We start from the raw sequence: 139,372 nt of genomic DNA, 5'->3' as shown, positions 1-139,372 counted from the left end.
ATTCCGCCTACAGCATGAGGAAGACACAGTGGTTCTGTCTGCCACTTCCCATATAGCGCAAGGTGATCCCCCTCACCAATCTCATCGTCTTCACCAGCTTGCTCTTTGCTTTGCTTCGGAGAACGTTTCAAAGTCTGAAAACAAAAGGACATGGATATAAACACAATCAAGCATTCTAATAACTCGAAAACAATCTTAAACTTCGAGATAAATCACACTTTTGCAGGGAGTTCATCAGCTTTCACTTGGAGTCCCTCTCGCATCCATCTCTCTTTTGTGTGAAGTGTCTGGACACAAGTTCGGGGGTAAACTGGATGACCAGAGCAAAATCCCAGTATAGGACCCTTTGGATGTAAAATTTGATACTTGTTGAGCCATCTCTCAATGGCATACAATTGATGATTTCTGTAGGCCTGGTGAAGATTTAAGAAATCTCAATACTAAACCTTTATTATAACTACAAACCTGGATCATGCAAATCAAAACATATATTTGGGACATGCCTGCTGATTGGTTGGAAGAGGTTCAGTCAAAGCCCTAGTTTCCAACTCCATATCTTCCAGAGAGCTTCTTGTAGCGGAAAAAGAATTATTCACAGACTTTTGAACTGAATAATCCTCACAATTTTCTTTTTTTGACTTCCCATTCATCAGAAAACTGTCCGGTAAGCAATCTTTAATTTGATTATCAGCTCCTTCCAAAGTCCCTATTTTCTCTGTGGTTGAGGCTTCCTGGTGCGAGTGAACAACACCACCAGTTGCTCGTGACTCCAAATCCTTCAACGGTGCCAATACAGCATCCCACCAAATTGCGTTGATGCGTTGTGATTCTATCTTGTACCACCTTGTACAATACCTAAAATTGAATAGCTTTATCAGCTTATCTTCAAAAGACAGGTTAAATTGTATATGCAAGCACATGGGAGTCTGTAATGTGTGTGTTATGCAAGTTTCCAAACTTCTAACTTGTAACCAGAGCATTACAGGTCTAGACACAAAGTCAAATGAGGTACAATAAGATCAAGGAAGAGTAACATTTTGTTTCTTGTGCCAAATAATGAAATTGGACAACAAAAATTCATCCGTTTGGATTAGCCGTTTTTGGGGGTGTTTTTGAAAAATTTTACTGTAGCAGAGTTTTTAGAGTATATTTTGGGATATTTTTAGAAAATATTTTGGAATATTTAAGAGTAGTAGAGTTTTTAAAATATATTTTGGGATATTTTTTAAACATTAAAAAAAAATTAAACTACTTTTTAGAGTACTTTTTAAAAACTAGTTTTTGAAAAACTGAAGGATCCAAGCAAAAAAATGGATTCAAACCTGCGGGTCACATCTTTAGCCCCATTTCCTGCAAAGGCAACTACATATCTTAAAGACTTTCTGCATGCAGCAACTGCTACTTCCACTTTTTGCTCTCCATCAATAATTGCATTGACAGCATCAACATGCACCCATTTTCCTGTCAAGTTCTCTCCAGAACAGTACACTTCTGCCCAGTAGAGAGGAGCCCCTACTTTTCTTGACCCAATCGCCGTCGACATTCCATGGGGAGAAACAGAAGATCCTTCTGCTCCAACTACCTTCATTTTTTTTGCAGGAGGGAATTGTTTTGAATTGGTGCCACATACATCCACCAAATCTGAGTTCATAATAGCTTTCGAATTTTCGATTGCTGTAGCAGAGAGAGCCATTTCCAATTGCATTTCAAATTCAAGATCTCCTTTCCTCTTTGGTCTGTCTGATTTTGCGGCTAAACATGCATGAGAGTCAGCATCTTGACATTTGGAAGTTGATGGTTCTGCCATTCTAGCCTTTAAGTTAACACCAGACATATCTTTAGATTCAAAACTGTTCTCCAGCACCTTCCTAGCTTTTACTCTGCTTTTACCCCCAGCAGATGTTAGGCAACCATCGTCCTTTTCATCAGATGCCGGAGTGGTTAAGGGGGGAGAAACAGACTGATGACCTGATCCAGACACCATCAACGTAGAGGAGTTGAATATCCCACCACCTACCTTTCCTGTAACCTGACTATTGCACTCTGGTCTGTCTACTTCAGGCTTCAGAGAGACCACATCCAGAATAGCCACGAACCTAATAGTAGAAGCCATGATTATTGTAAACCTCCAAACAACAATTTATATGTAGATATTGACATGCATCATAGGAAATTAACAGTTTTTGATTGAAAATTGGATGCCAATTTCTGAATCTCTAGGTAACATTCTACAGAAATATGGACCATATACAACATCCATTATTACTAACCAAGGGCTACTGAAGCAAATGGCTAAATGAGAAAGCAAAAAGTTTCTCAAGTTCATATCAAATGAATAGTCTTTTAAGCCAAGAAAAGACTATGAAGGTATTTTTGGGACATATCTAAGATAATATGAAGTTCATCAAATAAATTAACCGACAGACCTCAACACATGCAACCTCTCCAATTCCTTGGGTCATGACAGAAAACCTAGACTCATGTATCCTATACCAGCTATTCATTATTACAAATCTTAGCTAAAGATGTTTACAAGCACGCATAAATAATTTGAACCAAAACAATACTAAGGAAAAAATTTCAAGCTAGTTCTAATATAATGAAGGCACAAACTCTTGTAAAACAAATGTAGTCTTCTCAGGTTTGCTATAACCATACCTAACTGTAAGATTCAACGCCCGAAATAATGCGACAGATAAGGCAGCAACCTGCAAGAATAATACTCCACTAATTAACCTCAAATAGAAGGCGAATTCACATATGCGTCTCATTTGTGTAAGTAACTATCCTGGGATATCTTCGTTGAGAATCAGGGATAAAAAACGAGTATTTCGTTGAGAACAATTCGACATTATATTTCATCAACTTCCAGTAAATCGTAAATATCATGTCATACATGTAAAAATATTTAATTTCCACATTCTGTCAACTAAGTTGACCGGCCATTTGGTATGTGATAGCATTAACTGCAGCAGAGGAACTAAAACGTCTTGCAGAGGGACTGTGTATGGTAAAAGATACTTTAACTGGACAATGGTAACTTTAAAGTGTCAGATTAAAGACGTCTCAGAATATTCCCATGGCGTCTAAATATTAGACAATAATCTCCATTCCTTCTGTAATTTACAAATAGAAACATTAATAATGTCAACTCAACTAATTAGCAAAATTGTTAAGAGTGCTTTAATACTCCATTTGACATTATACACATTCATTTTTTAACAAGCAAGGATTTTCCATTCTTTATTAAGCACAATAGATTAATAGTAAAGCAAACTATAGATCATCTTCCCCAGTAACTTATCCTCTACAACTACAATTGATCAAGTAGTATTTCCTGAGTGTTTCACCCCGGAAAGTAGATTTTCTTCTGGGGACAAGCAGAAAATAGATCACAACATTTAACAATCAAGAAGATCAAAAGATCAAGCATGAAGATGCAGATGAACGTCTAAAGCTCACCATTAAGCCCAAGATTCTTATCAATTAGCAGAACTAATTCATGTACCTATTTTTCCCTCCCCAAACCATTTACTCTTTTAGCAAGCATCCATTTCAAATCCTTCACACTGCAGCTTATCTTTACCAACAGCAAGCAATGGATTTAAGGAAGTTCAGCACCTCCTCAGAAAGAAGGCGCTATTCTCTAATCTTTGACTAACAGTATACAGTAAGAAAAGGCTCTCACCAAACCAAAAAAAAAAAAACACTTCAAACTTGAAAAAAAAATGTCATAATCTACTCTAGTGCATAATGATGAAACCCAGTAGTGAAAGCTCAAACTACAGGAACAGAATCATACCTCTTCTGCAGTCCCTTCCTGAGCCTCAAGGGTAGATGCTAAAGCTAAATGAGGTGGTTTCTCAGTACTCCCAGGACCTCTAACATGGAAATTATTATGAAACTGGATGTCATGCAGGCATCAAAAAGGAGGAGTCAATAAATATTCACCCAAACCAGAAATAAAAGGAAATATAAGCCCTTACAAGTATCTCAAACTAAACCAGACAATATCATGGATGAAACAAGCTAATTCATACCCAATCAAAAAGCGGAGCCAAAGCTTTTGCTGTCAGTTTTGGAACCTCTGTGATCTTAAGCAAGCGAGCTGGCAGAAGTGAAAGCAACGAAGCCTGCAATTAACATTAAATTTCTCAATAAACGCTTCAAAGGAGGCCACAGAATATTTAACACTCATCTGAAGCATCACAATAACCACTTCAACTAGAAAGAAATTTGATTTGCTTCATTTCTCTTCAACAATTGGCATATCCGTCAACTACCTCAGATTGAGCCATGCTATAATCACATGAACCGGCCAAGGGGTTCATGTACCAGCATTTTGCAGCCATGTCGATGTCATGGCCTCTATTCATGAAACACAATTTCAACATGAAACCCACATAATTTACATATGACCCAATGCACAATTTCTATGAATAACTAGTTAAAGTTCATGCAAGTTGTAAAACTTCATACAGGCATTTATCATCGAAGCAAACAAAAAAAAAGAATCCAAACAAAGACATAGCCACACAGCGGAATTATAATGCTTTTTGGTAAGTCCAATAACTTTCCTGAAGGAATAGTCAAAGTGTTCCATACAAGAAAGCGATCCTATCAGTTATCAACAAGTATAGATCAGCTTCTCCACACCACAGGACTCTAAAATGATTTAAGAAGGCCTCCACAGTAACTGCTAATTCTGATCTACTAACTATAGAATGGAAACATAGTAGATGAGCAGAAAAAACTAACAGTGATCACTAAAAGATATTTGCAACACTGATAAAGCAGGAAAAGCTAGATTTGCACAATCAACAATAGCCTAAAAATTGAGCAATAGATTGAAGATACCTGAATGAGAGGATCATTGCAAGCACTATCAAATGATCGTCCCCTACCCAATAAACAAAGCAGATTAACCTTGTGCACTAGCTCAGACAATTCCTGTTACAAGCAAACCATAACTTAATATGTGCATTTAGGTAGGAGCTATGAAAAAACATCTCCGACATAATTCAACTGGACACGGACAATCCACCTTTTCTTCAGCAGTTGCTCGACGTATGGACTTCTTTTTAACAGAATCAGGTGTAACATCAAATTCAACTGTTACCCCACCAATCGTTTGTTCTTCATTACTCTTTGTCAAAGCTTCAGTAGGAAGTGATCCTTCTTCCCATTCTGATTCATCAAGACCATCCCTTGCGCCAGACTCCGATGGAGTGTTTGTAATCACATTTCCACTAAAATATCCATCTTCAACTCTGTCAGTTCTGTTAAAGCATAGCTTGCTGTTCTTTTCTGACTCACTCTCCAGCTAAAAAGGAGAAAAAAATTGCTCAAATCAGAATTTTTTTAACAAAAAATAATAATTATGAGAATTGCAAATTTGACACAAAGAAATCACAGAAGACACAAAAATTTCTCATTACAAAACTACTCGCAATAAATGCAAGAAACAAGCAATTAACAAAATTTACCATGCCTGTGGAATCACATGGACGTAGGTAACCGTCATCTTCTTTACTCAAGCCTCGTGAACCACATGATTTGACTCGTTTCAAAAGTCTCCCCACAGCATGTCGAGATATATTAGTAAGTGTGCCTGCAATACTGACTTCTCTTAGTTGGTTGATACTTAAATCCCACTCGCCATACCCTTTACTGAAATTGGACATGTTCTCGCTAAAGCATAATCAAATGAGCACTAAACTAACCAGAATCATCAAATTTCTCTGAAACACTGCTTCTTTTCCCTTCATTACCAGGATACTTTGTCGAGCCTTCTTCCACTGATCCAAGATAGAAACTACTCAATAGATTATACCCGTATAGTCCTTTACCTTAAAATGAATTTCAAATTCAAGACATTTTAGCACTGTGTGTATTTTAACCGGTTCTTCTACTCACCCCAACCTGATAATCGACAAATTTTCAAATACCCTTTTACAGAATATATCCAACTTAAAAGCTTGCACCAGAGCCATGAGTTCTTTTCAAAATCCCAGTCAGAAATACAGGGTAACAAAGACATCATTTTTCACAAATATTTCATTGCTTCTCAGCAAATAGATGATTTCAACAATCATTTTTATCATTGGATGGATTCTGTAACTAGCATTTCTGCTTAAAGAAAAGTTGAAATACACTCTGACCCCAAAAAAATCAAAACTTGGAGGCTTTTCATCAAGAAAACAAAACAACAACAGTGTCCAAAATTTAATCACACAAATATGATGGTAAAAGAAATTATACCGTTTGGTTGTTGAGTTTGCCGGGACTTACTTCTGGTCCGCATTTGTCCACCGATTCTTGGGGGAGAGAGATAGAAGCGCGCTCTTCAACAGTCTACTGCCCTTGTATTGGCGCTTGGGAGTTGGCGGTATAAGAGTGCTCACAAACCAGAAGTCTTTTGGGCCGCTGAGCCCAACGAAATTGACATGCAAAGCTATGACATTTGAATGACTGCCCCACTTTTTGAAGGCCTGGTTTAATTGTTGCATACTTGCATGAGTGTGTTACTGTGTATGCTCTTTATGCTTTTTTTTAATTATTTTTTGTAATTATTTACTTTCATTGTGTTGGGTATTGAAGGGCACAAGTGACACCTGATGAACTGAGCTAATGTTGTTTATGAACCCAACAATTTGTAAGGGGATCGGTCAGAGGTTAAGTGATAAGGTGCAAGAGATTATAAATAGAAGGTCACGAATTCAAAATATTTTATTTTTAAAAGAAGTCAAAAAAATTCAACGTATTATTCAAAGCACTAGTAACTCCCAAAAATACAAAATTAGCTATTATACAATTTTCTAGTAACTTGAAAGTTTTTTGTAAATAGTTATTAACATCATTAGTAACCAAATCCAACTTCCAATTAATGCATAAATTCCCAATTGCTCGTGAAAGAAGTCTGTAGCAATAAAACCACCCTAATAATAATTTAAAATTTTTGCAAAACTATTAAGAACCCTAGCTATTGGTAACTAAATTAAAATTGCCAATAAATTGAAAATGTTAATTACACTTAATTTGGCATCTGTAAGCAGATTTAGAATTTCTACTGCATTAAATAAAGATTAAACCAATATTTATTTGGTTAATTGTAGCAAAATCCTATTATAATCACTAAAACAATCCTAATTGTGTTTGGATTAGGGATTATTTACAATTTTTTTGAAAAAACACTATAGTATTTTTTGTAATATTTTATATATGAGACAAAAAGATGGTTGGATTGATAACAAATATAATTTAGAAACATGTTTAAGATGCAATCAAATAAATTTTTTAAACCAAAAAAGGATATGTAAGCAAAGCCCCTAACACTATAAAGCTTAAACTAATATTTTTTATACAAATAAATCATATTATTGGTAACTTGAAAAGATATACTTTTTACTAAAATAAAAAAGATATAACCTAAGTTATTAGTAGTGATTGTAAGAAATGCCAAATCACTAATGAAATATAAACTATTGAAATCGAAATTCAAGTAATAATAAAAAAAATATACTAAAAAACTAAAAGAAAGAACGAAAACAGAGAGATAGAGAAGCCCAACACGATCAACAGCCCATAACCCGCGACGTTGATCATTACCCTTCCCATTGACTCACGACTTCTCAGGTCGTCTCCACTATAAAAACAGCACTAGTCTGGAAGTTGCCCTGCTCTCACCCTTCACTTCCTTCCCCTCGATCATTTCCCCAAATCTTCCGTCTTTCTTTTTCTTCAGCAAGCCCTAACGCCAAAAGAATTAGCTACCCCAATTTTCTAATCAATCGAACCAATGGATCTCCTCATCCTCATCGTCTAAAATTCTCACTTTCTCCTGTTCTTGTTTTTTCTCGGTAAAATTTTCCTGAAAAAATATCCTCGGAGCCGTAATTTTTAACGCGTCCGGCTCGCGTTGCTGTCTGATTTAGGTAACTTTTTGAAGCTTTCGCTCGTTTATGTCCATGTATATGTGTGTGTGTGTGTGTATGCTAGGTCCGTGTTTATATCTATGTTTATGCTTGAATTCTTTTGATTTGTGGATTGTAGATTACCCAGGGTAATGTTCATTGATTTTTGTACAAGTGATTTCTTTGGTAGCATGTAGAAAATTAGGTTTTGCCGACATGTGCGTTTTGTGCAAATTCCTTTTACGATATGCCGATGTTGGCAGCTTTTTCTTGTTTTATTCTTTTTGGCCGTTAAATGGAATGGTTTGTTAGCACGTAGGTGCAGATAACTTAAATCAGAAGCTGTTCTGCACGGAAGAACGTTGTAGTTGCTTGATATTTACTTTCATCTTTTGGACCTAAAATTGTGAGCTTGTCTGTTTTTAGCCATAGATTTGCGTGATTTGTATGCAAGTGACTGAATTTATGCGTGTCTATGTGCCTTAAATATTTTGTTCAATTTTTTTCGGAAGAAACAGTTAGTATACAAGATTAGCACTTTTGAATAAGGTTGTAGTAAATTATTGTAATATTAAATTTGGCAGATTTTGAGTATTATTCTCAAGTTTCATAAATGCAGCAGAGTTTATGCATGCGCCAATTTAGTTCTTCTGCTATTATTATAACCAAAAGATTTGCTACAATATGCTCTGGCTGAGTCTGAGGGGTAGGAAGGGATAAAAAATTGCCAGTTGCCACTCCTATGAAGTCAACCCCAAATTCCTAGAGGTTACTCTGCTTTCTAGTACTAGAGGTTATTCTGTTTTCTAGTAATGTGGTTAGGTCTCTGAGTTTGTTTGGCAGGTTTATTTGCCCGTTGCTTGGACCCACTGGATGCAGTCTTTGTTCTAGTTTTGCCCTTAGACCTCACTGGGTAATTTAATTGAAGGTCGGGGCTAGAGAGTATGTTAGTACTATAGAGACTTCAAAAAAATTTTACTTTTTGTATGTCCAATTCATCTTTACAAACAATTATTTCTGATCTGATTAGCTAGCTCTGTGCTTGTATTGCATTATCTGCCTGTTCATCTTGCTCATGTCCTGTAAGAAATTCAGTAAACATCTGTTGCATTGCAGATTGGTTGGGAGTGATTTTTCATGTTAAGTAGCCTTTAGTTCCAGGATTTCTTGTGTTGGTCCTTGCATCTGATTCTGGCTATCTTTTTCTTTCTGTGGCTTAAGTACTTTGAATAGCTTAAATTTTGATGCCTGACCTTGATTCTGATGGTCTTGCATGTCCTTTATCTGTTTGATTACAGATTGACTCAAAAGCTTTGTTTGTGGACTCAATGGCTTCTTTGGATATGTCACTGGATGATATGATAAAGAACAGGCGTAATAATGAGAGAGGCAGAGGGCAAGGTAGGGCCCGTCGTGGTAGAGGAACAGGAGGGTCTTTTAGAGGTGGAAGGACAACTGGGGCTCCTCGCAGGGGCCCACTTGGTGTAAATACTCGGCCATCAGCTTACACTATTGCCAAGGCAAGCTAGATTCTGTGGATGTCTTATGCTTTTCCTAGACAGATCTGATATGCTTTAAGAACCAAACACGAAGGTTCTCTTATTTTGCTTTAGAAATTGAATGTGAGAAGTTCTGTGACATTATTGGCCCAAGAAGAAGTTCCATTTTGGTTGAGCTGTAAAAAGTTGTTGTATAATAGTGCCCCCTTGCTGCATCCTCACAGTCTCTCCATTCGTGGACTATTGTTCAAGGACATTGGAAGGGATCTTTTTTGACAAAAGAGAAGATTTTTGGTGGCGTTATTGTTGCATAATGCTATTTGCCATTGATGCCTCATGCAGGCAAAATTGAACTTCTTTCTGCTGGTCTCATTAAGCCTAATGCTACTTGTTAGCACCTTATTTTGAGGAGCTCCATTAATTGAAAATTAGCAGCTTTCTCCATGTTAATATCTCTTAACAACTAGGGGGTCAAAAATACTTTGCCATAGCTAAATCCTTTCCATATAAGTAGCAATAGTTTCTTAACTGGTTGATTAGAAGGGGAGTAAAGATGGATCTTTTTGCTATATCTGGAAATACTTCGTGGGCGAGATATTCAGTTGCCTGTCTCAGTTCAGGCATCTTTGCAAAGGTGCTAGGATGGCTTCCTTCCCTGAACTTCAGAACTGGAGCTCTCACCTTTTGCATGGAACCAGTGGACATGCAGTGGGTCAAGTCTTCGACTCCCATCTACACATAGTTTTCATAGTTTCTCCTTGGTATCTGATTCTTTTGTTGTTTGATTATGTCAAAGTGACTGATACTACTAGTGCCAGAATGTGATATCTGATTTACTCTTGAAGAAAGGTGAATTATGTTACGGTTTGGTAGTATGCTGACATTTGTTTTTCCTATCCCAATTACTTTTGGGCATCAGTCCTTCCGCAGAACCAAGAATCTGCCATGGCAGAGTGGTTTGTTTGAAGAAAGTCTCAAAGCTGCAGGTTTGTCGGGTTTGGACAATGGCACGAAGTTATATGTTTCTAATTTGGATGTTGGAGTGACCAATGAAGATATAAGGGTATAGCCTGCACATCTTTTTCACAGTATAAACCTCTTTTGCAAGGATAATGTTTTGAAGATTTCTTGGAATGACTTGCAACACAGGAACTCTTCTCTGAGATTGGAGAATTGATACGATACGCAATTCATTATGACAAAACTGGTCGTCCAAGTGTAAGTTTTTGTGTTCCAGGAAATTTGTGATTGTTCAGTTGGTAGCTATAAATTTTATGTTGTTATGATGTGTATTTTGTGTTTGCAATGCATTACTGTTGTAGTTGTTTTGTTTTGTTTCTCCATTGATCTTACTTGTCTAACTGATTGGAAAGTGATGACAGAATCATAGAAAAGCCAAATTATGTTGTTTAGTTGGATAGGTATTTATGAGTGGTGATTCATGTTTTTATTCTTGCTAATGTTAGGGAACATTTATTTCAACAAACTGGTCTAATTGACTAGTGCATCTTTAGTTTGTATTTTTGCTGAATGTTTTTAATGTAACTAAAATTGTTATCACAGTTTCAATTTAGGTTCATGAAATTTGTAGCAAAGTGTTTTAACGTCTTCGAGTTTCAATTGTTTTTAATTTTGGTTATGTCCATTGACAATTACAATTTTCTTTGGAAATCCATTGTTTTGTGGAGATGGTCCTACTCTTTTGAAGCAAGATGATTTCTTTGACCATATTTTTCCTAGTAGTACTAATGGTTCTTTGAAATTAACTTGTGTTTTTTCATGAAATCTTGCATAGATAGTTTATCACTTGGAAGTTTGTTATTTGCAGTCTGTTTCGTGTGCTGTGTGTAATACTGAAAAGAGTTTAGGTTCAAATGAGTGACACATGTATAATTGCAATCTTTTTTGTTACATCCTTGCCTTCCCCCCCCCCCCTTCCTTGCACGGGCCATCTTTATGACTCAAGGTTAGTTAAATTTATTGTTGAGATTTGTAGCATAGACGCTTGCTTTTGTGATTCTGATTCTCACATTGTAGCCTTCTGCATTTATGCCTTAGTCATGTGTAGTGCAGTTCTTTTTTTTTTTTTTTTATCACCTTTACAGACTGATGGGTTACATGTGTATTGTTCCTTGAGTTTTATTTAGGTGAATCACTATATTCATTTTTTGGGTTAGTTTTTGGCTTTTACGTTTCACTTTCCTAATTAGTGAGTCCCATAAATCGTGTTGATATTTATGCAGGGTTCAGCTGAAGTCCTGTTTGCTCGAAGGAGTGATGCATTTCAGGCACTTAAGAGATACAACAACGTGCAATTGGATGGCAAGCCTATGAAGATTGAAATAGTTGGTACCAATGCTGAGGTTCCTGTCTCTGCTCGTGTAAATGTGGTTGGAGGGTCCAATGGGAGGCGGCGGACAGTTGTTGTGACGTAAGTGAACACTCTTTATTTTTGGTTCCACTTTCTGGCATTCTTTCTCTACTTCATTCGTGGTGCATGTTGTTGATTTTAATCGATTCAATGACATCTAACAGTGTGATATGCTTAGCTTGAGGAATGCTTTGAAAATTTACATTTTAAGTTAGTCGTTCTACTTAAGACTGAGTTTATTCTTTTATGTTCATGAGCCTTTAATACAATATTTTGCACACTGTGTGATAAGTGGCACTTATGCCATATGTTGGGCATATTCAGATCAAATTTTAACTAGTTATTGGCATTACTGAGCTCAAATCAATGTTTTTTCTTCATTCGGCTTAGTTAGCACCTCACTAATGAGACTTGGGATCATGCAGGCCAGGACCTGGACGCACTAGAGGCCCCACTGCTGTTACTCGTGGTGCAGGGTAAGTGCTTATGGAAATACTTGGTTCATGTTAATTGTCTTTTTACTGCATATTGGTGGTTGCTTGGACCTGCCTTGAGCCAACCATTTTCGTCAATCTTGTATCGTTAGATTTCATTTTCAGAAGTACCTACCAAAATAAAAGGTCACCTGCTAGTTCATGTCGTTTAATCCTGTATAGTATTTGGTCTATTTTGGTTTTTATTTTGTTGTTTGTATTTGTACAAGTCAATAACTGATGGCCCCTCTTTATTGCATTCCTGATTTCCAGACTTAAAAATTTTGTATGGTCTATTTAAAGCCTTCTTTGTGTTGTTCTAGGCAAAGGGGTCGTGGCGGTATGAGGGGTGGCCGTGGCCGTGGTGGTGGGCGTGGGCGTGGACGTGGCCGAGGTCGTGGCAGTGGTGGTGGTGGTGGTGGTGGTGGTGGTGGTGGTGGTGGGGGCCGTGGGATAAAGAAAGCTCTTGACAAATCGGCTGATCAACTTGACAAAGAGCTGGATGAGTATCATGCTATGCAATCTTAATTGACCCATGTGCTCTGTTATGCAATGGAAAACCGCTAGTGAGAAATTGCAGTTGTACGAAGTTTGATGCTGAGTGCTTGTTAAGTATTTTGATGCATTAGGAAAACTTTATACTCGGTATTATGTACTTTGCAGTGACCCGATAAAGTTGGCTAGTGTTTAGATTCTAAGTGGTTAGGTTTCTATTCTTGCCTTTGATCACCTTCTTTCACTTTTAGAATGTTGTGTTAAAATGGTTATATCCTGCTGAAAATATCTTTTCCTTTTCTAGACCTCGGCAAGTGCAGCCACATTATTTGTGGTACTGCCAAAGTTGGCAGTTTAGCTAAATGAATGCTTGAGAGTAGGAATATTTTATTTTGGCCTTTGGCAATTTGCGAATAGATACACATGTTAATGTGCTGCATCCAACATGATCAAAATCAAAATCAAGCAGCTTCGCCTACTTCATAGAAGCCATGTGTGAATAAAAAGGATGATTGTGCAATGGCAAGATTTTTTTTGGGGGGGTGCTTGTACGGTTGTACTTGATCGTTTGGTTTAAAGATGAGGATTCTAGGGTATGATGTTAGTTTAATGTATATCCCTGCATTACATCCTTGTACAACTCCCACAGCCAATTAGATCACAACGGATGGAACTACTAAATTACCCCAGCAGCAGGTAGATGAAATTTTGTGAAGAGTAAACCACAAACTACTCTTTGTTCAGTATAGGATTCTGATGATATGGTAACAAATGAACAAAATGCGCAACGCTTGAGGGATTTAATAAAATTTTTTCCCCTCACTTGTTTCTGCTGTTGAAGAGGGGAAATATTGTGCATTCCCATTTTATACAAGAAGAAGACTATAGAGAGCATTGCCGGTTATGAAGCACGAGTGACACCAAGGAAAATTTTCTCCTGAACAAAAATAAACTCCCAAAAACTCAGGAGTGGACCAGAGTAGCCAGTTATATAGGACGAGCCGCATCTCTCTTTAATAGTAACTGTCTGGACTCATCCTTCTGGAAAAGCATCCGGGCTAGGTCATCCCAGTTAGTTCTTGCATCTGAGGACTTTGATCTTGCTTTCGATGCACTTCTGTCCTCCTTGCCTACATCCTCACATGGTTCTGTACTTTTCTCCCCTGATGATTCTCCTTCCTCAATTTTGGGGACCGCATGAGGGACGTTCAAGCTGACAGCTCTTTCCAGTGCATCCTTGTGTTCTTGTTCTAGAGTTTGCAACCTTTCAATCTTTGGTATTTGTGGTGCAGTTGTAACCGTCTCTGTACATTCTTTCAGTCTCTACCAAGAGAAAATATACTAACTCAATACGTAAACCATCAAAAATATGGCAAAAGCCATCATGAGTGAGGACTTTAAAAGGTTCAATTTGCTTAAATGAGGTGATATTCTACATGCTTGGTTCATTCAGTGACTTGGAAATGACAGGACATTGAAAAGGATAAGAATACACGGCCAATCTCACATTAAGAAGAGAAGACAAGCATAATGAAACCTAACTGCAGACTATACAAACAACAAAACCCAGAAACTTGGTTGCTGAATATTGGTTGACTGGTGAAAATACTATATAAGGTATACGTATGGCAATTTCCAGGTGTCAGACTAATACTGAATAATGTCCACGATTAAACATTGATATGTGATTTTGCCTGCACCTTTACCACTACTTATCATGACTGCAGGTGAGGAAAGAATTAACCCAAAGCAAAAAAAACCATAGGGAAGAGAACTCTGGATCTGGTTTTAACTTACATCCAAGGCCTTTTCTGCTTCTCTTTCTATCCAAACGATTGCATGATCTGATGTAGCATTGCATGACAAGACAATATGTTCAAATCTTCCCTCAACAGGAATAGCAGTTCTGACTTCTGGAGGATACCTTCCACATCTGCAAATAACACGATAAAAGACATGTCAGGAACACTACTTGAAAATAGGAACAGAGAAATAAATCAAAATCTGACTGCTGGGGAACAAGTAACTCTTTAAGATATGCATGGGTCTAACCAAACAATTTGTGTATGCTTCATACTGCAGTTGTCTCCTTCAGATTTTCAATAGCATAAGTTGTCATAGTCCAGACTAACATCAGAAGACAATAACGAACACAAGGTTTTATATTTTTTAACGAGATTGCTTCGTCTAACAAAAGCAGCATTTATGGCAATTTTCTTTTGAGATGGGCGGGAGGGATGGAGGCAATACATCCTTTTTAAGTTTTTGCAATTGATTGACATGGAACATTGTTTGAAATTCCTGAACATAGAACATGCAATATGCAGCTAAATTTGTTTAAGGAATATATCTCCAGTTCTCCACAAGTTCAAATATCAACTTACCTGCAAAATTTTCTCTCTACAATGTGATACATGCGACCAGGTGCATATAACCTCCTTGGATCTCTGAGCTTTCTACCTTCTGGAATGAAGGTATCTCTCAAGCATATAAGAAACATCAAGCAGGGCAAACTGTCCAAAGGATCAAGGCCTGGTATAAGGGATAATAATAACAATTCACTCCTATGACAAGTGAAAGAACTTAAAGGTTTTCTGCATCCTCCAAAAGGTGATAAAGAAACTAACCAGAAGATAGATCTAAATATATCCTCCAACGGGGTGGGTGTTCTTGGTAAGAAATCATCCTGAAAAAAGTCAAACGAGATACAGTATAATTAATTCTGTATGCATTCACCTTCATTTCTGCCTAGAGAGAAAAATCTGACACACTCCGAAGTGCACTTAAGTTATGCATATCTTTGCATCTTTATACACATAACAATCATAACTAGACATGCCTGTGAACACATCCAAAAAATTAATGGATAAATTAGCAGTTACATCATGTTATGTGCTTCAAGGTTGGAAGATATTTTGCATAATGTTTTGAAATTATGAGAATTCCGGTAAACTCAAGTCAATAGTGATCAACAAAGAATTTAGCTTGAATGCAACTGAATGTAATTTATCAGGTGGCAAATATAACAAGAGAGAAGATTGGATAGTGAACTGTAACTAAATGGCTGTTATAGGATATAAATGGCTTAACAATGTAAAATAATAGAAGCCATTCTAGGAAGATAATTTGGAACATATACACAATTTTGTTTAAGCAGGCGTTAAAAATTCAAGTTTCCATCACCCTTATGAGTTATAATAAATATTTCTTCTTTTCTTCTGCTTGGGGTGTTGTATTTCATTTGGTTTATTATTGTGCCATAAATCCGAGACAGTTCACTCCTTAAATTTACTGTCAAAGGTATTGCATCTAATGTGATTCCCTTTTTAGCATTCAAAGCTGCTTAAAAAATTACACATACTTCCAAAACAATATCATTACCCAAAACCGACAATACATCTGAATGAGTCAGCTCTCACCTGCAACACCACGGAGTGTATAACATCAGCATACTTCACAGCCAAATTCAGTGACATACATCTAGCAGGTGCCACAGCATAACAGCTGACAAGGCTCCGTGGAATTCCCCCTAATCTGTTTCTATGATTCACCACAATCACAGTCAACAGAGCGGCAACTCCAGACCCCAAAGAATGCCCTGCAAAAACCAGCTTATAACTCTTCCCGTTTTCCTCCCAAACCCTTTTCAAAGTCTCAGATTCCTGGTTCAACAGCCAAATTGCTGACATCAATAGCCCATGATGCACATAACCCCCATCAAACATCTGCATTCCTAGCCTATTATCGAGCAACATCTTATAATCACTCTCTTTAACTAAATTTAGCCCCCGAATCGCTAACACAATTTCACTATGGTCATGATCAAGATAAATGATATAAGGCGGGGCATTGCCTTGGGTTTGCTCATAGGTCACTCTCTTAATAACCCAATCTGGGTTTAGGCGATATCCACCAGGAGGGGGGTACTTGGGGTTCCTGAGGTCCGGCTCATAGACAGCTAGGACTATTCTGCAGATTCTAGGAACGGGTTCAAATTCCTCAGCAGTGGCAATTGGCCAAGTAGTGCTATCATAGGAACCAATGTAAGTACAACGCTTCCAACCCCACCTCAAACATCCTACTAAAAAAAAACACTCCACCCCACAAGAAACCGACATCGATAATTTGGGATTTTGACACAAGGATTGTTGGAGAATTTCAGTGTAGTTAACAATATACAAAAATATATATCAATTGAGCCTAACACCAGAAAACTGCTCCACCCCACAAGCAACTACATCAAAAAGTTGGGATTTTTGGCAAGAGGGCCGGTGGAAAAGTTGAAAGTTAGTCACCGAAGTATCAGAACTCCATCGAATTTGATCATATATAGCATTCACAGATACAAAGCTGGCTGTTTGACACAATGAGCAAACAGTATTGTCCTAACAGGAAAAGAATCAAATACTCGAGAGACAAACCGAAAACAGTTAACAAAAAGGATAGGAAGAGCTTAATTTTTATGTGTTAGTGAACAAGAAGTTTAATGGCTGGGCATGTGAGGAAATAGCTGGAAGGGAAAAAGAGGGCGGGAAAATGGTGTAGGGGGCACGTGGGGCAGTGGTAGATTAGTGTGTTTTCTTGTCACTTTAGTGCGTGTGTTTTGTGTGTGAATCGCGGTGGTGTAGAGGTGGAGGGGGCCGGGGAGGGTAATGGTGGAGTTTTGGAGGGTGCTGGTTGTGGAAACAAAAAAATAAAATTGGGTATCAAATCGGTGGCTTTGAGTTGGCAAGAATTATGGGTTGGATTTGAAGATGCAAAATTGGCATTGGGTACTGAGAATATTGGGTGGAAAAGTTTTATGCTGGCACTTGTCTTAGGTGGTAAGGAAGCTTTATTAGTTTCCTTTATCAGAGGGGTATTTACTAGAAATCACAGTGCAGTTGGTGATTAGTGGAGAAGTTAGAGATAAATTACAAACTTATGGAGAATGACAGGGTTTTTATTATCTTTTTTGGAGAATGACAGGTTACTTAACAAGGACTCAAAATCATACTAATTCATTATGAAGAAAGAACAAGTTTTAATTTTATAATTCATTCAGAGTTCAGACCGTGTGGCTTCTACATGAATTGACCAGCTGGCCGTGTTTATTGAGGGACTTGTCTTGTTCTTGAAATTTCTTGACTGCGCAATTGGGAAGAAATGAAGTAGTAGTAGTAGTAGTAGTTTATTAACTTTACATTGAAATTCAGACTTGAATGATTCTTCGTTCAATGTATAGGGGCTTTGCCTGAAATTTCTGCATTATGTTTCTGGAATTTTGATGTCGAAATTGAGACTTGAATGATTCTTTGTTCCGTGTAAAGGGGCTATGCTTGAAATTTTTGCTTTCTACTTTCTGGGAACCTTTTTATTGCAAGGATTTCAATTTAAGGGAAAAGGGGCAAAAACAAAAAAGAAGAGACAAATTTTTTGCTTTCTGCTGAAAAAGGGAAAAACCAAAAACACCAAGAAAAGAAAGGGAAAAGAAAAACTAGAAACAAGTGATACCATCCCAGCTATACCACAAGGTATATATTTATCTTTTAAAATTGAAAGAGAAAAGAGAGAGAGAGAGAGGACTTGTTGTCATTTCCTGAATCCTTAATTTCTAGAATCAACAAGAAGAAAAATGAATTTGCTTCTACATTTCCTTAATGGTCACGTATTTTTAGATTTCCCACTATGTAAAAGGCGTATTCTTCACCTAAGCCACCTTTCATTTGAACTTTTCCAGCAAAAGCTATTATACAAGTTTGACACGTCGAGGATTCTGGACTCTGGAGGATGGTGATGCTTCGAGATTAACTAAAAGCGTCTCGATTCTTTATGCCATGCCCACCAAAATGGGACGAACGGAGAAGAGAATTTCCGAGTGTATTTTAGTACTACATCTGTTGTACCTGTCCCAGTTTCTCCCTCCCTACCAAAAAGAATAGTTTCCGTAGCTTCACATGTTTGTTACATTTGAGGTCGTTAAAAAATTGCAGGAATTAGATTTTCAAATTCTACAGTTTGTTTCCTAGAACGCCATTTCATTGCCAATAATTCATGATTCTTGCTAACGTTCGGATTGCCATTTCTTCCCGAAAATTTTTACATTTTCGTGAATCCATTTCTTAATCCTCATTTTATCTCATCGTTATCACATTTTTTTATAAAAAGTCCAGAAAATAGTAATGTACTTAATCTGTCTAAGAAATGTAGCAAAAGCGCCAACCATGTTAAGGGCTAAATCAATAACATCAATGCTCCTGCAGGATAGCTTGGCCAGTCATTTAGTCCTCTTTAAAGTATTGACCAGTGTTCGAATCCCGTGATTACCGTGCTTGGAGTGGGTTGGGGCACCCTCTCCCGGGCCGTAGGGGATTAGTTGGACCAAAGGCCCGGATACCCCCGTGTCATTAAAAAAAAAAAAAAAAGAGTAATACCAACACTTTTTCCTAATAATATTCCATTGTCCCGATAGATGACTTTCAACTTCTGGCATTTGTTTTGGAAATAGACTCTCAAACCTTCCAAAAGGCCATGATTGAAACTATGAACAAGCAAAATACCGTGTCTTCATAGAATATTGCATCATCAAATTGTGCAGGTCAAATCAGTGGACATGGACACGAGCATCTTGATGAATGGCTTGTGCTGCTGTCTACTTCAGGCATCAGATACTTCTAGCCACAAGATAGGTGCACTCAATCATGCATTATAAACACAGGAAAATTGAGTTTCATCAAATGTATTAACTGTTACTAGCTAATCGGTTTTCAAGATTGGGTTCTGGTTCTGCAGGTAGCTTTCACTTGCATTTCGTCTACAAACAAGACTAAGAGAGAATATGATAACATACCACAGACAAAGAATGAGAACAACTATCCAGAGAACTAGTCTTATTTAGTGACAATTGCATCTGTGCGAAGTATTAATTCGCATTTTAAGGTTTTGATAAAGTATTCAAAGCATCTTCATCCTCATCCTGACAGTCCTTTATCTCTATATTTGTCTCCTCCAAGGATTCTTCTTCCTCCGTAGTTGTCACAGCATGAAGTATGTTCATACTGATAGCTCTTTCCTGTGCATCCTTGTGTTCTTCTTCAATAGTCTGCAACCTGTCAAATTTTGGGACCTTTGGTGCGGTTGTAGCGGTCTCATCGCCACTCTCTTTCAGTATCTGAAAGTGAAATTGTGTCTACAAATAAGGAAATCTGATGCATTTTCTTCTTTTTATCAGCAGCAGTAATCATAGTCTGTTAATTATTATGACATTCAGTACAGGATTAGGACTTATTGAGGTAGATTCTTGACCCTCGCTCCCCGTCCCCCTCTCCACAGTATAAAGAATTGCTGGGCAGTAGCTAGGAATATGATGAAACCTCAAAGAAACAAAGAAAAAGGTCCAATGGCATTCCTACGTACTTGCAATGCCTTCTCTGTTTCATTTGTTATCTGAATGATTGCATGATCTGATGTAGCATTGCAAGACAGCACAATGTGTTCAAATCTTCCATCTACAGGAATGGCCGTTCTAACTTCTGGGGGGTACCTTCCGCACCTGTGGACATAAAATAGTAAAATACCACCATAAGAATTTGGCAAATATTACATTATCTGTTTTCTTCTAGAAGAACAAAGAAAAAATTTTCGGTTGACTGAATTTCTTCCTTGTATTTCATGCTCAAATTGTTCTACAGTAAAAATAATAGTCGGATGTCACTCCATTGTGCCTTCCAACTAATCGTCAGTGGCCATACCTTGAAAAACCTGCCAATCATTTCAGTGTTTGCATGCTTCTGAATCTTTCTTTAAGGAAACATTGCTCTCTTTTTGAAAGCAGAATACTATCGACTCATAAAAGTATGATAGACTAGGTTACAATCACAAGAAGACTTGAGCTAAAATTTGTGTACCAAATCCTGCCGAAGTAATTTGATCAAGATTACTGATAAAACATCAACGGGTGGCATATCACTAGGAGTAGAACACTGCACAAGTAAGAATTTTGACTTCACCTGCAAAACTTTCTCTCCACAATGTGATATATTCGACCAGGTGCATACAATCTTCTTGGATCTTTAAGCTTCCTATCCTCTGGCATAAAGGTATCGCTCAAGCACAGACAAAACATCAGACATGGCAAGCTGTTGAAACTTGAAAGTGTCAAGCCCTGATTTGAAGCTGATAGTTGTAATATTTCACTCTTGTACATGGTAAAATATTGAAGGACACTTCCAAATGAGAAATGTGCAATACGTCTAACTAATGTCATGAATTAGTGACAACTAACCAGAAGATGGATTTAGCTATATCTTCCAGTGGGGTAGGAGTTCTAGGCAAGAAATCATCCTGGAAAATATCAAGTATAGACTGTCATGGAATAGTCAATTCATCCAAGTTAACTCCCAGATAAGATTCTTTAGATAACAATAAAAAGGTATGGCTCAATCTTTTATACAGCTCAATAACAACAGTGTATTCTTGTAATGCTGAGACATGCAACTCATAATTTGGTCTTGAAACTCACCTGCAAGACAATGGAATGTATAACATTGGCATACTTCACTGCCAAGTTCAGTGACATACACCGTGCAGGTGCCACTGCATAACACCTAATATTACTCCGCGGAATCCCCCCTATTTGATCCCCATGATTCACTACAATTACTGTCAGCAGAGCAGCAATACCAGCTCCCAATGAGTGGCCAGCAAAAACCATATTGTAGTTCTTCCCACTTTCCATCCAAAGCATCTTTAAAGTCTCAGACTCTTGACTCAGGATCCAAGTTGCTGACTTCAATAGACCATGATGCACGTAGCCTCCATCAAACATCTGCTTCCCCAGATTATTATCCCAAAGTATCTTATAATGGCTCTCTTTATACAAGTTAAGGCCACGAATTGCTAGAACAATTTCGCGGTTCTCGTGATCAGAGTAAATAATGTAAGGTGGTGAATGGCCTTGTGTTTCTTCATAGGTTACACGTTTGAGGATGTTGTCATAATTAACCCGATAATGGTTGGATGGAGGGTACTGAGGATGGTCAGGGTCGGGGTCATACACTGCAAGGATTACGCGGCAGATTCTGGGGATAGGTTCAAATTCTTCCATGGTGGCGATAGGCCATGCCTCGCTATCATCTGAACCAATGTAGGAGCACCGTTTCCACGCCCAGCGGATGCATCCTATGACTACTACACATCCCACCCCACAAGCAATTGACATTTATATGCTACAATCTTACAATATGCAGAATTCTGAATTTTCTTGTTAACAAACTGAGAATGCCAGGAAAACAATTATACACATTGCCGGTTGGATATACTGAAATGATCTGTGACTTGTCTGCATTTTCAAAAATTGAAAAAAGAAAAGGGCTATGCTAATGGACAAGACTTTGCAACTGTACTGGAAGATCAAATGGAAGGTGGTGGAGATCAGTTGCCGAATGATGAAATGGTGACCCCAAAAAAAAAAATTTTTTGATTAAAGCGAAAGAAAGGTATCATAGTGGGTTGGCAGGAGCTTTACATGGCGTAATGAACAATAAATTATTCATAGCTTCTGTTGAAACTGCTGTGGTTCTATTTCTGGTTCTTGTCTTCGTACTTTAACATGGTATCTAGAGTAGTATAAGCTTCCTGGGAATTTATCTTGGATAAGTAAGAATTTATTAATACCCAAGAACCAAAATAATGTACAAAATATGTCTCAAATCAACAACTCTAATTTACACAACTTATATCCGTTGCTAATCTCACAACAGTTTGAGATACTTTGTTTATCTCTTGGATTAAAGAACTGAATTACTCTGAATGGCTTGATGTTCCTAAAATATTTTGCTTTGATCCCCCAACATCTACACTGGATCGATCATTCATGTTCCTCCGTGTTTAGTGGTATTTAAATACAAACAACTCTAAAGAAATTTATCAAAAGCAAAAGCAGATTAAAACCGCTTTAACTTTAAAGCATCTTCTAGAAAAATCACACGCGAATCTTTTTCATCTCTTAAAAGAATTTTTGTTTTTCACTTTTACCTTGGAGGCAAGCAAGAAAAGCTAGTCAAGGACTATGTAGTAGTTTTCTCTCAAAATTGGAGCAGTCCCTTAAAGATTCACATCAGAAGTAAGCTTCTTTCCTGCTTAGTAATTAGTATCCTGTGTGATATTTCTGGACATCGTGCTTCTTCTACACATGGGAGTAGAAACGCTTCCATATGGTTACAATAAAAAGCAAGTAACCAGGAAGCTATTAGCATATACTAGTTACATGGATTCAATAAATTAGTCTTACCTAATAGAAAAGCCGTAGCAAGCCTTCAACTGGCTTGAAAACCTAATTAAAATAGCTATTCTGACTGTATTCTGACTGTCAGACTATGTTAAAGTAAGTTGGCCAACCGTTGAAGGAGGATATACCAACCACTAAACTTACAAATATAAGCTTCCATACACTCTGATCAGAACTCTCTGAAGATTACACCATATGGATCTTTTGCCCATATTGAAATTAATCACCTACTATCTCCAAACTTAGAGAACTGGGCATGACTTGTAAGGCATTGTACAGGCTTCGGAGATGCTATAAATTGTCTCAGCAGTTGATAATACCTAAACAGTGGAACAATAAGCAGAGAGTGAATTATGGAGTTTCAGGGACAAGTGTGTATAGTGTTGATGTTCACAGTTTTAGCAGCTGTGCCAGCAGCTGCATCCTTGGTCACATTTGTTTTTGGTGATTCCTTGACAGATGTTGGGAATAACAACTTCTTTCAGCTCTCTCTAGCAAAAGCAAATTACCCTTTCTATGGCATTGATTTCAGTGGTGGAAAAGCTACTGGAAGATTCACAAATGGGAGGACGATTGGTGATATAATATGTAATTAGTTGTTCTACGTTTAAACTGATATAAATCATGTAAAGAATCGAATTTATTAGACAATTTTAGCTGTGCATTATGTGATCATTTCTGCTGTATGGTTAAAACTGCAGCTGCAAAGCTAGGAATTCCATCACCTCCGGCATATCTTTCAATATCGCCAACTGATGATGCAATCCTAAAAGGTGTAAACTATGCGTCTGGTGGAGCTGGAATTCTCAATGACACCGGCCTTTACTTCGTAATCTCCATTCCCTTGGTTTTGTTCTTATCGTTAGCATGTCTGAAACAAATTTCTGCAGAATAACTTGAGATGTTTATGCTTAACTAACTTTTCTTGTTGTGGACATTCATTCACTGGTCACACAATAGATTGAGAGATTAACCTTTGATGATCAAATCAATTGCTTCAACAAGACCAAGGTAGCAATCAAGGACAAGATTGGAGCAGAAGCAGCAAACAAGCTCTGCAATGAGGCCATGTACTTCATTGGACTCGGTACCTTCATATCCTAAAACACAAATATTCCCCGTCAAATTTGACACACCTTCATCTGCCCTTATACGTCATTAACATCCCATGTATCAAAAGCAAATGTTGTTATGTTCATGATGGAATCAATGACTCAGATGTAGGAACATATGATTCTTTTCCTTTGTCATTGCATTTGAGGTGATAGTTCCTGCTTTTCCTCATCTCTTGCCAATTTTCCAGGGAGCAATGACTATGTAAACAATTTCCTTCAGCCATTCTTAGCAGATGGTGAGCAGTACACGCATGATGAGTTTGTCGAACTTTTAGTCTCGACTTTAGGCGACCAACTCACTGTGAGTAACTCTACTCATCCTATCTAGTATCTGTACGTGCTTAAAAGTATCATATCAGATGTTTCCTGACGAGCGGCGAGACTTGTAATTCTTGGACCAGAGGCTTTACCAACTTGGGGCAAGAAAGATGGTTTTCAATGGCCTAGCACCACTTGGCTGCATTCCATCCCAGAGGGCGAAATCAAAGCAGCGAATCTGCTTGAAGCAAGTGAATCAATGGGTGCAAGAATTCAACTCAAAAGCACAAGAGTTGGTAACTGATCTGAATGGGCAACTTCCATCCGCCCAGATAGCCTTTGCAGATACCTATCAACATGTTCTGGATTTAATTGAGAACCCGACTGCCTATGGTAATTCTTCCTCAAAATTCCTAGCGCTCTTTATGCCCAAGTTATTCCAATTATTCCGAGTTTAATTTTTTTTTCCACACTTTTTTGGTTTGTTTAGGATTTAATGTCTCCAACACTTCATGTTGCAATGTGGATACAAAACTCGGAGGGCTTTGCTTGCCCAACTCCAAAGTGTGCACAAACCGTGCAGATTATGTATTCTGGGATGCTTTCCATCCCACGGATGCTGCAAATGAAGTGCTTGGAGATCGCTTCTTCAACTCCTTGTTTGCGAATAAAGCTCCTGCCCCTGCCCCTGCTCCTGCTCCACAGCCTTCTCATTGACCTTCTGGGCCGAAAACAACATATTTAGTCACATAATGTAACTAGGCAGTTGCCTATTATTAAAAGTGATATAGCCTATTAATTGAAAGCAATATTCAGGAAGCACAGCAGCAGAACAAAGGACGCTGCAAGAGCAAAACTTGATTGTATTAATGTCAGAAGCCAATTACAGTCTTACTGGTAATATATGTCATACAAAATTTTGAGCAGGATAAATTTGATTGTACTTCTATTCTTTCGTGCTAATCCCTTTGCTGATCAAATCTGATCATATTAAACAACTTCAATCATAACTTAAAGCTGAGATGCTTAATCAAAAAAAAGAAAAGAAAAAATTAAAAGCTGAGATAATACAACAAGAACAAAGATTCCCAAAACAGGCCATATGTGATGAACAAACATTTCCAAGGATTCATGCGCAGCTCATTCTAAATGAAGCTTAGCGCACGTCTAGCAGATTCAAGCGTGTTGAATAGAAGCATTGCAACTGTCATCGGGCCAACTCCTCCAGGGACAGGAGTGACTGCCGAAGCTACCTTCACAGCTTCTTCATAGCAAACGTCTCCAATAAGCCGATAACCATTTTCACAGCTGGGATCTTCAATTGGATTTGTTCCAACATCAATAACAATTGCCCCAGGCTTTATCCAACTTCCACGGACTACATTGGGCACTCCAGCAGCTGCAACAAGAATATCAGCTTCACGGGCTATATTTTCTGGGTTCTTGGTGAAGGGGTGCACGATACTCACTGTGGCATGATATCTCTGCAACAGCAAGGATGCTGGTAACCCAACAATATTGCTCCTCCCTATCACCACAGCTCTCTTTCCCATTATTTCTACATCAGATCTCAGCAATAACTCAACACACCCTTTTGGTGTGCATGGGATGAACAGGGGTTCTCTCCCATGCATAGCTAAATTACCCATGTTCAGAGGGTGGACGCCATCCACATCCTTCTCAAGTCTTATTGCATCCAAAATTCTCCCCTCGTCCAAATGTCGAGGCAAAGGAAGCTGCACAAGAATACCATGAATAGATGAATCCTTATTAAAGCCAGTCAATGCATTCAAAATTTCATCTTCTGTACAGTTGTCAGGCAATTCAGTCAGTACAAACTTAATTCCAACCTCCTCACAGGCAGCTATTTTGTTACGAACATAAACCTGAGAGTCTCTTCTCTGACCAACCAGTATTACAGCCAATCCCGGTACTTCACCAATAGAAGCCTTCATCCTACTAACTTCAGTTGCTATGCCAAATCTAATTTCCTTAGCAACCAACAATCCATCTATTCTTCTACCCATATTTCTGTTGAAACTAGCTTGGAAAGAGTGAAAATCAGAACAGACAATACTTGAATCCCATATGTCAGGAATATCAAGAGAAACAAGGGAAGGAGATTTCAAACTACGATAGGCATGATCAGTCTTCAATGTACATAACACCCTGATCCCAGATGGCAAACAATTCCTTCTTCTCAACCATCTTTCCCCAGCAATGGTCACACTTAGCATCCTTCTCCACATCAATCTGGCCTCTTTTGTCTCTTTTATATATCATTTCCTTCAAAAACAAATGCATATGTCTCTCACACAGATTACCATTGCATTATGAGAATAGTCCTTATCAAAGGCATGTCTCAGACCCTTGCATATTATTAAGTCCGATCTCCAAATACATATCCTGCACTGGAATGCAGAAAGCATAAATTTTCTAACTCATGATAGTTTTTCATCAGAAAAAAATAATGATGCCAAAAATTCATTCACTTTCACTAATCTGATTAATGGGAAACCAGTAAAACTTTACGCTAATTCTTTGTCCTCTATAATTGATTATCATACAATATTTTGTCTTGCTTATTTTTTCTTGAGAATTTGATAAATGATTTGTCATTACTTAATCTTAGCAAAAGGCAAAGAATTAAGATAAAGAAGAGATATCCCTTTTCAATTCAGCTGCTTTGGAACACAAAATTCGATCAAAATAGTCATTGCATCACAAATAATTGGTGAAGGAATCAAGAGGAGCTGAAACCAATGAAGGGATTAAATTTGATAGCTCTCAGAAAAAGGCCAAAGTTTTCCACATGAGAGATAACTAGAGGAGGAAGGCAAAAAGAAGCCCTCAAAGATTTAACCCAAAGGAAGAATCTTTCCTCACATTCCCTAATCTTAAAACTGCAATATCAGCAAAAAGCCTTCAACTTTTACCCTAGAGCAAAGCCTCATCAAGCCATCACCAATATGCACCCACAAAATTAGTTTAAAAAATGAGGAAAAAATAAAGATTCTTCCTTCTTAAAATTGAAATCCAAGAGCGCTAAATTTGCCAGCCCCCATAGTCTTCTCTTTTTCGGTGTGGTTAAAGCAAATCAATCATCATTGAGCATATCAAAAAAATCACAAATCAAGGAATAATTAAATTCATAGAACAAACACATTCAAGAAATGTGGAACCTACGAGAAAACGCAAAAATCAACGGGGTGGAAATTGGAATCTGCGTGTCCATAAGTACCGAGAGAAGTAGAGAGTTAATTTTGCATCTTTTCGTATTTCCTCTGTTATTTTTGTATTGAAACAGAGCAAATCATAGTGGATGCTTTTTTCATTAATGTGATAAAAGCTCTAATTTTCTAGGACCCTTGAAAATCTGAAAGAGAAGAGAACTTTTGTTGACGGAGAAACTGAAGAAAGGAAAAAAAAAAAAATTTTGAGCTGAGGCAGTGAAGTGCAGAAGTGCTAGAAGCTTTGGTCAGTTTATATAGGACTAGGGTTTCAAAGTTCAATAGAGTTCTTTTCTTTTATGGGCCTGGTGCGCTATCTGGCCCGAAAATAGATTTCAGCCCGCTATGACTGGTCTATAGTCTTTAATTCTTTTGCTCAGAAAAGTAGTACTAGTTCCTTTGATGAAACACTTACTACTAGATTAATGATTTTCTTTTAATTTTTGAAACTTGAGACTTGGAGATGATTGTTGCAGGGGGAAATAAAAATGTCATTATTCAAATAGGGATAATATCAGAAACCTCCCCTGAAGTTTTTCTTAATATCACCTAAAGTTTTAAAAATATTACTTACCTCCCTTACTTTTGTTATTTATGTAACAAAAGTTTTTAAAACCCTAAATTATCCTTCTACTTGCTAAATAAAAATGCTCCTAGATCACTTTGTTTTTTTCAAGAAAATCATCATTTAAAAAATAATTTCTAATAGTACTACCACATTATAATGCTATAGTTCATAAAAATATATATTTGAAAAATAAAAAAGATATTTGCAAAGAAATACAGTTGACTAATTTAACTCTACATGCTCAAAATCGATTTTTTATGAACTTTCTATTTTTTCCAACTTATTATCAACTTGTGCCCAAACCTTTAAATTGTACTAATCATTATAAAAAATAACTCAAAATAAGCAAATAAATCATACTCCACTCTATCACAATTATAAGAAGTAAAAAATAACAAAATTCAATTTATTATAATTTATAAATAGAAAATTGTATAGTCATCCAAAAAATGAGTAAGAGAGAATATTGGAGAAAAGGGAAAGAGAAGAAAGTGACTTTTGTTTCTTTTTTTTTTTATGTTTAGCTCCATTTTATTTGATATGTGAATTATGTTTCAAGCGAGGGTTAATATAGTCCTTTTGTAATTACTAAAGGAGTTAAGTGATATTTTTGAAACCTTAGAGGTGTCAAATGATATTAAGAGAAACCTCAAAAAAGGTATGATATTATCCCAATTCAAATATTGTACAACTCACCAGTATGTCAAATGCACATAATATAATCCAAAGGGGGCATATCATTTGAATTGCTTGTATCAAAATTATTTTGGGTACAATGGGTCTTATATGCTTGAAATCAATATCTGACCTACTAAATTTTTGTTTTACTTTATTATTATTATTATTTCTTGTCTGTCTATTTTCAAGCAAATGTATTGGACTATTCATCATAAATGTGCATTACGGATATATAACTTGTTATCAACCAAGAACAAAACAAAATTACTAAGAGGACGGATTGTTCAAAATTTCATTTGAGTTGCGGGAGTTTATTAAAATTTGAAGTTACATGCATTTAGAGGCTGTTTGGTTAAAGGGTTTGGGAATCACAGAATGGAATAAACCCCTTATTTGTTACTTGGGTTAAGTCTATTGGAATGCAATTTTTGGAATCATTTCTAAAAAATCACACTTATCCCATTCCCGAGCAAATTGGGAGGTTTTGGACAAAACCCTCAACTTATTTCCTTAGACAACATTTGTGACGGACCTACCCTCTCTTTCTCTCCATCACATGCCGTACCTTCTGTTCTTCTTCTTCATCAGATTTCCTATTTCTTCTTCTTCATCATATAGTCTTCATCTCTTATCTAAATTTTCTTGAAAAAAAATCTAAAGTAGATCTAAATGGGATAGGAATGGGCAAATATCTTCAGCGATAAAGAGGTACTCGATCATAACAACTCTTGTTCTTCTCGAATTTGGCCTACATCTTTTGGCCGATTGTGGAAAATCCTCGGCCAACAAAGAAATGGATGATCTGGGTTGAGCCAAAACTTCTGGTTTTACATTTTACCAAATTTTCCTGACTACAAAGTACCTTTAGAAAAGTGAATGCAATCCCTTTCATTTATAAACTACAGATAGTTTGAATTTACAGGTTGCCTGGGGTTAAATCATGTATGTATTGTTGAGGTCTCTGAGATTTTGACTGATGAGCCGTTCATGTTTTGGAAGAGGAACGACACCATAGGCCAACGAAATTGGTTAAATAGCGCATTAAATACAAAACCTGCCAATTTTCCATAAAGAGCTGGTATGTTATGGGCAATTTCTTTTTTTTTTTTTAACTTTCACATATTTAATTTATGTTAAATACAAAACATACTAGTTTTCCTTTGGGCGCTATTTAACCAATTTTTTCCATAAAGAGCTGGTATGTTTCCCATAAAGAGCTGGTACAAAACATACTACAAAACCTGCCAGTTTCCCATAAAGAGCCGGTATATTATGCGCTATTTAACCAATTTTTCATATTTAAACAAATTTATAAAAATTAAAATAACGTTTTTGAAAGTTGCGTTTTTATTTGGAAGAACGTATTCCTTGGACGCGTTTTTCACCCTTTGAGAAGAGACTCAAAAATCGCCACCCTTTGGGAAGTTAGTTTAAAAATTCCCTTTTTTTGGGAATTTACTCCTTGTTAATACAGTCATTATATTTATTTTCTGGTATTAATTTTTTTTATGGTTTATGATTTTCTTATGTTTTATCAAAAAAGTTAATAACTATTGTAGTTATAATTATGGAGATGTTAATTTGTCGTATGTGTAATTCTTTTGTTTTATAAGAATTGTTATATCAGGGGTAAATTTGAAATTTAATTGCATTTAATTCCGAAATATTCATCAAACCAAGCATCAGGAATTGGAATGATGCTAATTCCAATGTGTGAACCAAGCTAGATATTGGAATGAAAAGCTTAATTCCAAAACCAAAGTCTACGATTCTATTTCCATTTCCGATTCCAATACGTGAAACAAGCACCCTTTTAGATTGTAGAAAGAGTTGAAAGTGGAATTACATAGCTTGCCAAGTCTAGGTATACATAGTCACGGTTTCAAAATTGTGGGTCACGGTTTTGGAATTATCGGTTCCGATTCTTTAGAACGATAGAATCAAAATCATAGTTTATAGGATAGTATACGATTGCGATTCTAGAACCGCAAATTCCAGTTCCAGTTCCGAAATCCTTTAGCCATACTTAGTTACTTAATATTACAAATTTGATACAAAAGTAATAAATAATAGATTTAGAATAATAATAATAATAAGAGAAGGTAAATAAAATAAATATAAAAAAATAAGATTTGATTTATTATTATCCAACAAATAAAGGAAAAAGTGACATAAATTTTATGAAAAACACATCACATTGTGAAATGTTACTAATATTTTTTTTGTTTGAGACGATTATAACCAGAATTGGAACCGACAGTTCCAATTTTGGTTCTTTTTTTTTTTTTTTTTTAAGAGAACAAGAGCTGGAACCTTTTCCTACAGACTACAGTTACCACTTGAATTCTGATGCAGTTCAAAACCGGTTTTTGGTTCAATCCGGTTACTGTTGGTTCAAAATGGAACCATGGCTACCTCTAAGCCTATAAGTTGACAGGAAAACCTGACAAAAATCAATATTGAAAAAACCAAATATAACAAGAATGGATACGACCAGAATGAATAGAACAAGAATAATGATATTTTCAGTTTATTCTGAACTTGGGAGCTATGGCCAATGGAACCAATTTCATTACACATCCTAAATTTCCTATTGCCTAGAAACACCAAGAATAACTGAGATGTCCTTTTTCAACTGAGATTTTTCACCCCGTTGCCTCATATTGTACAAAAAATTTCCCCTGCCAAAGGCCATCGTCATATTATATATCCTTTCCCATTCACCTTCTTGTAATGTTGAAGGCTGTACAATTTTTTACCCAACAAAATACACAATTTAGATCAAAACTGTCACAGCAATCGCGAGTACAGCAGCAAAAACCTGATACGGGAACTCTGCCATCTCAAACTGATCATAGTCGAATGCATTTAGCATACTACAACAGAAGTGCACTGGCAATTGAAACCACCACTATCATGAAGTATGCTGCCGAAACAGGATTGCATTGCTGGGCAGGAGAACCTGAGCTCTTGGAACTCATAGCTGGCGCTGTGCTGTTCAGAAACGTCGCATTTTTGTCACTACTGCAAAACAGAAAAAGTAGAGACTTCGCATCATTTATGATCTAAAGAATGTGCGAATGGCAGAACTACGTAAAACCACTCTATAGCAGTTAATGAGCTCTACTTAGAGAATGAAATTACCTTCCCAGAAATAGGCATGAACCATGACCTGCAAAAAAACAAAAGGATGATAGTATGATTAGTCGTGCAAATCACATCCCAAGCCATGTGTGATTAAGCTTGATGTAGAAGAGAATAATTGAACACGTGGCGTGTTCATTACTTGGATTTGTAGTGGTGATTGCAGCTACTCCATTGAAATCACAAGCCAGAGGAGCCTGCCCATTTTTCTGGTAATAAGCATCAAATGCATAAGTTGCATGTGCAGAAACAGTGTCAGGTTCATAGCATGGTTGTCCCTGCAAAAGTGGAGAACAATCCACCTTGCCAGGTCCACACGCCCAATCAAGAGCAGCCTGCAGCATTTTGGAGTCTGCACCATCTTTTGCAGCACAGTACGTCTGGTTTGTGGTATCATTAGCCAATACAGATCCCGATCCAGTCAAGCGCAAAATATATATGGGCACGCCATTACCATCGAATAGTCCCCAATTCTTTTCTGACAGTGGTCCGGGTCTTGTGTCTTCATTGTAAAGCTCATAAATGTAAGCACTAACAGCAATTCCAGGGTGTTTAGGAGTTCCAGTTTTATTCAGGACATGTCTTATTAGATTGCTGTTGTAGGTGTTGGCATTTTCTATTGTGGCATCTGGCTCATGGGAGTCGCCTTTCGATGGCCAACCTGACTCAGTCACTAGAACAGGAATGTTGGTGAAGTTAAGTGATGCCATTGCAAAGAAAGCAGCATCAACCATCGCATCAAAGACATTGGTGTAGTGAAGGAGTGTGTTGGCATCAACAACTTCTCTGTTTGCAGGAAGGGGCTTGAAGAGCGCATAATCCAATGGAATGACACCATTAGACTGCATATAATCGTAGTAAGGATATACATTTAGCATGAAATATGATCCCGTGGATTGCAAGAAACTAAGCATGGGGACTAGAACTCTGTTCAAAGAGTGATTAAAGAAGGCTTGAGACGGGGGAAATGGATCGAGGATAATGGAAGAAGGAAGAGGTGTTGAAACTTTGATTTGCCTGTCAAGATTTGATGCTACGAGAGCTGACTGAATGAACCTGAGGGCATTGACAAGTATAGGTGCTGCATTGGGAAGAGAGGTAAAAACTTCTGAGCCAACACAAACTGTAGTAATATTGGTAGCTGGGTAGTGTGACACAACATTTTGTGAGACCCAATTAGCTGCAGTTGAATTGGACTGGCCTATTGCTAGGAGTTGCTCATTTGGAACGGAGACAGCAACTTTAATTCCTGTATTGGCAAGCGCAAGAAGCATTCCACGATCTGCATTGTATAGCCTAACATATCGGATTTGCTGCTTTTTAAGTAGGGCTACTACTTGAGTTGGGTCTGGCATGTCCGAGAGGTCTGTCCCAATATTCACACCAATAAAGGCTTCTACATTGCAGAGATAAATGTCGTAAGAACAAAATTTCGAGACTTCTTCTGTCAATATAAACCTGTTTCTCTCACACTTGTTGGCATCTATTAGTACCATATGAAGATGCAAGTAACTACTCAAAATGATGCCACTGGAATCTACTGTTCAGTTTTCCCCACTTTAACTAACTTGAGAGAAATTAAGTTGCTTTACTTGGTCAGGTTAGTGAGCCAACTCTAGTGCAAAAGTACCACCAAATTTCGTATCACATGAAAATCTGTACCAGCTGAGGCGATTGCAGAAACTGAAGCCACATATTCAACTGACTCAACACCAAATGTATAGCAGAGCATAGAGAGGGAATGTCAAGATTAGAATCTTAATTTGATGCTATAATTCAATCAGATAACAGCATTGGAACTTTCAACATTAGCATCCATTCTATTTATTTGGATGAGTCATTAGGGTGTGTAATATGTTATGTGAGTAGCAGTACTCTGTGAAACTATCAAAGCTTCAATGATAAGATGTCCGGCAAAAATAGCATTTTTTTGCCATTTTAAAAGGAGGAAATGAAAAAGCAATGAATGACAGCTCTTTAAATATGGACCATTGAAGATAAACTCCAAGAGGGATATGTAGTCCCACCAGCCTCCCATTTATTTTCTCCTACTAAGACCCAACTAACTAAGCTTCCGAGGGACAAAGACAAATTGAAGAGAGTGATAAACTTTACTTTAAGAAGAATGCAGCCCCACCCACCATGTCAGGAACATGGTTTTATTTATTAATTAAGTAGCTAGCATAGACAACTAAATCACATGACAATGATAGTATTATTTATTCATGCATCGTTGTTCACAGGTCGAATGAGCATTCAGTAGAGGAATTTGGGATCTTAAAGATCTGCACGAACCACTTAATAAGAAAGCTAAAAGTGACAACTTGACAAGCAAGAGAAGAACTTAATAGCAAGCAAAGTACTGCACTGCATACATTGAGGAGAAGCAAGGGCAGACGGGTATGATGAAGGCCTTACCTTCATCAGCAGAAGCAGCTGATACTACAACCAAAAGCAGAAGAAACAGCAGTGCCATAGCAGCTTTATTCAAATCCCACTTGAGAAGGTGCAGCAAAACTCCAGAAGGTTGAAGAAGGAGAACAGGGGAGATGATGAGGAAGGAGGATACGTTGGTTTTTGTGAAATGAGACAAAGATCAAGAAAAAGAAAGAGTGGGACAATGCTGAAGTAAATGGGTATATAAGAAGAAAGAAAGAGAGAGAAGAGCAAATGGATTCTCATTCTGCATCAATCACGTTAAATTCTTGTCAGATTGATCTAACGGCTAATGATTCATCCTCTTTGACACGATCCCTTCTTTTTTTTTTTTTTTTTTTGTGAGTATCTAGGCCCATGGCTGGTAATACCGTACGACCCCAACTAATCTCACTGCGGATGGAGAGAGAGTCTGCCCAGCATCATCCCACCAATGGTTACCCGGAATTCGAACGTGTGCGGAGGCTCTCGCCCAACTGAGCTACAACCACCCGCTCTAGCCCCGGGGGGCGATCCCTTCTCTTTTCTGCCAAGTGAATATGTACCATATTCTGTATTACAGATACTACGAAGAATAAAGTAGCCCGACAAGTAATTAGATATTTTACATACATTTATACCTTATTATTATTAGTCTAACTTACTATTGCTTCGAAAAAAGGAGAAAAAAAAATTACTACGTTAGGATGGTCTCAAAGTTTTTTGCTTGTGAAAATTCAGATTATTTCGGACGTACTTTCAAGAAAAACTTTACAGTGAGCTTTTTTCTGATAAATGTATTTATAAAAATAGTAGGAGCTTAGAAAACGTTTCAAAAATTTTTCTCATAAACATGTTTATACAAATATAAAGGGAGCTTATATTTGGGATTCTCCAGGTTAAAACATGTACTTTTTCCACTACTAAACACTACTGGCTACCATTGGAACAGCCCTTGGTATTACAATTAAACAATAAAATAAATTTTATCTAATTCATTGGGAAATGACCCCCTTTTAGCTTTACTGGTATTTTTAACCAAGTCAGTCACAGTCTACGGTGAAGGCTGTGAAGTGTGCAGTATGGGACTATGGGGGATTGGGGAGTAGTCTTGTCTTGATTCTTGAAACGAACGAACCAAAGCAAAGCAAAGGAACTTTTGTTGGTAGCCGTTGCGAGTTTATGAATCCTCGCATTTCAGGCTTCAGGTTTCTACTTTCTATTGGGGGGGGGGGGGTTTGTTTTTTGTGTGTTTATTCGTGCATGTAGATGTGGACAACTGGGCATAGATTTAACTGAGAGAGTGGGACCGAAAGTACAAAGAAAGGCCAGTGATTGCTGAGGCTGAGGTTGTTGTCTTCCAAAGAGGTAAACACCTTACAGCTGGTTTCAACGGTCATATGCTTTGTTTTTTTGATGAGCGTCACATTCTTGAATCTGCATCCAGCGTCAAGTCCGTTTTAGTGTTTTACTTTGACTGCTTCGGTAAAAAGTTCTGCTGAGGCCTGAGAGGCTATTGGATTTGGAGCTTGAGACTTGAGAGCTGTGCACGATGCAGAATTGCAGACTCTGCCAATACCAATCCAATTAAGGTCGCACAGTTAGCCGATAGGGAGTAATTCAGAAGCTATATATATTGTCGCTGCGCCGCGCCCGTTCTTAAACAATGTAAAACATTTCTTGAATAAGTTGTAATCCCTTTATTTTACACTACTATTTGCCATATTGTATCGTAGTATCTAAGGGATTTGGGAGAGATACGGTTAATAATAGATATAATTGGTATGGTTGTTTTGCTTTTTCTAATGATTTGATTTGCATTTACATAATTTTATTATATTTTATAATGAACAACAAAAATCACATGAGCGTATACTAAATTATAAAATATAATAAAATCACACTGATTCACTAAAAAAAAAAGTATAACGATTATATCAATTGTACTTAATGTTAAGGGAAAATGATCGGTTTCATCCTTCACATTTCACAAAAATATTCTTTTCATCCCTCACTTTAAAAACGAAGCAATTTCGTTCTTGACATTTAAAAACTGAAGTTCTTACATTCCTGAACTCAAATTTCAATCTGAATCAAACTACCAATCAACCTGATTACAAATTTTGGGGGTGTAATTGGCAGATCACTTGGTTAACTCAACTTGATATTCATGTAAAATTTAATGAACCCAAAAATAAAAAATAAAAAATTATAACATAAAAAAGAAAGATTAATCTTTCCTAGATTATCATTGTATACACTGACGGTTTTATGTACCGCCATATCATTTCAATTTAAATTTAAACACCAAATTTTATATTTATGATACACATCTAGATTCGCAAGCGGATATACTAACGATGTATGAAAAGATTTATCCAAAAAAGAACTCTACTATTCCAAGACAAAGAATGACCTTTTATGTTATAATTTTTATTTTTTTCGTTTACTAAATGTCATGTGAATATAATAAAATTGACCGAATGATTTATCAATTATATTTCCGAAATTTATTACTAGGTTGTTGAATGGTTTGATTCAGATTGAAAATTAGGTTCAGGGATGTAATAGTTTTAATTTTTAAATGTTAGGGACGAATTTGCTTTATTTTAAAAGTGAGGGACGAAAAGAATATTTTTGCGAAACGTAAATGATGAAACATGTCATTTTCCTTAATGTTAATCGTACCTACTCCATTCCCATTACTAAGTATGTTATATTCAACTAGTATCTATTTGGTTTTGTAAAAATTTTGTTTGTGATGGAGTAGCAACTTGTTGAGAAATATAAAAGAAAATCGCAAGTACTCGTTTTGCTATATTTTTATGATCAATTAGGAGCCTCATTTACGCTTCAAAGTGATTTTTTTTTAAAATGCCTTTTCGTTGTTACAATTATGTTATCCCATGTTTTGAAATAAATTCTCCATGAGCTATCAAATTTAGATAAAATGACAACTATCACATTAAAATATGATAGAATATGGATGCAACACCAAAAAGTGTAACATAGGATCCAAAAACCCCTATTCTAACGATGACATTAGTCGATTTTTCTTGTCCCGAATATTTAACTAGTCATGAACTTTATGATTGAAATTTAGATAAGAGTAAATTTTGACCCGCTGATTTTTATTTTTATTTTTTTGTTTGCAAAGTTACATATGGTGTCTTGTTCTTCGTTATTATTATGCTAAAGCTGAAAGGGTCAAGTCAAAACGACAAATTTGTTTGTCCTTTTATGGTAACTTCCAAATATGATGTGACGGAGAGAGGACAGAGTTATGTTTGGGCCTGTTGTTCAGGCTTGGGAGCCCATTAATTCGGAGCTCGATCCCGGACATGTATCATTTTATTGGGTGCTAAACGTAATTGTGGCCAGATTCGGGAATCAAAATAAAAAGAAAATTAGTTGACATGTAATTCGGAATACTTGGTGAATATTTAATTGCAATTGATCATGTTGAGGCAAAATTACACTAAACCCCACTGTAGTTAGGTGTAAGTCCACTTTGCCCCCTAAATTTTCAAAAACCATTTTGCCTCCCATGGCTATGGGGAAAATTGGTAGTTTCTTTTTACTTCCAATGGCATGATCTAAGACTGCATTGTTCTGGAATGTTGCTCCTTTAATTTCATTTCATTTTATTTGTCACGAATTGCCATTAAAAATTTGGACTAGTTTCACTTTACACCTTTGAACTTGCATCATATTTTCATTTTACACCCTAAGTTTCAATCTTATACACTTTGTATCCTGGTTTTTTGTACTTGTCCTCTTAAGTCCAATTAATAACAATTCACAAGTACGGCTCAATCATGTGCACAAAAACTAGCTGAATAGAGGACCATGTGCACAAGTACGGCTCAATCATTCTATTAGGTGATTGTGTATTTACCATTATCTCGCGATTCCTATCAATCACGCAAAATACATGTTTTGTGCACAGTCATCTATTTTGATAATTTTATTATAAATTAGATTCAAATGGGATAAATCTATGTAAAGTGTCTCAAATTAATATTTAAGGTACAATGCGAGAATGAGATACAAGTTCTGGAGTTCAAAGTAGAGTTAGTCCAAAAAGTTATAACAGAATACATGTTTAACAAAACAATCTTGAGGGGTTGTCTTGATTATGCATTTTATACATAATACATCATTCTATGGGTGTAAACGAGCATAGCCAATTCAATTATTATAGTGTTCAAATTTGATGGATTATTTTAACTAAATTGAAATTTTGTTCAATTTTTATTTTTTATTTGCCGACTCGAATTTGAACAAACTTTTTATCGAATTTGAAAATTATTAAATATAGAATATTGTTTAAATTTGACTTATTTTATTGACAAATAAAGTTCGAAAAAACTCTTACCAATCCGAACCCGATTTGAACATGAAATTATTTAGTTCATCTTTCAACCATATATCATTCTTATCATGTTGTCTAAACCAATTTGCCACTCAAATGCTTATCCACAAAATGTCGTCTGTAACTTTTTCCAACTTTAGAACACAAAAAACGCTAACAAGTACTAACAATGTACGTTGCAAGCTTTGTGCACATGCTCAAACTAACCGAATTTACTTGACAAGGATTGGTGTAGCGTAAGCCGATTGTGAGGAGATTTTCTAGTCATTTTTTTTTAAAAAAAAGAGAACATTAAAGCCCTTAAATTTGATGGTTATCCTCCAACCAACTTGTTCGCATTAGCATAGCTTTGTTATGACTTGGTGAATACTTAACATAGTAGTTGTAAATCAGTCGAATCGAATCGAGTATCTCATGTTTGAGTTCTGTTCATTAAACGATTCGAACAAGATTCGTGCTCGTTTATTAACTTTCGAACTCCAAACATGCGTTTGTGTTCAACTCATTAAGCAAAATTCATGTTCGAATTCGTGTTCAACTCGTTTAATATAATGAGTCATTCGTGAAATGCTCGAAAAACTCGAATCCAGATTATTTTAAACCTAATTCCATACAAATCATTAATCATCATAAAAAACAATTAAAGCACTAAGTGACTAAATTCTATTATTCATTAACTATATAACTAACATAAACATAAAAACAACAAATAAAACAAAGAAATTTGCCCTCCAAATATAAAAGTCCAGCCATAAAATTAACCCTAAAATTTGTCAAATGACAATTATGTTCATGTTCGCGAACGTTCGTCAAAATTCGCGAACATGCTCGTATTTGCTCAATTATTAATCGAACAAAAAAATTCATTCGAATTCTGCTCGTTTAAGGTTTTGAACGAATCTTTCACAAACACGAACGAATTGAAACAAACCGACCTATCGAATAGCTCGATTCGTTTAACAGTTATAACTTAACAGGAGCTGATTTACAAACGGATAGTTCTACATTAAATCACAGATAATCTATACGATCGATACAAACTAAAAGATAGTCCATACAATTATAATTTTTATGAAATTTCATATTTATGCCTATCACTTAACAACATCGTATTTTTTTTAATTTTTTTAGTGAACTCCACACAAACTCCCCAACAAAATTATGAAAAATGATTAATAAAGCAATAAAACCTATGCTACTATTACATAAGTAGAGAAGACAGAAAAAATTGGCTCAGTCATTATTATTCTACTCTATCTAATGCAAGTAAATTCCATTAAATATCAAAAAAAGAAAAAAAAAGGGAGAGAGAGTGAGAGTGAGAGAGAATAGAACAGGGCCTATAAATTGGTATAGACCGTCGGCTACAATTGGATAAAAAAGAAAAGGGTAAAGGAAAAGATAATAGCCATGGGACTCTTATAATCAGCTCGAAACTGCCATGGCTCCACCTCCCAATTGAAAGGAACAGTAACTAGTAGAGAAAGAGACCTCTGTCCTTCCCTTCTCCAATGGCGCGCAAACATTTCATAATCAAACACAAGAAAATTGCCGTAGGTACTCTTGGGAAAGCCAATGGTACTACTCATTTATCCTCTTGGATGACCTAAGATTGAATATGTACATTTACTAAGAACCCTAGTTTGATGAAATTCATCAACTTTTCTGTTTAATTTGATGCAGAAGTCGTGGCCTTGGAGGGTAAATGAATAAAGTATTGATTTTGAGAGCTATCCCTTAGAAAATATGGGTGAATTGCGTACGAGTCAGGTTCGGGATTCCGGTTTGTGGTCCGAAGAGCACGACCGGTTGCCGTTGAAGCAGCGGTTGAAAATTCTGTTGGCTCGCAGTAGTTTTTCCGATTTATTCCCGGATTTCGATTCGGAAGATGACGGGACCTCGAATTTACCCGCGTAAGCCTCTTGGTTATGTTTCTGGATTATTGGTTTTTGTTTTTGGTTTCAATATTTTAGAGCTGAAAAAACGTTTTTTTTTGTTCCTTTCTTTTCTTCTTTGTGGTCGAAATGCAGGGTCGATAATGATGCTTTTGTGAAGGAGGAGGATGACAATGGGCAGTGTGGCTCTGAGGTGATAATCATTTGGCTTTTATTTCTCAGGAATTTAGTTTGACTGAGAGGATAGGAATTCTATCCTTAGTTTGATGGTACAAACTTCTACTTTTATGATTTTATTAGAGATTTTTCTATAGTCCTATGATGCTATGAATGTTTTGGGATTTTGGACATGATTGTTCTGCTGGTAATTGTTGTATGTTGCTTTATGGAATGGAGGACACTGCTGTTTTAGACTAGAACCAAGATTGGCAATACACTTCCAGCTACGAATTAAATACTTAAGAAGTCGTATTCCAAGTGCACTTGTCATTCTTTAGATAACCTTTCCTTTAGATTAAAGGTGATTGGCTCCTCTGTCATTAGACGCATTCCGTATTTTGATTTTCTAGCAAATGAGTCTTGTTTGATTTAGGTCCAAATACTGCTATTTCGGTTGGGATTTTGGTGCTCCTAATTTTGTTGGTTGGAGAGTTCTGATTACTTAAGTGATTCTGCTTCCGTGTTCTTGTTAATTCTTATGCATAATTGTGCAGAAAATTTTTCTAGTAAAAAACGCCCACAGTATGGTCAAGATTCATTCCATTTGCTGTACAATGGAATTTGGTATATGATTGTCATGTAGTTTGCTTCAAAAAGTTAGCTTTTCTGTCTGAATTTTTTTTATGTCATTTGTATCTATACATGTTGGTCAATTTCACTTTTCAATTGGTATAAATTTTGTCTTACAGAGTTTCTCTTCTGCTAGCCTTGCTCGGGAAGGAAAGGTTGGGAGTTGGTCATATGAACAAAATCACATTGGTAAAAGTTCTTACGCCGTACTTGGTGACATATAACTGGAACTTGAACTTGGTAGTCAGAAAAATCTGAACTTTTCTTACTTTTCTCTATCTCCAGACCTGATTATTGGGTCCCCTCATGAATTTGCTTCCAAATGGAGGGTTTTGCTCTTTGGTAGTGCTATTTAAGAAGTCTTTTATGCGCTGTTAGACTTGATTTCTTTCTACACAAATGCTTAGGTGATCAGGGGGGTTGCAGTGATCAAGTTATTGAAGCAAATAAAGTCTGTGTTGAGATGGTTCCAGCAGAGGTACTTAGTGGCATGGAAAGTAGTTCCTGTCAGCAATCGCTGCTGTCATCACGTGATGTTTCCATCAATGTCCAGTGTTCTGGCCACAGTCCATCAAGTCCATTTAAAAACCCTTCAAATTGTGCAAATGGTGGTGATTTGCTAGAGATTAAGAATGATAACCCTGTTGACTTTTTTGATGAACTTGATCATGTTGTACTCAAGGAACGTCAGAGAAGGCTTGTGTTAAGGTGTCATTTTGTCTTAATTTGACTTATAATGCATTTAAGCATGTTATTGTGATCTCATTATGTGCATTTTTATGAATGTTGAAAAGCAGGTGCTAGTAGTCTGAGTTCCAGACAGGAAGAATACAAACATATTTAGTTCATTCTTATGAAAATTTCACACGGTAAGGCTAGAAACAACTAAAGTTTGACCTTTTCTTTTTCAGTTGCAGCCAAATGTTGGGGTTGACCAAGACTCCTTTAGAGGTAACTTATCTGTCCTTTCCTCCCTTGTTGATTTGCTGTACTTCTCTGCTTATTTAGTGTGAGGGGTTTAGTTTGCAACTAAACAAATTCAATCAAGCTTTAACAGATTTAGCCTTGTTACTTTATCTAGGCTATCATGCTTCATAATGTAATGAAGCTTGCGGAAAAATTTAGGATCTGGATTCTTCTGGATTCCATTTTACAGTGCTCAAAAGGTTAAATCAATTTAATGTTCTAGCTGGGGAGTGTTTTGAAATGCAGATAAAAGTGCAATTGTTACTTTCCTAATATTGGGTTCAGCTCTCCGGAAGTATAGTTTTTTTTTGTTTGTTATTTGGAATCAAGTTTAGACTAATATCTCCTTTTAAACTTTTGTTTTCAGAAAGATTTTGATGTTCCATGTGTATTCTTTTTGCCTTTTTAGGCAATGTGCCATCTTGTATTTGCAAGAAGTGAGGATTGTGTTGAATTTGTGGGAAAAGCGGAATTTTTTCTAACTGAATATGTAACTGCATAGTTTTTTCTGGAATGGCATAGTTGAAGTCTTCATAGTTGCTTTCTTTCTAGTAGTCGCATCTCATACAGTCAATCGGCATGGAGGAATTGTCTTGTTCGACCTAAGCTCAAAGGCAGAGCAGAGGACAATTCCTCTTGGTTGCTGGTTCGATTTCAGCAGGTCGAGTGCTGTGGTACTTGTGGGGCGTAACCTCTTGCTTCCAAGTTGAGATTGGATGATTTTTTTGAGCCTTATTCATGAAGTTGGTACAATTACGTTTTTCTTTAGTATAAAATTTGAAGCTTTACATAGAAAGGTTTTCTTTTCCAGTCTTATGATTTTGCTCTTCTCCTTTGTGCATGCCCATTCAGGGAGCAAAGGGCATTCAATGGAAAAAAACCCCCTGGGTTTAAGTTTTGACTGCTCTGTCTTAATTCATCTGTTAGTTTTTCTGCAAAGTTAAAGTCAACAAAGTTCGAATGCAAAGAAATGCGTTGCTCTATTGAAGCTGACTAATGGATTGGTGGGTTGATTAGTAAATAGAGTCAAACATGGGTGTTGAAATCCCTCTCCTTTTTATTGTTGTCTTTATGCACTGCAATTCTTCATTTGGTGGTTTGATGGTGTTTCAGTTGATCTCATTTACCCTGCAGACCCTGTGATTTAAAGAATAGCCTGTTATTGCTCACAATAGGCCCATATCTCCTTTGTTTAATGTATACAATCGATCAAGTATGTCCCACACTGACTTGTGGCTTGGTGGTTGAGTAAATACTTATCCATTGGTTACAAGTTCAATTGACCAAATGAAGAATACTGCACAGGTTATTCAAAGTGTTAGGATGTTTACCTGAATATATACTTTAAATAGTTTCTGATACAGTTGATTTTGATGCTTATTGGTCTGTAGTTGGAAGAATTCCAAGTTGAACATAAAGATTTTTGTCAACTTGTTTGAATTCTAATTTGGATTGTAGTGAAGATATTCTCGAGTTGTTTGATTTGGTATTTGCTTATTTTGTTTTTTGTTCTTTGTTGTTCTCTTGAGTGGCTTTTTTCCTGCTCTTGGGGGATGGGGAATGGGAGCTTGCATGGTTTTACCATGATGTTTTGCTAAATCTTTTTTCTTTCTTTATAAATTGTTTCCAGTGTCTGATTTAAGAGATTGTTTTGAGCTGTATGCAGCTCTCTGTTATATGTTCTTTTTAGTATTTTGATTTGTACTTAGTGGGAATTTGTTTCAATGCTTGTCTACTTCTGCTTCTCATTACTGTTGTTGGTTTCTGGTTGGTAAACAGGGTAATACTGCCCTATCGTCTATGCCAGCTTTGGATGATTTAAACAAGCAAGGTGCTGGAATTGATAAAGAAGAGACTGATTATGTTGATAAGGAGTCACCATTTGGTGAAAACTCCAATCGCAAGATGCAAACAACTTCTATCTCTGGTTCATCAAAAGGTGTCATTATGGCATTACCTAATGCAGATCATAGAAATTCACAGTTCTTGTGTAACTGGCAGGGTAATAAATCAATTAAATCAGGAAAAATGACGACAATTCAAGAACAGGTTAAGACATGTTCTTTGGAGAAAGAGTTCTCTACATCTGGTGCAAACGGTAGACAGAATCTTTTGTCCAGTAAAAGTATCATGCACAATTCAGGTGTAGCAACTCAAGCACATGCTATGACATGCTTTTCGGAGAACAAGTTCTCTATGTCTGGTGCAAACAGTAGACAAAATCTTTTGTCCAGTAAAAGTCCCATGCATAATTCAGCTGTAGCAAATGTTGTCAACGTCAAGGTAGAACCCTTGGATAATGACGAGGCAAGCCAAAAAAGTTTTCCTTCAGGCCATTTGCCTTTGGATAACGTGGATCTGGTTAAAAGTGAACCTGATCTTTCTGCTGATTCCAATGATGATGAGCTTGATCATTTGTTGCTGCGAGAGAGGATGAAATTGCTGTCAGCACAAGTGCCTCATTCAGATGTCGTTGGAATGGAATGGTTGAGCAAGATGGTTCCTGCTGGATTAGATTGTCATCCCATAGCACAGGAATCTGCCAAGCCACTGAAGATTAACCGTCCTAGGAAAAGGAGAAAATCAGCCACGTAATATGTTTGACCATTTATATTTCAATGAACTTTCTTTTTCAAAGCTTTGGTGTGGTTTATATTTGTTTTTTCCCCCCTGCTTTTTGGGTGGAAATAGTTCTTTGAGCTTTGTTAATCTGCTCTGCTACAACTTGTAGGGATTCTGTTGAAACAGCATTGGAGGAGGATGCTCCTGGGCTTCTGCAGGTGTAGTTTGTGTTTTATTTGGTGTTCCCACCTTGATTTGGGTTCATTTGGTTTGTTATGCGGGCAGGTATTGATTCAGAAGGGTGTATCAGTTAATGAAATTAAACTTTATGGGGAAAAGGAAAGTGACGAGGCCCTTGATGATTTGTCCACTGAAGACAACTTTTCAGAACTCGAAGCTATTATTTCAAAGGTTTGTGGGTTCTTCCTTGACAACATTAGAGAAATCTATGATGTCCATCCCTTTTCACCCATATGCCGGAGGATATAAAATCGTCTGAAATAAGCCAATCTTTAGCTGGAATTCCCACTTTTTTGAAAATTTTCTTTGTATTTTCTCGAGAATCCTGTTGTTCTTTTACAGAGACACACAGAATTTGCCAAATGGTGGCTGTTCTTCAAATGATCATCAAAAGGATCAAAGAACTAAAGTACATAGATTTATTTTTATTTTATTCTTTTGTCCTTTGCCCTTGGATGAAATTTATTACTGTTGATAGGTATTATCACCAACTAAATAGCTTGGTGGATATGCATTATATGCCTTTCGCAATTGCCTTTAACAAAGTGAATTTGTTTTACTTATTTTCCACCCAGCATCAATTCAAGAAGATGTCTTGTTAGTCAATTTTATGCTAAATGCCCAGGTAATACGTATATCGTCTGACTCAAGGATGAGTTAGTTGTCAGGCCCTTTTTTTTTTGGAGTTGGTGCTCACTGTGGGCAGTCATAATACATGTCCTGCCATACTAGGTGATCATCATGCCTAGGTGCTATCTTACCCTGCTGAGTTATAAGAGTTGGGGTTATTAGGATAATTTGTGGAGTGCAGGTCTTTAGGACTAGTAACAGAGAAACATGGTACCCTTTTCATCAAAAGAACTAATGAAGTACTCCCATCCCCAACTGTCTCCAACATCACTAGTTAGCCTCAACTACTCTATGCTGGTGTATTTTTAATTGTTTCTCATGCCTTGAAACTGACATCTAGGTGTTAAAATTATTTTGTGTCTAAAATTTGTCGTCTCCACCACAGTTGTACATGTTACCTGTTTATGTTGTTCAGTAGCCTGCCCTTAAGGACAATATAGAATTCACGTGTTCTAGCTCCGTAAAGAAATGGGAGCTGGAAACATATGGTGGATTACTGAAGAGTGAAGATTCTGGGTCTAATTTGAAGATTTGTTCCGCCCTCCCCCCTAAAATAAAGATATCTTTACAGGATGGATGAAATAAAGATATCCTGATTTTCTAAAATAAAATTTTCTGTTGGGAAGAATTTTTTTTTGGGATGTTTTCTTGTTTATTGGGTGGGATCAATCTGTAGCTTAACTATTTCCTCTTTCCACTATGTGGTACCTTTATGGCTTGTGTCTAGACATGACATTACGGTATTATCTGTAGCAGCTTAATTGTTACAGTTAGATGTCGACTTCATCTCATATTTTCGTACTTTTGGGCTGTTAGCCCTTCAGCTGTCATTGTCACACCTCCTGTGGTTATGATGATATGAAATAATGCTGCAATTGAGGATGTCTGCAGATCAGGATTTTTCAACAGTTGCCTGGTTAATTTTTCAATTAATTTCATGCGATACTTTGGCACATTCACCAATTTTAATCTCTGATATGTGAATTTTCTTCCCTTCGTTTCCATTTTTCCAATAAAAACAATGTGGGATAGCTATTTTCTCAACGGAGTTCATTGTTAAAGCTTGCTCCATTGCGGTGTGCCAAGGGTGACAAAGCTACCTATTGTTTGGCTTGTCTCTTTTCACTTGTGGAGCAGGTATAGTGTTTCCTTTTATTTTGTATCTCAAGTCTTTTTATCATTATACTTGCTACTCATTTCAATTCACATCCATCCCAATCTGAGTAAAATGCATTGTTCCCACTAACAGATGAACCTTTTTTTCTCGTTATACTTTTTCCTTTAGGCACGATATTTACAATTCAGAAAGTGGCCTGTTGAATGGGGGTGGTGCCGAGACCTTCAAGCATTCATATTTGTATTTGAGAGACACAATAGGTATGTTGTTTGTTGAATAACATACAGGATAGAGGTAATCATACAGGATAGTGCCTCTGTTTTAGGGCTTTCTCGTGTTATTTTAGTGGGCTTCTATGAAGTAATTGAGATCTTCTACATAACATACAGGATAGTGCTTGAACGCCCTGAGTATGGTTACGCAACATACTTCTTTGAGTTGATGGATTCCTTACCTATAGATTGGCAGATCAAGCGATTGGTGACTGCTATGAAGCTAACTAGCTGTAGCAGGGTTGCACTGATCGAGAACAGAGCATTAGTGGTAAACATTCTTGCATAACTTCTAAGTGATTGAATTATATTATTTACTCTTTTGATATGTCTGTAATTAGTGTGCATGTCAGAAGTCTTTAAACTCTGGTGGAGTTTATTGGTCCTTGTCAATCACCTGTGCCTTAAAGGAGGGAGAAACAGAAAGGAAAAAAATTGCATTGCCTGACTGACTAATTATGTTTTATTGAGACAATTTGTTTTCGTCAGTTTTGATGCATTATTATGAGGTGTAAAAGCAGCACAATTGTTGATATTAGTTGAACTGGTTGGTCCGTATCTGCTTGAAAATATTCGTAAGCCCACGGGTTTAACACAAGTTCCTATAGAAACACAGATTGGACTGTGTCACTATTTCTTGTTAGTTGTTATTCTTTTTTATTTTCCAAATTATTACTAGTATTCAGATCAAGCTTACCCCCATCATATATCCTATTTGAGCACAGCTTCAGATGATGGAAAACTTGAGATATTGGCAATATAGCCTTTAATTGATTGGTGCAATCATCCAGATGTTTCAAAACAGTAATGCTAGATTGTTCTAAATTGAAGATTTTGAAAGTAAATAGAAATCTGAATGAGCTTTAGTTGTATTTGTTCAGTGATTATTTTCTCTGAATATTTGTGCTTTCTTATTGTCTCTCTGTTTGCCTTCATAATAACAATTACCTGTCAAGTTTGAGTTGCTGATGTTTGATTTTTCATGCAAGCTAATGATTAATATTATATGCTCTCAAACAAATATGGCAAGTATATGCTCTTTGTACTAACTTGTTTGCTGAGAAGATCAAACAATCTTTTAGTCTACCCTGTTAGGTTGAATTTACAAGCATTTGTCTTCTCCATAATAACATTGCCTTCTTTACTCTGGCATTTAGCTATAGTTGGAAAGACCTGATGTTTTCGTAATATCTTTGATTCAGCAATGTATCTGCTCACTGATCTTGGTTTTCAACTTAATAGGTTGGAGAGGACCTGACTGAAGGTGAAGCAAGGGTCTTGATGGAATATGGTTGGATACCAAATTCTGGACTTGGATCCATGCTAAACTACTGTGACAGAGTTGTTCATGACAGGAAAAGTGAGGACACCTCGGAGTGGAGGTCAAAAATAGGTAAGTTGCTTATAGATGGTTACAATGGTGGCTGTATAGTACCAACGGACGTTCCAAAAAAGGTGGTGGAGTATAATTTTGCTCAGGCCCCTCAGATTAAGATGGAAATGAATTGAGGTTAAGTTGGTCCTGATGTTGTAGACACGCTCAGTTCTAGACTCTTGTACATTGTAGGGCTTTAACTCCATACCTGATGATGACATTTTGTACGGATGATGTACCTCCAGTCTGAGATGTATTCTTTTGGGCCTCTAATGGGGGTATTATATATGTGTATTTGCGCTCAAAGTTGAAATTCTTTTCCTCTGAAGCTGCTCTATGTGACATCTAATTTCAGAAACATAATACTGTTCGAATCTGTTGATGAACAAATTTGCTCCATCATGATGAAGAAGTTCCTTTTTCTTACATTTTGAAATCATTGCGTAATCGAAGTCATCGCTTGAATTATATACTTTATTATGATTTCTAGAGAAAGCGAGTGGATCTTCAATGTGGCCAAATTGTTGTGGACTACACGGTTGTTATGCCAGACCTGCTGTATATGTACCTTTAGGTTCGATCCATGGGATTATCCGAGTAGGTAAGCCCATCAATTGGTTTCGCTCGTCGAGATAACTCGGAAAGCTAAAGCCCACGTGATACCATGCTATACTACGTCTACGTGTTGAAGGTATGGAATCATTTTGTTTCATGCAATCGGATCATTTCTTGTTGGGTCGTGGGATTGTTGAGCCAGCCACCGGTTGTCATAATATTGCAGTTAGATTTCGAAGTTAATAGCAACAATCCATGCTGTGTCACTTTCTGGCTGAATTTGTTTCTCCGGAAAGTGGCTCCTCTGGCTCGCATCTCATATTTTGGCTAGAAACTTCAATGTGAAGCATGAAAGTTCTTGTAATTGGCAGGTTTATCGTTTGAACAGGCTGACCATAGTTTATTAGCTGACACGGATATTGTCCAGCTGCCTCCTTAATCAAGTGCCAAAGATGAGATGCCCCCCCCCCCCCTCCCACCCACCCAAAAGGAACAGAGAAGAGCATTTTATCTGAACCAATAGAAATGGTGATCTGAACTGGCGTGTAAACAAAACAGTTTGTTTGTGACCTGCCAAGGTCAAAGCACAAATCAAATGTCTTCGACGGGATATTCCTATTCTAACGAACTCTAAAGCAGCACAACAAACAACTAAAGCCCATCTGTTAAAGTATGATTTGAGACAAGTCATCTTATGGATTAGTCATCTGACACGGGAGACATCCAGTGGAAAACCAAAGTGAAAAAGGTGAAGGGATACGCGTCCATATTCAACCATTTCTGAAATGGGAGGGAATGATGATGGAGTATCCTCCAAAACAAAATGTCTCCTCTGCACTCTCAAATGGCCCCAATTGGAACAATGTAGAAGATGAAGAAGCATATATGGTCACGACCTTGCAGTGGATAAGGCTATTGTATGAAGGCATTATGTTGCCATTCAAAAGGGTGCAATTATATTATATCCATCACCACCGCCATAATCTACATCATCATTGAAAATATTGACGTAAATGAAATTTCACCTTTCACACACAACATCAATAGGATTTCATCTACACGTAGATTTCTAATTCCAGTCATGCATATTAAAAATTTAGTTATCAGTGACTTTCTGGGAAACATGTTATCTGCATTCCATTTTTGTTAATCGCACTCCCACTGTCATCATGCTAATGATATAATTTTCATTTATTAGACTCTATGATAAAATAAATGGTAGGGTTGTATATAACAAAAAATAGAGTACAGATAGCATTTTCGACGTTCTTTTTTTTTGTATACATCGGTGATAACGTGAATCTAAACGACCTACTAATAAAAATAAAATTACAATTTTCCCATTGAAGAAAGGGAGTGTGAAAAGGAGAATCCCTTTAGCATTCTTCCTGTGGAGCTCCACTAACAATACGGGTTCAAAACTTGTTTATCGTACTCCAATTTTGTGCTGCGGTGTCAAAGCAGGCTCATCACAATCTTGTATGCGCCCATATATGTGTTCCAGTTTTGTTCCACGTTTGGCTCCGTGATCCTAACCAAAAAGAGAAAAGAGTAGAGAATTGTAGGCCGCGTAAACAATTACGCTAATGGGGACCTAAATACCATAACAACATGCTTTATCCAAAATAAGGTTTCCAACTGTGCCAGCAAAAATTCCATTGCAAGAATCAGTGGATTTCAATCCATAAAACAGTGACTACATTGTGATACGCATACATCAATAGGTTCGATTTTCCTCCTTAAAATGAAACACATAATTAAAGGAAAAGGACACAAGAATGTGGAGTGCCTGTCTTTCATTTTTCCCCCCCTCTCTTGTTGTCAAATTCTACACGCCATGAGTTCATGGACAGAGGTTTTTGTCAATACTAAACGAAAAGATTATCGAGTGTCATAATATGGATGGTTGCATCATCCATTTATTTTTATCAGAGAGTTTTTTATTTTTTTTTATTTTTGGGCTTCATAAAATATATACGAATGCATCATTATCTTTCTTGCATACGTTCTCATACATTGTACGCAAGCATATAATTATCTTTATTGCACACTGTCGGTACTAGTATTTGATGAATAAATAAGGAGAGTGAATTAGTTGCAGTGTCATAGTTTATTGTTTTTAGTCAACTGGGAGGGAATTAATTATCTTCCAACAAATTAAAGAGTTTAATTCGTCAACCTCTTCTAAAGAAAAAAAGAATATATTACCACCAATGAAGCTCCAGAAGTATGTCGGCACTGTGTGATTTGGCATTATAGCTACTATACATGCTCAGTAATTCCATTCTAAGCATTGCATCATCCAATCCTCTGCTCTAATCATTTAAGAATAAAGTTTGGAGTTCGTGGTATAACACTAAGTCTTACCCCGGAACCTTTTCTACAAACAGGAGAAATGAAAGCATATATAGTTAAAAATTGACACATTGAGTTGAGTTAGTTACAATATTTGAATTGATTTAAATTAGCGTTGAAATAGCTATATGCTGCATGGACTTTAGCATAACAGTAGTGCTTCTTTAAATTATGGTGTATTTAGAAAGGGCAGAAAGAAGGGAAGAAGCAGTACTCAATGAAACATTTGATTCACTGGATTCATGATGATAGTCGATAGACATGAACATTTTTGCCAGATACCATTTCTCAGGTGTAGCTTCGAGAGTGGAAGAAAAAGGGGCCCCAAAATCCACTAAAAGCACCCCAAACCAAACCCTTTACAGAATCAATCCAAGCGCATGGGCGACCAGCCCTTTGATTCAGCAACCGCCCCAGTTGAAAGTGTACCCTTTGCTACAAACTGCAAGTTATGTATTTTAGTAGGTCTTATGGTCCTCCAAGGCCACCTATTGCTATCTGTAGTCCATCCCCATACGAAAAAGAGCTTGAAAAATCTGCAGTTTTTCTTCTATTCCCAGAATAAACTAATACTCGTTGCTTTAATTGCCAACCTCTTTTGAGTACTTCAGAATGTGTAGTACAGACTACTGCAGTAGTATATTTGCCAACCCTCACTTTCTCACACCCTCTAAATAAACAATCATATCAAATGGGATTCTTCTTCTTGATTATGCCATTTTGTCATCCTTCCACTACTTCTCTTCTTTTTTTTTATGTGAAGACATTTGCAAAACTTTAGCTTAAGGCAATCATTGTTAGATGCCGTTCTTCTTTAAACAGGTGAAATTGCCAATTTTTTGAACTTTTTTATGGTAGCTGGAAATACAATATGATAACACACACTGACTTTACTTTCTTATTCTCGGGCTTTCTGTGCTTTATTACTTTTTTTGGAATGGTAAATCTAGTTCTTTCCTTTTCTTTTTGCCTATTGCTTCTAGTATAGTGGTACTTAATTAAGTATAGTCTGGTTCTTGTAAATTTCCTATGGCCTTTGATTCCAATGTTTCTTTTCTTTTTTTCTCGTTTACTCAACCGACTTGCCTGAATACCAAATGCAGTTTCTTTGTTGCACTTCCTTTCCTCATGGTTGGATTGATCTTATTCTGTAGTCAGTTTTTGAAGAAGAGAAAAGAGTGCGTAAATCACTTCACTAAAAATGAGAGCAATAATAGACTAATAGCGCTAATTACAAATGAGCTATTTTGAGTCGACGGTACGTAACAGCTAAAAGTCAACTTGTCAAAGGCGAATTAATCACTACGAAGAATTTAAATCTCTTCTACAGACTAAAAATTAGAAGTTCGGACCCCGCAATAATCTGATCCTCTTATAGGCCTTTCATCTATCCTCTTACACAAGTCCAATTGGTTCTCCAAACCCATTAGAGTGGTTAGGTTAGTATGGGTTTTGCTGTTGTAAAAGAAATTATTATGTATCTGGAGAAATATTATTGGCATCAGCATGATGTAAGCTTTGAGTCATTTATTACTCAGGTCCCAGAAAATGACAGGCCCCACTAGCCGACAAACCATCCCTGCGTGTCTATTCCCATAACTTTTTTTTTTTTTTCCTATGTTTAAATAATCCTCTTACAAAACGTTTAAATAATGGATTTCTGCCGGTATTTTTGTTTTGTTTTCACGAGTGAGTGGGAGGTTTTGAATCAAGAATCTCTTACTTGTAATTCTTTCTATTTTATCGTTCAACTCAGTCTTCTTCTGTCTACATTTTTAGTTGAATCTAACATATTGTTGACATTATGTGCACCTTTATACTTATTAGTTCTGAATACAAAATATATAGCAAAAATATTGTGGATATTATGGCACCGAAGAGAAAAAGTTAAATTGCGTAAGTAGAAGAAGACACTACTAATAAGCTACATTAAATATGGTGGTGCTAATAGTAAATGCCAAAACACACACACACACACACAGAGACTCATAAAACACAAATGAATCTGATAGGGAATATTTTGTTTGCACACCACAAAATCAAAGTCGTTGGTATTGAACTCTTATTAAGGACAAAAAAAAAATAGAAAAAAATCCAAAATCTGTGACCCACAGAATTAGAGTGGGAAGTAGGAGAGATAGAGAGGTCGTTGCGGATTCTATATGTAAATTATGTGTTTTGGTGGGGTCAACTCATCACACACGAGGGAAGAGCGTAAGACAGATGGTATACGCTGAATCATGATTGGTCCGCAAGTCCATTTGACTTCATTCACGGCATCGCATCAGCATTGTGAAAAAATTGTCTAGGGTCTTCTTTTGAAAACGCGTGCCAATTTTTTTCTTTTTTAACGAGTTTTCTACTTTTCTCCCAAGTACCAAAACCTTTTTACTTTTGATCTCAATATTTATATGAATTTTTTACCCCTTTTTATTTTGTTGCGCACTTTCATTATGCATTCTCTCTAAAAATACCTACTTTCTCTTTAATTTTGCTTTAAAAAAAAAATACTCAAAAGCTATGTATGGATATTATTACCCTAATATTTATACGTGCAGTTGTACTTAAGAAACGAGTAGAGGGAAGGGAGATTTAAACTCTAGTTGTCTAAATTTTAGAGTTTCAATTTTAGCCACTAGATCAAGATATCTTCGATCATTCATCGATTATTACGTTTGTGACATGACTGTTCAAGTAACTCATTCTGATTCATGCTATCATAAACAAAGAATGCTTCATAAAATGAAGTAAACCTGCACAAGTTTATATACTCAAATCAATTGTAACAACTACACAATTCCACTTCCACGACGACAATGTACATCTTATTCAGTAAAAACTCATCATGAAAAAAAAGAAAAAGAGTGACAATATAGTCATTATCCAAAACAAAAGAAAATGAAAAATCAAGCAACCAAATAATCAAAGCTCTACCAGTCCCATTGGATTTTACAAGTGTAGGCAATACACTAAAATTCTAAGGTATAAACGGGGATGTGGACTGTTGAGAACGATGCGCATGATTACGATAATGATGACAGGGTACTCGGTTTTACTCATTCCACTGTGAGAAAAGGTTGCGGTTCAATAACTTTCAGTCAAATTTTTGCTTGTACTATTCTTTGTTTTCTGACTTTGTGGCTTGGGTTTGCTGCGTTGTGGGGGCTTCAGTCGGTACTAAGCCAAGAATGAAGACATTGGCTTGCCTGTATTTTTTTTTTTTTTTTTTTTTTTGGGAATGATTGGATTGCTAAAGTGTTGACAAGTGGAGTATTTTATCACATCCTTTTGACAATGCAAGCTAGTTTTTTTCCCTTTCTTTTTCTGAAAATGATTAGAATTCATAACACCCGGTTAAATTCCTCAATGATGAAGGTACGATTCTTGTCGCCCTCAGAATGGAGGAGGAATGAGACGGTAGGGTGAGAAGAGACTAGTGCAGTATATGGTTCACACTCTTTAACCGTGTGTACGGCTACACTAAGTAAATGTATACATCTGTATGTCTCAAGTCTTTCTGCTAAATTGCAAAAAAAGTGGACAAATGTGATAGTTTCGAAAATTATAAGCAGGGTCCATGCTTTGCATTTTGGAAGTATAAGAATACTCGAATTTGTCTTTAGCAAGTAACTACGTAGAAAATATGTGTTTTTTGTTTTCCTTCTCTTGGTGATAGTAGAAAATGCATCATTTCGCCATTCTTAGTCAAAGGTGAAAAATTGGCGTAGCATTGACAGCAGCAAAAATTCACCTCCAAATCGGCCCAACAAATTAATTTACTATTTGAGGTAATCCTTGCTTTTACCGTTCAACAAATTGAAGGCAACAAGCCACATAGCTCTGCATACTTTTCACCTAAAAAGAAAAAAGAGCTTGTAGAATTAATTTCGTGTTATATATATGCGTTTGTGTGTGTGTATTTGTTACTAGAAATTTTTTAGTAGGGAAGAGGTGGGATTTAAGAAGCAGGGAGAGTACAGAGGGATTAGAACTCAAAATCTCTACGTTATGGAGTTTTAATCTTAACTACTAGATCAAAATTTTTTTACTAATTTCATATTATATAGCAAAGCTCGTCCGTAAATATTTGTACGTGCACAAAGGAAGGGCAAAAGGGGCAGTACGAACCCCCTTCCCCTCCCCCTCCCCCAAAGAAAAAAAAAAAAACCAAAATCCCATTTTTTATAGTGCTAATTCCCTATATTTAAAAAACAATTTATAGTATAAGTAGGGGACTCAAAATCGGAAACCTTTCACTCGTACTCCCTCCTCCCAAACAATCCAACCATCCCTTCTGACAGGTCGTCAGCCTGTGCAATAATAATAATAAAAATAGAACCTAGCTACCACCAAAAGCAGTCAATAATTAATCCTAGGTACTGGAGCAGGGACTCTAGGTGTGCAATGGGTTACTTGATTCACCCTATTCCCGAAGAGTTTGCTTAACCCGATATACCAGAATTCATTAATTGACAAAAATTACTAAATAGTAGACAGTGGCAAGTAGGGTCGTCTCCTCAGGGACTGGAGATATCTGTCTCTTTCAAAGTCCAATTGATAAAGGGGGATTTCACCGGAATGCAACTAAAAACAATTAAACAATTTAACTAAAAATGAATAAATAACTAGCGCAAATATAGCAGGAATTTAATCAGGAATAAATAAATTCTAGTCAAGGATACAACTACTCAGGCACAGTCCATTTATCCGATCATTGATGCAGGAGAGGTTCACTTAATGTATTAATAGGCTAGTTATAGTCTGACAACCAATTTTTCCTTAAGTTATAGGTGACCAAGGTACGACCATTAATCACCCCTAACCAGAAAAGTACTCCTAGGTACGACCGTAGGAATTAATTTTCTAATTGCATTAATAACCAGAAAAACCTAGCCCTAATCAATAACACGCTACGAGGGTTATTTAAATTAGATTGCACATTCCTCTAATGTGTAAACACACCAGTTGCCAATAATATTAATCAATCAAACAATTACGGATTTAATTGACTAAATTGGCACGAGATTAATAAATCAAGTTGAACATCGGGCCCTTGACATCCAATTAATAAAATAATCCCATGAAAATTAAATCAGACAACATGTAAATATTAATAGATAAAGGAACACGTGAAAACTAATTAGATCTCACAGATTTTCGGGACTGCGCCGTCGAGTTGACCCTTGACTAGATGAAAGACTTAGCCACGCCGCATAATTAAATCACCACACGAGTTAATAAATTGCGAAGGCATCGTTTTGTACTAAGAAATAAGGAATGAAGGAGGTTTTCCCCGTTGGGGAATATTGTCAAGCACCTGGCGTGTGTCAGAGGCCAGTCCAAGGAAAAGAAAGAAAAAAACTAAACTAAAGACTAGGCTAAAAAGCTAAACTAAAAGCGGTCCCTCGCCTCTGTACGTTAGCTCCCTATTTAAAGCCAAAGGAAAGATATCCAGTGGTCCCCACCAATTGGACACAAGCTGCCGAATTACTTCTTGTTCCTAAGGCTTTGTACGTTGCCTTTACTAGCTCTTGTAGCTCTTGTGGTCCCAGCCAATTGAGGCTTTCTGCTGGAGTCTCCCAAATTTGCATCCAAAAGTCCCTCTTTTTGTAGTTATCTGCTCCACTCCTGGAATTGGGTCCAGATATCAAATATGAGTAAATATCAGCAATTAACACAATATTTGTCCGGGATAGAAGGGAAAATTAATAATAAAATTACTAACAAATTATACCCTATCACCTTCCCCTACCAGTTCCTACATGCTTAGTCATTGCTCGTTCTTTTTTTTCCCCTGCTTGAGCTCATTCTCTTTTAATTTTTATACAAAAATTTGTGGATCAAAATGTTTGACTATGATGGGACATTGAACGAATCGCCAGGCCTATATTTGAAGCAAAAAGTCATCAAGATTATCAAATATTCATAGTTATTAATTAATATTCTTGAAGATTGATGACATTGATTTTAAATTTTTTCTTTTCCACTACGTAATGTCCTTGTACTTTGTAATAGTATGAAAACCAAGTCCACTGTCGACAAATGATCCATCGACTGGCCAAAAAAGTCAAAACTAATACATGCAAAGGTCTACGTATTTCCACCAAGGTACTGGCAGGGTTAAAATGATAAATTCAATCTTGAGCCTTCTGTAGAAAATTACAAAATATGGATACAATCGTGTCCTTAATTTCTAAGTACTCTTTTGAACGCCTAACTTACACTTGAATTCTGACCCAAAAAGGGAGCGAAAAAAAAAAGAAAAGAAGTTCCTAAAAGCAAAGAATTTATATATATGAACTGTTAAACAAATGATGGTTCCTACTTTAATCACAATGGTAAAGCATGTTTAGAGAAATGATTACATGACCTAATAATTACTAATAGTGTAGAAATTTGAATGTCTTTATTGGATTTTGATTCGATTCACCCTAAGATGCCACGTTAAAATCTAAATCAGTTAACAAATGGATGAAGTCGTGAAAGCACATAAATCTGTCGGGAGAGGCAGCACAGCACATTTACGCTATGCCCAGAACTACGTGAGAGTCATTGTCATAATTAATGAACAAGAAATCTTGACGCCAGTTTAATTGGATTATCATTCATTGCTAATAAAACTAGTTAAATGCAGAAGTTATGATGTCATGTTACGCAAAGAACCGTATTCATCAAATAAAACTTTTGTTCACCAACTCTTGCTGACGCTAAAGCCAAATTACTTTGGATTAACCTTTTTTTTTTTTTTTTTTTTGCACTGACAGTGACAGTGAAGTGATTTTTTTATACTAATAGTTGTGAATGTATACTGTATGTACATGATTTGTTTTCGTATTTTATGACTTATCTAAATCTGCTAGTGTAAAAAAAAGAGTTATAAAGTGATAATAATGTATAACAAACTTACTCAACTACTTTACTTGGAAAAGGAAAATCTATTTCTTAACAGATTTTGAAGAATATATTTTTTGTCGTGCTATTGTTTGCAAGAACAAAAAGGAAGAAGAAAATGAATTACGTACGACAAAATTTTCTTGGAAAAAAAAACCGAAATGCTCCACTAGATTTTTGTTGCTTTATAAGTCTTCCAGTAAGCCCAATAGTTTACTCCAGTCAAACAAAGAATTCGAATAAAGTTGTTGCATTCATAAATTTTCATCTTCGAAATAGATCATGTCAAAGGAAATGGATAAAAAAAAAAAAAAAGATTGGAGATTTCATTTTGTGACAAAAAGGGGAAATTAAAGACTATCCATACCCAAAATGAAAAAGTTTGACAAACAACAAAAAAGAATTGGTGGCTCAAACGCGGAATAGAACAGGGAAAGAAAGCTAGTTGGGCATCTTTTACAATCTTCACATTTTCACACTGAGCATAATGGTGAGGAGTTTACCAACACATAAATCCTAATTTCTAAAGTCGTCAGCTGAACTTCCACAAATCACTTTCTTTGCATGTATTAAATTCGATTAATTTTTGTCTGATGAAGAATTGTAGCAAGTCTTATTTGTTTTGCATGCTTCGTGTTTTTCAGGCTGATTTGACGTTACTGATGGGGGAATGCATCTTTGGAGCAGCCGCGGTTTTTGTCGTTCATTCCATTTTTTCCTTTCTTTGTTGTATTTTTCTTTTTGATGACATGATGGACTTTTGCATGGAGAATTTACTCTGTAGATTTATGTATTTGGGAATGCGCTATATTCTGCGAAAAAATGGATAGGAAAAAGCGTAATAAAATTACAAATTTTGATATTATATATATATTTTTTCACTGGTTAGTATTTGTTCACAATTTTAAGCCATAGAATTGTAATTACAAACTTAAATTTCGATTTCGCGCATGAAAATTGTATCTGGGAACCCAGGTGTCCGTCCGCGGAGTATACTGGGCACAGACTTGGTCAAAAGGCAGCCCTTGCTAGCTAGGTACTGGAATTCGAGTTACCCCGTGAGGACAAAGACCAGCCACGGTAGAGTGGCAAGTTGTGGGAGGTAAGGGTTGAATCCCTGACCTCCAGCATCCCCAAAGAAGGGATGATCACTGGACCAAATGGCCAGTGGCTAATAATCAAGATTCTGTTCGTTAATTTGAAGTGTTTGGAATTCCTGCATGTTTTCTCATTCGTTTAATAATAATTCAAATGAGAACCACATTATCTAGCACGTAATTAATGCATTTTGACAGTGTCCAAGACAGCTGGCTTACACCTAATTTGAGTGAAAATTCTTCACCCTCTCTGCTACTTAATTATACAATAGAATTAAACCTGATAATTAAAATTTTTTTTTCTTTAATCCAATTTTCTGTTTATAGGACATTTAGATATGGAGGATATTGACAGTCGGAGATGCAACTCACTTTAATGTATAATAAGAAATTAGGGTGACTTAATTATACATTAGTCGGCGGTCAAGTGTTCTTGTTTCTCCATTTAATACGAAACTCCGTTCTCAATTTAACCATTTACAATTCCAGCTCTTAAAAGGAGGACCGGTCTATTAATTAAGGATTAAATGCAATAAATCTATTAATCTAAAATATTTTTGTAGCCACCTTAATTACACTCTTGGTTAACTAACCAATTTATTGAGTGCCAAAAATGCTCTCTTGGTCGGAAAAGATTGGCACCTCAAATAGACTAATTAAAATTTTCACTTCGTAAGAAATGTCTAATTAAAAATACAGAAAAATAAAATATGAGGTCACTTTGAATGGCAATTAAAACAAAAGAAGTATAGGAAAAAAAAAAGAGAGAGAATAAATTGACTTCAAAAATCTGAACAACCTCATTCCACTATTTATTTTGATTCGGGCCAAGTCAAAATAGATCATTGTATCATGGAAATTGCATTGTAAAATCCTACTAAATGCGAGCTGTATTTTTGGTTTTTCATTATATATGCACATAAGTAACCGAAAATTTTAGGTGTTTGTTGAAACTTTTAAGTCCAATATTTTGCTTATTAATATGAAGGTTTCGTATTGAACCTTTTTCGCGGTTATTATGCTAAATTCATATGAAAAATTTTGGGTTTTTCTCATCCAAATTCTTGTGAAGATTTCAAGTTATATTTTGCCTATTGTATATGAAGTTATGGCATTATGATGTGTTGAAGAAGATAAAAATTGCAACAGCGGTCTCTCAAATTTTTCGTATTTTGTCCTCTCACATTTGACCTTTGTTTTCAATTACACTTTGCTTTTGAAGTGAAAATCAGCCTATTTAAAGTGACAAATTTTCCCACCAAAAGGCTATTTTTTCAAGGAGGATAAATTCACCAATTGCTTAGATGGAGTTAATTTTTTTCATTATTTTTTAGTTGACCAAGGAGGTGATGTGTCTATTAAAATAAGTTAGGTGTGAATTATAACTAGCATAATAATTCATGGGAATTTTCTACATTTAACCCGTATATTAATGATATTCAAGTTTTCTATTACATAATTCGCAGAATCTTTTTTGTTTTCATTTTGCCGTTTCAATACGCTCGTGGGATCTCGTTGACTATAATCCTAACAAACCTGAAAACGACTTGACGTTTTGCTTACCTGGATTTTCAGTATTGGCAATTACTTTTATTGTTGTTTATCAAAAACGAAAGACGTCGACCGAAATAAATAATAAAAAAAAGGGATCCATGCGATGTTCTTCGAACTCTTGTACGACATCTAATACGTTTGGAAGTCGACATTATTGAGTTTTCGATTTTCACGAATTTAAAATAAACAGAAACAGCTTTGGCCTTCAGCCCAAGGCAACATAAACAAATAAAAGAAGGACATTTTCTAGCAAAACGAAAATCATTCCAAGATATGAAACTCTAAGAAATCAAACCATAAATTGATGCTCAACCAATCATTCCCTTATGGTTGGCACAGCTTCCCAACTTCTTTGCAACCATAGATTCCACCAAAAAACTTAAATTGACCCATCAACAATGTCTTATAAGCTACAACTGCATTGACAAAATCTGATTTTCTGCGTTATTTATAATGCTAGCTGTGGGGAATCAACAACTAATTTAGGAATATTCTGAATTTGATTTAAAAAATTAACTTTTTATGCACCGACACTGTATTAATTTTTTTTATACTAGCAGATTTAAATCATATCACATAACCTAAATTTAAAATTTAAATTTAAATCATGCACATGTAGCATATATTCATAGTTGTCAGTATATAAAAAAAAAAAGCACTACACCATTAGCGTACAAAAAATTAATCCTTAAAAAAACTAAGAGCAAAAATGTAAAATATGTGCCATATGCTAAAGACTTCTAATCTTTCGTTTTGGGATTACTTGAGGACTCCCGATTACAGTTAGGTTATCATTAATCGTGATGTTTTTGCATAAATTAATGGGAGAAAAGATACTAAATGTATGCCAATTGTCAAATAACGATACCGTTGAAAGTAGCCTTTCTCAATTATGCTCTCTTTTTAGCGTGCACGTTTCCTAGGACACTCCCCCGCCGGCGCCTCCATTTATCGTCTGCAGAGAAAGAAAAGAAAATAACAATTGATTGGTATTATGCCAATTGTTTGGAAATTACAAATTTTTGTGGTGTTAAGGGCAAAAAAAAAAAAAAAAAAAAAAAAAAGGAAATAGAAGGGCAAGGGAAGCAAAGAACAGAGTAGCAAGATAGAGGAGAACTGAACCGCTTTTATTTCTATTATTTATTTATTTTAGCAAAGGAGGAGTAAAATTTAAAAAGGGAGATTGAACCAAGAATTACTAAATCCTATCATTTCAACTTTGGCTATTAGGCCAAACTTTTCTGGCAGAACAGTAAGAATCAAATCCGAATTCTGAAGTAATAAAGCGAGTCTTTTGACAGCAAAGTAATTTTGTCATATTCGACGTTTGCAGAAAAATCAACTCTGTTAAAATGTACAGGAACCGAAGGCTTTAGAATAATCAAGCAAGTCTATAGAAGAGGCAACTCCATATCTAACCTAACCTGTATTTGCATGAATAGTCTGTCTTCCATTATGTATTTGTTTGAATAATCTGTACCGAATGGTGGAACAATTTTTTGTGGCATGTCTTTTTTTTTTTTTTCTCTCTCTCTATTAGTTTGAGTCTTTAAGTACATAAATAGAAGAAGTATTTGCCACATGAAATCGGTTCTATGTTGATTTGAATTGGAATTGTGTTTGAAGCCTAAATTTGATAATCACTTCAAAACCAATTTGAGAATTACAATTTCAGATTTAGATTAGCTCTAGCTCCTATCCGATTGTGTACCTACATCAAAAACTTTCTCCGTGCACGAATAAACATCAAATTAATTAGAGTGGCAATGGGCAAGTCCTATAAAAGAATATTTTTCTTGTTCAAAACTAGAGGTGTCAATCACAATCTAATTATATTGATCTGTTCAAACTCATAAAAAAGTAATTGGATGTATTTATTAAATGGACATAAATTACACTCATTTATTAAAATGTGTATAGATGGGTTGATCCTTTTAGACGCATTACCAAATTATGACCCATTTAGACACCTCTACTCCGAACCCAAATAAGTCTCTCTTCTTGGGGGGGGGGGGGGGGGGGGGGGGAGTCAGAAAGGCTAAACACATAATAAATGAGGATCCTTATCCTTAACTGGAATTCTTATCCACAAACCCAATAACAAATAAGACTACACTGAAGATTGTATTATACAATAATATTATTTGTGGCAAGAAAGTCCTAAATGGGGCGCTTAAAAATTTCAAATGTATGGTTTCCCGTAAACATCAGTGTGTTGTTACGTGACTTGCATGAATGATCTTATTCCATGAATGATCCTTGCTATCTTTGTGGCTATTACTTGCACTAATTTTTGTTTTAGTTGTTTTTGTAGTTTTCTCCACCCTTTCACGTTTTGGCATGCAAGCCATTATGTTCCAAACAAACATCTTCATCTTGATTTGAGCATTTTGGCATTTTGGTCTTTTCCTGCCCTTGAGGTTGATGGGATCACTTTGTTTTTAAGAAATAATTACGTATCGCATTTTTTAGGTCTCGTGATTAACCGAACATCTTTGTCTGGGTAGGTAGAGACAATTCCAATGCAAGATTTTCGCCCCTCTTTTTTCTTTTCCCTAAAGTAAACTTAACCTGGTAATTGCTTAGCCTAACAAGCGAAAAGGAAATAAATGAAAGATCAGTTTTTCTCATGTTTCATATATTAATTAGATCTGGCCAAATTTGTTTCCTCTACCTCCAGTGTTGCAAGGTTTTCTTCTAAAATGGATTGAAGTCCAAAGATTTGGGTAACCGACCCTCAAATTGTCTTTTGCCAGGTACTACACCCTGTGTTTGTGGGACTTGTCAAAATTTTGACTCCAAGCCTTCATCCATGCCTCATATATCAATTGGTGAATAAATAAATACAATCCAGACATTCAGACGGTTGATTGGATTGCACTTTTTTTAAAAAAAAATTATTGTAATACTTTTTAAAATGTGATGTACGAAGGTGATCAGGAAATATATAAAAGGAATATTCAGTACTGAAGATTTGTGGCTATTGCATGAAAATGGTTTTGAACCTGCTCGTAGAATTAAATTAAAATCATAAAAGTATAACTCGTAAAAAAATCACAGATGTTATGACTCGTGAAATAAAATCTTACAATTAGTCATAACACACATTATTATTATTTGTTAGTAAATGATGCTCCCGTGACAGTTACCCAAATTCATTAATATTTCTAAAATGGCCCCAGCAACAATTGACAGATTTTGAACATGTGGATTTCAATATTTAATGAAGCCTCCTAGCTCTATAAATCTTGTGATCTTCCGTGCGCCGATCAAATTCTTATTGTTGCTACGCTATTTTAAGCCTCTTATTGATCAAGTATTAAATTGGAGCATTAGCACAACACAAAGGTAGGTGAAAATTATTTATGTTATTTTGCTGTAATGAACTCCTGGCAAATGCTTGGATGAGTTCTCAATTTTTATAAAGAAAAAATAACCAACCAAAAAGAATGAAATGAAATCACGAAAACTTATTGAGATAAATACCAACTTGATCAGCAAGCTTTACCCTATACGCACTCGATCATTAGATAAATTCATAATTATATTTTCACAAACTTGTAATTTACGTGGTAGCCACATGTTTCATGCGCAGGCGTAATTGCAAGCTTTTGTGCCCATTGGTAACTACATTATTACATGCTTGTACAATATACACTTGACAACGAAAGTAGAGCATTAATACATAAAAATAAGAAATTGACGGTTGGTTGCATGCCATTATCGTACTCCAAGATGCCAGCTTCACTGATGTACAGAGGGATTTTATTTTTGTCTCTAACATGGACAAAAACAAAAATCTACAAAAACCCAAAAAAACAAAAGTAATCAATGGGTTTTGTCCCACTGATTCTTGACTTTTTATTCATTGTAACTATTGGCAGCTAATCAAGGAAAGACCAATTCAACATTAACAAGAACTTAAGTAGCTCCACTTGAATTGAAAAGAATGTCTGATATGATCACAAGTGATAAAAATTCCAAGAATCTTCATCCAATTGGACCATTTCTGGAGGGTACTGGACCAGGGAAGGTTCAACTCCAAGAACAGCAGCTACATTATTTCTGTCACTATTATCATTAAGTAGCATATCCCAATTGCTGATGAAGTCATCATCCCAGAAATCCATGTTCATGTTGTTTGTGTCATAGTAGTAGTCACATGACGATGCTGATGATGATGACAACTGCCAGCAGTAGTCCATTGTCGGCAACATCTCTTGATGATGATCGAATGCATTGTAATTATTCGAGCTGCGGTCATAAGAACAAGAAGATGATGATGATGATGACGATGAAGAAGGGGTTGATGAAGAATTTGGATACGGTACTAATATTGCATCAGGTTCAATCAAGGGAACTTCATCTATGCAGAAGCCATTGTTGACTTCCATGGGGGAGGAGTCAATTGGACTTTGAGAATGATTATTGCTTTTGTCATCTTCTTCTTTTGCCTCTGTTAAAGTTGACTGCATTGAAGTCTCTGCTTCTCTATTTTGCTGAGCTATTTCTGGGATTGTATCAGAAGCACTATTTGAGAAAGGCGGCGGGCCTTTTTTGGCTTGTTGATCAGAATCAAGATTATTCTCTGGCTGCTCCTCTTGGGGTGGTTGATCAGCAGTAATAGTTGTTGACGGGGGCAGTGGCTTGTGAGTCACAGGATCAATCCCCATTTTCTTCAGCTTTTTCTTTATGTGAGTATTCCAGTGATTCTTGATCTCATTATCAGTTCTTCCAGGGAGATGAGAAGCAATCTTGGACCACCTACAGAGCATGAAGATACAAAATTATTATTCTGAACTCATAATTGGCCACCAGAAATGTCTGTGTAAAAAGCTATGTTTCATAAACAAAGACTATTTACACTGGAAAAGGTGCCTCGGAATAAATAATATTCTTGAAATGCATTTTTTTTTCCGTTTCTTTCTTTTTATTATAGAAAAAAGGGCCTTTTGTGAAAGGCAAAATGCAGGGATTGGCTCAGAATAAAAGGATGATGATAATATTGAGAAAGGGATATGTGAAGGAGTGGAAAATATGATTTGCGCAAGTCTTGTCCGCCACTTTACAAGTAGCTTCAACTGAGCTCCACATGTACAACCTCTGCTAAAGAATCCAATTGATTGAAAATGCAGAAGAACGGGGCCGGGATAAAGGGGTGCTCAAAATTCAACTAATTTTCTCATTTTCTTTTAAACTTTTCTTTGGGTAAAGATCAGGATAGAGGATTAACCTGTTGCCAAGCTGAGCATGAAGATCAATGACCATCTTCTCTTCATATTCTGACAATAACCCCCTCTTCAAGTCTGGTCTGAGATAGTTAGTCCATCTCAATCTGCAGCTCTTTCCGCATCTCAAGAGTCCTGCCAAAATTGCAATGCACTCAATCAACAAAAAAGTCCCAACTACCGAACAAAGATGAGCAAAAAGGGCCACAAGGATTTCATTAGTCTCTTCTTTTTTTTTTTCTCTCTCTTACTTAAAAAGATCACTAGTACATTACAGAGTGAGCTGTTTATTGACCATGTAAAAACCTTTCTTTCCCTCTCACACTCGAGTAGCTAATACTGATAGAATTTTGGAGAAATGGGAGACCTGCAAGTTTTGGGACAGCTCTCCAGCAGCATTGGCCATTGGTAAGAATGAAACTGATGAGTTTCTTGTCTTCATCAGCAGTCCACGGCCCTTTCTTTAGGCCAACTTTGTCACAGCAAGGTTGCCTTCCCATCTTTTTACTTCTCTCTCAATCTGATCAATTGGATGGCTGGAAGTATATCAATATATCAATATTGAAAGAGTAGACAAAGAAACAGTCCTATGACTTGAGATTGAGAGAAACCCGCAAAGACTAGGGACGGATGCATTAGCTACCTACATATATATATAGGAGAGAATTTGGACCCATGGCTGCCCTCTGGAAAAACACGTTATTAGGCAATAGTGGGAATTTGCACTATCTAAACATCACCCTTCATTTTTTTTTTTTAATTTTCTTTTATATGGGGGGGCCGGGGGGAGGGATTCCCCAAATATTTTGACTCCACACGTGTTGTCAAACGAGAGGAGCGCGTCGCAGCGTGGCATATCACCTTTCAGAAAGCGCCACCTCACCTTTCGTGGCCTTTACTTAAATTCGAAGCGTAGAAATAGAAGTGTATACATACAATACTACAACTCAGCCTGGGGAGAAAAGGGTTAAAAGTAAAACATACCCTATCCACTGATATAAAATTTGAGCAATATTTATGGAGACAGTAGAAGATCAATGTCATTCATTATACTTGTAGTTATTTTTCTACTCTACTTATTGGTCCCACAACCGTATATGCTAAGCAAAATTCGGTGCCTCGTTTTCCAAAATCTTGGATTATCACATCTTTGCCAACTTGGAAAATGGAGATATTCTAGCCAACTGCAATCAATAATCCGAGGATTCCAGTTTCCTAGTCTTTCTTCCTTTTTTTTTTTTTTTGGAGTGGGAGTGGGGAAGGGGAGGGGGAACGTTTTTCTCCTCCATCTGCTATAAATGCAGATGAAGGTTCTTTGCGAGAAATATGATGGTTTGGGGAGGTTTAGATGGCATACTTTGTCAAACTAATGTACTTTGTTTTTTTGGTTAAGTATAGCCACTAGATGTCTAGTTGAAGAAGAGGTTAGGATCTATAACCAACCAATTTTTAATTTTTCCTATAGACGTCAAAGTTAATAATGTCTAACAGGCACTTAAGCGGCTAAGAATTCTACATGTCAACTGTGCTTGAGTGTCGTACCACGCAAGGGCACTATGTCCTAAGTTATTAACTCCTAGGTAGACTAAAGGGATTTTTATTTTCAAGCCAATAATTGAATTTTTTTTTTTTAATTTTCTCTCTTTTTTAAAGAAGACAGACTCCACATAACTTTATTGGATGAATCTCCTAAAGTCAAGTTCCAGAGAAAATCAGATAACCAGTTTACACCGAAACTCCATTACAAGTCCAAACATTTGAATTTGTATCAGACTAATTGAAGAAAAAAAAAAATCTTGATTTGGCCAATTTACTCTGCTGAAGCCACAAAATTTTTCCATCCAGGGACCAGATTTGAAGTTACATGACGTATAATTTTTCCAATACTTGTTTAATATAGTCATAGGCCACATGCCAAGACTTTCATGATTGTGGGCTCTTGCACAATATTGCTATGTTTACAGAGACATTTTTTTAGGTGAAATTACTTGCCACTTAATTGGACCAAGTGCAGTTTAAATCTCAAATTGCTCGAGCCAAATTCATCGAGTTCATACTATTATTTTTTTCTTTCTTTCTTTTTTTGTTGTCTTTTCGGAGATTCATGTGTTGAACTAAGAATGATGTAAGTTGTAACCACAGGAAGACTTTGAGTCTTCTCATTTGTTCCGGTTATAGGCAGCTGGTCAGTACTACCGCCTTAGTAAGTTATTGCATGCCAAGAGTGTTAAAGCCACTGCGTCATGTGACGACTATTTGTATGCTGAAATTGATCAAGAATACTAGCCAGGAGATCCACACCACATTCCCACGGTCAAGCAGAGGATTGGCCGCCCTTTATTTGTATGCTGAAATTGATCCTTCAAATTAATGCTAGTTTGGCCTTGTAAACTTTTGTGGGCTTCAATTGGGACTTGAGAAATGGGAAGAAAAGAAAGAAATTGCTTTATATATATATATATATATATATATATCCCTTCTTTAGGAAATTGAGGGGAAGAAAAAGAAAATTTTTTTGCCAAAAAAAAAGAAGTATATCCAAAACACCACGAGTTCAAAAAATCAAAACAAATATTTGTGTAACTAATTATGAATTCCAACATATTCACAGTGTAATTTTTGATAATTTTCATTTTCTAGACTTCCAAACTATACCTTAGAGCTTGTTCGGATTGTAAGTTTTTAGAGTTTTTGTAATATATATATGTGTGTACTTGTTTGGATAGCAAAGAAAAATTGTTACGTTTTTCGTGAATACATTTCTCAATCATATTTTCACCTTATATATATATCAAATCGCTACAGTAATTTTTTTACAAAAAATCCAGAAAAATGCAATCCAAACATGAAGCTAGTCATGTGGCTTAATTGTTTAACTTGATTTTTGCTATTAAATAACAATGCGTTTCTTCTGTATCCCTTCTCAATCATGCATATAGATAATGTTGAGTAAAGACTGTAAAATGATGCCTGCCTAACTCGAACTAAATTTTGCCTTCGACCTTGTGGCGACACCTACTCTATATTTAATGAAGTTCCTATCCTTTGGAGCCGCGATTTCTTCCTTCAGATGGTAGCTAAAATCTATTTGTACTAAGTTGATGTTGCGAAATTGAAACCTCTTGATTTGATTGACTAGCTTACAAAAACCATTTGACTAACTAGCTGGTTCTTGCGTAACTGCTTGAGTCATCTCTAAACTACTGGTACTATTTTAATATTTAGGCCTAATTTGGTAGTTAATCGTGATTTGGAGTATCATTTGTTTTGTGTTGAACAGTTTAGTATTGCTTGTTATGGGCCGTATAACAATTAATTCAACCGAAACAATTGTGCATGCCTTCTTTTAGCTCAACTATGACGACTTGTAATCCATATACAAAGCTTGATTTTACAACCGTGAAGACAGTTTTCTCTGGCCTTTATCTCTAGACAAAACCATGGAACGAACAACTATTTATATAATTTAGGTAAATGAACTAGTCATTAAGCTATAAGCCCGTTTGGTTTAGCATCTGTCAAGTTGAAAGGAAAAAGAAATGTACGTTAATGCCTGAAAAGCTGTTTAACATTTGAAAAGGCTTCTTTTATTATGAAAGTTTTGCCCGGTGAAAACCGCCCTCGTCTAGTTTTCATTATCAGCCTTTGGACATGAGATTAGTTACAGAAAAGGTCAAACAAATCATTTAACTAGCTCTTAAAAATAGCTTTTACCATAAATTTATAGAGCAAATACCCATCATGAGAGAAAATTGTTCTTGTGCTGGGCTCAAACTCATAGGCAACGTTGCCTTTTAAGAAAAAATATTTAAAAAAAAAAAAAAATTCTGTTCCAGTCCCATAATAGTAGTATATCTTATCCTTCTTCTTTTTCTCGTTTAATGATCTTGTCGACAAAATTGAAAAGATCATCTATTCCAGTCCCAGAATATATCTACTTCTTCGTCTTTTTTCTTGTTTAATGATCTAATACCCGGAAATAAATATAATCATAAAAAAAAAAGGGAACAATGCAAGAGCAAGTGGCTATCTTGTCCTTGAGTTAAATTTGAACGAGAGTGAGCTATATAGACTATTCGCTATTTAGTGTAGACTAATCAATTATTAATTACTATCAGGTCTTCTAGATTGGTAAATTTTTTCCACAATTGCTTCATTGCTTCAGGAAAAACAAAAGCAGTAAGGTTTTCTTACATCATAAGTTATCATACAGTTAAGAAAAAGGATCATCTGTCGGAGAGCCGAAATGTGAGAATGCTACGCTACGGAGGACTCATTTGAGTTTAGTCAAAAAGATGGTAGTAGTATTTAAATGTACAGTTTTTGTTATTTTTAAGCGTTTAATTTTGCAGAGGTCAATGCGATAATCATGCATGCAAGAAGCTTCTTAGTTAGTTCACGTACAATTATTCTTGTCTCTTTTGCAAATCTCATCAACTCCCAACTCCCAAGTAAACGCCTCCCAGTTGAAATGGTAAAGTGGGCTGCGTTTGGTCACATTGCAATTTCTTTCTCTTTTTCAATCGCTAAAGATGCACAACTGCATGATGATATATAATGATCCAACACTTTCAGACTCAAAATGTACATATATATATATATATATATATATATATATATATATATATATATATACTTGTGTGTGACTGTGTGTAATCGGATAAGAAAAAATGTCATGCATTTTGTGATCATTTTGCAAGTAGATCGATATAGTACTAGTTTCAGCTGGTCAAGGGCAAAATACTACGGCTGATATCTTTTCTCAAGTTAGTACGTAGTTGGTAAATGGTAAACGCTAGAGAAAGCATGCTTGTTGATTAATAGGTATTTCTTAATTGGCGAGGAACAGCTAAGATTGAACACATATTCAAAGTCATCGCATATATCCAAATTCCACAGTTCAGTTCATGCCGAGTAAAATACTTTTCTTATTCCAGAAGTGCATAAGCTCTTGACCTTTTGCTCTTCTTTGATTCTTGCTGCATTTGTCATAAGCTAGTTAGTGATTAATTTCAATGAAAGTTCTTGGATCATGGTGACAAGTACGTGATGCAGCAGACGAGGCGTTTGTTTTGCATTGAAGATAGATGCATAAAAGGAACTTTTGGGTTAAAAAAAAAAAGGTGCTATGCAAAGATTGGTATTCTAGCAAGGTCATGATCATGAATTTTGAGTAAAATATATATCGAAGTTCCAATCAAACGAAGAGAATTTTCCAGCCAAACTACAGGAAAAAAAAAGAACAGATGAAAACCAATTAAACATAATAAAAGAGTCCATAAACTTAACATACTTCAATAAAGTATTCATTCTCGAAATAGCAAATTGAATATCAGGTAAAAAGATGATGGAGATGCATGGAAAGTTTTCACGCGGTTTTCTGCATCGGGTTCCCAGGGTTTACATGTCTTTGTCAACTCAAATAGTAGGCAAGTTCAGGGAGACTACTCAGACGAATAACTACAAATAGGCATGCAGACACGTTAAAAGCGAAGGTAGCTGTATAGGCTGTATGCAGGAGGAAAATTCCTTTTGTGCATATCCCATTCAAAACGCAGATTCTTTTTAGACTCGAGCACTATCACATGTTTCAATAAACAGCTTTTAATTTTCATTTTTTGGTCAAATTGGATTTTTCTACTAATCAACAACAATATATAATTGTGCAAGTACATTTATTTGGATATCAAAATTGTGCAAGTACATTTATTTGGATATCAAAACACACACATGAATGCACTTTTGGCTTAATTCCACTTAACCCCTTGTAATTAGGAATAAGCTGTACATTGTACCTTGAACTTATTATACTTTGCAGTTTACCCCCTTTAATAGATGGTCAAAATCTTTTGTTAGTTTTCCATTTAAAAAGATGGCATTGTGCCTTCTATGCTTTGACTATTAAGTGCCTAGGATGATTTACCTTTCTTTTTTTTTTTGTTTCTTTTTCTTCTTTTCTCATGCCATCACATCTTTCTTCGTTTGCAGTCGTCAACACACTTAAATCCCATACAACCTACCATGTATATGCATATATTATTAATATTTAATTTTTTCTCTTGCAAGTATATACTTCACCCAAACTACATCTTAATGGACACCTACACAATTTTTTGTTGCTTTGAAAACAAAGAAAGACAGATTCTCCAAGCTTCCAATGGAGAGGAAAAAGAGTCGAATTGAAACCTTATGCTCGCCTAATTAATGTTTCTAACCCTTTGAATTGTGTTTTTGGTACAAAAGGAAAATTATTGACAAGAAGGAAAACTGAGCAAAAGACGAGGAGCTGCTGCTTCGTTTAGATGGCTAGCCCAAAGCCCAATTGGCTCGCTTCAAAACAATGGAACGCCCACTCGCAAACCCGTGAACAAATGCCCCCATTTTCACGTAGAGCTCATAAAGTGCAAAACCCATTCTTAGTCCGCATGACAATCTGGATGAGATTATAAACCACTAACGTTCAATCACGTCTACTTAAACCATTTGCATGACAAAACTGTTTGTTTGCACGGAAAAAGTACGGGAAAGTGACGGAAAGTTTTAGTTATTCTTCCTTCATGCATGTTCGATTGGCAGAAATGGTGAAAAATTTTCTTCCACTCTCCTATATTTTGTGTCCTGTAAAATTTGCTGGATTTTCCAAGGAAAATATTTAGCTACTCATATAAGTTTCAATAACTGCCATTAACTAACTTCTTAGTAACCAAAACGTGTGTATTGAGAACTTATTTTCGTGAGTGGAATTTAAGGTCCTCAGTCAATATCCAAAAGTCAGCAATTGCCTTTTGGGTATGGTTGTGGATTCACCTTACTTTCCGGGTGTGTGTGTGATTAATATTTGTTGAAAGAGAAAAAGCCAATGGGGAGGAGTGTCAGTGTGAGTGGGTCTTCGTTAAGGTCTTGTAGCAGTTCCCTGCGTTCCCTTTCCCAGTGCTTTCTATCCCACATCGATTATTAGTTGTGTGCGTGAGTGGAATTTAAGGTCCTCAGTCAATACCCAAAAGTCAGCAATTATCTTTTGGGTATGGTTGTGGATTCACCTTACTTTCCGGGTGTGTGTGTGTGATTAATATTTGTTGAAAGAGAACTTATTTTCGTTCTTCTTTACCTCACTTTATTTTTTAACTTCACTTTCCTGCTGCATCCCAGCAGCAATGCTTTTGCGCCAAAGCAATCCTAGCAGTCTTGCGAGTTTGATGGAGTGATTTCCTATGCTTTTGTGTTTGAAAAGCAACCCCATTGTTCGGATCAGGATGCGTAATTTGAACAACCCTTAGATAAGTTGATGCCAAGATACAAAAATTGAAATTCAGTTAAGCCCCATAATCTGTCCATCATAACTGTCAAAAAATTGTTTTACATTGCCTTCTACTTGAAGAGAATCTTACTTAGGTGGTGATGTTTATCCAAAGGTGCTCTGGTGTAGTGTAGGGGGTGTTTAGTGATGTTTATCGCTCCAGTACCCTAATTACCCATTGGAGTTAAACTTGTAACCTGCAGAATAAAGGCCTCCCTCTTCTCCTCTTTTTAGCCTCCCACTAACAAATTTGATTGTAGCCCTTATAACTCCTAAAGATGATGGCTGCCTAACTCGAATGTTGAGTACAAAATTTTGCCTTCGACCTAGGGGCTAGACGTACTCTATATTCATGAAGTTCTGTGTCCTTTGCAGAGCTGATTTGGTTCCTTCAGATGGTATCCAAAACCTATTATTGACTAGATGATACTTTGAAATTGAGACCTTGAGTATCTAAAATTTGTTTTAATTTCTAAAGTATAAAATTTGTCTTACTATAGTGTTAAAGTATAAAAGCTGTTTGGATTTAGTTCTGAATGTATAAAATTTATCTAATTTAAGTACGAAGTTTATCTCACTTTTGTCAACTATCTTATTTAAGCGGGATAAATTTTATATTTAAGGATTAAAGTGTCTTATTTTAAAATTTAGAAATCAAAATGAGAATTTGGTTATAGTTAAAAAGGTGTAGAATTAACCCTTGATTATTTGGCAAATCAATAATCAACATAGATGGCAACGTAAAATAGCCTTGTCTGGCAGAGCAACGCCTATTCTTGGTTCATTTGGCAATTTGATGAGATTATAACAGCTGGACTTTTCATCAAAAAATACTAGTACTAAAGTACATGCACATTCACTCAAAAGTTAAATCATCTAATCTTGATTTTTTTTCTAATCAAATGTTTATATCGTCCCCCACTAGTGTTTTTTTTTTTCTGGCCAAATTTGTGCCAAATAAATCTTAGTAGGCGTACGAGTGGATGTAGAAATTTCCTATGCTTTTATGTTGTAAAAGCAACTCCGTTATCCAATCAAAAAGTCTAATTTAGTCCTTAAGATTCAACTTAACTGACAGAAACATTAACTTTCTCCCTTCTCCCTTGTAAGGCGCAAAATCTCTCTTTTTTTAGGGGGTGGGGGAGAACAAATTTGGATCGCCCTTTCGCAAGAATGGAACCTCAATTAAACCCGTAATTTGTCCATCCAACCTGTCCAAAATGGTTTTACATTATTGCCTTTTTACTTGAAGAGACTCTTAATTAGCATCGCGTTTACTAAATAAAATCAAAACGGAATAGTGAAATTCAACATAGATCCGGGCCAGCTGGCTGAAACTACCAGACTTCCGAAGGCCCATTATTAATACCCCAAATACTGAATTCACTGATGAGCCCAGCAATCCTACAACAGAATTTGAAGGAAAGGGCCTATTAAATGATTAATATCCTAAACTCCGTCATTAATTTAGGACTGCTACCGCTTCGGTAATCAGGAAATATACTGCTGAAGTCATTCTCACATAAGCAGATTTACCTGAAAAACTTCCTCTCTATCTCTGAAAAGGATAGCAGAAGTCTAGATTCTGTTTCAGTCGGCACAAGTTATCTTATTTTCTTGCATTTTAGTACTATTTCCTTCCTTCTTCTGCTTAGTTTTCTCCCGCAGATTTCAACAAATCCTCCTGCAACCGAAAGGGTCTTCTTCAATACTTCTTCCTTTAATTGTATTTCTAGAATTTTTTTCCCATTTGCTCAATAAAGTTTTGAGCTCTTTCCTAAATGGGTTTGTGGGATTCCTTCCTCAATTGGCTTCGAAGGTAACCTTTTCCTTCATCCTTTTTATTTTCTGTTGTTTTCTTTTTTCGCCCCTACCAATTATGGCCTTTTTTTTCTCAGTCCTTGGTAGTTTATGCTCGCTAGAGTTTAACTGATTGCTGAACGGTTGTATTGATTCTTGAGAATTTAATGGAAACTATTGGTACTATTTCTACTGAGACTTTACACCTCTGCCCAGCTTGTTTTTTCTTGCTAGATACTGAACTTTGTTGTAGCTTAAATTTGTTGTTATTTCTTTATTTGGATACTAAGAAGTTTACTATAAAATATGTGAATTATTCTGATTTATGTTACCAGCAAAATTACCCCTTTTGGGGACATTAGGGATGTCACCAAAATTTTCCCTTTTTGAGCAACCAGAAATGTGACGTATAAGATAGTGAACATATGAGACTAGAATTGGTAAATGGTAATGGCAACCTAAAGCTTATTTAAGTTTGATCATCAAAATTAATAATATGAAATCATTATATTGGACTTATTTCTGAGCCTGATTTTGTGAACCGATATGATGACTAGTATAGAGTTTTACTCACTTGGTGTGAGGGTTGAGCAATATGAGTTTCAGGAGAAATTTTAAATTTTGATTACTTTGCTGTAATTGGAGTGTGCTCTGATAACCGAAGATATTTTGTTTGATTACATGGAAAATTAATCCTGGGAGAAGAAAATGGAGAACAAAGGTTATTGGAGTGCAGTAGTAGTGTTGTTCCTCTGGTCTACTTTCATAATACAATACAGCAAAAAGGAATGGTAGTTAAGCTTTGTCTCACTTACTAAGGTGGATAGGAACTCTTTTATCTCTTTTCTGGTCTCAGATAATCTCCATTAAAAACCGCAAGTCAATTTTTGCAAGTGCAGTAATTCTGTATAACAGTATATGGAGTGTTATGAACTGATTGACCTTGGCTCATAGAAATGGGTACTGCCACAGGTAGGATTGGGGATTGAGAAGGCAAGATGTTATATAACTTTTCATGCATCAGGAGTTTAACAAGGAAATATACTTGGAACTTAATAAATAGTTGTGACCAAATTAGGGGTTCCAAAATCTTTTTGCAAGGGGGAGAAGTGCTGTTATGTCTGCCAACTTTCTGTATCTGGGACTCCTAACAATCAAGTTCCCCAGAGATTCCCACCTTTTACATTGGATTTAGGTCCCAGGATTGAAAATCTTGTATGGAAAATACTTGTAATATGAGTATTGTGTTGTTTATGTATGTGGTTGTAAACTGGTGGTGAGCTGTGCTAAACATTATCTTCAGCTTGCAATGGCTTCTAAGAGATGATTGGCGAATAATCTTCCTTCACTTATTTTTCAACAAACATGGACACTGTGTTTTCTCCAGGTGATACTTGGTTTTTTAAGTCAGGCGTAAAAATAAAAAAAAAAAGACGAATGAAAGGGATCTAAGCTAAACAAAACACTATAGCTTAAAACATGCTTCTACTCCCTGCTGCCATGATACCACAGTGGTGCACTCTATCTTGCGTGCTGATTTGAATACAAGCCTAGATAATTGCATTTTAGAATTGAAATATGTGGAACATTGGATTAGATTATAGGATTTCTAGTCTTCTCTTTCCTTTTATGCACGCTTAAAACCTGGTTCCTTTTTCCTTGTATTTACGGAATAAAAGCATATGGTAAATGGCGGTCACATGCTTACACCATTCTGACATCCTAAATTTACTGCAAAAGTATGCATCAAAATTTTCTGTTAATTTAGTGATGGCATCCAAGATTCATGGCATTGCCACCTTAGAACATGTTTGGTTTTGCTCCTTGATTCCATAGATTTAACAGTCAACCGAAATAAAAAGGGATAATCCCCATTACTTCTTTAGCTTCAGATATAGTAACTAGATTTCAGGTCCTCCTTTCAGCATTATAGCCAAAATATTTATGTGGATGCAATTTGTGGATTATTTATTTAATTCTGACTGTGATCTCTTTCAGCCTATTCTTCAAACAGGAAATGGAACTTTCCCTCATTGGCCTCCAAAATGCGGGGAAGACATCTCTTGTCAATGCTGTTGCTGTTAGTATACATTAAATATTCTCTCATTCTCATTTTTCTTTGCCAAAGATGATCATTTCAAGCTACTTATATTATTATTTTTTTTATCAGACTGGGGGCTACAGCGAGGACATGATTCCAACTGTATGTATCTAGTTGTACGAAGATGTGAATAAGACACTGCCCTTTGGCATTATGTTATCCTGACTTTGTTTTTGTTCTTAAAACCAGGTTGGTTTTAACATGCGTAAAGTGACAAAAGGGAATGTAACCATAAAACTCTGGGACCTCGGAGGGCAACGCAGATTTCGCACCATGTGGGAGCGTTATTGTCGTGGTGTCTCTGCAATACTGTAATTCTACATCTTCAAACATCTCTACCAATCTCAAAGATTTGATCAATTATGTATAACTTGTCTAGAACTTTGATGTACCGTACAATTTCTTGATTCAGAAGCATATTAGATGCAATTTAACGATGATCCCCTTGAACAATAAATCTCCTTTTTACTAAACAGATATGTCGTTGATGCTGCTGATCGAGACAGCGTTCCTATAGCTCGAAGTGAGCTTCATGACCTCTTGAAGAAACCTTCACTCAGTGGGATCCCATTGCTTGTTCTTGGGAATAAAATTGACAAGTCAGAGGCCCTTTCAAAACAAGCATTGGTGGATCAATTGTAAGTTGACATACTTGTTGAATATTCATGTGTACGTACAAATGGTTTTCGTTTTCCTCTATCACTTGATACATGTTAACCGTTCTTTTGTCTTTGTTATGACACAGGGGTCTTGATTCGATCACGGATAGAGAAGTCTGCTGCTATATGATCTCTTGCAAGGATACAATAAATATCGACGTAGTCATTGATTGGCTTATTAAGCATTCAAAAACAGTGAGTTGATAAAGAATATTAAGTTCTAGACAAGTTTCATGGTGGATAGCTGGCTTCTGCTTGTATTGAACTATTTATGCTGCTTTGGTTTGAAGAGTGTACATCCATTCTGAACATTTGTTTTTTAGATTGCAAATGTTCTGGAAATTACAGTAGCTCATTGTCCAAGTCCGTGACACTTTGTAAAGAAAGAATAAGATTGAATTTGTGTAGTTTGTTTTTTAATAGCTCAGAATAGTCATTTTGTTGCAGAATGCTGAACCATTGACAATGCTAATTTGTTTTAGACATCACCATTTATACAAAGTAATGACCATTGACCAGTTAAATGGTGACATCTTAGAGCTTAGGAATATTTGGATTGGTTTATCAGACTTTGTTTTGCTCTTTGTTCCTCAATTCTCATGCAATAACAGTCCCAAGTTTCTGTAGGATTGAATTGTCCGCACTGGTTCTCACTTTGATGGTAGGTTAGCTTTCAGGATGGAGCTGTTTGGTATCTAAAAATGCAGAATTTGAAATTATAAGTGATTACAAGTTAGTTGTAATGTACATTGCTCACAATATTTCCACCCGTGAAGTCGCTATAATGCAAATGTAATGTATTTTTGTCCGCACCAAAAAAAAAATAAAAAATAGCAACCTACACTAAGAAGCCAAAAGCAGCCTGAGACTTGCTATTGACTTTCATCTTTTTCGGGTCCAAAAAATTTAAAATTAGAAAAAAAAATGTGATAAAATAATTTTTTTGAAGACCAAAAACTAAAATTAGGTCTTCAAAAATTACTGGAGAACAAGGCCTATGAAAAAGTCGATAGTTCGAACTTCTCAGTCATAGGTAGGGGTGGCAATGGGGCGGGGAACTCCTCCCCCACCCCTCGCCCCCGCCCCCGGCTTCCCCTGCGGGTGACACCTATGGGGTTAAAAAAATTTTGTTATATAATTTCATTATAATTAAATTTTAGCAAATAATTAAGTACTAAAATATCAACACATCACCAAATTGTTATTCATTGTAATTTCACAATTGAAACTTATAAAAATAATTAAACAAAAGTTATTTGAATACAATTTAATATAATAAAACAAATATAACTAAAATAATCAAGTTTTCACTTTTCATACAGATACAATCACTAAATTATTATTGTGTTTTTTTAGAAAAAAGTGTTATTGTATTAAGTGTAGTTAGAAATTTAATATAAATGTATTAATAAATTTAGTATAAATAATTAATAATTTTTATTAATAGACATGTATAATTAGTAGTATAATTGATAATATCAATTATATTACATATACTAATATACATTAAATGATACATATAACAAATAATATCATTATTATAAATTTATAACTAATTAAATTAAATATTATATATATAATTATGTACATATATATATCTTTTTTTTTCAAACCGGTGGCAAGGCGGGGGTGTATCGGCGGGGCAGGGGAGTATACCCCCGCCCTCCTCCCTGTTTGTAAACGGGGGAAAAAATTCCCCCCGCCCCCACCCCAATAGCCTCCCGCGCGGGTACCCGTCCCCATTGTCATCTTTAATCATAGGAATGCTACCATAAAAGCCTCAAGTTTAGAGTATGTGAAATTTTATTATTTGACATACCAAAAATATCATATATACGAGTAACTTCCTTATTTTATAATTTATGCATAAAATCTAGGAACTAGTTCATACTCCAATTATTATTTAAAAGATATCATATGAAATCTTACTATATCAATCTGAAGTATGCCTATATAAAGCAGTTCCCACATCTCTTCTTTTAAGCAAATCTTTTTTCTTTCTTTATTTTTTTTTAATTTTTTTTTTATTTTTTTGTCAATCATCAACATCTATGCTACTTCTAAACTAATCCATACTAAAAAGAAAGCTTAATTAGGCCAAGAGAAGTTAGATAAACGTACCGCGTGACTACACATTCTTTGGATTTAGTTGCAATAAAGTATAAGATTTGAATCCTTGACATGTAAGATTATTTTTTTTTTTTGCTCTCAAACTAGTCAAGGCATATATTCGTGTGTGTGTGTTTTTTTTTTTTTTTTAAGTAAGGAAGAGATGGAGCATAAGAAGGAGGGATTTGAACATCAAATATTTAATTTCTGAGATTTTAATTTTAGTCACTAGATCAAAACCTCCTCGACATTTATATCTATTCCTCCGCAAGAATTATCATTGAAAATTTTTAACGTTCTTTACCGCTTAGGATGTTCTTTTGCAATTACCTTTACAGGAAAAGGAATGTACATTTAAATCTTGAAATTATGTAGACTGTGACCTACTTCTATTCTAGAAATACAAAGCATACCACTTCGGAACCTGTTTAGGTGGTAAGAAATGTAGTAGTTTCAAATTCATTTTCTTTTTTACCGCCAAAATATAAAGGGTTAATTTCGGAAATCTCCTCTGAGGTTTCCCCTAATCACACCTGGCACCCCTTAACTTTGAGAAATCACACTTACCATCCTTGGCAGAATGAAGTGACATGCTGTCCCAATCAGTAGAGGAGAAATTACAGTGCTATCCCCTATTATTAAGTAATTCTTGTGCAAGAAAATGCTGCAAAAAAAAATTTGTAACTATATTAATTGAAAATTGAAAGAACAAGATTGCTATCATTTTTGGTGCACAATTTGAGTGTCATTTTTGGAATAAGTCTGATGGGGGGCTTTCTTAGCTAATCCCACCTGAGCATATAGTTGCCAATGAAGAGGTGGTGATGGTTAGGCAAAAATCAGTCATCTGATGAAAGGTAATTAACAAGTGTAGCTGAATGCGAAAGAGATTGGGGTACTCTTAAAGTCGTGGGTTTTCAACTTCAACTCCACGAGAGCAAATAAAAATCAGTTTCACCTCCCACTTATAGACAAAAAGAAAAATTCATGCGCATTTTTATTTCTACAGATTTTTTGAGATGCAATGTTTTGTAGTCCATAGATGATGGTAATCAAACGAATATTTCTAAAACTACAAAAATAGCTAAAGGATTAGAATCTGATCATGTTCATCCTTACTAATATTGAGTAGTAGTGGTACTTAGTCTAGGCATGAGAAATACTTGGCTATATATTTAGAGCTATGCAGTTAAGAGTATGGGCATGTTGTACTTGGATTTCATCAAATTGATTTTGTAATCTGAAAAAAAAAAATATAGAGAGCAATCAATATTTGATTGATGCATCAGTTGCTACAATTTGCCTAAAGAAAATTGACGGTGAATGATGTTAGTATCTTGTTTCCAAGCTACTTTATATAGCTTAAGCACCAGGTTAAAAATGGTTCTATCTAACGTCATCTACAGTAGCATAGTTAAAAAGCTTACACCCGTTTAGTTTCAAAAATAATATCACAACATAGCTTTGTTTTTATTTTCATCTTGTCAATTCAAAACTTATCTTCCCAGTAGGGTGAAAGTGGAACAAAAAATAGTCTCTCTCCCATAAATAATTTTAAAATACTATTCTTACACAAAAGGGCTGACAATGTGACGAAAGTTGTCATTCTAAGGGTGGTAGGTATGATTTCTGAAAGTTGGGGGTGCTAGGTGTGATCAGAGAAAACCTCAGGGGAGGTTTCTGAAATTAACCCAAATATAAAAGCCCCAAAAAAGAAAAATTTGAAAGTACAGCAAAAGAAAAATAAAGATAAAAACACACACACGCCCGCTTGCAGATGACATCTGGAAATGTTGAAAGCGTAGGTATGTATGGAAGGTCTAAAAGCATAGTTGAGATTTCCCTAGCCTTCCTATTCAACGTGTAATACAATACGTCTTCTGTAAACACATAGTATTTCTTTTTAACGGTAGGTGTAGATGCAATGAGCGTGTCTGGATAGTAGATTATTTAGAATAATTATTACAGCATTTTTTTGCGAAATAATGTATGTGAAATAAAAATGCGATTGAAAATATTAAAAAAAATGTGTTAGAAAATATGTTTGTAATGCATGTAAATAATTTTTAACCAAGTAATTCCTATTTGTTTGTTGGGGTACAAAAGTTAGGAATGTAGGTTATAGATTATCTCATTTCTTCTCATAACCAAAAGGAAACTTAGCAGTAAGACAAATGCAAATTCTTGAAGATCCCATTTGCCTTTGCATTAAACACGAAAGAACTGAATGATAGTACTATAATCTTTTGGTATATATAGATATTAGTAGAATTTTTTTCTCTCCTTTTGGCGAAGGTGATTATGTGGAAATTTGAAGAACAAATCGAATTCTGGACAAACATACCATCCCAATAACACGTTTTCTTTGGTGGGTTCCGTCAAAATATCGTAATCAAATCTGATAATATATAACATCGAAAGTGAGTGAACTTAGCTTAGCTTCAACTGGTAACAATACAAAAACAAGAACAGACATGACTACTACTAAACTAAAGCAAATACTTTCAAACAAAGTGATCATTCCCTACAAGCAATGTTCAATTAGATGCCAATTACTGTGAAATGTTTGTTGCCAATCCAGCAATTAAAAATAAGCATTTTGAACTTCTAATTGATGAATTCTTTTTTTTTTTCTTACGAAGTTGAATTATATATCAAACTTTTCGGAATCCTAAAATCCCTCAAAATGTTCAGCTCCGAAATAGCAATCCCTGTCTATGGACATTTCTGAATATTTTGGCCAACATTTCATTTCTACAGGGATTTTCTCCAAAAATTCAACTTCTGTGATTTCGTAAGTTAGAAGATTATGGAGTTTTACTAGAATGCAGGAAATTTGGGACGTTAAAAGCCCACCAAAATGTACTATTGACTTAATTAGGGCACAATGAAAGGGTATGAATAGGACCTCCAAGAAGGTGAAACCATGACAAGTGCATTAATCACAACTACTTACCAAGCATAAAGGGTTAAGGTGATTGGCAGACCAAATGGAAAGGGTGAGACGAATACTTCTTCTGTGACTGTCTGTAGCCAAAGTTAACAGTTCAAATTGATGAATTCTTTGAGTGGGGGAAGTTAATAAAGGCGTCAAATTAGATGCAACGACCCAGTTATCTTTCTGACTTCAATACAATAGTGAGAAGATACAGACCATTTCTTTAATTGGAAGATTGAGTTGACATTTTCTTTGGATTAAAGAGTTGTGTATTTCACAACTTCCCTCGACTGATCAACTGCTCGGAGAGACTTGAAGCTCTTAAATGACAGCTATTTCTTCCCAGACCTGTGGAAACTGCTCATCATTTGCTATCCCTTTACCCAGAAACACATTTTAGCATGCGTTGCAAATGTCAAGAAATATCTGATGGATCCCCCATCCCATCCCATCCTGCACAGTTGTAAGAATTGTACGACTCATTACTTGTACTCCAACGGACAAGGTAACATATGTAAGCCCACTATATTGTCCTATTTTTCTCACACCGGCTAGGTTGTAACTTGGGGTCTTGCTTGCATACAATTAGCACAAAAACAAAAAGAACAATATAAAGATGGGATCTGTTGAATGAAAACTATGCTGGACTCAAAATCAAGTTGACGTTTGTGCAGAAATTAGACGTTAATCTAATAGTCTGAAAGCCTTTTGCGGAATACACTCACATGGCAGTGCTGGTTGATGTCATATATTAATCAGTCGTCTTTTCTGACAGGTACACAAATTACAGACACAGAGAGAGAACCAGAGATATCGAATGTAAAGGTGGAAATCGAGTAGTTCCAACATACTTTCATCTGCAGCCCAAAAAAAAAAAAAAGAAATTTGACATTTATTGTACAGTTGATGCTAATAAAAAAGAATACTGTCTAAATCCCAAAACAGATATCAAACAAAAATACAAGACGACTAACCGAAAAAAGAAAACTGGCTCTGTAGGAAGGGGTGGGAGAAGATGCACAATTGAACTCACTGAAAGAACTCCAAGAATCAACAATAAAATCAAGTAGTATCTAACAATCAAAGAACCAGTAACCAAGAGAAATTTTGCTTTGATTCAAAGAAAAAAAACTATGCTTGCTTCTCTTCTGTTTCGTCGATAATGTCGGCCGCTGGATCCTGTAAGCTAGAACGGTGAATTTCCTCAATTCGACTGCTGACTTCTACCATTGAAGGGCGTTTATCAGGATACTGAGCGGTGCAGTCAACTGCAAGTTGCAAGAGCTGCACCATATCCTCCTCAACACTTTGATATCTTAGGAGTTCAAGATCGAAGACTTCAGCTGTCCATTCTTCTCGAACAACTGATTGCACCCATCTTGGGAGGTCAACGCCCTCCTCGTTCATTAGTGAATGAGTTGGAGCCTTACCGGTCAGAAGTTCCAATAGCAATACACCAAAACTATAGACATCTGCTTTCTGAGAGATTTTACGAGGATCTGTAACTTCCGGTGCCCGGTAGCCAGCAACACGATTAGGGGTAGGGTTGGGACTAACAAGCTGAGCAAGGCCAAAATCTGAAACACGAGCTTCATAGGTAGTGGTGAGGAGGATATTTGAAGACTTGATGTTGCCATGTGAAATTGATGGGCCCTGAGAATGGAGGTATGTGATCCCTCGGGCAGCTCCAAGAGCAATGGCGGCCCTTGTTTCCCAATTTAATGGTGTTCTACCAGCTCCTTTATTGCCTACAACAACGTTGGGCACAAGGAATAACAAGACATCAGACTGTGGAGGCATATCCAACAAAACAAACTACAAATGTTGAAAAGTATTTCTTGACCAAAAGATCGGTGACACAGATGTTTTCAGGAGGACAGAAGGTAAACAAGAGGAAAGAGGGCCCTTTGGTTTTGTGGGGGGCGGGGGACTCATGCCTGCAATACGTTTTTATTTTATTTTTCCATATTCATGTGTTCAAAGAAGTCTTGAACTTTGTAACATCACATAGGCAGAACTGTCGCCAAATGAATCATGGACAGATGCTTAATCCCAAGCAGCAAGTCTTAGAGATTGCTTACAAAATTACAGTAGGTGACCACTTACATGTAACTTAAACATTAATTCTGAGTTGATTACCAACTCTAAGTTCAGGAAATGAAAAGCAAGCTGGTTGCCAAGTGAGAGTTCTAAAGCTATCTGTAGAGCAGCACAAAATTGATCAAATATTGCAGCAGGTGGCATCCATCCTCTGATAATTAGAATCAATTTCACAAACTAGTAGAAGAAATAATTAACCTTCCAGATAGCCATCCTAAAACCATTAATTATGATCTTATGTAAACAACAGGTATTATAACATCCATCCACGTGGAATCAACTCCTCGATCTGTTTTCAGGAAGTTAGTCGCCAAATTCTACTTAAGCCAAATTCTACTTCCATCTTCAATACCACATTTGGCATATAAGACAATAAAGATACAGCAACCCCAATATACCTAAAAGTAACAATCTAAAGAAAGGAATCATGAGAACAGAAGAAAAATATCCTGCTTGAGAAAGTCAAAGGGTTCATGGAAAAAAAAAAAAAAAGATCCTAACCACATTTTTACAACAGAAGATGAAATGAAAAGATGGCAATGATTCATCGAAAATGGAAAAAGATTATAAAACCACCATATTCAAAATGACCATTGCCAAATATTGAACTCCAAACAGATGCAAAAATTCAAGGAAAGAAAAGTTAGTAAATCATTCCGAAAAAGGATTGCAAATGAGTGCTTATTTACCATGTAAAAGTGCAGACAAGCTTCCCATTGGCAAGTAATCATAAACAAGAAGCTTCTCATCCCTGCTATAGTAATAAGCCAGCAAAGGCACCAAATTTACATGATTCATCTTCCCTATTACCTCGATCTTCTCCCTGAATTCCTTCTCACTCACACTCACATCCCTCAACCTCTTCACAGCCACTGTAATCCCTGTCTCTAACCCTGCCTTATATGCCGTCCCAAATGTTCCCTTCCCCAAAACCTCAGCAGATGCCTTTAATAAATCCTCCAAATCAAATCCCCTCCCAACTTTCCCAAAGAACACCAAGCTCTTCCCTCCAGCCTCCCCCTTCTCCTTCTCCTTCATTTTGGCACTCATCGCCGCGAATCCACCTCCCACTCCATCTTTCTCTACACCCTCTCCTGGTTTTTCGCGCGCCATCTCAACGTCACTCTGCTTCGTCCCACCTTCAACCTTGGATCGAACCCCACCTTTTTCACGCCTCTTTCTACACAAAAACAACAAGATCAAAACAATTAGCAACAGTCCAACCACACAACCGATCACAATCCCAGCAATTGCACCCCCTGATAAACCTTTCCCTTTCTTCTTAGTCGAATGTCCTACCCCATTATCACAAAGATCATTCAGGGGCTGCCCGCAAAGCGGATTCCCCTCAAATGCACTCTTGGGATTCTTTTCCGCAATCCCTTTTGGTATAGGACCAGTTAACTGATTGTTAGACACATTAAACTGAACTAAACCAGGTAAATTCAAATCAGGAATTGGCCCTGAAAGATTATTTTTTTCCAGGTAAAGAGTCGCCAAACGAGTCAAATTTTCAAAAGAAGTCGGAATAGGCCCTGAAAAGTTATTGTCAGCAAGATTTAACCGAACAAGATTAGCTAGAGAGGAGAGAGAATCAGGAATCGGCCCACTAAAGAAATTGTGCTGAAGATAAAGGTTCCGAAGATCAGATAATCTGCTGAGATCAGAAGGCAGAGGACCGGATAAAGAGTTGAAACGCATGCTTAGCGTTTGTAAATTGGTGAGATTGGAGACTGTGTTGGGCGGAACGGAGCCGGAGAGTCCCACAGCGGGGAGATGGAGCTCGATAACGGTGGAGTGGTTGGAGGAGCAAGTAACACCGGCCCACAAACAAATATTGGGTTCTGAGACATTCCATAAAGCTGAGCGACCGCCCAAGGCGGAGCGGAGGGCTAAAAGAGCTGCCCGATCGGAAGAAAGGTCGGAGAAAGTAGTCGCCGGGAGGAGAATCAAGAGAATGGCGGCGGTGATAACTCTGATGCAAGTAAATTTAGCAGCCATAATTGGAATGCGGGTAACAGTTGACAACTTTAACGTTGTTGATGAGAAGTAGAAGTAGGAGTAAATGAGTAGTTCGGGAATTTTGAGGAGGACTAGAGGATGGGTTTCATGTTGCCTATGTTGTCGTTTTTTCCACCATCTTCTGCCTCTGTCTCTGTTGAAGAGAGAAGAGAGAAAAGATAAGAGAGAAGAGAGAGAAGGGTACAATGTAGTTCAAACAATGGTAGAAATACAACCATTCAGAGGAAAAGGAAAGTACAGTAAAGACAGGAAGGAAAGAGAGGGAAGAAAGAAGAAACGGAAGTTTCTGAATTGGGATTGGTTGCGTATTTTCTGTCTCAATTTTCTTAATTTTACCTTGCTTTTCTCCTTTTGATGGGTTACTCGTTTAGTAATTACTGGTATTTACTACTGTGATTCTGTTGTACAGTAACATTTCTTTCTTTTTTCATTTTTTTGGAATTCCCTTTCTTTTTTCTTTTTTTTTCATTGTGGGAGCAAGTGAAAATCCCAAGTAACTAAAATTTTGATTTGAGGTCAAGTTTTTAGAATTTAAAGGTTTATAAACGTCATTAGAGTTGTGATTTATTCACAAGCTAAGCAACTTCCTGGAAGCAATTTCAAATTTGTTTTCACTATTATCTTTTAGGTTTGGCTACCGTTAACTTAGGAAAGTGTTTAAATGGAGAGGACAATAAATATGAATTTGTGTCTTCACATAGCATTAGGAGTAACGGTAGTTGAGATATATTTTGGGTATTAAGTTTTTTAGAAAAGTAAAATTCATTAGGAAACATATATAAATGCAAATAAAGGTAATAATTATTAGTATATGTATACAGTATATATATGGTAGGTTGAGCATGATTTATGTGTATAAATAGGCAATTAGAAGACCCATTATTTCAAATTCTATTTAAAATAAAAGGAAAGTTCTTTGCGAGTTATAGAAATAAAAACATTTGAGATTCTAGTCCTTTATTATAGTATTATGGTATTAAGAAAAAGGAAGTATTTAAGGTGCACTTTAATGCCATATGATATAACATCTATGAGTGTAATAAGATTTTCTTTTGAAGCATATCTAAAACTTGCCTAATGTAATATGAGGAAATTCTCTACTTTCTATCTCTGATAGTTGGATAAACGTATCTTGATTAATGAGGAAGATTTCATATATTCAAGTCCAAAATTTTCCAATTTGAGTTTATCCACAAGCATTGGTTCAGAGTGCTAAAGTAATTACTCCGTTTGGATTAGCTGTTTAATCTTTTAAAAAATTGGATAGTAAATTATTTAAGATAATTTTGTGAAAAAAAAAACTATAGCACTTTTTTTATATGATGTATGTGAGATAAAAAGGTGATTAAAAAATGTGTTAATGATGCAAACAAATCAGTGTGTGTAAATAAGGTGGAAATAATGTGCAATCCTAAAATTAAATCAAGAAAGTGTCTAAAATCAAGGGATGCAAAATATGTGCACTTAAACAGTATAATTTGTGAGTTCAAAATTGGTTAATAGGGCTCACCTCGCCGGCAAAAGCATAAAATATATGCGATTCAACATATTTCACAGGGTTTAAGTTTAATTTAGTTCTTCAAGTCGATTCCATTTTTCAACTCAAGGCTTGTGGTAAACTTGGATTATGCTTTTTTCCCCCCTTCTGTTTAGTGTCATATTCCATAAATATATAAATGGCCAATGAGAATTGGTTGTTTCCTTGAAATCTGGAAAATTAATCTAAAAATTGTTCAGTAGATGGTTAAATATTGAAAATTATGGACAACTGGCCATGCTTGGATTGCTTGTTTCCGTCGGAAAATATTGTCGTTTTCCGTGATCACATTTCCCTATCACCTTTTTCCCTCACATATATCAAATCGCTACAGTAATTTTTTCATAAAAAATGACGGAAAATGCAATCCAAACACAACCATTTCTTTATTTAAACTATTAGAAGGCCTACTATGATACAGCAAAGCAAGCCATTTTGTTGACTTGTTGAGCGATGGGGCTCTTAATGGCGATCCACCGTTTCTTTATTTCAAATTGCAAAATCCCCACTTCAATGTTGGATCTCATGTCGTTTTCAGACCCTAAAATCATTAAATTCCCCCAATTTATTTTAAGCTTGGTTGATTGCAACTGAAGCCACTGCCAGGTAAAATAACTATGCCACCTCAATTTAAAACTTTTCCTGTTTTTGAAATGGACAAATGATAAAGAGTGTACATGGCAATTTTCCAGACTGTCGACACTAAAGAACCGTTGGAATATATCTGCATATCCAAAGTGTTAAATTATAGCGTTTTTTTTTTTGATAAAACAGAAGTCAATATTATTAATAAATTAATTGAAAATCATCCAGCGCAATTTTCTTTGTCACTAATGATAAAAAAATATATAGAACATATCACATATATATTTGATCTGAAAAATCATTAGATTTAATAAAGATATAAAATAAGAAAGATAACGCTATGAATCATAGATATATCTGAGTTGAAAAATTATTAGATTTAATGGAGTTAGAAAATATTAAGTATAACATTTGACGAAAGGTTCTGAAAATAATCAAAATCAAATAGGGCTTAAGATTTTATTACTACTTCATTTCAAATTGTCAATGCAACAAATCTTTATCCTATTCTTATATTTTTGCTGATTGAAACAAAAAAAAAAGACCTTTTTGTGCTTTTGTCTAGTGATGCATCCATGTCAAGGATTAAAACATCATAGTTAGTTGTAATTGGAAATACAGTAGTGTGTCATAACAAACAAATGAATATGTACCTTTTGAGAAATATCCAGATATCATCTGTCTTACAAACACATATCAATTTTCAACTGAACCATATGGATTTTTTTTTTCTTTTAAACTGTTCAAGAGATAGATATATATATATATATATATATATATATATATATGTAAATGTCAGAGAATAATCATCTCGTTGAAGTTTGGTTATTTTGAACAGTTGAAGTTAGAGTTTTTTATTTTTCCAAATTACAGTTACATGTTCCTTAAAAAAAATAACAATAAATAACTGGGTTAAGAATACATTAAATTGCAGAATTGTAACTGCCGATGCATCTGTGGGTTGGCAATATTAACTATGAATAGATAACATGACTTTATCTTTTTTTATTTTCTTATATTGATTAGTTAAGTACACATCTTTGCATAGTCCATTGCCATTATTTCTTCCGATCTTTAAATTCTTTAACAGCAAAAAATGATAGAAAACAAATGAAGAGCAAGTTCTTCAATCCTTCTACAGGTATTTTTAAAGCATGCAATTTCGAATTTTGCCCCGAGGATCCAAAATAATGAAAATACAGGCTTCTAAAACTCTTTATTGTCTTTTTTTTTTTTTTTTAAATTTTCAGCCATGAATGGTGAGACTTAAGAAGCGAAGAGGGTAGAGAAATTTGAATCCAAAACTCTAATTTTTAGGGTCTTAGCCTCAGCCGAAATAATAATGATAATAAACAACCTCATTTGCTAATGAAATTACTTAACCCATTACCGTGTGTCTAACATACTTTTCTTTTGTACCCAAAAAAAAATAAAAATCAATATCTTTCTTGCAATTGGATGATATCCACATAAGTAAACCAAATTGTTGAAATAAATATCAATTGCTGATTGTTTTTTTTGATTTGGAATCACTTAAATTTCCACTGTCTTCACAAAATCACCGGTCCTCTGGAGTTTGGACAAAAATTGTTTAATACTTTTTGGGCATTTGTTAAATAAACAAAGATTAATAAATTCCAGCCACAGGATTGACAGGACCTTCAAACACAATTAAAAAGAAAAACAAAAAAAGGCCAAAGATATCTCTCTGACAACTGGTTTTAGTGAAGTCACCTCGGATTTGATTCGCAAGCTCTCAGTTTTCTTGTTATCTGGTTGGAAGGTTCGTCAAACTCAATATACAGCTGCAATTTCAGAAGACAACCCTAGTTGATTCCAAAGTAATCTTTTCTTTTTTGTTCCCAACTCCAACTTTTATTCTCTTGTTTCCTGCCTAATTATCAAAACTTAAAATGTCTTATTTTCGGTGCAAATGAACTGGGAAAACAGCCGGGCAATGTGGTGTTTTTTTTTTTTTTTTATCGCAATGATAATAATATTTATATAATCTACTCTAATATAATCTAAAGAGAGGGGGAGCCGACGAGATTTTTCCGTCGAAAAAAGTTACAATTAAATGGCAAGGTGGTGGCAATGTGGTGGTTACAATTTACAAACTAAGCAAAGATAGCAGTGTTCCGCACGAATAAAAATAGCAACAAAAACTTAGAAAGTGAAAGCAAGCGGAAGTGATTAGACCGAAACCAGAGAATGGATAGTGATGTAATATTCTTACAATTGTGTGAGTCTTGGTGTCAGATGTTCCTAACAACATTCCTTTGTAACTTTCCAGAATAACATGACAATGCTGACTTTTGTTTATGTCGTTTTAGGGGGAAAAAGAACAAATGCCACAATTTTAATATCTCCACGACATAACAAAAGAAAAATAAGGAGAGTTTACTAAGAAAGTAAGCTTAGAGTTTCAATAGATTTCTTGAATACTTCAACATGCAAAATTTTGCTCAATTTGCGTTATGCTAATTTGTTTTACATGTTGAAAATCGAGAACCTAAAAACACGTGTACTTGTCAAAGTCAACAATTTGGTGACCAAGGTAAATAAATACTTTTTTACTTATTAAAAGTAAAAGGAAAACACAACTAATTAAGAAGCGATTTGCAATTTTGCATTGACGGTGCCTTCTACTCTGAAAGTTGACCATAATGACAAGCCAAACTTTATGTCTAAAATCATCCCTACACGTTGAGGTTCTTAGTAGTCGGAGACCAAAACCCTACTCAAATCAAACCTCTAACTCTAAGAGAAAAACAAAACTTTTCACATGGTGAGTTATTGAAACCATTATCATTGCAATGAAAATCTAACAATCATACAAATGAATGATGAACAAAAAGGTGCACAACTATTGCAAACTTTCGCATTTTTCTAGAACAAATTTGTCTCAATGTCTTGTAGTACTACTATTCATGTAGAACCACAAGAAGGGTCATGAAACTATTTAGCTTGACTTCTCTTCACCCCTAATTTTTCACATCTATCCCCTTCCATTCAATAAACCAAAAAAAATGCTTACCTAAACTTAGACGGGTATTATAGATCAGTTCTACTCAAGTATTTATTTAATATATTATTCTCATTTAATCTTTTTTTTTTGTTTGGCCATTAGTGTGATGTAACTTGAAACTTGTATCCCCTACAAAGAGATGTGCAACACTACTGTAATTGTAGAAGGGAAAGGGAAGGGAGAAGAGAAAGGCAGTAAACCAATGCATAATTGGGGAGCTGAAACTGAGAGAGCGAAGACTCTTTCCAGCAATGGGCGGTAGGAGGATCAATTTCTTTGATAAGAACAAAAAGGAAGTTAACATTACAACGGCCTTTGAGAGCTGCGTCTCAAATATGCTCTTATAAAAAATCCCAACGTTTAACTTGATTGGTTAGGCAGCAAAACCAAAACGTCGGTTCAACTGCCTTTATTCTCTACGGGCGGCCCCATTTACAGTTCAAGAACACCGGCCCCGCCCCCGCTCCCTTCAATTATTCTCTTCTCCTACGTGACATTCTCTAATGCTAATCTCAAATATCTACCCCCCCCCCCCTCCCTAATGTGGGACTTCGTTGTCATTGTCTCAAAATTGACACTTCAATATCTTGATTTTCTTTCAAAGATAAAATGGGCCAGTTTAAGATTTATGAGTTTCTATATGGCATTCTTAGCTCTCGCTCTTTGATTAGTATTATTATTATTATTATTAAGTACAGAAAGTAGGATTTAAGAAACGAGAACGGAGAAGATAATTTGAATCCAAATTCTTAAATTTAATCACGAGACTAAGACCTACTCGGCATTGTCGGCATTTGTTTATTAATTTAAAGTTATGTGCCTCAGTTTACGATGATGTTAGGCTAGGATGAATACAAAGGGTCACTTTTAGTTTGGTCAAAATCACTTCTTTTCGTGTATTTATATAACTAAGCAAATTTAACCATAACAGTTTCAGAGTAAGAAAGTAAACTAGTAAATTTTGAGGTCTTGTCATTGTGTTCTTGTTGTGGTAAAGGTAATTTTGATGTTTACACACAACTTTTGATGGCGATGAAAATGAACTTATGCGACTACAATCTAGTCTAGATTAAAGATGAGAAGGCTAATTAATATACCGTTAAAAAAAATTAAAACACATAATTATTACGACAAATCTCAAGAAACGCCTTGAGCAAAATTTCCCGATATCATGAAAATGTGCGAGGGTTGACAAGATCAATGTATTCCAACCATCGTGTCTTCCAATTGATCCAAAGGCCTATCGCTCAGCCCACCCGAGTGGAAAATAGTAAGACTTTATTCTGGGCAAGGCCCATAATGCTAATTGCAGTAGCCCATATTAGTTAGCATGTGACATTGTTGCCGTTCTAGATTCTAGTTTTTTTTTTTTTTTTTTGCCCTTTTGGGTGAAGGGCAGGTTCAATCAAAGTAAGATCACGTAAAGCAAACTATACAATGCAATAACAATAAAATTAAGAAATAGTGGAAGCATTATCGTAACAAAGAGGTACGCAAATACTGAATTATAGAATCTGAGGCATAACGAATTCAAGGGTTCAAAAGTTGACTTCCATATGATTTGATCACCCACGAATACTGAGATCATCTATTGCACTAAATTCGCCCAACAAGAATCCATTCCCATGCATAATTGGCAAATAAAACGGGTTCCAGAATTATCATTCTGCATAATCCCCGTTGATATCACCACATGTTGTCCGTTCACGTACACACCATGCGTCCATGGCCGGAATTGTTGTCCCCTCAAAGGCTCTTGGTTCCACTTCCTTGGCATCTGCTGATTTTGTTGTGCATGATTATGATTGCCATTCTCAGCCCCTGCGACTGGAGGCAAAGATTCTTTGCGTGGAGTATCCATAACTCGAGACTGTGCGACAAACTTTTTGTTATTTCTTGAGAGATAAGCAGTCCAAACTCAAGAAGAAGATGCGCTCATAGAATATACTACCGACTTTTCCAAGCTGTTCTCGTTGATTATTGACCGTTTATATCCCCTTAAATCACGAATGTAGTGTGAATTTGATTGCTTGATAATCAATGAAAAGCGGCGTAATTATGAGGAAAGTAGGAGAATAGGCTTAATATGTTCCTTCGGTTACAAGTAATTACTGGGAAGAGCCAACATTGGGAAATGGGAAAGTAAAGACGCATGATTAATCGATTCTGTTGCTTAAATTCATACTAATAGATTGACTGACATTCCCTGTGCTGCCATGCACTAGTTAGTATACGTCATGTACGCTAGACTTACCATTTACAGATTCAGTATCTTTTTCCCAAAAACTATAGCACTTTTCCTTTTTATTTTCACCTTTGCCAACACCAAAAAAAGAAACTTAGAAAGTGTATCATTAAAGATTTGTTCAATGAGCGTCCAAGGTCGGTCCAATAAATATTTTATGAACACTATTTATTAAAGATATAAAAAAAAAAAATCAACAATTTGTCTAACCAGTGTCACTTAATTAAAAGGGGCCTTAAGTGTCGCCTTTTTTTATTATTATTTTAATAAAAATTAAGTGTTTTGGTGAATTGGATTGGGTAATAAGGTGAGAAGAATTATAAGTAGGAGTGTTACTTAAAAGGAGTCTCAAGTGTCGTTTTTTTTTTTTTTTTTAAATGAAACTTAAGTGTGTTGGGTTAGGGGGAGAGTTGGGTTGGTTGGTAATGGAAGAAGGATTGTAATAGAAGGTCTTGGATCAAAATCTTCCATTTACAAAAAATTTTAAAAGGAAAAAAAGTGTGTTAATCTTATGGTCAGTATTTTTCTCTCTCTACTCCCGAGAATGATGAACGCTATTTTTTGACTGAAGGGAATATAACTAGCTTTGGACCCGGTGCGGCCCATTATACTGATCGAGCGTGGTGTACGGTGGATCAAGTTGTTGTGCTTTCATTAATAACAATATGGTGCTTTCGGCATAATAATAAACGCTATGGTATGGCAAGAGAACCACGCATCTTACCCTCCGAGGTTGCCTTCCTCTCCGAATGTTCTGTTTTCAAGACCATCTAATCCCATAATTCTGCTCAACTCTTATCGTTTGTTTCTCATCGTATACATGCTGATGAATGGACTGCAGCATATGAGTAGGCTATTTTGATCACCATGCATCAACGTAACTTTTTGTAAAATGATGCAGGACAAGATATCGAACTCCAACCACGCGATTGCAACGGCGGATGCTTTCGCGGATTTGAAATTAGCCTAGTCGTGTAGCCGAGCATTCAGATGTCGAAATTCATTTAATTGACTCTGGATGGCTCCAGAATCTTGCATCCGTCTAAAATTTTGCTCTAAAGTGGATTAAATGTTCGAATGTAGCCAAAGATTAAATGTCAATTGAGTTGATGGAGCATTCGTTGGATATGAGGCCTTCTGAAATAAGTGCCAACTATTATATGTAATTTTGAGCTCTTTCAATTATAGTTTACACGTTTTAAAGAAGTCCAGATGATGGTACGAGGGCTGGCAACGGGAGCGGGTGTCCGCGGGCAACCGTCCCGTGGGGGGCTCTCGGGGCGGGGGCGGGGGGGAATTTTTTCCCCCCGTTTAGAAACGGGGCGGGGGATGGGGCAGGGGTATGTAAAAAAAGTATATATATATATATAAATATATATATATATAATATGTAATTTAATTAGTTATAAACTTATGATAATGATATTATTAGTTAGATGTATTATATAATGTATATTAGTGTATGTAATATAATTGATATTATCAATTATATGAATAATTAGACATGTCTACTAATAGAATTTATTAATTAGTTATACTAAATTTACTAATACATTTATACTAAATTTCTAACTACACTTAATAGAATAACACTTTTTTTTCAAAAAAAAAGCACAAACACAATAATGAATTAGTGATTGTATTTGTACCAAAAGTGAAAACTTGACTATTTTAGTTGTATTTATTTCATTATGTTGGATTGTATTCAAATAACTTTTGTTTGATTGTTTTTATGAGTTTCAATTGTAAAATTACAATGAATATTAACTTGATGATGTGTTGATATTTTAGTACTTGATTATTTATTAAAATTTAACTATAATAAAATTTTATTAACCCCACGAGGACAATTTTATTAACCTCGCGGGTGCCCCCGCGAGGGAAGCAGGGCGAAGCGGGTCGGGGCGGGGGCGGGGCAGGGGGAGTGGGAGGCGGGGGACGGGGCGGCGGTCGGGGGGAATTAATAGGCAACGGGGCGGGGGGTGGGGGGGGTCCCCCGCCCCGTTGCCATCCCTAGATTGGTACCCTTTGGGGGGGGTTCGTGCCCTTCTCTTCCACAACACCAACGACCTGCCCTAAAGTTAACTCCCACCCCCCCCTCCCCCTCCCTCTCCTCTTTCTCCCTCCCTTCTTTTTCTCCTCTTCAGGCAAAAGAAACTATAATCAGCAACTGAAGAAGCATCAATCATGCAGTTCAAGTTACTAGATATCATGATGTAGTAGATCACCCATTCAAGTCCGTGGCTTGCGACTGGACAAAGAAAGCTGACTCCAGTAAAAGACGTATCCAGCACCCAGCTGAACTACTCCTAACCAAATTGCTCTAACAGCATACTCATGAATCCTCTACCCATTAATCTTTCTGTAATCCCTAAGTCAGACGTTCAGCCACTTTCCAATTGAACAAAAATAGCAGCAGAGGTACCTTCCGACACTCTTTACCTACATATTCTTTATTGCACATGCGCCCTAGGGCGGGAGGGAGATGACAAAGGGAACAACCAAAAAGTGGCAATAAGATGAACAAAAAGTTTGTGGAGTGAGCTATATGACCATTCATCAAGAAGACTTGTAAAGTAACCCTATCTTAAGAAACAAAGAAATGCTCAGCTCCAATTCAATAGTCATAGGAAAACCTTTTGTGCACAAGAACGGGTAGCACCTGAGATTATGGAACTGATGTAAACATTGCAAACAAATTCGACAATTCTAAAGCAAGGAATTAGCAAACACTATGCAAGACTCCCCAATTCAAATGCACATCAATGCAGCAAGTGTCCTGGATCAGTATGCATCTAAAAGGAAACCTCAAAAAATAGACGACGAACTCAAATTTCAATCAAAAAGCCAACACAGGCAGAAAATGTAGTGGATTGCAAAGGGGAAAGACATGAAAAGGAAACTAAAATGATTATTTGGAAATACTACATGACACACTCAGTGCAAGAGGCTCTTGCCATTGCACAATCTGGGAAGGGCTAGTTGTATCTGACAAAAGATTTGTAATTTTCTTGTAACCTTTTTCATCCGACAATGTACGTGTTTTCTCCAAAAAGTGATGTTAAACTAAAGTGAAAGGATTTATAACACTTCCAGTTTCAACTCATCCCACCACAGAAACTGACCATGCCACTAAGCAAACTCATTTATAGAACTGCGTATGTAACGGCAACATAGTATCCGCCATAAGCTCAGAAGCTGGGTGATCAATTGCCAGTTCTCCTAATATCCCTCACAAAAAAGGAGAACTGCAGAAAATTCCCCAGCCCATATAAAATGAAATAACTTCATGAGCTTATATAAAAGAAAGAAGTAGGAAAAACTCTCTTGAACAAAATATCGAGCATCCTAGGCTGGGAGATTGCCATATAGACCACATCAGCTCTAGTTTTGGTACTCAGGAACACAATAGAACTGCTTCACAGAAAATATAAACTAAAATCGTAAGAGGCCTGCCGAGGCCAACTAGATATTTCTTCTTTGCTATCAGCATACACACACTTCGTGAGCTTCAGCAATCAAGTGCCCAACTAAGTTAAAATACTACTAGAACAGCAAATTAGCAAACAAATACACGGAAATGACAGCACTGTAGCAAAACGACTAAGATACGCGTTTCGCAAACAGCATTTTTACCATCATCACAGACAAAACCAACTAGCCCCACAATAGACACAGTTATAAGAAAAAGATGGATATAATCCGCCAATCCATAAATTCAATCTTAAATATCCTAGCTCATATTTTCAATACGAAATTAACCATAACAAGAGTCTAAATCATCACAAAAGCGTCCAAAATCACTATTAACCAGAGATGAAATCCTCCAAAGAGATTCCTTATAATCGAGAACTAAGACAAACCGAGATATCCAATTGATCAATCTTGGGCCTTAAGCTACCAGCTCAGATTACCAAATTCGAAATTAACAGTAAACGAGGGTCAAAATCAACATCATAACATATAATATCCCTAATTATAGATGAAATTCCCAAAAGGGCTCCCTTAAAAACAGAAACTAAAACCAACCCACAAATCGGAAATTGCCGCTCAATCCTGAGCCTTGATCTTCTCAATCCGCTTGTTCAACTGCTCGATACGAACAACCAGACCAGTGACGGAGTAAAGCAGCCAGTAGAAGATGAGAGCGGCGGCGATGAGGAGGGCATTACGCTGGGACTTCATGATGGACTTCTGGTGACGGAGATGCTCAGATGGGGTACAGGATTCAGCGGATTCACAAGTGGGTCTGGTCTCGTACTTCCAGTAGATGTCCATTAACAGGAACAGACAAAACGGGACGATTGAGAGAAAGGGTCGGAGGAGACTGCGGGTCACGGAGAGGAGACCCTTGCGAAGAGGGTCGAGACCGGGAACTGTGAGGAGTAGAAGCATGATTGCTTCAGCTGCAGCAGCGTAGCCTAGCACCACCCACTCTAATGCCATTCCGGTATTTGGGTATTTGGGTATTCGGGTAGGTTGATGCCGATTAGATCTCTGTGATTTTTCAGCAAGAGAAGAGAGTGGAAGGAGGCGTGGAAGTCGATGAGAGGACAAGTATTATTCGTATTATTTTGCGTGATGCGGTTAAATGATGATGTTTTTTATTCTCCTTTTCCTCTTTTTCTTCGTTGCCAAGTTTTCAGTTTTTCTGTTCTTTTATCAAGTGTACAAGTACAACACAAAAAAAAAAAAATTTAGGAGCATATTTATCATAATTAATTGTCTCATATCAAAGATTAAGTTTATACCAATCATTTTTTTTATTTTACATATATTAAATCGATGTGTTACAATTTTTTTTGCAAAAACTTTTGAAAATAACAATTGAAACGAGAATTTCTAAACTTGGCTTTTCAAAAATATATTTTGGTCTACTTCTCTGGTCTAAAACGTCACACTCAAATTAAGTATTGGCACGTATTTTATGCAGTCGTGTGCGAATTTAATGGCTTGTTGAGTTAATGTAGCAACTGCGTGGATTTAATGGCTTGTTGAGTCATTGTGTCCTTTTTTTGGAGCAAAAATTACCTTTCGGCAGTGTCCACCACCCAGCCATTAAGGCAACCTTGCCTCCCACCACACATTTAAAGTGATTTGGCTTCAAAAAATCTAGACGGGTGCGTAGTGCACCCGTCTAGTCCGGTGGTGGTTCAGTCCCTTCCAAATTATTTCTGAACCTTTTTAGGTTCGCCCCCTCGCTCATAGTATTGGATATATTATGTTATACAATAGTTGTGTTTCCGAAAAAAAAGGAGTAAATTTTTGGCTAAATTTATCAGCTATATTAACTCAACAAGCCATTAAATTCGCACACGACTGTATAAAATCTCTATGTACTACTCCCTCCGTCTCATTTTGATAGTCCTGTATTCCTTTTTCATCTGTCCCAAATTGTAATCCACTTTCTAATTGAAAAATGTAGTTGTATTTTAATTTTTCTAAAATACCCTTATTCAATGTAAATAGTTGTTACTATATGCCTACCCCATTTAATGAGAGTTGATTCTTTTTTTTACCATCAATTAAAGTTCCCATAAAGTTGTACCATATTTAATGTGAAAGTATTTTAGGAAAATAGTAATCTAAATTTACTTTTCCAACAAAATTAACTAATTTTTCTTAAACTGTGTGAAAAAAGAAACAGAACTATCAAAGTGGGACGGAGGGAGTACTACATTCGAAACTCTTGCACCACCATTCAATGTTGCACAGGATTCTTGAGTGTGATTGAACAACGTATAATTTGAAATAATTACGATAACACTTTTGATAATATATGATGATATAAGGATAAAAAAGTAATTAAAATATATAAAATAAATTAAAAAATATGCTTATAATATAAATTAAATATTATTTGATAAAATTGAACCGAAACACGATAGATTTATTTGATTTTTCAAATCTCGGACCATTGCTTCCATTTTTGTCTTAGCTTGATTCGTTACTACTTGCAAGCTGCTTGATATTTGGCCCTTTTTCATCTAATAACTGCCTGATCTCACTCCAAGTCCAACACAACCACTTTGCTTTGCTCGTATAAATTCAGGGCATTGATGATTAACTCAAAGAGAACTTCCATTTCAAACTCTAGCACTCAAAAACAGAATTTGGTATACAACACTTTGATCGAACATCATAGTTCCTTATTCCATGTTGGATTTCATTAGCATGCCCTTTAAACATGGATTAAAGTACACCGAGATTGTGCATCATATTTCTTCTACAGCTTGCTAGTGACATTAACATTCCTGACTTTAGAAGACTTAGGAGTTGTATCCTTTGGTACAACCACGGTAAGCACACCATTCTCCACACTTGCCCTGATCTGATCCGCCTTCACATCCTCCGGCAACTCAATCTCCCGGGAAAACCCAGCTGCCTTTCCTGTAATCCCTCCTCCTCTCTCGGCAACGTGCCACACCACATCTTTTTCCTTCCCCTGCCCACCACCCTCCTCTTTTGCTTCCGCCTTTATCACCAATACATTCCCTTCTTCCACTTGTACCTTTATCTCATCCTTGCTAAACCCTGTTCAAAACCGCGGTTTAAAGAAATTAGAACAAAATCAGTAATCAATTACAGAAGCCCAAAACAAGAAAAAAAAAAAAAAAAAAAAAGAGGAAGCAAGCCATCGAAATTATTACTGGCCTGGAACGTTGATTTTGAAGATGTGGGCATCTGGGGATTCAATCCAGTCGAGGAGGGCTGAAGACCCTGGGGACGTGCGATAAATGGTGGGACTCCAGAAAAATCGCCTGAAGGGGTCACCAAATAGAGCCATTTATCTTAGCTTTATTGCTATCCTTTCGAGCTGTTTTTATGGGTAAGGAATTCAGTCCAAAAGGTGCAAAACAGAAACTTGCAATTTAAATTTAAAGAGGGTAGGTATAGGATTCTCTAGAGAGACTGGATTCTGGAGGCTTCTAGCATTATCCTGATGGGATGGGAATCATGGGATGTGGCACTTTGGAGATGATCAGAGTTTCCCTCCATGTGGATTGCGCAATAACTCTGTGAGCTTCGTTTTAGATCCATTGACAATAATATCATGGATAACCCTTCCAACAACAAGCCCATTCTAATTCTTGATAGACTCTGGTGTCTGCTTCCTACTTTCTTTTGGGTTGCCTGAAAAACGTTCGATCTCGTTCAGCAATGGATTGTGTTGGATAGGTAATGGGGGACTGATTAGACTAAAGCATGAGCAAAGATTTTGTGTACTAATGGGTAGCCCAACTCTTAGAGCCCCATGTGTTGGTCCACTTAAAATTGCTAAGGTGCGAATTATTTAAATAATTCATGCGAAAAAATGCAAGCAATAGCCTCACATACAGAAAGAAAGAAAATTCCTACTTTGAGTGACGTACTATTAATAATAGAATAAATTTTATATACACTGATAGCACATACACTATCACCGTTGGATCCATGATAATATGTAAAAATTGAATTTCAAATTCAAATTTTGCGTAGTTATCATTCATCAAACGCTGATAGTGTATAAACTGTCAGTGTAAGAAATATTAATCTTTAATGAGTAAATCTTAGAGTTTAGTGCCAAAATAACTCTTCTTTTGAAACATATACCCAAAGTAACCTAATTTTAAAATTTATTACCTTTATAATTCTTTTTTTTCCATATAGGTTGCATATGTGGTAGGATAGAGATAGAGGCACATTCTATCTCTCTTTCCCAACTAATATCTTCCTTGATTCTCTCTCTGAACCTTCCCACTTTTTTTTTTCTTTATTATTTTGTGTCCTTTCGTTATTTTTCATTGTCAAATGTAATTGTTAAAAGCCAATATTTATATTAACAACATCTAAGACTTAATTATCATTCCTGATATTGTATTTGTAGATGAAAATATTCTCCTCGAATTGATAATTTCAAAGTAAATGAAGATTATTCTCTTGTCTTTTCTATTGTGTAGTTTTTTGAACATTCCTATGGCCTTCAAAAAATTTTGAATACTAATTGCTTTAACAAATGATTTCTCACACCGTGTGTTTGATAAAATGTTTAAGAGGAAAACTACGTAACAACAAAAATTCATGCTCAATATAAGCATATTCATTTGTGCCTCTCTATAACATAATCAAATAATCTCGTATACTTGAAGTATTTTTGCACATTTATTCAACATCAATTAATGGCTTGTGTTACTTTTGAGAAACTTTAGCATTATCTTAATTGCAATAGTTTGATTACTTTTTGTAAAAGTTCTTTTCAAGGAGTAGGAAGCATAACATAAAAAAATATGATAGCCTTGAAGTTTTTGTAACTTTTTCTTGTTATTGCTTATAATGTTCATTGCAATTTTTGTATTTTGCAAATTAATTTTTGAAAACTATATGCAATAAGTTTGATACATTTAAAAAAATTGCAGAGAGCAATAATAGCAAGGTCAATAATGGTAAAATTTATTTTAAATAATTATAAGGAAATTATCAAAATTATGCAATTTTCTTGTGCCTCTATAATAAAACAGTTTAAATTTTTAGTTTTTATTGGAAACTATAAACTAGATTAAAGCTTTCGTTTCTTGTTATCCTACATGGCAATCAGGGTAATTAGGTGATAACAATAACATCGATTTGGAAATAAAATTTGAAAGTGAATCACATTGGGAATATTTTTTAGAAAGAGTGTTATTTTGGCAAAAAACTCGTAACTCTTATATACAAGCACAAATTAAAAGATGAGCCACCTCCTGATTTTTGGGAGATTCCATGTTTGTATTTATCGGTTAGGCATTTCGTGTTTTTAAAATCATTTAGTGTAGGTGAGCTCAAACAAAAAATAAACAAAAAAAAAGGAACCAAGGAAATTTATTAAAAAGTAAAACATTGATCCGTGAATGAGTATTTTGCTAGGGATTGAGATCTCTGAAATTATTATTAGGAAAAGACTTTTTCTGCTTCCTCAATTTTGTAAAGCTTTTGTACCTTGCATGCCAATATATCATTACGTATGTTGTGAAAAACGTCCATGTACACATATATTTCCTTGTTCCAAAAAGAATATGGATCAATCATGTTCTGATGGGAAAGCTTCGTGCTTGAAATGTTGATCATTGCTCTCCTTCCTTACTCTCCCTTTTTGGTTAATGCTCTTTTTGGAAGAAATTTGATTGGTTTTTCTTCCTTTTGGATATCTTCTAAAGTAGCTGCATGGTCCTCCGGAAAGGCTAGTATGGACTATGGAGGGAAAGGTTACAGCTGTGTATTCCTTAGCTACAAAGGTAACTCATCAAGAATCAAAGCTAAAATATTGTCATTGTTGTTATTTATCAATCCATCTGAATTACTAGAATTTAATTGTTCAAATCCAACTTGTGAATGATTCAAAAGTCTCATCAAACGGATGATCAGTCATACATAGTGATACAACTTTTTTATTGAGGTTTTATTAATTTCTCCCAAACATAGACTACCCCTCTAGACAGGAACAGGAACAGCTTCAGCATGATCTCCAAGTAAGAGGATCAATAGAGGAAAGCAAGAAGAAAAGAAACAGTTACTAAACACACACACACTTATGCTTGAAGATGCTTAAACCCCTTAAAATTTTCTGTATATTGAAAGTTGACATGGGCATTTGAGCTTTACAGCAATAGGTCGCCATATTGGCTGGTGTCTCATTCCAGCATAAAGCCATGCAAAAAGTTATGTCCTTTTGATGAGATGATTGATGATGGTGAAGTCGGTTGTCTTCTACAGTTTCTAAAAGCTTTTACATGCATGAACGGTCTTGCTTTTTTCCATGAAAGTTTATGTTTTATCTCCCATTAATCAATTCTTGGTGTTTGTTTAAGTATTATCTGAAAAAAGCTTTGGATAATTAGTGAGAGAATATGCAGAATCATTCTTCTTTATATGAGACTGTAAAGTACCATAAAAAGAACAACTTTAGTCAAAAGTTTGCCTACATGTCATCCACTATATTTAAGCTCGACAAAGATAGTGCCAAATAATAGAACAAGGTTTCCATATTCTTTTGCCTAGGGGTCTAAACATATAATAATTTCACAAACAAAAAAAAAGTCTTTTGAGAATTTATTTTCCCTCATTGGCTGTTATTAGTAGCCTCATGCAAAAGCCAACCATGAGCAAATTTTAAAACCGAAAAACATGAGCAAATGTTTGTTTGCCAATTTTAGCATGACAGAACCATGAAAGTTTCATCTACATGTTCGGTAATATATAGTATGGTCCATGAAGTCCTATGTTTGCATAAGATTTTCGTTGTATGGACTTAAGCTTCAGAACTCAGATACGGAGGAAGGATATATATGTTGCATCCGCATGAAGTAATGATTCTGATGAAAATCTTGGCCAACGTGTACCCCAATCAAGAATATTTTGCCTCAGCTATAGCAGAAGATTTTCAGAAGCTTAGGCTCCTTTTAGCTTTTAAGCAGGGGATAACCCTGAAACTTACAGGATTTCGCTCTAAATTCCAGGAAATGCCTAGACTTATTGTATCATAATGCTGCCCACAAAATCAACTAGCAAATTAGCAAGTGATCAAGTCAGCTTTTGCAGTGTCCTTTTGTCTTTGGCCTTTGCTCCAAAGGTTCTTAAATAGTCACAGTACATCTACATCTTGATCTTATGCACCTTGCGCATGCTATTGATGATCTCTGTTTTCCGTGATTCTTTGTTTCTATATATACATGCCTTCATATTTCTGGTTTTCTTGCAATGCTTGGAATATGTGTTGTTTGGCTATTTATGTCTACTAAGATAAAATTTGCAGGCAGTATTTTGTTCAAGGCTTCAAGGTGTTTGTGGCAATTGCCGTGGTGGTGGTGGTCTAGAATATATTGTATTAATTTCTCAAGGCACTGCAGGCAAGGTTTGAAGGACTCTCATTCAAACTGATCAGAAAATGGCATTATGCAATTCCTAAGTTAAATGAATGAACAAGAAACGCCAGGAAAAAAAAAATTGCTGTGACAATTGAACGATAAAAGGATGAAAAGCACCATACAGACTATGCCATTTGCTCCTTTACAAAAGAATATGCCACTTTTTAACATTAGACGATACAACTTTGTTGAAGTGGAGAAAAGGGTGGAATCTTGGCATCCCTCTTTTAACCATCTTTAACTTGAATTTTGCTTTCAGAGTACACATATCCCTAGAATCTAGAGGCATCTTTTCCGTCTTGATTTCATCCACGATCTGTAACTCCTTTCGCATAGAAGCATAAAGCAAATCCCCAAACAGAAACGCAGGTGAAGGGCAACAGCAAAAGAAAAAGGCAAAAAGGGCTTTCAAAAAAATAAGTCGGGGAAGAAATATTCTTGAAATTCTTGGTTAATTCCAGGTTACTTTGGCAAGAGGGATCTATGGTTATTTATTTACCTGCAAAAAGGGAAAAGGAAAAGAGAATCAAAGTGAGTTATCAAATTATTGGATATCAAATGCTAGGAAAAATTAGACAAGTGATCAAGGTAAATCTAATTCGCAAAACTTACCATTTTCACCAAACGTTCTTCTCATGAAAGTTGCTAATATGATAATTAGAGCTACACCAGCTAATAGTCCAATAATAATTGCAAATGTCTTCTCAGAATCGCTGTGAGAAGATTCTGTAATATCAAATAAGAGAAGATTGTCCAAAAATTACTTGCAAGTTGCGTAATACCACTGCTGATAGACAGGTATGCACTTAGAAGAGAGCAAATTGTAACCAACCATAGTTTAAAGTAAATCAACTTAGCTAGAAAGTGAAATTGTAATTGCAGAAAATCACAAAATTGCTAGTAAATTACTAACCATGACCAGATCTTGCTGCATAAGGATGATCTCCACTAGTAGAATATCTAGCATAACATTTCCCCAAAAACATATCACCAAAAACAGCTCCTCCACACTCAGTTTTCAACCGCTTGATTGCCTCTGATAAACAATCTTGACACTGTCCCATACTCAAATCCCCGACGCATTGCGCTACCCCTTGAATATCCTGAGCCCCACCAACTCTGTACAGCCCACCAGCCGAACCCAAGCTCCCCAAAACCGCATCACGACGGTTCATTGCATCAGTATCAAAACCATTGGACGGTCCACATTTCTTCATCACGACAGTCTTATCTTCTTGGCCAATAAAGCTACTGTTATCGTACTTGACGAAGCACCCTTGTAACTGCAGAGCTCCGCCACAAGTCTGCGGACACAAGCCACCGAATTGACTCACTGCCCGAGTCACACATGTGGCACAATCAGGCATGGATAAATCGCCCCTGCATTGATACAGCCCGTAGACAACATCTTGTGGGCTCGAACCCGTGACGGAATATTTGTTGTAAGCTGCATAAGTGGCTGAGTTAACCAGGGAAGTGAGGAGTGAGTTTAGATTTGACTCGTAGGGCGAGTCTGGGGTGTATTTTATCTGAGAACAGCCACCGTAGATGAAAGAGTCTAAGGAGGAATGAGAAGGGATGATGAAGAGGGAAAAGAGACAAAGAAAGATGGGGAAGAGGGGGAGGAAACGACGGAGTTTTGTGGCTGTGGTGGCCATTTTGATGATAGGGAAACAAAGATTTGGGAGGTTATGAGGTTTGCATGCAGTGCAAGAAGTGGCTCTGGTTATCCTTTTCGTAGTAAAACAACAAGTGCATGTGATGAGGTCTTGTAGGTCTTTATATGCTTAGTGGTACAGTAAGGTTTGCTTAGGCTAATACTAAATTAATAGTATTTTGAATTAACCTTTGCATGAGTGCATATGAGTTTTTTGTTTATGAGATTTATATGTTAGTATTCCTTTCACTATTTCTAGGAACATTTTAGGATTGTTGAATTATAATTTGTTTTATTACAATTGTTATTGGGTCTGTTCTCAACTAATTCTAATTTTGTAAAATTGATTCTTCAAAATTAGATTTTTCAAGATAACTGATCATGTGCTTTCATTTATTGTTAAAAAATTCATTTTAATAAATGTATAGGCGTTTGTTAAAAAATTGATTTTGATAAAAGGATGACTATGGTACCATTATGTGCTACATAATTGAATTTCGTGCTAATTAAATGATTTTTATGTAATTAATTAATTTTATTATGAAGATTGAATGCTAGTGAGAAAATCAAGGGACACATAGATGAATCTGAAAATGAGACGAGCATATGAAGAAAATAGAAAGGTGAAAAAAGTTATCAAATTTTTAATTAATTTAGTAATTGTGTTAAAATTTAATGGATAATTTTGTCTATATGAAAAAGTAAGCCAGAATTAGAATTTAAAAGTGTGTTAAAACCTGCTTTTGATCAGTTTTTTGGGCCCAAAAAATCTAAAATCAGTTTTTTTTTTAAAAAAATTCAATTAAAAAAATACAACATAATAGCTGGTTTTCAAAAATCGTAAGCTAAAATCAAGTTTTCAAAATCAGTTGAGAACAAACGCATTGTAAGTTTCGTATAATTTTATAAAAATGAAAATGTCTGTGCGGATGAAAACAAAACCAACCACTAGCTACCTAGCTCTTGAAATGTTAGTCAAAAAAAAAAATGTTAGTCAACATGAAATCTTGTGTCTCGAGGTCAATTTGCTAAAAGTTCATCTAACTAATTGGGCTAATAGAGTGCATAAGCAATTGAAAGTTCAAAGCAAACTTGAACAATTAATATAGCTTATTGAATGATCCAATTAATAAGCTTTTGTCTATACGTGTTCTTTTTTTTTCTTCCTTTTTCTTTTTCATCTTCTTTCTTTTTTCCTTTAATGACAATAGCCAATAAACAGCCGAGGACGGTTAATACTTGTCCCACAAAAGAATCAAAAAGAAAAAAAAAAGGAAAGAAAACCAATCAAGGAATATTTGTGGGAAAGGGGCCATAGATCCTATTGTTTCATCTCAAAGAATAAAGTTTAGGACATTATAGTAAAGTTATTGTGCGCAATTTAAGAGAGATTAGCCTTGACTATAACTGAAGCCATGATTTTCAGTAGCCAATCGAACAACCTTATTGATATGTAATTTCAGAGAGAAGAAAAAAAAGAGCAAAAATTAAAAGAAAAATTATGTATATATATATATTTTTAAGAGATATATATATATTTGATCTAACGATAACAATATACACTATTCCTATGAAAAAGGAGAAATCCAACTGTGCTTGTATGAGGGTCGAAGGTAAACCTCCAAACCAGATATTACTACATTCTCCGGGAAATTATGTAGACATTCTTCCAGAAGTTCAACGTAGTAACTGGTTTTGAAAAGCGAACTTAAGACGTTAGCCTGGTTAACAGATCATGCACAGAGGAAGAGGGGAAGGGCTAGCAATGATTAACGTTGGTGGACCTAAAAATCAATTTTGGCTGCACTCAATTACAGAGGGGAGACAGGAGGAGATCTGTACTATTATTTGTCTCGCCTAATTTTTTACTACTCTAGAGGTTGTACTGACTACTGAGGGTTCATGCAAGAAAGTCTTTCTGCCCTATTCCTTCTACCAGATATAAATGCCAAAGCTTGGTGAAAGATTAGTTACAAGCAACCTTACCACACACCCCTACAGGTTAAAGACGGATCATTCCACATTTTGTGCTAATTAAAGCTGAAAATTGCAACATTCGAATTCATATAACCAGCCAAAAAAGCACTACATCTGAAAGAGTTCAGTAATACATGATAGATACTACTGATCTAAATATTGCTCGGCATTTCATCTTTATAGGGGTTGTAATTTCTTGAAGAAATGATGTATAATGTGATCATTCAGTTATGTAGCTCCGTTTTTCGGAGTGCGCAGAAGGAAATTTAGCCCAGCTTTCTGATGAGAAACAAGGAGAGAATGAGATGTAACAAAGAATGTCACAATCAGGAGTGTCGTTTATAGATTAATTGCAGTTCGTCTTTAAGTTCAACTTTTCTTGCTGTGAAGCTTTCTGGATTCAAGTATGGCCAGTAGAAGTGTTGGAACTTCCGACCGAACCATTTGTCACTTTCCGGCCCCTTTCTGATTAGGATAAGGGTCCTCCACAACCCAACGTCAACGCGCTGCTGCCTATGTACAGTTGCAGCCTGCACCACTACATTTTCAGCATTCTCAACCACCAGCAGGGGGAGGGGGGGGTCATTTCCTGTGCAAATAATTTGTCGGACTAAGATATGTTTGTATGTGTAGAGATGAGATCATGAGACATCAAGGAAATATTGAAAATTCTCAAAATATTAAAGAAATAAAACATGAATTTGTAGAACTTCGAGGAGCAGTAACGCCTCCATGGATTCGTCTTTGTAAATACATCATATCACTAAAAGAGTGTTAAATGATAACAAACACACATAAATCTAATATCTTCTCTGTCAAGTTTTGCAAGTTTTGTGCATATATGACTTGAATCACTTAAATCCAATATCTTATCCGTTGAGTTTTCAAAGTTTTGTGCACGTATGATATTAATCTCTGTAATTTCTCACAGTGTGGAATAAAAAGTTACAAATCGATATGGTGGACGGGCCCATTCTTAAGGATACAGGGCCTACCCAGCGCCCATTCTCAAGCATCTCCAGCATGAAGTAGTTGAAAGCATGGAGTGGCCCATATTTTTGGTGTTTCAACGTAAAAAATGACAGAAGGGTTATTGTCACTTCACCCCCTTAATGTTCGGTATCATTATCAATTTTCCTCTTAACGTTATCTTTTAGTCACTTTATCCCCAAGATTAACAGTCAAACTTAATGGAGTTTGTTAATTAAAGTTAAAAGACATATTTAGCCCTTAAAATTATTATCACTTTACCCCCATAAACTATAATCTCATTATCAATTTACCCCATATAGTTATTTTTTAGGCAATTTATCCCACCATTAAATCAATTTAACAAGTTAAAAAACTTTAGAAGAAAGTATCCTCCTCTTTGTATAATAAAAATAATTAAAAATTTAAAGTGGCTCTTCTCCTTTTTAGTATCAAGAAAAAAGTCAAAGTGTTAATTTTTTTTTCTTGACAATTTTATTAATATTGAAAAAATAGAAAGAAGGGGAGGGGAAGGAGGGGGGAGAGAGAGAAAGAGCTCTTTTTAAAAACAAATACAAATAAGAAAGAATTAAATAATTTTATATTTTAAAAGTATTTCACTTTTCTATTTATCACCAAATTCCAACTCTAATCCTGACAACCTTAAAGTAATACGATAATATTATACTCTTTTTTATTTTCTTTCTTTGCAAAATCCAATTTTTTGTCTTCTTCTTTCCTATCACCCTTTCTTTTCCTAGTGTCAATAAGTGTGAAATTTTTTTTGAAAAAAATCCTTTTATTTTTATGTTTTTGGATCTCTTAAAGTGAAAAAAAAGAAGAATAACTATTCCAACTTTTTTATTTTTAATTATATATAAAAATGGTAAATATATTTAAAAATTTTTGACCATACTAGTTAGATTAACGATGAGATAAAATGCTTAGACAATAATATTAGGAATTAAAGCGATTGTATCACTATAATTTCAAGGGATAAAGTAATAATAACAATGTGGTAACACTATAGAATAAAGGGGTATTTTTATCCAAAACTTTTTAACATGTTGAGTTAAATTACTTATAGCGGTAAAGTGACTAAAAGATAACGTTAGAGAGTAAACTGATAGTAATGACATAGTTTAAGAGGATAAAGTAATAATAACCCAATAACAGACTATTGTTAAGATTCCCAAACATACCATATTACTGGTAATCTAGGTTCAATTGCGGGCTGAGGCCATGGCATGTTCTTAAGTTAGGATCGGTGCCCATATTTTGTAGCTAAGGTTTTTTTTTCCCCTTCATAATGAATAATAATCTCAAAAAACTTTTCAAAGTCACACATTTCAAAATATCCAAAACACATTAAAAAAATTTCCCTGACAACCTCCTTCCAGCTCCGGTGCTAGCACCAGCCACTTTTTTTTTTTTTTTTTATTCTTTCTCTCTCCCCTGCCTCTCCTCCTGCCCTTCCCTTCTCTCTCCCCCGCCACCTCTCTCCCCGCTCTTGACTAGATTGCAGCTAGGGGAAGGGAGAGGGGAAGGAAAGGGGAAAAGAAAAAGCAAAAAAAAATAAAAAAATTCATGTTTGCTGCTGGTTCTTCTAGCATCGGAGGGAGAGGTAACAGAGGAGGAAGAAGAGAGGAGGGGGAGGGGGAAGGAGAAGAAGAAGAGAGCAAAGAAAAGAAAAAAAGAAAGAAAGAAAGAAAAAAGAGAAAAAGAAAAGAATCTTAAAAATTTTAAGTTACAATACAAATCAAATAGGTACTTTTCTCATTCACCTTCTTTTACCCCATCTTTTTTAGTTTTTACCCTTTTTTTGCAAGTACTCTTGGCACTTTGGGTATAGAACAGCCATAGCTCAACTTCTATCCTATGATTCTTGATCTTCTTGTTATAGAACAAGGAAGGGAAGAAAGGGCAATGTGGGCAAGCGCCTTTCAGTAACTATGCTAAATAAATTATGATTGTGATAAAAGAAATGTTATTAGATCAATGCTTCTTTTTTTTTTGCCTACATCAACTTGTTTCACAAAGGATTGTGTGACGTTTTTTTTATATAAACATAAACAAATCAAAGCAACATTTAAATTACTTGATAATGATAAAATTGTAGACATTCTAGTTTGGTAAAAGTAGCATTATGCCACAAAATAAAACAATTAGTCAACAACAATAATATCTAACACATTTTTCTCCTTTTCTTTTCGCATAAATCCCATCTCTAATTGCAGAACCAGCTACAGAGATCCCAAGTCAAACCCTACAAAATCTTGAATCTGCAAATTCACCAAAAGCACAACAACAAAAAAAAAATCTAAACCAAATAAATTAAAAACAGCAAAACATACACCCCACTAAACAAAAATTAACCGCCGCTTGTCTCGATCGAACTAATCAGAAGCCAAGTACTTGCATACTATCTCAATTCAACATTTAAAAGAGGAAAAAAAATCTTTTTTTGATGCCAACTTTTACCGATTGAAAGGGTAAATAAGTAAATCTCTACCATGACACGAGTACACCGGATGCTATTTTTACGGTGTCAGAGTTTACATACGAACCTAAATCGGCAAAAAATGTACTAATGGATCCTATGACTACTTTGCCCCCACGTGAATGGGCTGGTGGTTGGCGCCTTTTCCTCAGGACCGTTAGGTCCTGGGGTCGAACCTCCGCAGCAACATCAGTTCGCCGTGCATCTAACGTGCTAGGTCTGGTTGGGGCGTTGGATCGGGCCGGAGTGGGGATTAGTCGGGCCGCCTTTACGGACTTGACCCGGACACCCCACTCCGTCGACAAAAAAAAAAAAAAAAAAAAGGATCCTATGACTACTGACCATAGTCTCTTGCAGATGCCGATTCAGGCGCGTATGCAATCCTTGGCACCGAAAAAGAGTAAAACACACAAAAAAAAAAAAAAAAAAAAAAAGTGATTAAGCAGAGCACATATTCAAGAATTTCGCTAGTTCTAGTAAGTACTGTAGGCTAACCAATGTGTCAGAGAGGTTCCAGGCTTTGTTTATGGGTCAATGAGGGAGAAAACCGGCTTTTTATAACCATATGGGGTAATGTCGTAGAAAATCTTGGCCACAGGATTTGTAGAGTAACTTATTGCGATGGAGGCTAGGGTTAAATGCCGTGAGGGGTCCAAAAAAACCCTAATTCCGCTTAAAATGACTAATATAACCTCGTCCTGTTTTTTGTCTATTGAACCACCATTTTCACTCCAAGATATTTTGAAGCAAAACAAGGTAGGAAAAGACATCCTCAAAAAAGTTCCCTTGTTTCTTACTTATCCTTGTAGGAGTGTATTTCTTGAGTTTGGATCCAAAGACGTTCTTTTCTTTCTTTCTATAGGCAAATTGCGTAGTAGGCTTCTTTACTTCAAACTAACCAATTCTCATAATTTTTTTTACCCTTTCAAATCTTAGCATTTTATGTTGATGTGTATTTGTTTTGATGCCAATTTGGAGTACATACTGATTCATACAGGAAAAATTATCCAGAAAGAAAGAAAGAAAAAAACATTTTTTTTTAGGGCATATCCGGAAAGAATTTCAAAAAGGTCCTTACTATTGTTACAACCCTTAGCAAAGGACCAACGTTTAATCATTGTCAAGAATCAGCTTGTAGGTGCATCACAAATTTTGTTTTGTCGCTATTTCAGCAACCTTTAGTTCAGATGTCTTCTAGGCAAAGCTCCAATTCTATGAAAATGAAGCTAGAATTACAGATATAATTCTCATTTTCTGCAAATTGGAGTTGCTGATTAGATCAATCCTACTTGCTAGTTGCTAGGCCCTTTGCAAACAATTTTTTTGCTATTTACAAGTTGGATCTCCTCTCCTGGCTTGGGGAAGAAGAGGCCAACGGGGCCTCATCAGTTAACCATTTCACTAAATTCTCTAAGGCATCTTTCATCCACTTCTGCTTGCATTCTTTCCTAGCCTCTGCCACGCTCATCTGTCACAAATGACTTGAGAGGATAAGAAAGATATTCTGCAGTTGTCAATCACACACAAACAATAAAGAAATTTTAAATAATTAGCAGAACATACCCAAATTCTTTGGCGTTTGTCTTGCTCTGGCCAAAATTCTAGTTGCTCTCTGACTAGCATTGCAAACATGAAACTCTCCTTATTTTGGTTCTCAAAATTCCAGTGTCCCAGGAACTTCTGCAAAAATTTCCACAACCAAGTTCAGCAGCCATCCAATCATAGATGGATACAAAGAAATCAAATGCAAGAGCAAGATATCATGCATTGCTTTCCAACACAGATGTATTAGCGTCACAAACCACCAGGCGTTTCTGTGAAGACTTGGGAATCGATCTTAAAAGTTAAGCACGTACTATCATGGCATTTCAGCAGAATATCAGACACTACCGTTCGTTTCTTTAAAGAAAAATGTCCAAGATGTAATCACGTCTTATTTAACGTGCCTATTACTTCTGTGAGAAAAAATAACCGGATTAAAAACCGAAAGGGACTAACCTGAACATCGCCTACCACCCCAGCTTCCTCCACTGTCTCACGTTCTGCAGCCTCAAAAATGTCTTCATCTGTTTCCCAACCTCCCTGGCAAATCATAATTTATGAGTAAATTAAAGTTCCATGCTTGGAGTTCATAAACTTAGTAACTAACTGTATGATTAGACAAGATTTGTGACAAGTAGCAAGCTTTTATAGTCATTTACCTTTGGGAACAGCACTCCTTTGCCTTTTCTCTGTGCAGTAATGACAAGAACTTCCAGGGAATCCTCGTCCACCAAAGTGGCCTTATTGGCAAGCTTTATTCTATAGGGAATGCATCTGCATTTCAACATATCCATCAGCATGCTACCCTAGCCACCGAATTAAAAATTTACACATCAAACTACCCTTTCGTCCCTAAAGAACAAGAAAATTGTGGATCTCATTTCCAGTTTTTCTCAATTCAGTGGTCAGTATACTAGAAGGAAAACACCAATTAGTTGATATGTAATTGAATCATAATGATCCTCCTTCTGTACGATTGATTGTAAATCAAGCATTTTAACAGCATATCTCCAAGACAAAAATTAACTAAACCATATTTCAGTCATATAGACATAGGTAATTACCAATTATATCATTCACATGATATTGCTAGAAACACCCGAATACAAAATAAAAAGCTGCAATCATTCCCACCGCTGTTCTTTTTACTACTGGATGATACCCCAATATCTGGGCAATCTAGGATATTGCAAATCTTTTATCATCCTCAGCATTGTTGCTTATTTGCGTAGTCAACTCTCTGTGCTAGCCACAAAGCGAGATTGGCAGGGATTTAATGGGAAGCCAAACAGCATCGATACATATTATTACCAACTAAATTTAGTTAGCAACAATACTGAATTTCATATGGTTTTTAGTTGTACCAGGCCTTTCAGATATGAATGGAACTTTTTGCTGCTTTTCATAATTAAACGATCCATCAGTATTTGAACCAAGTAGCAAGTCAAGAAACAATTCTAGGAGCATAAAATTGGAATCAATCAATGAACAAGTCCTCCTCTTGTCATAGAATTCTTGCTCCAGCACTAAAATCAATTTAAATGTTTATATTTCTCCTCTCATTAGTATGTCTCTAATTGTTAGTGCATAGAAACTCATTCGGGCATTCAGTTGCGATTCAATGCCAGTCACTTTTCCGACTTCGTCCCATAACCTTTCATTCCAAGAAATTGTACCTAGGCTTTAAGGTCAAAAGTGATATCCACGCCTTACAATTCTTTCTTGGTCCAAAACAGTAGGCTACGAGCTGCAACCAAAAGCAAAAGCCAAAGCCAAAGCCTTCCATCTTCCCATGTTTCCCAACAACCAGGAACGGTCAGTTAATTACTATATATCAGATACATTGAGTTATGAAGATTCTCTCCGACTTCTACGATTCTATCTAAACCAGATGAAATAAATTATTACAAACAAATAACAATGAGGTTGAGTTTTATCCCCAACTACTTTGACGTCATAAAATTAAGTAGGTGCAAGGCGTAATTTCCTTGCAATTACAAGGGGTCAACCCCTCTTCATTGTATACTTTCTACCCCAAGAAAAAGTAAACTAACAAAACAAAACAAAACTGAAAATGCAGTTGATGATGCAAGGACCCCCACCACCATGAACATTGAATTGTTCAAGTTATTTTCGGTACAATAGTGCCAAATTCATCCAAGAATTGATTCAGTCAGATTCACAACGTGTCTCCTTTTATTGTACCATATTACGTGAAGTTTGAAGGCTCCAATATTGATTTCATCTCCCCATACCATTTGGGGAGCTAGACTAGTTGTCTAATTTTGCACGTTGGAGTGTTTTTTTTTTCTTTTCTTTTTGGTAAGTGGAAACTCTGTATTTTGGAGTTGATTTAATTTCAACAGCAAAAGCAACATCAGAGGGTGGGGATTAGATGCTGTGATTGGAATAGAATGGTAGAGGATCCAAACCCTTGGAACAAGAGGAAAATACGTAAAAGACCACCAAGTTTTCTCAAAAGTCTTTATTTTAACCATTTAATTAGATTCCATATCAATTTGGTTCCCTAAATTTCTTCAAAGTAATCATATCTACATCACGGTAGAATAGAAAACTAGGAAAAAATGACTTTGGGCCAAAAGGAAAATGGGTAGTTTTGCCATTTGCAATTAATGACCATCATGAAAGGAACTATGCCTGTGAAAAAATAGAGCCCTCCAATCGATGTCACTGTCATGAATGCTTATTAAATTACACTAACCAGTAACCACCTTGTCCATTTATGATCTTGTCCATTGGTACATTCTTAGAAGTCGACAAAAAAAAAAGAGTAACATAATTCACAAAAACAATAATTTGGGTGCTACCCTGAAAACAAAATACTCCAGGGGCTAGAATGCAACTTTAAAAGCTTCAACAACCATTAACATTACACAAGCCCAAACCAGAAATCTACAACATTTAAGTAGTATGAAGAAATTTCTCAAATAGGAAAACGGAAAAAAGAAATACCCAAGGAAAACTGAAGATGGACCAACAGGATAAAGAAGTTCATTGTAGCATGCAAGTATGTTGGATGATCTCGAGAAAGAGAGAGAGAGAGAGAGAGAGAGATAGAGGGATGCTTGACAAACCCGACGACTTGGCGACAACCTCTTTCGTAACGCTGCAAATGTCTTCCTGTACGAGAAACCAAGGCTACCATGTTCTTCAGTTCCATGTTTCACTCACTGATCAGAAAAAATCGTTCACAGCAGATCTTTCATGGGACCAAATGAAATACTACTACTATTAATGAAACCTTAAAATTGAGACACTTTTTTCGATTCTCGAATGAAAGGGTGTCCAAGGCCAGTTCTAGTATACAAGGAAAAAGTAGTATGGATTGCATCCGGGGCCTTCAAAAAATGAAAAAACTTCTTTAATATCCACAGAAACCGTTAAAGAAGAGAGTACTGATGAGAAGCCAACAAAGAAGTATTGAGGGAGTGTATTATACGCCGAGGAGACTTTGAGGGGTTTGGGTGGAGGGACTTAAATGCTTTGCAAATATTGCATATTGATGGAGACTGACTGATAAGTGCAACCCCACCCCAACTCCCAAGTCAATACGTGGCGGTGACGCGTCTTTTGTGCGGCCGTTTTTCTGTTTTTTTGTTCCATTTTCTTTCTGGTATTTATGGAGCAGATTACAATTTTGTAACTAACTTCTTCGTATAGTACATACCAAGGTAGTTTTACGAAGTAAAAGAAATGGAATTAACTAGGAAACCTCCTAGCACCATTGCATATCTCTTTTTTTTTCTTCAATTATTGGATCTATATGTGAACCTCAAAACTTTTAATCAAAGTACTTTATTTGTTTAAATCATTGATTTGGACATACTTTTGTTTGTGAGCTTTTGACGGAAAAATTATTCAAAACCTCCTCACATTTTGTCAAATAAATTTTTTTTGTTTTTCACTTTTAAAATAATAACTTTACATCCCTTGCAAAAATCCATTTCCGACCAATTTTTACCTAAATCCATCATGTGATCTACACATGGTTATTTTTGTATGAGTGAAAAAATTAGATCCCATTTGCACTTAATCAAATGGTCTGATTCATATTCATTTTTTACCATAAAAAAAAGTAGAATTTGATTCGAACCTTATTCCTTTTTTCCCAAAACAAAAAATTATTCAAAATGTCCCACACATTTTATCAAATAAATTTTTTTGTCCTTCACTTTTAAACTAGTAACTTTATGTCTCTTACAAAATTAAGTTGATAAATTCATTGTTTTTAAAAAAAAGTGATATTTGACCAAATATATAATCATTTTTGTCACTAAAAATTTGGAATTTGACCTTTTTGTGCAAACAAAAAAAAAAAAAAGGAATGGCTGCATGTAGCTAGGCCGCATAGTGATTTTAGTCTAAAAAGTAGTTGTAGAGACTTAGATTGAGCCCAAACATTGCTAATTCAAAATTATATTTTAAAAGTGATGGAAGAAAAAATTTATTTGGTGAAATGTGAAAGACATTTTGAATGATTTTTCCTTTCTAAAAAGGTGGTATCTGATCCAATTCATATTCATTTTTTATACTAAAAAAAGTAGGATCCAACCTTTTTCTATGTAAAAATTAACTACATGTTAGTCCGTAGTGATTTTAGGCTAAAAAGTGGTCGAAAAGTTATATTGGAATCAAAATTTATCAAATTGAATTTGTAACATATGTAAAGTTAATATTTTAAAAGTGAAAGGCTAAAGAATTTATTTAGCGAAATGTGAATGACGAATTGAATGATTTTCCATTTCTAGAAAGAACTAGAAAGTTACTTTAGCGAAAATAATTAGTCATTGATACAAAATACCAAATCAACTGTATCTAATACTCCCTTCGTCCCACTTTGATAGTCCTGTATTCCTTTTTCATCTGTCCCAAATTATAGTCCACTTTCCAATTGAAGAATGTAGTTGTATTTTAATTTTCCTAAAATACCGGTCCCTTATTCAATGTAAGTAGTTGTTACTATAAATCTACCACATTTAATGAGAGTTGATTCTTTTTTTACCATCAATTTAAATTCCCATAAAGTTGTACCATATTTAATGTGAGGGTATTTTAGGAAAATAGCAATCTAAATTTACTTTTCCAACAAAGTTAACTACTTTTTCTTAAACTATGTGAAAAAAGAAACAAGACTATCAAAGTGGGACGGAGGGAGTAATTAGTAACTTTTTCACAGTTTTGGTGGGTTTCTAGCAGATTCCATGCATCCTTCCCGGATGGGCAACCATTAATTTGTGACCACGACATGAGTTTCTTTTCTGAGATTAGATAATGGTTTAGGCACAGCTTCTGCTAGTGTGCTTCGTTTTATTAAGGATGCTGATGAAGGTACTTATCATGCCTAATTGCAACGAATTTTTTTCCTGCAAGGAAAAGATAAGATAATGTGGACTTGCTGTACTTTTCATATCAACTGGCCATACAATTTGGTTGAACCATGAGTCCTCACACTATTTTTTTTTTTTTTTTTGGCCACATTAGTGCGCGTTCTATTGTTGGACCTTTCATTCATTTTGAACAATGCAAGGTCATGTGAGTGCATGTTTGAAGAAAACGATGCTGTGTGATCTTCTGATAAAAATATGTTTTTTTTTTTTTGGAACACGTTAGAACGATACAGATAGGTGATTTCAATACATGTCATTATGATTTAGTTACTTTCTTTTTTTTTTTTTTGAGAAAAAAAAGCAGATTTAGATTTAGTTACTTTCTGGTCACTGGGTCTACGAACACTAATTTTTTTTTTTTTTTTTTTTGGTTTCACCTCTTTCAAGTAGATACATACAATGATCATAAAGACTTCCTCAAACAATACCTAGGACCAGTATTTATTAGGTGCATCACTGTCCGATTTTAGTTCATGCACTTTTATGATTGATTATATACACTGGATTAAAATATTCTAGCTGGGTTGTTAAATTCACAAAATTAATAAAGATACAAGTGCACATTGATGGCAATGGAACATTAAATTTAAGGGTGGTACATTTGATCATTTACTCCAAGCCAACAGAGATGGATTCCTTTGAGTTTTAAGCTCTTAAACCTGTAATATTTTTTTTCTAACGTAGCCCCTAAGGTGTGCAAAAATGTTTCAATCTTGAGAGTAATTGTCATACATGCATACCCTCTAGTGTATATATATATATATATATATATATGGTCGATGCAACAAAGGTTATTTTGAGTTAAAGGCCTTAATCAAGTTCTTTAATATTTCCGCTTAGGAATGCCCTCTAAAACTTGCTATTTGCTTGGTTTAATCAAAACTCTTCTACCAGCACTTGTAACAGTGTCATAGTGGATAACTTGTTAATTGTGAAGGATGCACACGAATTAGAGGTTTCAAGGCCGAAAGTCTTGGCAAAAAACTTTTTAACAAATGATGTGCAACTAGCTAAAAATAGAGGCTTAGATAGTTTCCAATTTTATTGTAATTGAGGTTGAATTTGGTGTTTCGACAGAGTATTATCCTTTGAAAGAAAATTTTATTTTTCGTGAAAAGAAAAAATTTTCGGCCATACCATTCAAAGGATAAGCCTAACTTTTTTCAATTTTGGTTTCTCTACAATTGCATTGGCTTCGCAACCTAACGTGATTTAGGGTGCATTTGATAAAACTGAAGTTTAAAAACTAAAATTTAAAGTTTGAATTCATTAAGTTATTAAATATTAAATCAAATACATTTGAGTGTATATCACATTTATTGATAAGTGAATAGTTTATTACTTATTTTTTGGGAACAAGTTTGCCTAGAAAATTTAGTGTTACTTAATTAATTTAGATGTTCAATTTTTTGTTATCAAACGTGTCTGAATATATTAAGATCTGAATTCATTTAAATTTAAGTGTTGAATTGGGTTATCAAATAAGGCCTTAGATATGAGTTATCAAATTAGAAGACAAAATTTGCTTTTTTTTTTTTCTAATTCAAAATAAACAACTTAAGTCGAGCAAACATAACCCGAGTTAAGTCACAAATCGGACTCTGCACAACTTTTTTTTCAAATCGTTTCTAGTAGGAGAGGAATGACGTTCAAAAAGTAAGAAGGAGAATGGAAATTTGAAGTACTCAAAATCTCTAATTCTTAGACGGCTCAACTTTAGTCGGCAACCATATGCTACAATTGTCAAGACAGAAGCCTTTATTTATTTATTTACCTTTGTGGTAGGGAAATGCAAAAACCTTCTTGATTCCGTGTTTTGCTAGAAAGTTATAGGTCGGTGAAAAAATTCGACCGAAAAGGGCAAAAGAGAAATACGAGAGCGTTGAATGGGCAGCAGTAATGAGTGCGGCGGCCGACCGATGAAGACGGTTGGGATACGGCGGTCGTCGGTTACTGAAAATGGACAATGGGAGGACCGAATCGGAGTACTGGTTGCCATTACATTATTTTAGGCGAGACTTCATTTAATACCCCTTTGCCTCCTAATTACGATGTCCGTCATATCTTACATCACTTTCATTTATTTTTCTCTGAAATAAACTTCAACCGACGACTTTCTGAAAAAAAAATTTTCAAGATACTCAAATTTCTTTTCAAGAAAATTCTATAGTTCCTTTGGGGAACTCTCTCATCTCATTTTCAGTTACTAATGGTCACATCATTTAATAACGATTGTAGTTTATCTTTTATATATATATATATATAAACACCATTAATTTATTAAATCTGCACTAATGACATAATTAATTACATCAATCATATACAAACACATCTACTAAATACTGTACTATAGTTATGAAAAATCAGTGGACTATTACACTGCAAAATTCCAAAAATACTCAAAAGATAGAACACTTATAGTCCCAAAATCATCTCTGCTTCCTTTCTCCCAAATATGCTAATGAATTGGTTTCGATCCAGATGTTAAGGTGAGATCTGATGAGATAGATCAAAAGAATTCCAAATTGAAAAAAAAAATGGATTTAATAGAAGAAATATAAAAACCACAAAACTCTTAGGGGAGGGGAGAAAGCTCTTACCAAGAATAGGAAAAAAATTTCACTATAAATCCCTAGAAGAGAATTTTTTTTTAAAAAAAAAAAGAAAGAAACTCTCAATTGCACCCCTTAAGAGAGACTTTATTATAAATACAAAAACTCTCACTAGAAAACTCTTATTCAAGTGTGAAAACTCTTTTTTTTGTTTTTTGGAATTCAGATTGTGAAGGGTGGCGCAATTCAAGAACATGGGCTCGTTTCTTTCATACTAATTTTTTTTTTCCTTTTTTACAATTTTAGCATGTTTATTTGACCTTAGCTTGTATCAATGGACCGGAGGATTAAATATTCCATAATCCCAATTACGTCCAAGTGCGGAGCATCGATTTTATTTTGAAGCATCAATAATACTTTAAGCAGCATTTGTAATTTTGTCGGTTGAATAAAATTTTAAAGCAAAAATTTGCAGACCGATGAAAAATACTGCCAATCAGGATACCTGTACAATCTTTGTACCAAATAATTAACTTATAGTAGTGTCACCCCAATGCATGAGATGAGAACTAGTATATGTTACGCCCATACTTCACGGAGGGTCAATACAAATTAATCCATATATATATATATATATATATATATATATATATAGAGCAAATCTAGATGATATCACACCATCTCAATCAGAAATTGAATTTCAAATTTTGTATATTTAATACGTATTTAAATTCATTAATACATACGTTATTAATGTAAAAAAGATTAATTTATTATACATAGGTGTGCTCAAAATATATTTGAAACACAGTAATGCATCTTTGAGGGGAAAAAAATACATCATTGAGAATTTATCACCAATTTTGTCAAAAATAAAAATAAATAAACAAATATCACCACACCCTAACATGACATGACTCTGGCAATGATTTTGAGGGGAACAATCATCTGTTCGCTTGGGTAATCATTTGCATTTTAAAGTCACATAATATAATATTGTTACTGTACTTAATTTCGATACCTCAACCTAATAAACAATTGATTCGAAATTTGGAAGGACAATAAATCACATGCAAAATTTTCTAATATGGCTGCCAAATGAGCAAACTCCCGTTCTTGGATACCATTGACTTCTTGGGGCCAAGCCCGGGAAACCCCTGGTTGCAGATTTCTCTACGGGAACTGCATTAACTTCTTTACAAGATGCCTATGATTTTAAAACACGTTCTCATCGAATTATTGACCGAGAGATAATTTGGTGGGCGATTCCCACATAAGTGTAAATTATGATATATGGGTTTTAACATTGAAATGTTCAAACTCTATTCTTGCCCTCTGTTTTGCCTTCTCCCAAGAGGTAGAGCTGCTCCTGTCCATTTGTTTAAGAGGTGCATTTTGGATTGGAAAGGTGTAGAAGATAAGGATGAAGCTTGATATACATCCTTGATGACTAAAAACCTGATTACATCTTAGAGAGTAGACACTAGACAGGACTTCAGCAGGAACTGCTAGAGATGTCATTCTTTTTGTCCCATCTTCAGGAAAATGACAAACACTTTAAAAACCCAAAAAAAGAAAAGAAAAAAAAAACCTTTCCGACTTGGAAATGTTGTCCATTTCCTGTTTTGAGTTTTAACACTCAGACAAGGAATCTTTACTTATCTACAAATGTTTTCTTTACAACCTGCTTTCAGCCGAAAAGTAGTTGTGTTTTTTGGTGCCGGCCGGTTGTAGAATGTAGAATATAGATGAACCTAGCAAAACTAGCTGCCATAGATATAGGCAAAATTGAAAACCTTTCAAGCTTCTTCTGGGAAATTTACCAAGCGCATGACGATGATCCATATGGCCTGCAATATTAAATTAACAATGTAAAAGGGCAACAAATTAAGGCTAGTAGTTGAGTATCATTGACCATACATCACTTGTATGCGTCTCAAGCCAAGTTTGAAACAAGCAGATAATTCCAGTTCATATTGGCTTGCCGGCCATTTAATTTTCTTCTAGTAATTTAATTCTAAGATGCTAAAATTGGAAAGGGTTGGTTATTGCTTGATAGTCATGTACTATTTACTATTTACTGTGGCTTGCTATACTTCTGCAGCAGGCAATTTTCAGATGGACTATTTTGCTGAAAGCGTTCTTACTGTTTCACATTTTGATTCCTTTAGATGATGCGGGCGGATCCCAAGAATCTTTACCCTCTCAGTGCATACTTCAATCTAAACAATGTCCGCTAAACCATGTCCTAAACAAGGTACTCCTCAAGGCAAGAAACGTCGGCCCCATATCTGATCACGTGGCAACTTTACATGCATGGAGTCCAATTTTTGGCAGAAAATTTCTACAAGTGAATTCTGATACTGCCCTTCAAAAGCACTGCTGCTTGTCTTTTTCTTTTCCTTTTAATTTTTGGTTTTTTTTTTTTCCGGAGAGGGGGGTTTGGTGTGGGGATTTTATCAATAGCTGATCATTGACGAAAATTTCTGGTAACTAATAAGAACGGACAGCTCAAGTTAAAAGAAGGATGAACAAAATGAGGCCATGTACTTAATTATGGACCCCTATTGATGCTGCAAGTCTTCCTTCACGGACCAATAAAAACCGAAACTTCCATAGAATCAACCCACAAGTTCACCACAGACATGTCGATTGACAAAGAAAGTGCCAAAATTTTCTGCCATGATCATGAGTCCAGAACGTATGTAGCACTCAACGAATACTTTGAATTGATCAACAATTTTAACTCTACCGGACTACCACCACGGCACCCTATGGTCTGAACCCAATTACAATCTCGCCCACAATTTGACAAAATACTTTGTACGACTCCAGCATGCAATAACTAAGCAAGAAAGTCTATGAAGTGCCCCATCCTTCCAGAACCCAGAAAGCACGTAAATGTCTATACAAAGAATCATGCACAGCCATGTGCTAATAACCAAGCGTTGGGAAGACTTCAAGTATTGGATGGATCGTGATCCACGCTTGGTCGGTTTTATGTAAACGAAGAAGAAAAAGAAAGATGGTAGTAATTAATGGCATAGATAAGATCACACTAATCAAACCCCATGTCGATAATAAATGTAAGTATATCTATGTTTGGGAAAGTTTGATTATTAATTGGCAGAGTTAATAATTGTTACTCTGTCGCATTCGAAGATGCATTAGGTGACATCAAATCGATACTGATTTCTCGCTGAAGCATTGGGAACTTTTTTGTCTTTATATATGTTGAAAATGAAGTTCCAACGATAGGGTTCTGTGGATTAAATTAGTGCACATTAGTCAAAATGATTGAATTCTTAAAATATATATTTATTTATTTATACATACGTACATGTACATTTATATATAACACAGGTTTCATTAGGGGTAGTTAGTTGGTGACAACAACAGTAGTAGTAGACTCAGAGAAATTTCGATGTGAATCAGACTGTGATGAGAATAATGATTAATTTGTGGCAAAGTTTGACTTTTTAGAGGACATGAGACAAGAGACAAGACCTGAACGTGCAACTCATATGTATGAAGATTATTCATTCCAAGTTTATGCAATCATGATATATGTGTTCGAGGGTAGGCAAGGATAGAGTAAGATTTGCGTTCCTGAAGCTGAGTTCCTACAAACCTATACTATGATTAGCTGTAGAGGGAAATGATTATTGTCCAATTATGTAGGATCGGTTTCAGATTTGTGGTGGGGATCTTCTAGAGACAAATCAATTATTGTGAAATATAAAGATGATATGACTATCAAGGAAAATAGAGTGAGGAGTTGAAGACATATGGGGTCTCCATTCTAGAAACATATATGTACCTTGCCTGGTCATCCACGTTGCATCTTCATTACATATCAATCTTCATTTGTGGCCACCTGTAAAGTCCTCAAGAAAACAAAAATCTTCTAAAAGATGAAGGAAGAAAAGGTCCAATTCAGCTAAAATCATAATCTGAAGTTGGGGAAAACAACGTCTAGGCGTACACATTGTGGACTAAAACTGGATATAAGTTCAGCAGATATCAAAATTCATGGGACACAAGGACTTTTCTTTCCCCCCTGCTTGGGTTTAGGGGCGAGTTCATCCTACAATTTAGTGGCGCAAAGGCAGGATTACCATGTTTTATTTGTGAGTATGAATAATCAAGCTAACATATTCTTTTTTTTTTTTTTTGAGTCACAACGGACAAGGAATAATAAACCACCCCGTGTTCAACTGATTCTTATGCAGTTAAATTATTCAGACAGGAGTCGACAGGGTGGGCAAGGCGGTCTGGGTTAATTTCTACTATACATTTTCGAGATGGAATAGATGTGGTCTGAATTGAACTAGATATCCAAAGGCATCCATCCACATTTTATAATTGAGAGAAAAGCTTAAACTAAATTGAACGGGTCATCATACCCAAGTTCCTCGAAATTCATCTGGATCACACTTTGTCGTCCACAATCCGAGATTCATCAATGCTTTCGGCGGTGCAGCTGCGCAAGTGTAACAACATCAAAAGATGGCCTTCTATTAGTTGGATTGCTAGCTAATTCGTTCAAGTACCTTTGATCCAATCAGCAAATGCTGAGTCAGAGCTCCTGATGCTTACATTGAATGTTAGGTAAACTAAAGCAAATACATGCGCGTAAGAAAAATTACTCCTACGACTTAGGAAGTCATTAGTATGATCCCCTCAAAATATTTGTGCAGTATACGGGGTTTAGGTTGGTCCTCTCAGTCTCTCTGACACTCAAATGGGCCAATTAAAAGAAATCATCCCTTCTGTTCCTATTCAACAGCTAAGCCCAGCCCTGGATGGGTTCCGCTCTGAGCAAGAGATTGAAAGTTCAAGTCTCCCTTTTGAGATATTTATAGCTACACTTGTTGCCAGTGTCAGTCCGCAGCAAAAACATTCATGCATAGGTGTCATTAGGCTCCAGCGCATTTGATGCGAAATAACAACAGATAAATAAACAAGATAGGATCTCGCTAGTGTAGTTTAGTGCAGGAGAAAGACACGAATGAGCTTAGATTCTACTACTTTCAGAATCCCAAAAACAAACGATTGCAGAGTCTGATGTTGCACCATTACTTCCACGAAATCATCTTCCAGTTAAAAAGCATCAGAGTCATCTGCAGATGTCACCTCTGAACCTGAATCCTCTTGACTGTCATCATCCTCTGCCTCCTCCTCGTTAATGCTTGAAGTGTTGTTGGTTGTCATCCTGGTCATAGCAGCTGTCTTGCTGGCCCTCTGTGAGCGAGCTCTCATGTTGCTCGAATCTGCAGGAACGACAGAAGTTGGCGACAATTCACCATCGGAGGAAGATTCTTCTTCAGCTTTTGGTCGTCTCCGTGCACGGGCTGTTCTAATTGATCGAGGTGCTGGAGTGGGTGGAAGTTCCACTGACTCAACTTCATCGAGGTTCACTTCTAGCTCCAATCTCCCTGGAGTTGTTAAAGTTAATAAGATTGATAAGACTTCCATAGATTTCATAGATGTCCAAGAGAATACAGAAAAAAAAAAAAAATGGAAAACTAGCAGCCTGCTTATTATGCACCCTGACACCGTGGCCTCCCATTTCATAGCAATGAATTTGAACGAGTTATGTTCATATCGTAAAGTTAATCGACCCATCTATTCAAGACAATCAATGGGGGCATGGTAATTCTTTAGGTCGCAAGAAATGACGTCTAAAGAAGTGATACCATGATAATGGCTATGGAACATAGGGTCCCTAAAGGTTTCACAGGTGTTACCAGATGAGTTAAGCTACCTAGAGAAACCTTCGGATTTTCTCATATGTGATGTCCTATTTGTTCTGCCCAGTAAACATTGGACGAGAAGAACTCAAGTTTCATTCTACGAGCACAAGTTATCGTTCGTATACGAGTGGCAATACACAGATACTTTCCACATTCTTTCAAGCATGAAAAGAAATCTAACAATGTAATTTTCTGACAATAAAATTCAGATAAAAATGCATAGATCATAGAAGTGCGGAAAAGAAAGCAAAAGTAGAAAATGATTCAAGCATTTCTTTAGATCCAGTACACAAGTCATTATGAGATGAAACACAAAAAAGAAGTCGTGTTTCTGGAGATTAATTAACACATGAACTGCATCTGAACAGGAAGCATACAAGGATCAGAGACCTGGATTCCTATGTGCTAGGACTCAGCTGAGAGGTGTTAATAACAACCACTAGACTCGCTTGTAGTCACAAGGAAGAATAAAGTATCCAAAATGCATTTCTAGTCCACTGGAGAAGGAAAAATATCCCCCATGGGATGGGGCATTTGTAGTCACTCCCTAAACTGCTGTCTATTTTTCCAATTTGTCCTATGAACAGAAGCATGTTATAACTGATGAAGTTTTCTAAACTAGTCCGAATATTGCAGGATTTCACCTGCTAAACGCAGATTCCTTCATTAAATGGGAGAAAAGGATAAATTTATTACCGAATATGTGATTAGCCTGATCAGAAGATAATTGTTGATCAGGACTTCTATCTGCAGCCTTTAAGCGTGAAGCCATCTCTTTTAACTCTTTTAGAAGCTCCCTTTCGGCTACTACAGATTGGGCAATACAACTCAGAAGCTGCCGCATTAACTTTATTGGTCCTTGTTCTGACGATCGAAAGTGAAGCAAGACAAGTATTCTGCAAAGTGCTGACACGTATGATTTCTCAGCAGCTGTTTTATTTGAGGGGAAGCCCATAACCTTCAAAAAGACAAAAAAGAGAGTCGGCATTGAATGTCAATTAACTATAGCCCAATCCTCCATGCCATATGATTCCGAATGCAAGCTTTAGTTTGTCAAATCACTTAACCGAAAAAAACATCAGCTAAATAGAAATTAGGACTTCTATTGATGTTCATTCAAGTTAAAAATGAAAAGAGTAGCTGCATATCCAAATAAGTTTGAGATGGAAAATAATTACTTCTGCAGCTATGCGTATTGCAAGCCCTTCCTCTCCACTATCAAACTCGAGAAAGACATCTTTTGTGTCCTCGCTTCCATCTCCATCTTTAGGTACATTATCTTTCGTGTACAATGGAGCTTGCATCATCTGCACCATAAAGCGTGCTGCTTGGACAGCACGTTTGCGCATCATTGCCACCATTGCTGAACTTCTTTTAGCACTATCCATGATGCCTGGCCACAAGGAGCGCGTAACTGGGATGAAAGCCTTTGATAAGCATTTCTGCGCCCCAAAAAATGAGTATGTACCGCCTGCAGATCAGAGAATTGCAAAAACAAAACAAACCAACACTGCATTCATCTAATTTCTGAAATTACAACACATGCCTTATGGTTTGCAGACAGGGATGGATAATGATCAAAGAATACGGATAGGCACTGTTTCAATCTAGTCAAATGAAAGAATATCGATTGGTCAGCCATGGATATAAATAAAATAAGAATTATGCTAAGGGACAAAGGAATCCACCTCAGATGGTCTTTACTGTCACTAGAAAAAAAGAGGCCAATCAGCTTTCCTAATAATAAAGGGTGCGATGAAGCATCTGCATTTGGGTACTTCTCACTCAGAAGTAATATCTTTGCAAAACCTTCTGCCAGAACAGCTTGAACAAACTCAATCTCATCGCTTTCTACAAAATCACTAATGCAATTCCTCTCCATTACCCAATATAGCATATCAAGCATTCCAATATGCAAATTTTCACTAGCATCACACCAATTTATAGAACTGAAATCCACTTTTTGGTCTTTGAACTGTGATGTTACGTCTTGATTCATGGCTTTGTCAACTTCATGAGGACCATGCCACAGTCCCAGATCAAGCATGGCTTTGCTTGACATGATGGTAATTGATGAGGGACCTTTGATGAAACTAAATCTTAACTGCTTCACTAGATCTTCACATGGTTTTCTCTCCAGCAACCCAAAAAGACCAAGGCACCTGATTGCAGCCCTCTGAACGTCAAAATGAGCATGCTTTGCCTGTTGTGAGAAACAGAAAGTTCGAAATCGTGATTTGCCGAAGGAACATGAAAAAAGAACAATCAGCAATGCACAATCAAAAAGTTAACCAAAAGAGTAAAGGCAAATTTCCCCCCAGATACACACCCCAGGAAGCAATAACGAGTGAAGAATTTCAGCAGGTTCAATGGCCTTGCCCTGCAACAAATGATATGATCGTGCACTTTCCAAAAGGAGGCCAGTCACGGCAAGACAGTGGAGCCACTCTTTGTAGTCTGCAGTTCTCTCTCTGCAAGGCTGAACAAGCTCAGCCACAACCGTCAGAACAACTTCTTCAAATTCTCCTAATGCTGCATGAACTTGTCTAACAAATTTCGACACAGCAGAAGCCCAATCTTTGTCTCCTCCAAGATTAATGCCATCTCCTATAACTATGTCATTATCATTTTCATCCTTTTCATGATCAAGGGGTTTGTGCAGCAACTCCTGCACCAATTCACCGGCAACCTTTCTGTTTGTGGCATCAGAGAAATCAAACATCTCACCAAGCAATAGCAGTTGGCGAGAAGCAAATCGATAATTTGATCCTGTAATGATCAAGTGATTTTAACGTTTACAGCCAAAAAAAGAAGGGGGTGGGGGATGGGGTGCACGATAGCTAATAAAAAATCACAGACCGGCAGTAAGATGAGCTTTGACCAATTCCACATATTCTGAAACAGAAGCTGTAAGAACTCTGTCAAGAAGATCATTGCTGTCAGATGCTTCTGCTGCATATACAGCAGACTCGGCTCCCATCGTCATTGCTGCATCAGAGCCCTTTACCTGTTCCATCATGGGCAAATTCCTCATAAACCATCCAGGATAAAAGAATTCCCAAATTATCTCTTTAAATAAAGTTTACTGAATCTAGACAAGAGAGACTTTTAGATACAAAGGGTATTGGTGGCTAGTTCAGCTACTACAGTATAGAAAAATGCAAAAGAATATTGTTAAAATGCACGTAATAAAATTCCCAGTCTCCTGACATACTTCAAGAACAAAATACCCTCTGAATTTCTTCCACTATAATTTTCTGGCACCCCAACTATACACAATTTAGTGAAAATTTTTTTAAGGCCTAATGCAAAATTTTCCGTCTCAACCCTCCATATATCCAAATATCCTCAGCCATGCTAATGAAGTGAAGAGTGATAGTGGTACAATATATGACTACTAAACAAGCAAACATACAAGAAGGTATGATCAGTTATAAGACAACAGAAGTATGGAGTATGTCAATGTCAGAACTCACGTTAAAAACTCTTAAAGCTTACTCATCTAAGAACATCGTAAAATACATGCACAAAAGGTAACTAGGATAGCAAAAAGAAGGCATCATAAAGTGGAAAATGGTTAAAAGAGTTTATTTGTCCAACCCTATCTTAAAAGACAAAATTTACTGAAAGGTTTTTGATTTAAGCATATATTGCCAACCTAGTAAACACGTGCATATTTCCTAACCTAGAAAAATAAATTTACATATAATTTTAGTACATTTAAAAGCTTACTAGATCAGAATCAACAAGCAGAAGACAAATCACTTACTTGTGCTTCCATCTGTAAATGCTTACACACAATTCTCCAGTAAAGAGCAACTTCAGGTTCCATTAGTTGGATGTCATGCTTTAAAGGCCCTGATTTCAACAAAAAGAACATTCAACTCTCAGACTATACATCTCATTACTATAGCTACTCGGTGTGAATTAGAGCTGTTAAACGAACCGAGCTGTTCGGTAGCTCGGTTCGTTTCGGCTCGTTCGTGTTCGTGAAAGGCTCGTTCGAAATTTTAAACGAACCGAGTTCGAACGAATTTTTTTGTTCGATTAATAATCGAGCGAACACGAGCATGTTCGCGAGTTTTAACGAACGTTCGCGAACATGCTAAACGAACGTTCGCGAACACGAACATGTTCGCGAGTTTTAACGAACGTTCGCGAACATAGACATAATTATCATTTAACAAATTTAGGGTTAATTTTATGGCTGGACTTTTATATTTGGAGGGCAAATTTCTTTGTTTTATTTGTTGTTTTTATGTTAATGTTAGTTATATAGTTAATGAATAATAGAATTTAGTCACTTAGTACTTTAATTATTTTTTAGAATGATTAATAATTTGCATGGCATATTTAAGGCATAAAATAATTTGGATTCGAGCATTTCGAACATGATCGCGAACGGCTCGTTTATGTTAAACGGGCCGAACTCGAACTCGAACTCGAACACGAATTTTACTTAACGAACCGAACACGAACACAGGTTTGGAGTTCGAAAATTAACGAACGAACACGAACGTTGTTCGAACTGCTTAACGAACAGAGCTCAAACATGAGATACTCGGTTCGATTCGGTTCGTTTACAGCTCTAGGTGTGATACAGTATCTAAGTGCTTTAGGAACTACAGTTCAACAACATAGAGTTAAATATGCAATTGGCTTCACTTAAACTATCATTCATCTGTCTATATAACGATAATCTCAGAACCAATTTTGATTGGTCTCGTGAAACTGATAAGACCACCAGATGTTGTCAGGAACACAACATGCTGACGACATCCAGATACTACAGAGATAAAAAAAATGATACAGTTCATCACCTCATTGTATTATGAACTAGGAAGACTGTTGTTACACATAATTGATCTTACATGGTGAAGATATTATGAAAATCTAGAAGGTTATTACAGAGGAGAAAAAAAATTGAAGAAAGAGAAATTTGAGCCAGTTGATCAACAATGGTGCAGAATTGCTACTGAAGGTGTTCTAGGAAGAATGCTCCATAGATACAAGGTCGAAAGGAACACTTAACAATGAAAACTGAAAAGCTTGTATTTCGTTAAACCCAAATGCAACAGTGCAACATGTTTTATACCAACCTCCAGTTGTCTCACCATCTGAAGTCGAGAACTCATGAAGGCTCTTAACATCTTCCAAGTTCACCAACCCTTCTTTTAATATAGCACAGATAACAGACTCCCCAACCTCTTCATAGGTTTCAACATCAAGATATTTAAGAAGTTCTACAGGGTCTCCATTGCAAAATTTTGGAAGCCAGTCATCTTTTATCAGATTCAAACACTCCTTCACCACAGCTGCTGATCGATCAGCAAGTCCCCTCTGGAGGATCGTGGTCCTGAGCTTGATACTGCACAAAATGCGCATGAAGTATAGCCATATTCAGCAGGCAAATGTCAAAACAAGTATAGTAAATGTCAAAGCTGCATATAAACCATACCTACATTAACTTAGGGAATCTAAACTTCATCAAAAATTAAGATCACGTAGAAGGACATACTAGAATGAAAAGGTACTCTTGCCAGCTATAGTAGCTGTTGGTATAAAAAGCTTCTCTTTGAGGTTCTCATAATTGTAAACTTTGTTAACTTCGAACATTTCCAAATTGGAGCTCTAAAGAACTGAATTAGAGGACCAAAGAAAGCAAAAGATAGGCAGCATTCAAAAAACTAAGACTTGAAATTACCTGAGACTCTGCAGAGGAAATTTACTTGCAAGGACACAATAAACTGCCTTGCGTACTGATTCACTTACATCCAATGCGCAATCAATGATTGCAGCTAAAGTTGCATTTGAAGGTGGCAAAGATAACACAATTGTCTTTCGAACATCCTACATACAGATGCCGTTCAGAAACTCAAAAATATATACATGGATAGACATATATGAAGCTCACTAAAGAAAGCATACTGCACAAAATTCACTGTCATCCAGCTGCTAGCTATCTAATATGTGTTCGCATATTTAATCCTGTCTCAAGTTTCCATCATTCTACTTGGCTTCTTAAAACATCATACTCATCCCCTTGGATTCATTCTGAAGTGATTTCACCATCACCTTTTGCACCAACGCAATATAGGGCTTAACAATAACACGTGCATTCAAGATGAAACATTTTGATACCAGGTTGTAATGCAGCAAAATGAACAAATGCATAATCTAAACTGGAACAGAAGAATTACCGGATTCTGTTCTGAAGGCAGTTTATCAACGAACAGCTCAAGAATATCACTGTTCTCTGAATCACTTAAAAAGCGTGAAAGAGCCCTAACAGCGAATGTACGCACAGCTGGGACCTTATCATTTACTCGCAACTTCATATGCTCAATCACCTCATCCCAGAGCTCATTGCTCACTTCTGTGTCATCAGGCAGTCGCATTATAATCTACAAGATGACATTTTAGCAAAAATTATAAGACTAATTCTGTGAGTAAACCGAACTATATACAGTTTGATTCAAAATAAAAGAGCTCATTCTCTCTTACATGCATTAACAATAAGTCCGATAATCATTTGAATATTAGAATATGAAAATTAATCCAATTGCCAAGCAAGTAAAGCTTCAATTCTTCCAGAAATTCAGATTAATCTCAAATAAGAGAGAATAAATTACTAAAAAAATCATAAAGTACCTCGGAAATGATCTGGCAAGCCCTATGTCTAGAAGTCTTATTAGCCGCAGTAGAAGCCACAAGCAGAAACCTCAAAAACAGCTCCAAAAACTCGTCAATTTCCAATGCGTTAATATTTTTCTCGGACCGAAAAGTGGCGAAGGCGGCGACAAACTTGATAATCCTTTCCGCGGAGGCCGTCCGGCGACTGAAGTCAAATAGAGGAGCTAAGGTGTCGGAAAATGCTGTGAAGAATTTCTCCGGCGACGCCGATGAGAGGAATAGAGTGAAGAGCTCCTTGAGCTTTCGAGTATGCGTGGCGTGAGAAGTTCTGGTCCCGTCGAAAACCCTGGCGATTTTCTCCTTGAGTAAATTGTGGTGGTGCAATTCGTCTTCTTCGGTGGCGCGCGACATTCTGGACAAGATGAATATCTATTCCCCGGATCCTCTGAGTGTGTGATTTTTAAGGGGTCAGGTGTGGTCGGAGGAAATTTGATCGGTTAGTTTTTAAATTTTGTTTCGAGTTTCGAGCGGGAAAAAAATGTGGTTTTTGGATCAGTGGGCCCATTCGAATGGGCTTCAGTTGTGACTTGGGAGTTGGGCGGTGCAACACAAGCCCAGTGATATGATGTATTCAAATGTGTACAATAGGCTGAAATGCGTGCATCGAAAAAGGCCGCATGCCATGGCTTTGGTCCCCTTGTAAGAATCCATTTTAAAAAAGTATTCTCACATTTGGAGTTTTTTTTTCTGTTTTTTTCTTACGTTTGCATTGCAATACAAGAAGCACTTTTACTATTAAGTGTTTTTGAATTACAAAAAATTGAGCTCCTTAGATTATGAAAAATTAGTTATCAAACACCCTAAAAGTATTTTTAGTACTTAAGACCTTTTTTTTTTTTGGTAAATATACCACAACCCCATGTGGTGCCTAAGCCACAATAGTAATGGGTGTTAATCATCACAAATCTGTAACTCTATAATATTAGTTTTTGGCCTCCTCTTGACCCAAAAAGGAAAAAAAATGTATACTCACACTTATATCAATTAATAGGTTGTAGATCATGAGACATGTCTCTTCCAAGATATGATCTAATAAATGGTTTAATAAAAAATATATATATAAAATCATGAAGACATGTCCCTAAAACACTTATGTAGCATTAGGATTGTTATAGACAATCTAAAACTATTGCCAGTTGAAAATACACATCCTATAGAAAGAAGAAAGAAATGAAATTATTAAAAGTTATGATAATTATTTTTCATGGGTTCATCATAACTAACATTGGATGAGGCAAAATTCTAATAATGGTCCAAAAAAGAAAAAAGAAAAGAAAAGTACCAAACTCCCCTTGGTCTTACTTTCTATCTTGTGTTCTTTGTGGGCTACTGAAAACTAAAAACAATTGGTTTCCAAACTTCTGCAAAATTTATTACTGAGGTATGTGAGCTTTATACCTCCCAAATTAACTTAAGGCCCTGTTTTGGCAAGTGAGTTTTTTAAGTGTTTATCTAAAACTTTACTGTAGTTTACTGTAGAAGTTTTTAAAAAAAATTTTGAAATGTGTAAAATTTTTGAATATTTTAAAATGTATAGTTTAAAAACTTTGAGAAGTTTTTTGAGATTAACGTAGATAAAGTTTTTAAAAAACTTGTTGCAGACAAACTTAGCAAAAAACTTGTTTGCCAAACAAGTCCTAAGAATGACTACGTACACTCGTTTTTTTTGAATTTCTTGCATGCTGCTGGTCAGAAGATCACATTGCATACTTCCATGTTTGTACTGATTCGAATGAGAAAAAAGGCTTATCCTTTTTCAGCTGAAAAGAAAAGTTCTACACACATTTTCCCTCAAGAGAATCAAATAAAAAGAAGGGTTTCTAGCCTTTGGACAGAACTTTTTGAGTCAGGTAAATAACACATAAGCTGAAACTTGAACTAGTATATATATAAATTGACCAAAGGCTTTCGTCTCAATTTGATTTCAAATCCTCATATTTCAATTCAGTGTGAGAACTTAGAAGTTCACTCTTTATGCCTATGTTCGCTTTAAAGAAAGAACTTGGTAAATACTTCAGCTGCAGTTCTTGCAAGCACCAATCTTTGCTGGGCTAAGCTAGAACAATCAGTCTTCAGAGTTTGGTTCAGTTTTCTTTCGTCAATTGGGTTATGCCATTGTTTTACCAAAAAGCAAGACCTTCTTTTTCTAGAATGCAAGCAAATACTAATGGATGATTGGATATCAAAGAATATTGTCTACCCTATAAATGAATCTGATTCTTTTTCTTCAAATTCCTTGACTCAGATTTCATAATGGCAACTTTTGCATTTTTCCCTCCCGTGCCCAGTGTTGGTCCTAATAGATTCACATGATTGAGACATCGACCAAAAACACCTACAATATCATCTCTGTCTGCCTTTGTTACCTTTACTAACAAGAGCATTCTTGGCAATTTAATAAAGTTTGCACTACTGTTTCTGTACTCGAACGAAAATTGAGACCACAAAGCAATTTTACTTCGTGTTTTTTTTTTTTTTCAGACTCTAAAACTCACAAAGATAAAGGGGAGAGAGAAGACCTTGCTGCCAGTTGTCTAATTTGCCTACTAGCTAAATTGAGTTTTAGGTAGGAGTGCAAACGAACTTAATCACGTCAATCGTCTTAGCATTTAAACTTGTTTGATTATATTCTGTTAATGGGCACAAAATTTTATTCAAACTTGACTTATTTATTTGTCGACCCAAATTTAAACAAGTTTTTTTCTTTTTATCGAATTTGAATGTTATCAAACATAAAATAGTGTTCAAATTTGTTTGACTATTTGATGAATCAAATTTCGACTATCTCCTACCACGTGAACTCGATTTGAGTATCGAATAATTTGATTTATCTTTCACTGCTAATTTTAGGAGCATTTCAATTAATTCTTAACTTAAATTGTTAATTTTTAGATCATGAGCTTCATGTGATTGCGGATAGTTGCTCTTTAAGATTGGACAACTGCCCCTCCTCCCTGCAGGAAAAAAGGTTGATAGCGGTTAATATTTCATCTATTGGTCGCGTATGGTTTTACAAGTTTAAATGCATGTCACATATATAAAATTTGAATTATAAAATCAAACTGAGATCCAACCTGTTTATATATATATATATATATATATATATATATATATATATATATATATATATATATATATATATATATATATATATATACTGTCAATGTAGAAAAATTAATCTTGTATGTCTCCTTCGAAATTAAAAAAAAAAGAAAAAAAAAGAAAAGAACTGAAGTTCTTCTCCAAATTGCGAAGCAAATTGTAAAATGCCCGTATATACAAAATCTTTAGAAAACTCTTCGTATCTGATTCAATGATCCTAAATGCTTCAAAAGAAGATCCAAAAATAGTGCCAATAGGCTCAATTGTGTCCAATAATCAATGTGATGGATAGATATGGAATATTGGAATTATGGGTTTCTGGGAACCTAGGCAGCAGTGAGAGGAATATGTTCCAGATGCTGCTGCTTAGGTGCTACAGCATGATCGCCAAATGAATTATATGTTTCCTGTTGTGATTTCCATCTCATCCCCCAATATGTACAAGACTACGAAAACAAACCAGACCATTCAAAAGCCTGGCGAATTTGGCACCAGATACCTACAATCACCGTTGGTAGGGGCTCGCAGTTGGCCATCTCCAATGAACGGCTCTGTGACTCCGCTTTTTTAACAGCAAGTGGAAAGATGATAAATGGCTGCCTGACCCAGAATCACATAACAAAATATTGACGTCTACAACTTGTTAGATTAGCTTAGAGAGCCTATTAATTGTATTGAGTTTTAGATGAATAAGGTGCGAAAAATTAGTTAAATAAGATGATGGAAAAATGTAAATTCAAGAAGACTACAATGAAGAGTTGGCCAAGTTATTGGAAGCTTTACTCTCCATTAGATAAACACACTAGTGGTAAATCCTTACTAGCTAGACTTTAGAAAACAAGAAGGCCTATGCCACGGTATCTTGAAATAAAGAATCCACCTCTAGTGACACATTTTCGCAAAGTATGTCGGTGAATTATGACATCTGCTTGCATAAATAAAAGTTACTTTTTCTGTAGTTATTTGATGTGTGATAAATTCTGACAATAAATATACACTGTACAATCTTTTCTTTTTTTCAGGTTAAAGTATTCGTGGAACAACTTGAATTTGAATGCATCTAATTTGGTAAATCCAACCAACATACAAGGCTCTATTCTGTTTGTTCTTTCGATAGGTTAAAGTTTTGGGTTCATCTATCGGTGTATAATAGACATTGGTTAGAAAAAATTAGGGTTAATCACATTTTATCCCCTTAAAGAATACCCCATTTATCAGTTTATCCCCTAACCTTTAATTTTACTCACTTAACCTTTAATTTCCTTTCTTTTATTTCTTTTTCTCTTTCTTCTCTTTTTCATCCTTCCCAATAGAAATTCCATTTCAATGATTTTTTTTTTTTTTGAGTTTGTAATTGCATATTTCTGGGTGAAGGTTTAAAAGGCATCAAAAACTAATTTTGATTTTTTGTATGATGCCACGTGTCACAAATTTCAATTGATGATTATTAATCAGGTCACAATTTCATCTTATGATATTTTCTTGAGAATAAAATGAGAAACTATAAAAGAAAGAGGAAAACCCAAAATTAAAAGAATTGAAAGGCTAAAAAAATTGTATTTTAGGAAAGTGATTTGAATATTTTTTT

At 35.9% G+C, this 139,372-nt stretch overlaps 16 protein-coding genes across 25 annotated transcripts in view; 4 read left to right on the top strand and 12 right to left on the bottom strand.

Annotated features, from left to right (window-relative positions):
* LOC113698924 (DNA repair protein RAD4-like) overlaps nucleotides 1–6,415 on the bottom strand; it is an 8,347-nt gene extending 1,932 nt beyond the window's left edge. For 2 of the 4 annotated variants that reach the window (XM_072059327.1, XM_072059328.1), the window contains exons 1-12: nucleotides 6,262–6,415; nucleotides 5,724–5,798; nucleotides 5,487–5,611; nucleotides 5,045–5,323; nucleotides 4,858–4,950; nucleotides 4,041–4,133; nucleotides 3,803–3,904; nucleotides 2,659–2,708; nucleotides 1,323–2,096; nucleotides 504–855; nucleotides 219–413; nucleotides 1–134 (exon numbers count right to left, since the gene is read on the bottom strand). The exon at nucleotides 1–134 is cut by the window's left edge. In XM_072059327.1, the coding sequence (XP_071915428.1) occupies nucleotides 1–134; nucleotides 219–413; nucleotides 504–855; nucleotides 1,323–2,096; nucleotides 2,659–2,708; nucleotides 3,803–3,904; nucleotides 4,041–4,133; nucleotides 4,858–4,950; nucleotides 5,045–5,323; nucleotides 5,487–5,611; nucleotides 5,724–5,798; nucleotides 6,262–6,304 (2,315 nt within the window). In that variant the 5' untranslated portion in view covers nucleotides 6,305–6,415. Of the gene's footprint in view, nucleotides 135–218; nucleotides 414–503; nucleotides 856–1,322; nucleotides 2,097–2,658; nucleotides 2,709–3,802; nucleotides 3,905–4,040; nucleotides 4,134–4,857; nucleotides 4,951–5,037; nucleotides 5,324–5,486; nucleotides 5,612–5,723; nucleotides 5,799–6,261 lie in introns of those variants that run through there. The other 2 variants (XM_072059329.1, XM_072059330.1) reach the window with 2 other exon arrangements.
* Nucleotides 6,416–7,647: 1,232 nt separating this feature from the next.
* Nucleotides 7,648–13,056, top strand: LOC113701445 (THO complex subunit 4D-like). Its single transcript, XM_027222104.2, has 7 exons — nucleotides 7,648–7,934; nucleotides 9,212–9,433; nucleotides 10,332–10,475; nucleotides 10,562–10,630; nucleotides 11,656–11,843; nucleotides 12,209–12,259; nucleotides 12,580–13,056. Exons 2-7 carry the CDS (start codon nucleotides 9,242–9,244, stop codon nucleotides 12,782–12,784), a joined length of 849 nt encoding a protein of 282 aa, XP_027077905.2. The 5' UTR covers nucleotides 7,648–7,934; nucleotides 9,212–9,241; the 3' UTR covers nucleotides 12,785–13,056.
* Nucleotides 13,057–13,523: 467 nt separating this feature from the next.
* LOC113701444 (uncharacterized) lies at nucleotides 13,524–17,611 on the bottom strand. The gene is made up of 5 exons (XM_027222103.2): nucleotides 16,171–17,611; nucleotides 15,379–15,437; nucleotides 15,136–15,264; nucleotides 14,549–14,684; nucleotides 13,524–14,074 (listed from the first exon to the last, which is right to left on the bottom strand). The coding sequence occupies exons 1-5, from the start codon at nucleotides 16,867–16,869 to the stop codon at nucleotides 13,739–13,741; spliced, it is 1,359 nt and encodes a 452-aa protein (XP_027077904.1). The 5' UTR covers nucleotides 16,870–17,611; the 3' UTR covers nucleotides 13,524–13,738.
* A 1,874-nt stretch (nucleotides 17,612–19,485) lies between these two features.
* On the bottom strand, nucleotides 19,486–22,161 carry LOC113701657 (uncharacterized). Its single transcript, XM_027222412.2, has 5 exons — nucleotides 21,252–22,161; nucleotides 21,015–21,073; nucleotides 20,740–20,868; nucleotides 20,147–20,282; nucleotides 19,486–19,901 (listed from the first exon to the last, which is right to left on the bottom strand). The coding sequence occupies exons 1-5, from the start codon at nucleotides 21,948–21,950 to the stop codon at nucleotides 19,665–19,667; spliced, it is 1,260 nt and encodes a 419-aa protein (XP_027078213.1). The 5' UTR covers nucleotides 21,951–22,161; the 3' UTR covers nucleotides 19,486–19,664.
* Nucleotides 22,162–23,207: 1,046 nt separating this feature from the next.
* LOC113699110 (GDSL esterase/lipase At5g37690-like) lies at nucleotides 23,208–25,324 on the top strand. Its single transcript, XM_072059239.1, has 6 exons — nucleotides 23,208–23,606; nucleotides 23,720–23,847; nucleotides 23,979–24,105; nucleotides 24,322–24,434; nucleotides 24,535–24,784; nucleotides 24,882–25,324. Exons 1-6 carry the CDS (start codon nucleotides 23,372–23,374, stop codon nucleotides 25,106–25,108), a joined length of 1,080 nt encoding a protein of 359 aa, XP_071915340.1. The 5' UTR covers nucleotides 23,208–23,371; the 3' UTR covers nucleotides 25,109–25,324.
* LOC113701897 (bifunctional protein FolD 1, mitochondrial-like) lies at nucleotides 25,235–27,860 on the bottom strand. 2 transcript variants are annotated; one of them, XM_027222784.2, is made up of 2 exons: nucleotides 27,578–27,860; nucleotides 25,235–26,802 (listed from the first exon to the last, which is right to left on the bottom strand). In XM_027222784.2, exon 2 carries the CDS (start codon nucleotides 26,638–26,640, stop codon nucleotides 25,537–25,539), a length of 1,104 nt encoding a protein of 367 aa, XP_027078585.1. In that variant the 5' UTR covers nucleotides 26,641–26,802; nucleotides 27,578–27,860; the 3' UTR covers nucleotides 25,235–25,536. The 2 variants fall into 2 exon arrangements, with proteins under 2 accessions (XP_027078585.1, XP_027078584.1); XM_027222783.2 differs by having other exon boundaries at nucleotides 25,235–26,797.
* A 3,506-nt stretch (nucleotides 27,861–31,366) lies between these two features.
* LOC113699172 (glucan endo-1,3-beta-glucosidase 2-like) lies at nucleotides 31,367–35,008 on the bottom strand. Its single transcript, XM_072060490.1, has 4 exons — nucleotides 34,430–35,008; nucleotides 32,154–33,407; nucleotides 32,012–32,039; nucleotides 31,367–31,891 (listed from the first exon to the last, which is right to left on the bottom strand). The coding sequence occupies exons 1-4, from the start codon at nucleotides 34,485–34,487 to the stop codon at nucleotides 31,744–31,746; spliced, it is 1,488 nt and encodes a 495-aa protein (XP_071916591.1). The 5' UTR covers nucleotides 34,488–35,008; the 3' UTR covers nucleotides 31,367–31,743.
* A 5,170-nt stretch (nucleotides 35,009–40,178) lies between these two features.
* Nucleotides 40,179–48,953, top strand: LOC113698235 (uncharacterized). 3 transcript variants are annotated; one of them, XM_072058652.1, is made up of 13 exons: nucleotides 40,179–40,379; nucleotides 40,485–40,714; nucleotides 40,832–40,889; nucleotides 41,605–41,674; nucleotides 41,893–42,193; nucleotides 42,397–42,436; nucleotides 44,231–45,042; nucleotides 45,183–45,231; nucleotides 45,299–45,424; nucleotides 46,916–47,020; nucleotides 47,169–47,260; nucleotides 47,390–47,543; nucleotides 48,515–48,953. In XM_072058652.1, exons 2-13 carry the CDS (start codon nucleotides 40,548–40,550, stop codon nucleotides 48,779–48,781), a joined length of 2,241 nt encoding a protein of 746 aa, XP_071914753.1. In that variant the 5' UTR covers nucleotides 40,179–40,379; nucleotides 40,485–40,547; the 3' UTR covers nucleotides 48,782–48,953. The 3 variants fall into 3 exon arrangements, with proteins under 3 accessions (XP_071914753.1, XP_071914754.1, XP_071914755.1); XM_072058653.1 differs by having other exon boundaries at nucleotides 40,218–40,358; XM_072058654.1 differs by lacking the exon at nucleotides 40,179–40,379 and having other exon boundaries at nucleotides 40,633–40,714; nucleotides 41,622–41,674.
* A 15,838-nt stretch (nucleotides 48,954–64,791) lies between these two features.
* Nucleotides 64,792–66,961, bottom strand: LOC113698402 (uncharacterized). The gene is made up of 3 exons (XM_072059805.1): nucleotides 66,695–66,961; nucleotides 66,333–66,462; nucleotides 64,792–65,863 (listed from the first exon to the last, which is right to left on the bottom strand). The coding sequence occupies exons 1-3, from the start codon at nucleotides 66,825–66,827 to the stop codon at nucleotides 65,062–65,064; spliced, it is 1,065 nt and encodes a 354-aa protein (XP_071915906.1). The 5' UTR covers nucleotides 66,828–66,961; the 3' UTR covers nucleotides 64,792–65,061.
* An 8,183-nt stretch (nucleotides 66,962–75,144) lies between these two features.
* Nucleotides 75,145–78,591, top strand: LOC113698173 (ADP-ribosylation factor-like protein 8c). The gene is made up of 6 exons (XM_027217886.2): nucleotides 75,145–75,443; nucleotides 77,423–77,504; nucleotides 77,595–77,627; nucleotides 77,715–77,836; nucleotides 78,002–78,163; nucleotides 78,271–78,591. The coding sequence occupies exons 1-6, from the start codon at nucleotides 75,406–75,408 to the stop codon at nucleotides 78,386–78,388; spliced, it is 555 nt and encodes a 184-aa protein (XP_027073687.1). The 5' UTR covers nucleotides 75,145–75,405; the 3' UTR covers nucleotides 78,389–78,591.
* Nucleotides 78,592–84,102: 5,511 nt separating this feature from the next.
* LOC113699271 (probable inactive receptor kinase At1g48480) lies at nucleotides 84,103–87,626 on the bottom strand. Its single transcript, XM_072059884.1, has 2 exons — nucleotides 86,021–87,626; nucleotides 84,103–84,979 (listed from the first exon to the last, which is right to left on the bottom strand). The coding sequence occupies exons 1-2, from the start codon at nucleotides 87,330–87,332 to the stop codon at nucleotides 84,363–84,365; spliced, it is 1,929 nt and encodes a 642-aa protein (XP_071915985.1). The 5' UTR covers nucleotides 87,333–87,626; the 3' UTR covers nucleotides 84,103–84,362.
* Nucleotides 87,627–98,527: 10,901 nt separating this feature from the next.
* LOC113702439 (uncharacterized) lies at nucleotides 98,528–99,376 on the bottom strand. The gene has a single exon (XM_027223651.2). The coding sequence runs from the start codon at nucleotides 99,192–99,194 to the stop codon at nucleotides 98,799–98,801; it is 396 nt and encodes a 131-aa protein (XP_027079452.1). The 5' UTR covers nucleotides 99,195–99,376; the 3' UTR covers nucleotides 98,528–98,798.
* Nucleotides 99,377–100,811: 1,435 nt separating this feature from the next.
* Nucleotides 100,812–101,757, bottom strand: LOC113701414 (15.7 kDa heat shock protein, peroxisomal-like). Its single transcript, XM_027222051.2, has 2 exons — nucleotides 101,403–101,757; nucleotides 100,812–101,282 (listed from the first exon to the last, which is right to left on the bottom strand). Exons 1-2 carry the CDS (start codon nucleotides 101,533–101,535, stop codon nucleotides 100,975–100,977), a joined length of 441 nt encoding a protein of 146 aa, XP_027077852.1. The 5' UTR covers nucleotides 101,536–101,757; the 3' UTR covers nucleotides 100,812–100,974.
* A 4,012-nt stretch (nucleotides 101,758–105,769) lies between these two features.
* LOC113700956 (plasmodesmata-located protein 7-like) lies at nucleotides 105,770–107,385 on the bottom strand. 3 transcript variants are annotated; one of them, XM_027221384.2, is made up of 3 exons: nucleotides 106,542–107,384; nucleotides 106,241–106,354; nucleotides 105,770–106,127 (listed from the first exon to the last, which is right to left on the bottom strand). In XM_027221384.2, the coding sequence occupies exons 1-3, from the start codon at nucleotides 107,284–107,286 to the stop codon at nucleotides 106,120–106,122; spliced, it is 867 nt and encodes a 288-aa protein (XP_027077185.1). In that variant the 5' UTR covers nucleotides 107,287–107,384; the 3' UTR covers nucleotides 105,770–106,119. The 3 variants fall into 3 exon arrangements, with proteins under 3 accessions (XP_027077185.1, XP_071916603.1, XP_071916604.1); XM_072060502.1 differs by lacking the exon at nucleotides 105,770–106,127 and having other exon boundaries at nucleotides 106,237–106,415; nucleotides 106,542–107,385; XM_072060503.1 differs by lacking the exon at nucleotides 105,770–106,127 and having other exon boundaries at nucleotides 106,237–106,412; nucleotides 106,542–107,385.
* A 6,406-nt stretch (nucleotides 107,386–113,791) lies between these two features.
* On the bottom strand, nucleotides 113,792–117,812 carry LOC113698041 (nudix hydrolase 18, mitochondrial-like). The gene is made up of 5 exons (XM_072059932.1): nucleotides 117,369–117,812; nucleotides 114,933–115,047; nucleotides 114,730–114,813; nucleotides 114,295–114,411; nucleotides 113,792–114,199 (listed from the first exon to the last, which is right to left on the bottom strand). The coding sequence occupies exons 1-5, from the start codon at nucleotides 117,452–117,454 to the stop codon at nucleotides 114,062–114,064; spliced, it is 540 nt and encodes a 179-aa protein (XP_071916033.1). The 5' UTR covers nucleotides 117,455–117,812; the 3' UTR covers nucleotides 113,792–114,061.
* A 9,174-nt stretch (nucleotides 117,813–126,986) lies between these two features.
* Nucleotides 126,987–135,072, bottom strand: LOC113701051 (uncharacterized). Of its 2 annotated transcripts, none has more exons than XM_072058429.1 (12): nucleotides 134,641–135,072; nucleotides 134,190–134,393; nucleotides 133,694–133,839; nucleotides 133,066–133,357; nucleotides 131,759–131,836; nucleotides 130,849–130,996; nucleotides 130,319–130,758; nucleotides 129,678–130,192; nucleotides 129,536–129,596; nucleotides 129,168–129,431; nucleotides 128,686–128,947; nucleotides 126,987–127,671 (listed from the first exon to the last, which is right to left on the bottom strand). In XM_072058429.1, exons 1-12 carry the CDS (start codon nucleotides 135,031–135,033, stop codon nucleotides 127,337–127,339), a joined length of 3,138 nt encoding a protein of 1,045 aa, XP_071914530.1. In that variant the 5' UTR covers nucleotides 135,034–135,072; the 3' UTR covers nucleotides 126,987–127,336. The 2 variants fall into 2 exon arrangements, with proteins under 2 accessions (XP_071914530.1, XP_027077311.2); XM_027221510.2 differs by having other exon boundaries at nucleotides 131,759–131,847; nucleotides 133,089–133,357.
* Nucleotides 135,073–139,372: the final 4,300 nt, after the last annotated feature.

The sequence above is a fragment of the Coffea arabica genome, chromosome 7e (assembly GCF_036785885.1).
Source record: "Coffea arabica cultivar ET-39 chromosome 7e, Coffea Arabica ET-39 HiFi, whole genome shotgun sequence".
NCBI lineage: Eukaryota > Viridiplantae > Streptophyta > Magnoliopsida > Gentianales > Rubiaceae > Coffea > Coffea arabica.
Note: the sequence above shows the minus strand (reverse complement) of the source record. Positions and strands in the feature narration are given on the sequence as shown.

Bases quoted from the DNA above. Each gene is read 5' to 3' on its own strand.
- LOC113701445 (XM_027222104.2), top strand. From the start codon at position 9,242: ATGGCTTCTTTGGATATGTCACTGGATGATATGATAAAGAACAGGCGT. The intron at 10,631-11,655 runs GTAAGTTTTTGT...ATATTTATGCAG, and splicing joins ACAAAACTGGTCGTCCAAGT to GGTTCAGCTGAAGTCCTGTT. The intron at 12,260-12,579 runs GTAAGTGCTTAT...GTGTTGTTCTAG, and splicing joins GCTGTTACTCGTGGTGCAGG to GCAAAGGGGTCGTGGCGGTA.
- LOC113701444 (XM_027222103.2), bottom strand. From the start codon at position 16,869: ATGTCGGTTTCTTGTGGGGTGGAGTGTTTTTTTTTAGTAGGATGTTTG. The intron at 15,438-16,170 runs GTGAGAGCTGAC...GACTTTTTTCAG, and splicing joins TACACTCCGTGGTGTTGCAG to GATGATTTCTTACCAAGAAC. The intron at 14,685-15,135 runs GTAAGTTGATAT...TGTTATTTGCAG, and splicing joins GTAGAGAGAAAATTTTGCAG to ATGTGGAAGGTATCCTCCAG.
- LOC113701657 (XM_027222412.2), bottom strand. From the start codon at position 21,950: ATGTCAATTGCTTGTGGGGTGGGATGTGTAGTAGTCATAGGATGCATC. The intron at 21,074-21,251 runs GTGAGTTTCAAG...GATATTTTCCAG, and splicing joins TACATTCCATTGTCTTGCAG to GATGATTTCTTGCCTAGAAC. The intron at 20,283-20,739 runs GTGAAGTCAAAA...TTATGTCCACAG, and splicing joins GTGGAGAGAAAGTTTTGCAG to GTGCGGAAGGTACCCCCCAG.
- LOC113699110 (XM_072059239.1), top strand. From the start codon at position 23,372: ATGGAGTTTCAGGGACAAGTGTGTATAGTGTTGATGTTCACAGTTTTA. The intron at 23,607-23,719 runs GTAATTAGTTGT...TTAAAACTGCAG, and splicing joins GACGATTGGTGATATAATAT to CTGCAAAGCTAGGAATTCCA. The intron at 24,106-24,321 runs GTACCTTCATAT...CCAATTTTCCAG, and splicing joins CATGTACTTCATTGGACTCG to GGAGCAATGACTATGTAAAC.
- LOC113701897 (XM_027222784.2), bottom strand. From the start codon at position 26,640: ATGTGGAGAAGGATGCTAAGTGTGACCATTGCTGGGGAAAGATGGTTG.
- LOC113699172 (XM_072060490.1), bottom strand. From the start codon at position 34,487: ATGGCACTGCTGTTTCTTCTGCTTTTGGTTGTAGTATCAGCTGCTTCT. The intron at 32,040-32,153 runs GTAATGAACACG...GTTTTTTTGCAG, and splicing joins AATCACCACTACAAATCCAA to GTCATGGTTCATGCCTATTT. The intron at 31,892-32,011 runs GTAATTTCATTC...TCTGTTTTGCAG, and splicing joins TCATGCCTATTTCTGGGAAG to TAGTGACAAAAATGCGACGT.
- LOC113698235 (XM_072058652.1), top strand. From the start codon at position 40,548: ATGGGTGAATTGCGTACGAGTCAGGTTCGGGATTCCGGTTTGTGGTCC. The intron at 40,715-40,831 runs GTAAGCCTCTTG...GTCGAAATGCAG, and splicing joins GGGACCTCGAATTTACCCGC to GGTCGATAATGATGCTTTTG. The intron at 41,675-41,892 runs GTAAAAGTTCTT...ACAAATGCTTAG, and splicing joins ATATGAACAAAATCACATTG to GTGATCAGGGGGGTTGCAGT.
- LOC113698402 (XM_072059805.1), bottom strand. From the start codon at position 66,827: ATGGGAAGGCAACCTTGCTGTGACAAAGTTGGCCTAAAGAAAGGGCCG. The intron at 66,463-66,694 runs GTCTCCCATTTC...CAATTTTGGCAG, and splicing joins AGCTGTCCCAAAACTTGCAG to GACTCTTGAGATGCGGAAAG. The intron at 65,864-66,332 runs GTTAATCCTCTA...CATGCTCTGTAG, and splicing joins CATGCTCAGCTTGGCAACAG to GTGGTCCAAGATTGCTTCTC.
- LOC113698173 (XM_027217886.2), top strand. From the start codon at position 75,406: ATGGGTTTGTGGGATTCCTTCCTCAATTGGCTTCGAAG. The intron at 77,505-77,594 runs GTTAGTATACAT...TTTTTTTATCAG, and splicing joins CTCTTGTCAATGCTGTTGCT to ACTGGGGGCTACAGCGAGGA. The intron at 78,164-78,270 runs GTAAGTTGACAT...GTTATGACACAG, and splicing joins CAAGCATTGGTGGATCAATT to GGGTCTTGATTCGATCACGG.
- LOC113699271 (XM_072059884.1), bottom strand. From the start codon at position 87,332: ATGGCTGCTAAATTTACTTGCATCAGAGTTATCACCGCCGCCATTCTC. The intron at 84,980-86,020 runs GTAAATAAGCAC...ACGTTGTTGTAG, and splicing joins CTTGTCTGCACTTTTACATG to GCAATAAAGGAGCTGGTAGA.
- LOC113702439 (XM_027223651.2), bottom strand. From the start codon at position 99,194: ATGGCATTAGAGTGGGTGGTGCTAGGCTACGCTGCTGCAGCTGAAGCA.
- LOC113701414 (XM_027222051.2), bottom strand. From the start codon at position 101,535: ATGGCTCTATTTGGTGACCCCTTCAGGCGATTTTTCTGGAGTCCCACC. The intron at 101,283-101,402 runs GCCAGTAATAAT...GGTTTTGAACAG, and splicing joins CTTCAAAATCAACGTTCCAG to GGTTTAGCAAGGATGAGATA.
- LOC113700956 (XM_027221384.2), bottom strand. From the start codon at position 107,286: ATGGCCACCACAGCCACAAAACTCCGTCGTTTCCTCCCCCTCTTCCCC. The intron at 106,355-106,541 runs GTTAGTAATTTA...TTGATATTACAG, and splicing joins TGCAGCAAGATCTGGTCATG to AATCTTCTCACAGCGATTCT.
- LOC113698041 (XM_072059932.1), bottom strand. From the start codon at position 117,454: ATGGAACTGAAGAACATGGTAGCCTTGGTTTCTCGTACAGGAAGACAT. The intron at 114,814-114,932 runs GTAAATGACTAT...ATGATTTGCCAG, and splicing joins AAGGAGTGCTGTTCCCAAAG to GGAGGTTGGGAAACAGATGA. The intron at 114,200-114,294 runs GTATGTTCTGCT...CATTTGTGACAG, and splicing joins ACAAACGCCAAAGAATTTGG to ATGAGCGTGGCAGAGGCTAG.
- LOC113701051 (XM_072058429.1), bottom strand. From the start codon at position 135,033: ATGTCGCGCGCCACCGAAGAAGACGAATTGCACCACCACAATTTACTC. The intron at 134,394-134,640 runs GTACTTTATGAT...GTCATCTTGTAG, and splicing joins CTTGCCAGATCATTTCCGAG to ATTATAATGCGACTGCCTGA. The intron at 129,432-129,535 runs GCATGTGTTGTA...TTTGGGGCGCAG, and splicing joins CCCTGTCTGCAAACCATAAG to AAATGCTTATCAAAGGCTTT.